This window comes from Diadema setosum, chromosome 15 (genome assembly GCF_964275005.1).
Source record: "Diadema setosum chromosome 15, eeDiaSeto1, whole genome shotgun sequence".
Lineage (NCBI taxonomy): Eukaryota > Metazoa > Echinodermata > Echinoidea > Diadematoida > Diadematidae > Diadema > Diadema setosum.
The window spans coordinates 28,921,039-29,065,217 of NC_092699.1; the positions used below are offsets into that span (position 1 = coordinate 28,921,039).

General features: G+C 39.5%; 6 protein-coding genes and 1 non-coding gene across 9 annotated transcripts; 5 read left to right on the plus strand and 2 right to left on the minus strand.

The window, feature by feature from the left end:
• Positions 1-695: 695 nt before the first annotated feature.
• On the plus strand, positions 696-29,280 carry LOC140238650 (hyaluronidase 1-like). The gene is made up of 4 exons (XM_072318550.1): positions 696-784; positions 2,127-2,448; positions 17,092-17,679; positions 28,906-29,280. The coding sequence occupies exons 1-4, from the start codon at positions 696-698 to the stop codon at positions 29,278-29,280; spliced, it is 1,374 nt and encodes a 457-aa protein (XP_072174651.1).
• Positions 29,281-36,373: 7,093 nt separating this feature from the next.
• Positions 36,374-42,241, plus strand: LOC140238898 (hyaluronidase-1-like). The gene is made up of 3 exons (XM_072318798.1): positions 36,374-36,877; positions 39,333-39,911; positions 40,872-42,241. Exons 1-3 carry the CDS (start codon positions 36,500-36,502, stop codon positions 41,241-41,243), a joined length of 1,329 nt encoding a protein of 442 aa, XP_072174899.1. The 5' UTR covers positions 36,374-36,499; the 3' UTR covers positions 41,244-42,241.
• Positions 42,242-46,670: 4,429 nt separating this feature from the next.
• Trnar-ucu (transfer RNA arginine (anticodon UCU)) lies at positions 46,671-46,744 on the minus strand. The gene has a single exon. It is a non-coding gene; the product is annotated as a tRNA-Arg (tRNA).
• Positions 46,745-46,982: 238 nt separating this feature from the next.
• On the plus strand, positions 46,983-61,034 carry LOC140239151 (uncharacterized). 3 transcript variants are annotated; one of them, XM_072319034.1, is made up of 7 exons: positions 46,983-47,091; positions 49,572-49,672; positions 52,199-52,261; positions 55,686-55,765; positions 57,147-57,277; positions 60,097-60,163; positions 60,876-61,034. In XM_072319034.1, the coding sequence occupies exons 2-7, from the start codon at positions 49,599-49,601 to the stop codon at positions 61,004-61,006; spliced, it is 546 nt and encodes a 181-aa protein (XP_072175135.1). In that variant the 5' UTR covers positions 46,983-47,091; positions 49,572-49,598; the 3' UTR covers positions 61,007-61,034. The 3 variants fall into 3 exon arrangements, with proteins under 3 accessions (XP_072175135.1, XP_072175137.1, XP_072175136.1); XM_072319035.1 differs by lacking the exon at positions 46,983-47,091 and adding an exon at positions 47,320-47,343; XM_072319036.1 differs by lacking the exon at positions 49,572-49,672 and having other exon boundaries at positions 47,022-47,091.
• A 6,137-nt stretch (positions 61,035-67,171) lies between these two features.
• LOC140238492 (myeloid leukemia factor 2-like) lies at positions 67,172-78,882 on the plus strand. Its single transcript, XM_072318398.1, has 8 exons — positions 67,172-67,384; positions 71,225-71,366; positions 71,971-72,048; positions 72,925-73,053; positions 73,781-73,853; positions 74,775-74,861; positions 77,990-78,107; positions 78,360-78,882. The coding sequence occupies exons 1-8, from the start codon at positions 67,332-67,334 to the stop codon at positions 78,574-78,576; spliced, it is 897 nt and encodes a 298-aa protein (XP_072174499.1). The 5' UTR covers positions 67,172-67,331; the 3' UTR covers positions 78,577-78,882.
• A 6,018-nt stretch (positions 78,883-84,900) lies between these two features.
• Positions 84,901-101,274, plus strand: LOC140238432 (uncharacterized). The gene is given in 14 exon segments (XM_072318338.1): positions 84,901-85,031; positions 87,671-87,702; positions 88,041-88,095; positions 89,893-89,934; positions 89,937-90,741; positions 91,247-91,345; positions 91,765-91,882; positions 93,061-93,209; positions 94,209-94,344; positions 95,116-95,315; positions 95,772-95,901; positions 97,432-97,574; positions 98,688-98,807; positions 99,582-101,274. Coding segments are annotated over 14 exon segments (2,139 nt in total). The 5' UTR covers positions 84,901-84,998; the 3' UTR covers positions 99,659-101,274.
• Positions 101,275-108,879: 7,605 nt separating this feature from the next.
• LOC140238441 (D-glucuronyl C5-epimerase B-like) lies at positions 108,880-112,398 on the minus strand. The gene is made up of 2 exons (XM_072318345.1): positions 112,164-112,398; positions 108,880-110,495 (listed from the first exon to the last, which is right to left on the minus strand). The coding sequence occupies exons 1-2, from the start codon at positions 112,291-112,293 to the stop codon at positions 109,456-109,458; spliced, it is 1,170 nt and encodes a 389-aa protein (XP_072174446.1). The 5' UTR covers positions 112,294-112,398; the 3' UTR covers positions 108,880-109,455.
• Between the last annotated feature and the right edge of the window lie 31,781 nt (positions 112,399-144,179).

Here is a 144,179-nt window from a genome sequence, read left to right on the forward strand (position 1 = left end):
GACATACAAGCACATGCACTCTAAGCAGACACTTTTGGTCCATCGTAAATTGTTTTCGGATAACATCAATGATCGTCAATAAGTTGTGTTATTCAGATGTCGTCGTATAGACTACGTGTATTCAGCATCTTTCAAATGTGTTTGAATGGTAATGAAACTATAGGTTACTGTCAAAGAGGCTCAAACATATTGGGATAATCTTGAAACAAACTCTTGACTGGTCATCCAATGTATAGATGAAGCACTGTAGTCATGCAAACTTTGCTGCATGCGACAGAATAAATATACTTTTTCTTTATTATTGTCATTGTTGCTAATATTATTGTAATTATAATTATTGTTATTATATTATTAGCGTTGATGTTGTTGCTGTTATTAGACCCTTTTATTATCATTATCAGAAGCAGCATTATCAGTAACCGGTTATCTTGAGGAGACCGAGACTCCACGGGAGCACATCACAAGACCGACACCCGCGAGTCGCCCTACAGCCCATGAGTCATACAGCCCACGTGTTATATACAGCTCACGAGTCACACAGCCCATGTGTTCGACAGTAAGCTATAAGACCGACGCATTAAGCCCCGTGTTGTATCTGTCGAACTCGTGGGCTGTTTTTACATAGTGTCGAAATCATGGCTTTATTTGCCTAATAAATAGTGTCGAACTCATTGGCTGTATGACTCGTGAGCTGTATGACTCATGGACCTGCTTTCAATGTGGAACTCCTGGGCTGTATGATCGACTCGTCAGTGTCGATCTCGTGGGATGACCCCGACTCCATGTTGGTTCTGGGTACTAGGGACTTCCGCGCAATGCACTCCCGAAAGCATTCATTAATAATGATTATAAAATGGGTTCAAGAATGTAGCCAATTGGAAGCGCTGAAATGAGTCACGTGTGCGTGCATTAATTTCTTAGTAAATGCACTAAGAAGAGTCTCTCTTCCACCTCCCTGGCCTGACGTACGTCACAATGTTTACACTAGCAGTGCGCACTCAATCAGTTGTTACAAGTGCGTCACGCGCTACTATACGCGCTGTCAATCCTGTAAACAATTTCTAGTTCGGGCCGCGGGCTGCCACAACAGCCGGCGGCCTTTCTTGTGCATAACACGTGGCGTACGTATACTCTTATACGTACGTACAGTACTTATGTGCGGGATTTCCGAGTGCGACGTGCGTAAATGTTTGGAACGAACATCTTCGGACATCTTGACTTTTTGAGCGAGTGCTACATGTAGCTGACTGGTATTGACCCACAAAGGTACATGAATAATGCTGTTAGTTTTCGACCCATTTTATAAAACAAATGATGCACAGGATTATTTCGTGGCGTTAGTGAAGGTGCGGCGCACTCTCGAGTATTGACAACGGTTGCAAACATGCACTCGGCTGCGCCTCGTGCATGTTGCACCATTGTCAATACTCTCGAGCGCGCCGCACCTTCACTAACACACTCTATCCTGTGCATCATTTGTATATCAGAGATTGGTCAAGACACGGATGGCTAGGCAGAAAACAAAGAAACCAAAAAAAAAAAAAAGAATCCCAACTTAATGCCCAATAAGTATCAATAGAGAGCATAAGAGTTGTTGGGAGTGGATAACAATGGAGTGGAATCTTGACACAGTGAATAAAAGGAAGGGTTTGGCATCAACGAAAGTAAGGCATATTATTCAAACTCACATCGCTCGAAGGGAGGGTTACATAATTTCTTTTAACGTTTTCCATAGGTCTAAGTCTTCTACTGACTTAAAAGAGGGTCCTTGCGTTCATGCATGGAAGTACAAAGAAAGCTTTGTACCTGCATGATTCATGCGACTACAACTCAGCACCTTTGCGTTTCTTTGATGATAGTCAGTTTTTCGAGACATGGAATGTTTGTGCTAAAGGATTGAGAAAGAATAAACTGCAGGGCGTGGTTCCAATATCTTCTCCTCGTGCTTGGGTTTCTTTCACTAGATATCTTCGGAGCTCACAACAGCGCGAGTGGATGAGTGTGAGAAAGTTTCTGATTACAAAGCTAACAAGTTCCAAGTTCCAAGTTTTTGGAATATATGCCACGATGTTTAAGACTGCAAACTTAATTCATTGTTTCATGCTTCACGTTCTGCTTACATTTAGTGTCGCAGCGAACGGAATTTTGCGGTCACCGGACAAGTTCACTCGGGGCACTTTTGGAAATTACCCCCGGCAAACTGCCCGTGGGGATAGAACTCACTTCACTGATGACAAATCAATTTTCAGGGCTTTTTGGAACGTCCCAAACTACTGCGAACAACGTTATGACGTTAAACTCCCGTTACAAAAATTCGGGATTGAGTACAACAGCAGCGGACGTCGATCATTTGGAGACAAAATAACCGTGCTTGGAGAAAGAATGATCGGATTATACCCGTTTATTGATGGCGATACCCTGGAGTTTATAAATGGTGGTTTACCACAGGTAAGTTATACAGGTGAGGCATTAATGTTTTTAAGGGGATAAAGCTTGTTTGTCGTAAAGAGATAATTTCTCCTGCAGTAAAGAAGAGAAATCTAAGGCTGTATATCTGTAAATTTAGGGGATCCAGTGGATTTCTCCAATTTTCGTTCGCTTATCATTGTTCATCGTTAACTTTAATGATTTATTAGTCGTATTTACATTGCTTCATATTATAGTGCGTTATCATTATCATTGTCTGTTCATCCCACGACGGAATGTGTAGGCTTACATTCATAATATAAAAGAGCGGAAGATAATGTTATACATTGTCGAAATGCAGATAGATTTTACGTACACACCAATGTATAATGTATAAGTGCTGATAATAGTACAGATTGTATAATGGCGATCGACACTTGTGTACAGCGACAGGGCTGTGCATGGTTAGTTCGGGGAGGTGTTACAGAGACCCCGTTTACAGTGAGCGAAAAGGCCGGGCTCGGCCGCGGCCGAGCCCGGCCTTCATCTCAGTGTAAACGCACAAAAGGCCATTTTATGGGGGGGGGGGGGGGGGGGGAGGCGTGCGCCTCCGTAGAGTGGTAGCCTCTCCCATCTAGGCTCTGAAGTTTCTTTTTTTAGGTAATGATCTTGTTTGTAGTTTGTCATCTATTTTGGATGATTGATATCTTATTGGTCAAGGATTATATACATTATCATTGAGTAGTGCAGTTAAAGGGGGTATTTTTGTTGCTGTTGTTGTTGAGATGTACTATGATAACACTTTTTTGTACACTGGATTATCATTTTTTATGGGGGGGGGGTGGTGGAATTGATACTCATTCGCTATAATGATATTTCTGTATTGTTTGTATTGTTTGTTTTCTTTTATGTTCAACTACTCCCTGATGTGCTTCCTTAAGTTGGTTGGAGAGGCCCAAGGGTCATAGTGATTTTGATTGCTTTTTTCCAACCCGGCTCCTTAGGGAAGCTCAACATGGAAAGCCTGACACTTTATTTTCTTTTGTTTTGCTTGTTTTATCTGTTTCTCTGTTGTCACTTGTATTGTTTTGCAATTGCCGAATAAATAATAATAATGATAATAATAATTGTAGACAATTTGTAAGGATTACTTTGGTCTAATTGTTGTGTATTATGACAGATAAATTTGTCATTGGTTTTATATGATTTGCTCTGTACTGCCAATACACTCCGTACATATAGTGCCTCTGTTGTCAATCTTGTTGCAGCACTCTCCATCACTCCATTGACTGTGTGTTCTTTGTATCCAGCTGAATTGTCTGCATGGCATTCCTGCTCCTGCTTTTGTGCATGCCTGACATGGTATTTCTAACAGTGCTGGGTACTACTACTATAGACTTGTGAAAGTGCTCATTTGCATTACACTTGTTTCATCCGTTCTAAGTGTTGACAGTGATGTTGACCTGTCTCTTGTATGTAAAGAATGGTGGCTAAACCCACAACCCGCTGCTAATAGCAGGTTGAAGTTTTGTAGTAAGCCAGTATGCTGTACTACAGCAACACAACAGCTTGTTTTCATCTCTGTTCTTTAACTTCTGGTGATATTGAACCTAATCCAGGCCCACAACAACCCAGTGCTCATCGTTCTGATCATGTCCACGACCCTCCGTTTCAGATACTGATGTTTCTTCAAATCGTATTTGCTATAATGTCAATACCCTATATCAGTTGAACAGCCAGCCTCACCAGCTGCTGCCTCAGCCTGTGTGGAATAGGATTTGCGAGCTTGGTATCGGCTGTCAGCGTCCAACTCACCGCGGACGTAGGCGAAGGATCCCAAGGTCGCAAAACCCGGTATCTACCACTGTGCCTCCAACGGCCTCCAAATTGGCCTGCGGAATGCACGGTCCTTGACCAATAACATTCATGCAGTTACTGATTTAGTTGTAGACAAGAAGTCATAACTGAATCATGGCTCTCTGGGGATAGTAGTAGAGATGCTTACACTTTTGCAGATCTTAGATCATCTTTGCCAAATTATGATCTTCTAGAGGTGGTGTTATTTTTGTACTTTATAGATCGACAGTACGGTGCACTGTTAATACAAACAAATTTTTTCTTCATTTGAGTTGCCTGATCTAACTCTTAAAGGGACTGTACAGTACTGGCTGAGGTGGGGATTCATGTTTGAACATTCTTAAGTGAGATAATGAGAAACCTCTTATGAAATATGAAAGAGCATGTAATTCTAAGAAGGATTCAACGTTTATTTGATGAAAATTGATTTTCAAATGGCTGAGATATCAAAAAAAAGTGATAACAATAAAAGGCGACATGCCACAACTTTATTAGGATCTCTTTGTTTCACCTTGTTGTTGGATATCTCAGCCATTTCAAAACCGATTTTCATCAAATAAACTTTTGATACCCCTTAAAATCCCATGCTCTTTGACATCTCATAGAGTAGTTTCTGAAAATCTCGCCAAACGTAAAAAGCTAAATCCTCACCTCGACCAGAACTGTACACACCCTTTAACCTTACTTCATCCTCTGCAGTTAGGTTATTTTGTATCTATCGCCCGCCTCCTTCTACAAGTAACAGTTTCTCTAGTCGGACCTTGGAAGAGTTCCTCACTCTTCTTGAAGGCGCAAGTGTTAGTGATTACTTACCTGTACTCTTGGGTGCATGTGCATGTAGATGATCCCAATGATAATTTTGCAAAGTCTTTCATGGATGGAGTTGATTCTCTGGGGTTCAAGCAGCATATCCAAGGTGCCACTCATCGCGCCGGGCATACTCTGGACCTACTCTTCACTAGAGACAGACTCAGACTCTGATATCATCCACCGTGTCAGCATGTTATCTTCGCTACCTTCAGATCATATTGCAATTGTTGCCTCAGCAAACCCCACAAGGCCGCAGAATCCCAAGAAACAAGTGAGCTACAGAAAATTTCGCAACATCGACATGGACTCTCTACGTAGTGACATTGAATTGTTTGTCAGTTCTTCTCTTGATCTGTCTTGTCCTTCTGAAGTTGCTAATCATTACAACACCTGTCTCCGTGCTCTGTTAGATAGGTACGCTCCTCTCCAGGTGAGAACTGTAACGATCAGACCTCAAGCACCATGGTTCAACGACGAGATTCGAGAGGCAAAGAGAAGACGACGCCGGGCAGAACGTCGAATGATCAAGTCAGGACTTTGTGTTGATCGGGAACAGTACCGTCATGAATGTGAATCATACTACGAATGCATCTTCAAGGCTAAGTCAACTTTCTCATCGCTGATGCTGATCGCTGATCACTGACGATCACTGCTGATCGCTGATGATCATCGCTGATGCTGACACCAAAAGACTCTTCAGTCTTGTAAAATCACTCTCCTCATCAAATCACTCACTGATTCTTCCTGACCACTCGTCGGACTCTGAACTTGCAAACAAGTTTGCAAAGTTTTTTTTTTTTTTTTGTTTTTTTTTTTTTTTTTTTGCTGAGAAGGTATCCAACGTTATATCTGCCTTCCCCGACTCTGTTTCAGTGCCATCAACCGCAGCCTTGGTTGGTCCATCTCAGTTTCAACTTTCAGAATTCTCTCCTGTATCTGATCTGGAAGTTAATGAACTTATCGCATCACTACCACCTTATAAGTACTGTAAACTGGACCCAATACCTAGCTTGTTGTTGAAGGAAACGCTGGATGATATTCTTCCTGTCATTACCAAGTTGTTCAACCTCTCTTTGTCCACTGGTCTTGTCCCAGAACCATTTAAGTCATCTCTACTCCTCCCTCTCCTTAAGAAGTCTTCACTTGACCCAAATGAACTCAAGAATTATAGACCCATCGCTAATCTCCCATTTTTGGGTAAGGTCTTGGAGAGGATTGTGTCATCACAACTCAAAGATTACCTTGAAAGATCCGGTATGTTTCCTATTTTTCAATCCGCATATCGAAATCATCATTCGACAGAAACTGCCTTGGTTAAACTTTTCAATGATCTTCTATTGGCCGTAGACAAGGGAAGTGAAGTAGTGTTAATACTCCTGGACTACACTGCTGCTTTTGATACTATTGACCACAGTGTGTTACTTTGCCGCCTTGAAAAAGACTTCCTGATATCCGGAACTATTCTTGACTGGATCCGTTCATATTGTAAGATGGAGAAATTGGGACTTCATACTTTAGTGAATCATTTATTTAATCATAAAACAGAACAAACCTTATGTAGAATAGAAGTGTTTCTTGATTGACCGGGTTAAGAATTTATCCCCATTTCCTGCCCAATTATTCTGTCTAAATATAAGATCAGCCCAATCCAAAACCCTGTGTACACTTCCCAGTTTTATAGTCTCATATCCTTTTATTAACAAGACCATCAAACCTCCAATTAAACTTCCATTCAGAACCAAACCATCTCTGTTATTACTTTGGTTAATCTCTGCTCAATAGTTAATCCTTCCCTTTGTCCCCAATCAAGTTTAAGTAAATTCAGACTAGCTGTGTTTACAATTCCCACAGCCAGTCCCTTACTCAGTAATGTTCAATGAAACTATAATCCCCACATCAGAGACCCTCTCCTATTAATCTCCTAACTCCTATCCATGCTCCTATATATCTTCTGCTCCTGGAGTTGAAGAGGCCATCTGACTCCGGCCCCGACTCCCTGTTCGGTCATGTGCCAAGAAGGAGTGAACAGCATTCTTTCTACTTAGTGCTCATTATTCATCATTCTTGAATTCTGGACCTTTGTAATGTTCAACTTACTGTTCCTGATTATCATATTTAATAAACAATTGTATATCTTGGAACTACCACCTTGTCTCCTGCATGGACTAATGTTCGACTGTGGCTTGACATCATATACACACCACGCTACCGACACATAAAACCAGAGCACTCTTACAATATCTTCACAGCCGTACTCAACGAGTCGTCATCAGTGACACGCTGTCTTCACCATTCCCCCTGACCTGTGGCTGTGGGGTTCCGCAAGGTTCCGTGGTCGGGCCACTCCTTTTTCTTCTTTATACCAGTCCATTGTCCAAAGTCATTGAATCCCACCAAGGCGTTCAGCATTTGGTGTATGCTGACGACACACAGATTTATGTTACACTCAAACCAAATGAGACGGCTGAAGCAGCTCAAAAATTTCAGAACTGTCTTGAGGATATCAAAATATGGTCCTCAAACAACAAGCTTTGCGTCAATGAACAAAAATCAGAGATGATCCATATATATTCCAAACATAGAAACACCAATTCATTCCCAGATTTAGTTTCTGATGATAATGTTTCTACCAAGTGTAATGAATGGGTACGCGATCTTGGTTTGATCATTGACAAAAATCTTACCCTTCAACACCACATTAAACACATTGTAAGGCAGCATCTTTTCACGGCATGTCTCTTAAAGTTCTTCTGCTGACGTACAAAATTTTGAATGGGCAAGCCCCCAAGTATCTCACAGATCTTATTTCTTTACGTTCCATTACTTCCTCAAGATCCCTCCGTTCATCCTCTACAATGCAATTGACTCCTGGACCTCGTACTTCCACAAAATACGGTGATCGTGCTTTTTCTGCAATTGCCCCTTCTCTCTGCATGGAATTCTCTACCTGCCTATATACATCAAGCTACTTCCGTTTATCAGTTTAAGACTCTGCTGAAGACTTATCTTTTTAGTAGATAGTCCTTTGGAATGGTCCAGTTCTGGGTCGGTCGATGGTGGTGCACACTGATTTTGATTTTCAGTACTTACCGCATTTATACAATGTATCTATTTTTTTTTTGTATTTTTGTGTTTGTATTTTGGTATTTTTGTAATATTTTGGTCTAAATATTAATTTTCCGGTAACGTGCGCTTAGAAACATCTGTATTAAGCGCCTTATGAATGTATTGTATTATTATTATTAGGAGGTGGCATTTTCTCAGTGTAAGCGCAAACTGGGCCAAATGCGGTACCAAATTTAGTCTGGCTTCCAGACCCTCTGTCCGTACTATTTCGCTCTTTAGGATATTAACGCCCTCAACTTCGAAAACTAGTATAGTTTAAGGTGGTTTTGTCCTGGAAAGGATTTTTCCTTCGGCAACTAGGCGGCAACTTCGTCGCCGCCGCGGAGTCCAGTTGGCAAAGGGTCTGGAAACCAGACTATACCAAATTGCGTTTGTTTATATACGGCACTGGTTTGTTTAGGTAAGCACTATTTGGACACCCGTCCCGCTTCATCATGAATATTCATTAGGCAGTAAGATACTGTACTAATGGCAGAACGCTGGCTACGTGCCTCAGAATGTAAAAACGTATCGCCGGGAAATATGAAAATCTCGAAAAATTACATCAACGGGGAAAAATGTTCAGTTTTGCCGGGAAATGTAAAAATCATGTATTTCTACGGTATTACGGATACATAGATGATGAATATTCATGATGAAGCGGGACGGGTCCCCAAATAGTGCTTACCGTTTGTTTACAAGCAGAGCGCCACTACGACAAAATATTGAAAGGTTTGAATTAAAAGCCCGGCCGAGCCCGGCAGTGTAAACGGACAAAATTGCGGGGCTCGGCCCCGCAATTGAGGCCGGGCTCGGCCGCGGCACGGCCGCGACTCGGCCCAGCCCCGCACTGTAAACGGGGTCAGAGATGGAGTGGCAACTCTTCGTAATTTATGCAAACACATGTTTGGGTTCAAGGCGTTACAATGGGATGTCTAGCAAGCATTCCACTACGCTTTTAAGTCATGCTCGGCACCGCTCTAGTTGCAAGACGAAGTTCGGAGACGAAGAACGCATTTCACCTTTCGCTTAATTACAAGCTTTATTTCACCGTAAAATTTTTAATGAAAAACTCGACTCGATTTAGAATAGTTTAGGAAAGAATTCAATATCATAAACATGTATTTCTAGTTTCTTCGTAATGCGCAAATCGAAATGAAATGAAAATTAGGCCCTCTTAAAAATCTAATATTTTTCTTTAATGCGCACATTTCCGCATGTTAGTTTTCAATCTTTTAATCTGGGATATTTTGATCTTTCAAATAAAGTACTCCGCTAAAGCGTGTTCCAGCGTGCTTTTAAACTATTTGCTGTTAAAATTGTCAGTTTTACACTGCATATTGATTCACTGCTCCAATTCAAGGTGCACAAATCCATTGTTGCCATCACATTGAAAGAGAGACCGAATTGCAATAGCGGCAAGTATTTCTAGATATGAGAGCGCTATTCTCGATTATTGATGCTCTCTTTTGTCAAAGCACATGGTTAACACCTGAAGTTGAACGCATAACTTCTTGGCGGTGCCGCGCATGACTTCAAAGCAGAGCAGTAGTTGTCTCTCCTTTTCTAGCACCTCCCTGGTTAGTTGTATACATTACAAGTAGCACGGATAGTAATGCTGGGATTGTATTATTGCATTAGCATTCGTACTATACATGCTACAGTAGTGTTCTTATAACTGCACCTTTACCACATGCAAAGAACATTGTTCATGATTATTCAGGGCCATCCCCAGCTTTTTTTGAGGGGTGTGTTTTGACGCTATACACAATGTAACCCTTCATTACAAAACCAACAAAAAATCGCCAGTCATGAGTTTTTTAGTGAAGGGCATGATTCTGAGAGATGAGACTCTAAGCTTTAAAGGCTCGTACATAGGTTTGGTTGGGACTCAACATCAGGTTTTTAACATTTTTGGGGGAGATAATGAAAAACCTCTTATGAAATATGAAAGAGCATATTGTTTCAAGAAGAATTCAACGTTTATTTGATGAAATTGATTATGTAATTCCAAGAACAATTCAACGTTTATTTGATGAAAATTGGTTATAAAGTGGCTGAGATACCCAAAACAGAGCAATACTAATAAAGTGTGGGACCTACATTTTATTACGATCGTTTTGTTTTACTTTGTTTTTGTATGTCTCAGCCATTCCAAAACCGATTTTCATCAAATCAACTTTGAATTCCTCTTAGGAAGGCATGCTCCGTACCATATCATCAGTGGTTTCTTCGCATCTCACAAAAAGTTAAAAGCCAAATCCTCAGCTCCACTAATACTATACCATCCCTTTAAGATAACTCAATTCAAATGGACTCTCCTAACCTATCCAAACATTGAACAGAAAACATATAATCTGGAAAAGTGTTTACTGAGAAAAGAGGCTCTAAAGTATAGGGTCTATTCAAGCGCTTAATCTTACCAAGCCGCGCTTCCTGTGCGATGAATGGAACCAAAAAACGGGCTGTAAATCTCCGGGCAGCAACAACAATGAAAGAATTATCAAATTATATGATGGAATTCCTCATGCTCTATTAGTACATTCTTTCCGTTACTATTGCCAACTTTCAAAGCAGTAGTTTTCTCCGTGCAAAAGTAATTAGAGTTGAAAGGTAAGAATGTAAAGATTATTTTGAGGAAATGAAAAATTGCCTCTATGGCATACCAGGGGGGTGTTTCATAAAGCTGTTCGTAAAGTTACCAACAACTTACGAGCGACTGGTGATCAGTTCTTGTGCTGAATTATTGAAATTCTAGTAAGTATAGCACATTACAACTGATCACCAGTCGCTCGTAAGTTGTTGGTAACTTTACGAACAGCTTTATGAAACACCCCCTGATCACTCCAATCTACCAAAAAAAAAAAAAAAAAGTTGTAGAAAAACTGCTAAAAACAGACTTTCCCATTCACTTCATGATCCCAAACTTAGATGTAGAATAATTAAGAATACATCAGAAAATATGAAAAAGGTCGAGATTGACTTAGCTGACAAGTTTCACCTCTTCTTTGTAAGGTAAAATCCAAAAGGCGCGACTTTTTGTTGGTTTGGTGATGCTCAGTCACAAACCACTAATGTAACCTGCAAGGGAGATGTGCGAGCGAGGAAGGGTCGGGGAGGGGTGTCTCTCCCACCCCCTCCGAGACTATGGAGATTTTTTGTTTTGCCTATTGTGAAATTGTGCGAGCTTGATAGAGTACTTTAACGTTTTACTTAGACTCAGAGTTGCCTTATTAAGTTATTGATGAACCTAAAAAAAACAACAACCAAAATTGATAATGTTTCAATTTCCGATACCATGATTAGTAAACTTGGTCTGAATAAGTGAAACAATCTTTTAGCATAATAAAACGTGGAAGAAACAGTTTCTGTCGTATATGGTACACCAGCAAAAAGTCTGAAACTCTGGACAAAATGCAAGCTTTGTATAACAGGTGCTCTAATTCTAGCTTTTTCTGGAGCTCATCTAGTCTGGGCTCCGTCCCCTTTTCCTTGGTGCGATAAATCAAGAGAGGGCGCAAATTTTCTGATTGCGATAATCGAGAGACTGCGCGCCCAACGAATCTCGGGTATCGCAGTTCTCGGCGTATCGCAATCCTCGGGTGTCATCCTACGGCTTGTCGCGTACACTGAATCACCCCTACGAGTAAAAAGAGTCCAGAAGCTAGACTAGAGCTCATCTTGCTCGAGCGTCTTGCAAAGTATGCTGAATGACTTTCTCTGCAGCATCCATAATTGTTGTTCAGTAACCACGTTTCACGTGGTATACCATACTAGTCCGTTTTCACGATTGGGGGGGGGGGGGGGGGGGCAAAACTTGGAGTTGGACCCCGTTTACAGTGCGGGGCTGGGCCGAGCCGCGGCCGAGCCCGGCCTCAATTGCGGGGCCGCAATTCTGTCCGTTTACAGTGCCGGGCTCGGCCCGGGCTTTTAATTCAAACCTTTCAATATTTTGTCGTAGTGGCGCTCTGTTTGTAAACAAACCAGTGCCGTATACGGCACTGAAACAAACCAGAGCCTTCGAGGCTTTGAAACAAACGCAATTTGGTATAGTCTGGATTCCAGACCCTTTGCCAACTGGACTCCGCGGCGACGAAGTCGCCGTTCGGCAAAGGCTTTTGCCGAAGGAAAAATTCTTTGCAGGACAAAACCACCTTAAACTATACTAGTTTTCGACGTTGAGGGCGTTAATATCCTGAATAGCGAAATAGTACGGGCAGAGGGTCTGGAAGCCAGACTAAATTTGGTAACGCATTTGGCCCAGTTTGCGTTTACAGCAAAGAGGTTCTAGACATTATGTAATAGAGCGCGCGCTCGCATATAGAAGCGGGGCCAATTGAACGACCCGCCGCCATTAGCAAAGAGGTCGACTACCAGAAGCCTGAACCCGGAAGTGCCTATAGTAATACACGTAAAGTACAGCTTCGAAGATGGGGTTGGGTTGGAAAAATCATTCTAATTTTAAGGAAAATCAATATTTGTCTATGCCTCCGGATTTTATAAGAGAAATACATTCTCAACACAGTATACGTGTTTTGATGAAAAAAGGACTTGCTCTAATGTGTCAAAATGTGCCTTAACATGAAGCCAAAATTGCCAAACAGGCATTCATGCATTCATACTACATAAAAAGATTGCAGAAAGGTACAGTGTATAATCTTTGGTATGGGAGTACTGATTTCACATAATATATGTCACTTAGAAACATCAGACACACAACACACACTCCCACACACATACAACACATGAGTTATGTGCTTGGTCTGGACTTAAGACATGCATTGTGTGTGTGTGTGTGTGTGTGTGTGTATGTGTGCATGTTGAAATTGAAAAACAAAAAAGTGTTTGTGTGTGTGTGTATGTGTGTGCTGGAATTTGAAGGAAAAATGTGGTTTAGTGTGTACGTGTGTGTGCGTATGTGTGTGGGAGTGTGTGTTGTATGTGTGTCTGATGTTTCTAAGTGACATAATTTTATATTATGTGAAATCAGTACTCCCATACCAAAGAGTAAACACTGTACCTTTCTGCAATCTTTTTATGTAGTATGAATGCATGAATGCCTGTTTGGCAATTTTGGCTTCATGTTAAGGCACATATTTGACACATTAGAGCAAGTCCTTTTTTTTTTTCATCAAAACACGTATACTGTGTTGAGAATGTATCTCTCTTATAAAATCCGGAGGCATATGGACAAAATAATATTGATTTTCCTTAAAATTAGAATGATTTTTCCAACCCAACCCAATCTTCGAAGCTGTACTTTACGTGTATTACTATAGGCACTTCCGGGTTCAGGCTGCTGGTAGTCGACCTCTTTCGTGCGCGCGCGCCAGTGTTCAATTGGCCCCGTTTTCATAATTTCATGTACGCACTGAATGGTGAGCGCTTACTCTATTACATATAGAACCTCTTTGGTTTACAGTGAGAAAATGCCGGGCTCGGCCGCGGCCGAGCCCTGCCTTTTCACTCACTGTAAACGGGGTCTTGGAATATCTGTACGAGAGAACGGAGCCACCGAGCGGGGAGGAGGGTGTTGGAGGGGGTATCCTCCCCTCCCCCGCCTCCCACATCAGGGAAATTTTGCATTTTCAGACCTGAAATTCAGCGCTATGGTGTACACTTTTGGTGAAATTTTTGGATTTTCCCCCTATCAAAAAAAAAAAGAAAGAAAAAGAAATATTCACGCAGATAACTGAATAAATCGCGGTATCTCTGCTTTTGTTTCGCGTATGCGACATCACTGTGTAGACCAAGAGCAAACAGCCCGCAAGTCATACAGCCCACAAGTCATACAGCCCACTATAGGTGCAATTAATTGCAAGCTCCCTTCTTGCAACAGCAACTTGCGATTGATTGCAAGTTGCAATAGATCTATCTATTGCAAAGTTTGCAATATATATCGCAATTGATTGCAACACGACTTTCTTGCAACACCCCCTAAGTTAAAGGGACATTCCGGACGATTTTCATAATTTCACATCAGATAGTACACTGATAAATCAACAGCTCCATGTATAGATTCGTGGAATTTGCTGTGGTCCTTGAGCAGAGAAACCAATAAATTGAAAATCTTAAACAAATTACACTGAACAGTGTTGATGACATCAGAGCCTCATATATTTCAGAAATGTAGCAGTGCAATTCCATTACAATACCACTTGCTCAACAAGTTCACCTGTGAAGAATCTATGCATGCCTTCTTCTTTTGTTCTGCTTCCGTGAGCCCCAACTCATGCATTCTTATGGTGAGGCTGCCATGTCATCATCCTTGCTCATTGCAATTTGTTATAAATTTTGAAAAGATTCTCATTTCTCATCCCAATCACTATAAATTCTCAAACTCTGTACTCAGTTCAGCTGATTTATAGTTGTTCGAATGTAAAAAAATCATCCGGAAGTCCCCTTTAAAAAAGCTCAGGAGTTCGACATCAAGTAAAGCAGGCCCCATGTTACTGACACTATATACGTGAAAGGGACATTCCGGACGATTTTCATAATTTCACATCATGTAGTATATAAATCAACAGCTCCATATAACTATAAATTCTGAAACTCTGTACTCAGTTTAACCATGGACCTACTACACATATGGACCATGAACGGAGGTCTTTCTTTGATCCAATGTTCACCACCGCCACCTGATTATGTGCATCTTAATGAGTACATTCAGACGTTTGGACAATGACGATTGTGTAATCGTGCATCATCACTGACAAAAGAACCCGGTTTCCCTCATTTCAGTCATATTTGGCTGAGGTGCCTTTTCAGACTCAACTGCCTTTAAATAAACACCAATGATGGTGAGCAGCAAACCTGAAACAAGGACAAATTTTGCGTCTTAAAATTGGTAATTACTGAAGCGGCCACTTGCGGCCATGCATGTAACATCCCTGAATGACAAGACAAGCATGTCGTCTACAGCAATGCCCATGTTTACTCTGAAACAATGTGCGACAAATGGGGAAAAATATATTACAAATCACAGTCAATCTGCTTCATTAGTTGCTTTTTCTTGTAAAGTACTTGTATTTCGTAAATGAAATTGCTTCAGCGATGATTTCGCAATATACACTACAACTGCACATGCATTTTTCTTGATTTAAGAGAGTCATTAGCTTCTGCGTATGTAGTTTTTAGATTTCTCAAAGCGCCGTCTTGTTTTTATCCAGGCTGGCTGTCGGTGGACAACACTAGATCAAAGCAGGAAAGCATGTTCAAAATGTGTTTGTGACGCTTTTGACAGAAACAGGTGCACGAATTAATTAACGAGCGATGAATGTCCATGTGTTGTAGGTCCATGGTTTAACTAATTTATAGTTGTTCAAATGTAAAAGTCATCCGGAGGTCCCCTTTAAAAAGGCTCATGAGACCGACACTACGCAAAAGAGGCTCACGAGACTGACCCTAGACAATGAAGAGGGCGTAATATGGTATAGGGTGTCCCGGTGGCGGCATAAGTTTACAGCAGTTCTCTATATGAATAAAAGTACCTTCGCCGTCCATTGTATTGTCATTGTTATTATTATTAGTATTATTATTCAAAGAATGTAGAGGAATTCATTCCCCAAAGCCGCACCGTCTATTCCTGCAGACCATAGTACACTCACTCAGCAAAAAAGAAAAAAAAAAAAAGAAAAAAAAACAAACAAAAGAAAAAGACAAAAAACTTTCTGAAATATGTGCATATTCATGTCAACCTACTAAAAAACGTCCGGTTGGAAAATGAAGTTTACAAGGGAAAAAAAAATGTTTATTAAAGAAAAGGACAATGTCGCAGTGCACACCTGCTCTACACATGATCTGGAGGGGACGTAGTCATCAGAAGCAGATTTAGTGCGAATTTACAGAAAATAACAAAGTCGTCTTTCAAGTTATTTTGTTCTGATTCAGGAAAGGAAGATGCAGCCATGAAAACAGCTATTTATTCCATAAAAAATGTATCGCTTTAAGAAGAATTAATTATATTACAAACAAAAATAGAGGATGTATATCGCTGCGATATTAAGTTTTCATCAATTGAATTGCATACATTTACAGGAGTCGGGTAGATAGGCCTACTTAACTAGCTCTTAGAGTGGTGAAGAAAAGGGAAAAATCTTACACTCTGTCCATGTATCGTTTAAGAAATGGGGAAAGCCTATTGATATTAGCATGATGTCATTATAAAAGACCTGAACTTGACGCCATACGTCGTTCTTGTCATTTTCCCCTTTTATGATATTATAAAGCAACACCCTATACGAATAGTTGACATGTTACATAGATGATGATGCTCATCCTGTCGGTCTTTTGGGTCTTCTTTGCCTATAGTGTCGGTTTTGTGAGCCTCTTGTGCGTAGTATCGTTCTCATTAGCCTCTTTTGCGTTCGATATAGTGTCGGTATCTTGGGCTTTGTTTGCGTGGTGTCGGTCGCTCAAGCCTTCTTTGCGTAGTGTCGTTCTAGTGAACTTTTGTGTGTGTGTGTGTAGTGTTGAACTCATAGGCTTTATTTGCCTAGTGTCGAACTCATGGGCTGCATGACTTATGGGCGTACCTCGATGGCTGTATGACTCATGGACCTACATGTATTTTCGATGTCGGTCTCGTGGGATGACCATGGAAGACCAGCCTACCAGTATAGCTGAATGTGGACTAAATACCCATACCCGTCTGGTCAGATGAAAATTTAAAAAAAGAACACAAACAAATACATCGCTCTTGAGTCTTAGCCATCTACATGTGCGGAGAAAAAAAAAGCACACGTTCGAGTTACACAACGCACATACACACACACACACACACACAAACACACACACGCACACACACGCACACGCACACACACGTTAAAAGCATTCCAAAGAAAGCGAATGATGTTTATAATCTTAATTGTCAATAATCAAACACCCATTTTTCCTCTTTTCCTCTCCTATCAGCTCGCAAATATCACGGCCCATCTCGAGAAAGCAACGGTCGATATTCTGAACTACATACCGGATCCTAATTTTGATGGAATTGGAATGATAGACTGGGAACAATGGGTGCCACACATGATTTTGCCTAAAAGTAAATACAAAATGTACCGCGAATTTTCAATCGCCCACGTCCGCAATCTCCATCCAGACTGGGATGATGCGACCATCACGAGCGTCGCAACTCTGGAGTGGATGCAGGGGGCCAGACTCTTCTTGGAGAGCACTGTCAAATTGGCAATGCAGCTCCGCCCAAAAGCCGTGTGGGGTTTCTATCACTACCCTTACTGTCCTGTCATAAGGATGGACAACCGGACCTTCTGCGATGAGCGGATGGTCGAATTCAACGATAAGTTGCTGTGGATGTTTAACGAGACTACAGCCATGTACCCAAGTATCTACATTAAACCTTCGAAGTTACGTGGCGTAGATACCGTTATCCCCACTCTGAGAGAGGCCTTCAGAATGAGAGAACTCTCGAGTGATCCAAAGGGTGTGGTCCTCGGCTACACAAGGTTTAACTACACCGATACCAGCTATTACTTCACTTTGGTAAGTTATATGTGTATAATTATACACTTTGTTCTGCTCCCCTTTTGATGTCTGGTTTCATCGTTGGTTTTCCAATATTGGGTGGCCTACCAGCGGGTAATAGCCTAAGGATAATTATATCGATGCAGGGCATGTGCGTATATGGTGACCAGGGAGGTGTTGGAAAAGGAGAGACAACTCTTCGTAATTCATGCAAACACATGCTTTGGTTCAAAGCGTTACAATGGGATGCCTAGCATTCCACTATACGCTTTGAAGTCATGCTCTGCACCGCTCTAGTTGCAAGGCGAAGTTCGGAGACGAACAACGCATTTCACCTTTCGTTGAATTACAAGCTTTATTTCCCCGTAAAATTTTTAATGAAATACTCGAATTGATGAAGACTGGAAGAGTAGGTTAGGAAAGAATTCAATATTATAAACATGTATTTCTACTTTCTTCGTAATGCGCAAATTGAAATGAAAATTAGGCCATCTTAAAAACCTAATATTTTTCTATAATTCGCACATTTCCGCATATTAGTTTTCTATCCTTTTATCTGGGATATTTTGATCTTTCAAATGTACTTCGCTAAAGCGTGCACCAGCGCGCTTTTAAACTATTTGCTGTTAAAATTGTCAGTTTTACACTGCTTTGATTCGCTGCTCCAATTCAAGGTACACAAATTCATTGTTGCCATCACATTCAAAGAGAGAGAGAGAAATGCAGTAGGGGCAAGTATTTCTAGATGTGAGAGCGCTAGTCCCGATTATTGATGCTCTCTTTTGTCAAAGCACCTGATTTCCAACTGTAGTTGAGCGCATTTATTAACTTCTCGGCGGTGCCGCGCATGACTTCAAAGGAGAGCAGGAGTTGTCTCTCCTTTTATAACACCTGATATGACTCATGAATGCAGCGAAAATCTCGAGTACGCATCGTACAATATAGTAAACGTCCTGGGACAATAGGTTTACTCCCAAACATTAATGTCTTTGGGTAAAATTGGTAACTGGAATGCTGATAGGGCAATATTGTCTTCGAGGAAAAAAAAGCAGAGCTAAACGTAGGAGATTACGCTGAAGGTATTATAAAGATAAGATTCTTCTTTTTCTTTGGATCTTGTTTTTCTTCTTTTTATTATTATCATTTTTATTATTACTACTACTACAACTCATTCATTATTATCATTATTATCATCGTTATTCTCATTATCATTACACTTATTGATTGCTATTATTATCATTATTTTCATCATCATCATCATCACAAGAAACTTGTGCCCTCAAAAAAACACGATCTCGTGTGCTGGGTTGTGTTTGTTTGTTTGTTTGTTTTTAGTGTAAATGTTTGTCTTCGGATTCGATCGGTCCGCGGTTGATTTGCTTGTCTTGTTTCCGTTATGAATTATTCATACACAGATGAATACAATATACATGAAGGTAAACGAAAAAAAAAAAGTGTTTAAACGAATATTCTATTGTATCCTCTATCAACGAGATGAATTCCCTTGTATATCACGGTGTGAGTATGGTGATAAAGTGTATCTGAGTTAGAAATGAAGGTGATCAGATGAAAGAAAAGGCCACCTGTGAATAGGCAGTGATCATCAGTTCGGCTATATTCTATCGTGCCACTGGCCTGCACTGTGTGTGTTTGTGTGTGTGTGTGTGGGGGGGGGGGGGGGCAATGAAAAACCCCAGGATATTAATAAAACATCTCGTGTAGATATAAATTGTAAAATCATATACATTATGTAAACAGCAAAGAACAATTTTATAGCACAAACACATTATGCGTTGTATTTGATTGAGCACTAAACGTATAGACATGATTTATGCAGTGAAGTGTCTTTCTAAGGCTGTTTAACATGATCTTTGCAACTTTTTATTGCGTGTTTATGGGTATGTGAAAAAAAGGTTTGGTAAAACTGTTACTCCTGTATTCGGGCCGTAGGAATATCATTCCGAACAATGAATCTCAGGAATAACGAACCCCCAGAATGAAGGGCCGTCGAATAAAAAGAGCTGTAACAGTATTACTAATAAGTTTGCATGAGGTATTTTAAATTGTAAAATTCCATAATTTTGGGGTTATATGCTGGTCGGCTGACTTGGATTCCATTCGAACAATACATTTAATTGTATTTTGATTTATGATAGTGGTCTGCTGAACAAGAAATAGAAGGGAGTATACTCTTCTTGGCTAATGATTTTATATTCATATTGGGCTTAGAACAGAAACATTCGATATCATGCGAAACGCTATGCAAACATAACGCAACAATTGCCGGTGTGACGCACGCCCACACACACACGCACACACACACACACACAACCACCACCACCACCACCACACACGTTCAAGATTTGAAATATGTGGCACAGCAGTAAACATCCACTGCAAAAAAAAAACAAACAAAAAACAAACAAACAAACAGTCGTATAAAAAACAGAGAGCTACATAGGTCATCATCGATTGTGCAAACACCTGTAATCAAAAGGGGAAGACCACGTGTACACAGGTGTATACATACAGCTGTGTGTAAGGCTGCGTTCACATAGAAGTATTCGGTATTCGGTATTCGGTATTCGCTATTCGGTATTCGCTATTCGGGCCCCGAATACACAATCACCCGCACCGTCAACTCACCATCCCATGCAGTGAGGATTTCTTCCTCCTACATCCTAGCAAGTCTTATTAACAATTTCTAAACTGCATCAGAATGTCAGTCTACATGCTTATTTTTGCTAAAGGGCAAATCCAGACCAAAAGCGTCATTATTTCATAAACGAGAGACGGTATACGCTGCAAGAAAATCGAACAAGTTCGATTCCCACTTTGCTATACTTTTCGCAGCTATTCGGTACTTTCGAGTAGTGCCCTCCTATGTGAACCGGTGTGAGGAAATCCTATCGTTCGATTCAAGCTATTCGCGTGCCCTCGAAAAACGGGCCCGAATACCCGAATAGTATACTTCTATATGAACGCAGCCTAATGCACGCATATGCTTGGAACAAGGAGGTGTTTCTTTCACCATGGACCTACTACACATGGACATCCATAGGTCGTTAATTTATTCATGCACCTGTTTCTGTCAAAATAAATGCGTCACAAAAGCATTTTAAGCGTGCTTTCCTACTTTGATCTTATCATCACCCCCGGCAACCAGCCTGGATAAAAACAAGACGACGCTTTGAGAAATCTAAAAACTACATGCTCAGAAGATAGTCATTCTCTTAAATCAAGAAAAATGCATGTGCAGTTGTAGTGTATATTGGGAAATTATCTCTCACGTAATTTCATTTGAGAAAGGCTCGTAATTTACAAGAGAAAGCAATTATTTTGACAGGTTGGTTGTAATTTGTAATCTAATTTTCTCCATTTTCGCACATTGTTCCTGAGTAAACATGGACAGTAACCGTAGATGACATGTATGTTCTATCATTAAAGCATGATACATGATTGTCCACAAGTGTCCACTCCAGTAATTTTCAGTTTTGTGACAGGAAAACTGTCATGTTTCCGGCTTTGCTGCTCCCTTTCATCAGTGTTTATTCAAAGGCAGTTGAGTCTGAAAAGGCACTTCGGCAAAATAAGGCCACAATGAGGGAAATGGTTCTTTTGTCAGTGACGATCCACGATTGCACAATCGTCATTATCCAAGCACCTGAATGTACTCATTAAGATGCACATAGTCAGGTGGCGGCGGTGATGATAGGATCAAAGAAAGACGTTCGTTACTAGTCCATGTGTAGTAGGTCCATGCTTTCACCAACAAGGTTTGAGAAATAGAGTAACAACAGTCTCATTCCCTTTGATGCCATGTCTCATGCCGCCACTCAGAAATATTTGAAGTATGTGCTAAACTGGAGCTGCCTCACAGATAGGAAGACAATTGATTCATGTGGCATTGTATCATGACTCGTCACTCTCAAAGGAAGATATGTCTTTATGATGGTAATTGCTTTTCGCCGTCCCTTCTTGGAAAACAATCGGCACATTAATAGTACAGGCAGTCAGGGCTTTGGAAAGGGCTCTCGAAAGGGCTATGGAAAGGGCTATCAAAAGGGCTATCGAAAGTTGATAAACGCAGCCGACGAAAACAAGCGGCACATTAATAGTACAGAGAGTGGACAGGGCTTTCGAAAGGGCTATGGAAAGGGCTTTCGAAAGGGCTATCGAAAGGGCTATCGAAAGGGCTATCGAAAGGGCTTTCGAAAGTCGTTTAAACTGGGGAAAGTTGATAAACGCAGCCTGTGTTTATCAACTCATTTTCTCGGCAGAAACAGCTAATCCAAACAGCTTTCAAGGAATTTTTACGAGTTGATAAACGCAAAGCTGTTTTGAAAGCCCCTTAGGAAAGCCTTTTACGAAAGGGTGCGTTTATCAACTCTCCTTTCTCGGCAGAAACAGGTTATCCAAACAGCTTTCAAGGAATTTTCACGAGTTGATAAACGCAAAGCTGTTTTGAAAGCCCTTTAGGAAAACCTTTTCGAAAGCCCCAAAGTTGTGACGATCCAAACAGGTTTCCTAAACAGGTTATCAGAAACCTGTTTGCAAAAGCCTTTCGAAGTTGATAAACGCAAAGCTGTTTTGAAAGCCCTTTAGGTCGCCCTACTGCGGTTACGCAACCATGCGGTTCCGGTTTCTGAAAAGACGCGCGCCACGTAAAGTGCACACGAGTACGTGTACACAGGTGTATACATACAGCTGTGTGTAATGCACGCATATTATGCTTGGAACAAGGAGGTGTTTCTTTCACCAACAAGGTTTAAGAAATAGAGTAACAACAGTCTCATTCCTTTTGATCCCATGTCTCATGCCGCCACTCAGAAATATTTGAAGTATGTGCTAAACTGGAGCTGCCTCACAGAATGATAGGAAGACGATTGATTCATGTGGCATTGTATCATGACTCGTTACTCTCAAAGGAAGATATGTCTTTATGATGGTAATTGCTTTTCGCCGTTTCTTCTCAGTAAACAAGCGGCACATTAATAGTACAGACAGTCAGGGCTTTGGAAAGGGCTCTCGAAAGGGCTATGGCAAGGGCTTTCGAAAGGGCTATCCCGAAAGAGCTATCGAAAGCCGTTTAAACAGGGGAAAGTTGATAAACGCAGCCGACGGAAACAAGTAGCACATTATAATAGTACAGGGAGTGGACAGGGCTTTGGACAGGGCTTTCGAAAGGGCTATGGAAAGGGCTTTCGAAAGGGCGATGGAAAGGGCTATCGAAAAGGCTATCGAAAGGGCTTTCGAAAGTCGTTTAAACAGGGGAAAGTTGATAAACGCAGCCAAATCAACTTCGAAAGGCTTTTACAAACAGGTTTCTGATAACCTGTTTAGGAAACCTGTTTGGATCGTCACAAATTTGGGGCTTTCGAAAAGGCTTTCCCAAAGGGCTTTCAAAACAGCTTTGCGTTATCAACTCGTGAAAATTCCTTGAAAGCTGTTTGGATAACCTGTTTCTGTCGAGAAAGGAGAGTTGATAAACGCACCCTTTCGTAAAAGGCTTTGCTAAAGGGCTTTCAAAACAGCTTTGCGATTATCAACTCGTAAAAATTCCTTGAAAGCTGTTTGGATAACCTGTTTCTACCGAGAAAAGGAGTTGATAAACGCAGCCTATCTCTAATAGCCATTTCGTCTCAACCCACATGATCTTAAGCCCGTGTCACACCTTTCCGGGCAAGCGAGGAGGGTTTTCCAGCACGGAGGAGAATTTTCCACGTGCAGACAAGAATGTTCGCGAGTTTCGCACTTGTGTCTTACCTGCTAGACTCGTGTTACTTACATTCTACTTGCGTGTATTCCGTGTGACCTGCGTGAGAGCCTTGAAACCGATCCGTTTTCTGTTACGAGCGACGTACGGGTACTGAGAAGTAAGTACATTGAAGTTGCCTGCGATGTGCTGCCGGTAAAGGTGTCCTACTGGTGTTAACTTATGTTTGTACCTCCACGACTCACTCGGAACAAGTTTAGAGCATACTCAAGGCATTGTCATACTGTATCTGGGGAGGTTTTGCGGCTTGACTTGCGGGGAAACAACTTTGCTACCGGGAGCTCTCCGCAGTTGGTCCGCACCTGATGTTACCTAGCTAGTATCTCGAATGTAGTTGCCCGGAGGTGCCCACGCAAGTCCCATTTAACCGTAGCCAAATTTTGAGCATGACCCAAACTTTTTTCCGGGTGAGTCGCGGGGATGCCAGGAGAGGTCCACGCGCAACGCCAGTAGGAGGTTCGTAGCGGCAGCACCTCGCAGGCAACTTCCACGCAGGTACCTCGCAGTCCCCGTATGCGGCCAAGATAATGACATTCTGTGGGATTTCTACCATTCCTTCAGAGGAATTCCTTCACTGAGTTGTCAACACCCACGCGACTGGTACACAGGTCTCACAGTATACCCGTAAGAAGAATTTAAGTAGAACGCGTCCAGCAAGTAAGACACATGCACTGACTCGCCCAAATCTTTATGCGTCCTCAGAAATTGTCCGGTATCCTCGAAAATCCCCACACACTATAAGCCCGGGTGTAGCATGTCCGGAAAGGTGTGACAGGGCCTACACATGGTTGCGGGTAAAAAGACTTGCGTGGCAACTCCGGGCGACTACGAGTGAGATACGTGCTAGGTACTGTCATGCGCGGGTCATAAGCGGGGACCTCCGGGTAGTAAAAATAAGTTATTGTTCTTCACTAGTCGCACGCAAGGCTTACCCGGAAAGGTGTGACACGGCCTTAATAAGCCACTTCGGAGATAGCTCATGTGCACATATTTATGGAACAAAATAATGACCTTTCATTTTTCTCAGTTGGTTAGCACTTCACTCTATTCAAAGCGACATAATGCAGCAGCTTGCCCAATATAGCAATTTATGGAACTCGTATTCTAACAAAGAATGAACCTGTGTAGATGAAGGGACCAGAATGGTTCGTCAATCAACACTTTATGGGAAGCATGTATTTCATTGTGCTGTTTTGAATACATTAACAAACTTTCTCTTTTAACAATGCCAAATACCAGGCTTGCTGTCAGGTGGATGTACTGGCAGGCACCATTATGAGGATTTCTGAATTATCATAGCATTACAGATGCTTATCTCAGTGAAATAAAAAAAGCAACCTGTCTCTCGGTATATAATGACATTTTTCTGCTCATGCTCAAACTGGAACCCCGAACTGGCTTATTTTGTTTCGTCTACAACCACTTCGTCCAAGACCCCGTTTACAGTGCGAGGCTCGGCCGCGGCTCGGCCGCGGCCGTGCCCAGCCCCGCTTCAGTGTAAACGCACAAAAGGCCAAATGCGAGGCCAAAATTGGCCTCGCATTTGGCCTCGCTCTGGAGGTAGTCTCACGCACGCACGCCGAGCCCGGCCTTTTCTTGGTGTAAACGCAAACTGGGCCAAATGCGCGGCCAATTGCGCGGCCAATTTTAGTCTGGCTTCCAAACCCTCTGCCTGTATCTTTCGCTATTCAGGATATTAACCCCCTCAACGTCGAAAACTAGTATAGTTTAAGGTGGTTTTGTCCTGCAAAGGATTCTTTCCTTCGGCAAAGGCCTTTGCCCGAACGGCGACTTCGTCGCCACGGAATTCATTTGGCAAAGGGTCTGAAAACCAGACAATACCAAATTGCATTTGTTTACAAGCAGAGCGCCACTACGACAAAATATTGAAAGGTTTGAATCAAAAGCGCGGCCGAGCCCAGCAGTGTAAACGGACAAAATTGCGAGGCTCGGCCGCGGCCGAGCCGCGGCCGAGCCCGGCCCCGCACTGTAAACGGGGTCTAATGAACATTTAGTCCAATTGCCACTTAGCCTCATTAGGCCTGCTTATTTGCACTAGTTGGTCTTCTTTCAAATGAGTCATGTGGGTTATGCTCATTTCATCTAATACCCTCTTTTTAAAATGTGGAAATAAATCCAAAGAGACAAAATTAGACCATCGATGGTCATTAGACGAAACGGTATATAGCTAGTGACTGTATATATTGATAGTAGACCAAATTATTGCAACTGACTGACAAATTGCCCTACATCGACGTAAATAAGCACTGAATTGATCAGTGTTTTAGTAGTAGCCATGATAAAAAATCATGGGCGTACATACTCGAGCAGGATTCGAACCTACGACCTCCTGATCACCGGACAGGCGTCATCTCCACTAGACCACCGAGCTTTCGCCCGAAAGCAAGTGTTGGTTCTAATCCTTATAGCATGCAGCGGGTACTGCTTTGTTATTCAAATTCATGATTTTCTTCCGTCGAGATGTTTTCATTGCAACTGACTGACAAATTGCCCTACATCGACGTAAATAAGCACTGAATTGATCAGTGTTTTAGTAGTAGCCATGATAAAAAATCATGGGCGTACATACTCGAGCAGGATTCGAACCTACGACCTCCTGATCACCGGACAGGCGTCATCTCCACTAGACCACCGAGCTTTCGCCCGAAAGCAAGTGTTGGTTCTAATCCTTATAGCATGCAGCGGGTACTGCTTTGTTATTCAAATTCATGATTTTCTTCCGTCGAGATGTTTTCATTGCAACTGACTGACAAATTGCCCTACATCGACGTAAATAAGCACTGAATTGATCAGTGTTTTAGTAGTAGCCATGATAAAAAATCATGGGCGTACATACTCGAGCAGGATTCGAACCTACGACCTCCTGATCACCGGACAGGCGTCATCTCCACTAGACCACCGAGCTTTCGCCCGAAAGCAAGTGTTGGTTCTAATCCTTATAGCATGCAGCGGGTACTGCTTTGTTATTCAAATTCATGATTTTCTTCCGTCGAGATGTTTTCATTGCAACTGACTGACAAATTGCCCTACATCGACGTAAATAAGCACTGAATTGATCAGTGTTTTAGTAGTAGCCATGATAAAAAATCATGGGCGTACATACTCGAGCAGGATTCGAACCTACGACCTCCTGATCACCGGACAGGCGTCATCTCCACTAGACCACCGAGCTTTCGCCCGAAAGCAAGTGTTGGTTCTAATCCTTATAGCATGCAGCGGGTACTGCTTTGTTATTCAAATTCATGATTTTCTTCCGTCGAGATGTTTTCATTGCAACTGACTGACAAATTGCCCTACATCGACGTAAATAAGCACTGAATTGATCAGTGTTTTAGTAGTAGCCATGATAAAAAATCATGGGCGTACATACTCGAGCAGGATTCGAACCTACGACCTCCTGATCACCGGACAGGCGTCATCTCCACTAGACCACCGAGCTTTCGCCCGAAAGCAAGTGTTGGTTCTAATCCTTATAGCATGCAGCGGGTACTGCTTTGTTATTCAAATTCATGATTTTCTTCCGTCGAGATGTTTTCATTGCAACTGACTGACAAATTGCCCTACATCGACGTAAATAAGCACTGAATTGATCAGTGTTTTAGTAGTAGCTTATTTACGTCGATGTAGGGCAATTTGTCAGTCAGTTGCAATGAAAACATCTCGACGGAAGAAAATCATGAATTTGAATAACAAAGCAGTACCCGCTGCATGCTATAAGGATTAGAACCAACACTTGCTTTCGGGCGAAAGCTCGGTGGTCTAGTGGAGATGACGCCTGTCCGGTGATCAGGAGGTCGTAGGTTCGAATCCTGCTCGAGTATGTACGCCCATGATTTTTTATCATGGCTACTACTAAAACACTGATCAATTCAGTGCTTATTTACGTCGATGTAGGGCAATTTGTCAGTCAGTTGCAATGAAAACATCTCGACGGAAGAAAATCATGAATTTGAATAACAAAGCAGTACCCGCTGCATGCTATAAGGATTAGAACCAACACTTGCTTTCGGGCGAAAGCTCGGTGGTCTAGTGGAGATGACGCCTGTCCGGTGATCAGGAGGTCGTAGGTTCGAATCCTGCTCGAGTATGTACGCCCATGATTTTTTATCATGGCTACTACTAAAACACTGATCAATTCAGTGCTTATTTACGTCGATGTAGGGCAATTTGTCAGTCAGTTGCAATGAAAACATCTCGACGGAAGAAAATCATGAATTTGAATAACAAAGCAGTACCCGCTGCATGCTATAAGGATTAGAACCAACACTTGCTTTCGGGCGAAAGCTCGGTGGTCTAGTGGAGATGACGCCTGTCCGGTGATCAGGAGGTCGTAGGTTCGAATCCTGCTCGAGTATGTACGCCCATGATTTTTTATCATGGCTACTACTAAAACACTGATCAATTCAGTGCTTATTTACGTCGATGTAGGGCAATTTGTCAGTCAGTTGCAATGAAAACATCTCGACGGAAGAAAATCATGAATTTGAATAACAAAGCAGTACCCGCTGCATGCTATAAGGATTAGAACCAACACTTGCTTTCGGGCGAAAGCTCGGTGGTCTAGTGGAGATGACGCCTGTCCGGTGATCAGGAGGTCGTAGGTTCGAATCCTGCTCGAGTATGTACGCCCATGATTTTTTATCATGGCTACTACTAAAACACTGATCAATTCAGTGCTTATTTACGTCGATGTAGGGCAATTTGTCAGTCAGTTGCAATGAAAACATCTCGACGGAAGAAAATCATGAATTTGAATAACAAAGCAGTACCCGCTGCATGCTATAAGGATTAGAACCAACACTTGCTTTCGGGCGAAAGCTCGGTGGTCTAGTGGAGATGACGCCTGTCCGGTGATCAGGAGGTCGTAGGTTCGAATCCTGCTCGAGTATGTACGCCCATGATTTTTTATCATGGCTACTACTAAAACACTGATCAATTCAGTGCTTATTTACGTCGATGTAGGGCAATTTGTCAGTCAGTTGCAATGAAAACATCTCGACGGAAGAAAATCATGAATTTGAATAACAAAGCAGTACCCGCTGCATGCTATATAAGGATTAGAACCAACACTTGCTTTCGGGCGAAAGCTCGGTGGTCTAGTGGAGATGACGCCTGTCCGGTGATCAGGAGGTCGTAGGTTCGAATCCTGCTCGAGTATGTACGCCCATGATTTTTTTTATCATGGCTACTACTAAAACACTGATCAATTCAGTGCTTATTTACGTCGATGTAGGGCAATTTGTCAGTCAGTTGCAATGAAAACATCTCGACGGAAGAAAATCATGAATTTGAATAGACCAAATTAGTTTAACCATGCTGGTGTTAGACGATCTTGGAAGTAGACCATCTGATATCAGACCAAGTTAGTGGCGATAAGCCATTCTGTGTACCTGCTCCCATACTCTGCTCTTGTATTCATTCATTTTTCCCCATTTTGTTTTTTACAGGAGGACCTAAATGCGACCATTTTGACTTCAGCCGAGTTTGGAACCCACGGTGTCGTGTTCTGGGGTAGTGTCCAGGATGACGGTAATCGCCAAACGTGCCTCGAGTTGCGTGATTACATCGAGACAGCTCTCGGCCCGACGCTGCTGATGGCGAGCGATGGGGCTGAGGCGTGCAGTAGCCGAGTTTGCTCCGGGCATGGCCGATGCGTCGGCAAAATTCTGTCGTGCACGGGAACTTCTCGTCTAAACAGAAAACAGCCAGAGTTAAATCCTGGACAGAAGAATTGGTCACATTCCAGAGGACATGAAGAAACTTTTTGTTTCTGTAGATGTTTTCATGGATGGCAAGGGGACGATTGTAGCCGTCCAGAATAATGTATAGTCCAATGGCTGTTAAAAGCGAACTTATTGTGCATTTTGGATGGGTAGTGAGGCACAGTCAATTAAGCTCTATATTCTATCAGAACTTCAACAATACAATAAAAAAAGAATAAAATAAAATAGAACAAAAACGAGAAAAAGCAAGAGATAATAAACAGCAAAGTTATCAACACAAACAAACCATGCATACTATAGACGTGATTCGTATTATAATCCCAAGGAATCATAGGTTATTAGCACACTAATACGTTCAACAAACTAACAAAGTTCAGCAAATTCGTAAGGTGAAGTAAACCTACATTTATCCTTATCTTTCATTTTGTCAAATTCAACACAAATATTAAAGGTGATTTTGACAGATGAAGCAATATGTTTCCAACCCTTGACCGTCTTTTTCACAGTTTTCGTTTTTGTGGGGTTTTTTTTCGTTTTTTTTTTGACATGAGGTCAACATCAAGATAGAGAGAAGGAATCCTCTAAAGCGTGGTTAATCTGTGTGTTTGTGTGTGTTTTATAATCTTTGCAATGATTTATTTACACAGGAGAAAAGTTTGTAACACGATGTTGTCATTTGCTGTAAAAGTGGAAATTTTCGCGGTGTTGAGATTTTCGCGTATTTCACGCAACGCGAAACTAGCGCGAAAATAAAAGCACTCGAATATTTTTGCTTGCAAGAATGTTCCAGTATGATGTCTTGATTCCGCAGAATTAAAAACACGCGAAACTCTTCTTACCCCTACGAGCGCGAAAACTTAGTCGCGCGAAAATATCCACTTTTACAGAGTAGTTCAAAGTATTGCAACAATAAAAATATGCTCTCACAGCTGCAATATATTAATACTATAGGAAGAAATCGACCCTGGCTTTTCAAGTTTGAAATGCTCCAATGAATATCATGAAATATTCAAAATATGGTTAATTATAATATATAACTGACTGTAAAAAATTCAACATTTTGACTGTCAATGACAAAACCAAGAATTGCATGAAGATGTGGGTAAATATATTACATATTCAGGTTGAATTCCATTCTATTCAAATTTGGAAAGTAATTATTTTGGAGGCCTAATTATTATTGTTTACCGAAATGTGGTTGATTCATGATGCCGACAGCAACGAAATATGAGCGATAATGTGTTTCAACAACACGGCACGTATATTACACCACGGTTAGGTGATTACACCGAAAACATATTATATTTTGCTATATAGTTGTATGGTGGAAGAAGACACTAAAAATTTGATTTCTATTCGTCATTGCACTTTTTTTTTAGAAGTAAGGGTGGTGAAGTTGGAAGACTGTAATGGAAAACGGTCCAGACGAAATCGGGTGAAAATAACTACATGTATGCATTTCATGTATTCCAAAATGATAACGGATATAAGGATAATGATACTTATACAGCGCATGTTAATGTGCACTCCCGTTTCAACGAACACGGTTATAACGAAATGTCGTTACAAGGAAGCAAACCTTCAGGTCCCAAAATTATCATTATTATAAGTCTATGGAGCAAAATTCGCTTTTTCTTGATAACGTATCTTGGGAATAGCGAACCTTTGGAATAACGCGCCTTCGTAATAACGAAGCTTTTATTGGAATAACGAACAACTGTAACCGAATGCAAAAACCACCACTTCCATACACGTGTTTTCAAACTAAGCATGAAAGTACACGACTTTATCCTCCTTCTTGAATGGAAAATCTTAACGAAATTAATGAGTTATAGCCTCCCATTTGACAGAGCTTTCCAGGGAATCATCTGGAATATTCTATAAACAACATACAATATACGCAAGGTTTGCGTGTTTTTATTATATCCTGTATAATTATTTGTTTATCTATAACGAATTTTTGATGTAACGAAAGAAAACGGCTGGGCCCGAGGACTTTACTATAACGGGAGTGCACTGCCAGTGTAGTCTGGAGACTTATTTAATGGTCACATAATTGCATCATAGTATATTTTTCTGTCATCTCTTGCATGTAAAGTGCAGCTTTGAGTGACTTGTTATACCGCCTGCGATATTCAAGTAAAAATTTTCATTTCTATGAACATTTCATTGAAATAAGGATATAGACCAGCGAAATAATAGTACTCTGAGAAGTTTAGAAATTGCCTGAAAAAAGGGAACTTCAGAGAAGAAAGAAGATAGTATGTCAATGTTTAGTAGTGTGGCATACGAGGAAAAAACCTCTAACTTTATACCTTTGAATTTGTATTGCTATGATTTTACAGTATTATATAAATCAATAATTGTGAGTTGTGGTATAACAATTGTGATTTGTGGTAATATAATAAAAGTTGACTCGGTGAGCAAAAGTAAATGTCCAATTCGAGTGATATATTGATTGCGAGAAGAATTTTTTTTTTTTCAATTTCAATTTCAATTTCAATTTTATTTTTATACTTCTCAATGAAGGAATGTACATCAAATATAATAAAAACATAGTGAATCATAATATCCGGCTTTTGGATGTACAGTAAATTAAAGTAAGAATATAAAACATATAGTGGTCAATCATCGTACGTTTGGTTCCATGTATAACGCTAAAGAAATATGACAGAACCTACTCAAAAGCGAGCTTGTTAAGCGTAGGTCCCAAATTCTGAACAGAGTATAAAGATGAGGAGCACGGATGCAACGTAGGACCACCAAAATAACGTAGAACAGGAATTGCTCTAATTTCGAGCACATTTGGTAGGATGATGGGAGCTTTAGATTTGCGGCGCGGACGTTTGAGACGACAAGTGCGTTGGACGTTCTCCTCTCTTCCTGCGACCTGTTGAAAAGTAGCTTTAGATTAGAGACGCAACCTGTACTAAATAAAATGGCGCCCCCATAAATGTCATGATCGGTGCATCAAGTAATTCTCTGCGTCGTGAATTGAGCGGACGTAAAAATAGCCAAGAACGCAAAGGGGAGGTGCTAGAGAAGGAGAGACAACTACTGCTCTCCTTTGAAGTCACGCACGGCACCGCCGAGAAGTTATGCGTTCAAGTACAGGTGTTACCCATGTGCTCTGACAAAAGAGAGCATCAATAATCGAGACTAGGGCTCTCACATCTAGAAATACTTGCCCCTACTGGAATTCGCTCTCTCTTTCAATGTGATAGCAACAATGAATTTGTGTACCTTGAATTTGAGCAGCGAATCAAAATGCAGTGTAAATCTGACAATTTTGACAGCAAATAGTTTAAAAGCACGCTGGAACACGCTTTAGCGGAGTGCTTTATTTGAAAGATCAAAATATACCAGATTAAATGATACAAAACTAACATGCGGAAATGTACGCATTATAGAAAAAATATTAGGTTTTTAAGAGGGGCTAATTTTCATTTCATTTCGATTTGCGCATTACGAAGAAACTAGAAATACATGTTTATTATATTGAACTCTTTCCTAAAATATTCTAAATCAATTCGAGTATTTCATTTAAAATTTTGGGTTGAAATAAAGCTTGTAATTCAACGAAAGGTGAAATGCGCTCTTCGTCTCCGAACTTCGTTTTGCAACTAGAGCGGTGCCGAGCATGACTTCAAAGCGTAGTGGAATGCTAGACATCCCATTGTAACGCCTTGAACCCAAACATGTGTTTGCATGAATTACGAAGAGTTGCCACTCCATCTCTGTAACACCTCCCTGCTCAGACGACGCAAGCTATAAATAGATCGATTTTGATAGGCGATTTTGCGCATGCTCAGAATCGAAATTTTCCCCTCCAAGCATTGCTTTTAACATTCCTTCCCGCCATTTTTCAGCGTAGTTTGAATATTTTGCAAACTTATAAAATTCGTTTATTGTACTAGTACGTTGCAATGCAATCAACGCATTCAACTTCTGTAAATGAGTTATGTTTCCATTTTTGGAAATGGAAAAATAAACGAAAGACTGAGTGAGTGACGAGAGATAAGAAAGATAGAATGGATAGAAAGGTACATTAAAAAAAGATTGGTAAAGACGATGATAGAAATATCATGTCCATGATTGAAGCATGCAAATGGAAATTAAGGATGAGTAGGAAAATCATAATGCACATTATTTGCGATACGAGATCGAGGAAATCAGTACACCAATAAAACGCCACAAAAATATTGATATAATTCAGCAAAACAATGATTAGATCTTAATTTCCTCATTAACCATGACAGGCATCTTTTGGTCCTTGGAAATCTATGAATTAGTATGTAAAGATTAAATCCCGTTCAAATATGATTTAGTCTGATAAAAAAAAAGAGTAAAATCTGACTGAAATTGGATGAAAAATAAGGAAGTAATGACATTTTGAAGTTTTGCTAATTTCTGCAAAACAGTTCTTCTACAGTAGATATGAATATGCAAATGAGTGAGCCAACCATGTCATACCCTCACAATTTTCCATTGATCATGTACAAAGGAATGACGAAAATTCAATGTTTCTGTCATTGAAGTCTGAAACATGATGTTATCCCTGGTTGAATATTCAGAGTAGTGATCAGTTAGACATATACGAGGATTTGAGCCTCGGGGGCATTATTGCATTTAAATAAAAACCTGGAAATTTCAAAATTTTATGTACAGGGAATGACATGCTCACTTTGCCATTTGCATATTCATACCACTGTTCAAGAACTGTTTCCCCCAAAAATAGCGAAACTTCAAAATGTCCTTCCTTATTTTTCATCCGATTTCGATCAATACCAATGAGCTCGTAATGTTTTACTTTTTCTTAATAGACTAATTTATATTTGTACTGGATTTTCCCCTTTAAGCTAACACATCGATGAATACGAATGAACAAGTAAAACATGAACATATAAAGATTATGATTATTTCTGGTCATTAATATCTTAATATTTATTCTTTATTGAATTCTGCAACAAATTTGAATATATACCTTATGATCATTTCAGTGGGTTTACTATATCATCTGCACATTTATAAACATTATTCTCTATTATAAACACGCGTCATTTAGTCGATTCTTATATAGTTTTTGGTGTCGACTCTGTTGATTGTACAGCGCCATGCGATTACCTACAATTACTCAGGCGAGTGGCCCACATCCCTATACAAGCTTGTCTTTTACCTTGGTACCTCTTTCCATCAACGCAAATAATTACATGTAGTTCCATGATATATGCATTTGTTGTTGTTTTTGTAGTAATACATTGTAGGTTTTGTTTTCTTTGAATCTGTATCGACAACATGTGTTATTGGAAATGAAATTTGAATTGAATTGAGTTACTTTTGGGAAGCCTCCCTCCCCGCCTCCCTTCCCGTCCCTCTCACATCCCCCCCCCCCCCCCATGTTCGAAAATACACGCAGTGCCATTACACAGCCCGCCCTCTAGCGGCCTAATTATTGCAACCTCTATGATTTTGGTGCAGACTCCCGAACTTTAAAAAGTCCACATGATACGCTTTTCAAGCACTTATAAGAAGTCCTTTGAGGGTGATTTAAATGTAATAAATTTTGATAAATTTTGGCGAGCGAGCGGAGCGAACGAACTGAAAATTTGTTGTATATCAGCTTACAAAACATGGAATTCTTGTCATTTTTTGCTTATTAAATCTTACAATTTTATTCTAATCAAGAAATAGTGACGGCCTTAAACGATTTATATACCAACAACAGACCGAGGACTTTAAAAAATACTCTAAATTAATACGAGCGAGTGAGCCGAAATTTGCATATATTTCTGTGTAGGAAACATTGCACTTATCTCATAGTTCGTTGTACTTGTAAATCATACAATGCTGGCACACTGTTATATGGTGGTTTGCCCTGTATATAAAATAACAGATCATGCGACAATTGAATCAAAAAGCTTGCTAAAATTTACAAATCAGTGTGAGCATTTTCTGAACATGTTCGTATATGTATCGTATCATTCTTCTGTCGTATTTGGAGCTTTGGAAAGAAGTTTTCACTTTTTTGTTGTTGTTCAAGAGGACCCTGCTCGCTAGCGGGGGGGGGGGGGGGGTTCGTTCTCAACCCCCTGAAACCCCCTATAGTTACGGGCCTGCTGACCTTGCTACTACTAATAGTGATCTGTTGACAGTACGTGCTTGTATAGCACATAACACATAGTGATAATGTCCCTATGCGCTCAAAAAATGGAAATATTATACAAAAACATACCCACTGTGTACGGAGTTTCATGTTTGCTTATACACATATGCGTTTTCAAAGCAGACTTGAATCTATTTATGCACCGTATCAGTGATTTGTCTTAAATTCTGGGATACATTTTTCCATAAGGTAGGGGCATTAAAAGCAAATGTTCGTTCTCCGTAAAATGTGGTTCTTCTGTTCGAAATGATATTTCCTTTATGAACGAAGGTCTCTCTCTGGTGTGTAGATTTGAATAGGTAACTCTCTTAAATAATATGAAGCAAACATAAAAACATTCAAATGCTAGTACAAATATATTTGTACTATATAGCACTTGAATCTTAAACTGAATCCGACATTTTGACTGGAATCCAGTATAAGCTTCTTAAAACTGGCGATATTTGTTCATGTTTCTCATGATTTAGGATATTGTGTGCAGCAGAGTCTTTGATTTATTGTAATCTCTGTATATCTGTTTGACGGCAGTCCATAAAGCAAGCCATTACAAAAATCAAGGTGGCACATGACGAAAGCGTGCATGAACTATCATTTATTGTTCTGCGGTGTGTTTGTCAATAAACTCTAGATTTTTTTTTTCAATTTTGTAAAGTACAAATGAAGCAGAGCGACATTTTTGCGACACAAAATTTTCCATGAGCAATTTTTCATCCAAAAGTACACCTAAATTTCTGCAAGCTTGTGCTGCATGGATTGTAGTACACGTACCATCGAAATCAAGAGACTATGGATTCTGCTGCACGAAAACGCGAAGAGATAGTGGAGATATTCTACGACGAGGAAGTGCATAAAAACAAAACCAAATACAAAGACGGCAATCATTGTCCCTTGCAGCTCTGGGCACGAAAGATTACTTCCGCTTCACACGCAAGCATGATGGAGCTACTACTACAGTCAAAGTAATGTACATTGTTCTTGCTGGTTATAATAATAGCAAACCTTGGAAGAGAACGACCCAGGTCGGATTGCACGGCAGACCGTAACTTCTACATGTACTGAACCACTGAGAGGGCCTGATGGTTTAATTCTCTGTGCGCCTAAAATACTGCACTAGGCTGTAACGCAAGTGTAGATAGTGTGGAATATTTTGTCGATATGTTGGAGACCGTCAACTTATCGCGATATTTTATGCTTCCCCTTCTGTTATTTAGTGTAGCAGCGCGCGAAACTCTACAGTCACCTGACAAGTCCCTTGTGGTCAATCCTGACAACTTTCCCCGGGGCACTGCGCGTGGAGCTAGCTCTCGAGCCGTTGCTGGTGAATCAATCTTCAGGGCGTTTTGGAACGTGCCCAATGTCTGCGGGGAGAAGTATGGCGTTGAACTCCCTTTGAGGAAGTATGGGATCGAATACAACAGCAACGGACAGCGACAAATCGGAGATGTAATAAACGTGTTTGGTCAAACTCGGATCGGGCTCTATCCGTTCATCGATCCCGATACCCTGAAGTTTATAAATGGCGGTCTACCACAGGTAAGTCAAAATTAGTGAGACATCAAGAAAATATTTTAAAGAAGGTTTATCTCCGAAAGATATGGCCTGAAAGGGGAATTCTAGGTTAAAATTAGTCTGAAAAGAAAGAGTTCATTTTTACAAGCCCAACATTGAGAATTTGATCATAATCGGATATCTAAAGAATTAGGGAAGTTGTATGAAATGTGAAGTTCCCTAAACTTCAGTTGTAAAACGGTTCTTCGACATGTATATATGCAAATAGGTGAATTAATGATGTCATCACCTCACAACTTATACTCGCAACAGAGCACTAATCACACGCACACACACACACACACACACACAATTGCTATATAACCGATGTATGTATATGTATATATATATATATATATATATATATATATAATATATTGTGTGTGTGATGATGCTGATACTCGTACCGTACGCCTCTGTCATAATCATATATAATTATATATATATATATATATTATATATATCGCTCTTGCGCTTTTCCGAAAAGGAGGAACAGTGGAATAATGATGTCAAAGCTACGCACCGATTTCTCCTTCCTTTTATCTCATATATATATATATATATATGCCTATATAATCACATAAGAGAGAGAGAGAGTCCCCATGTACAAATTAAACGGATGATCCAAAGTCCACATAAAAAGAAAAAGATTTGCAGACTTTGCGTTGTATCACTATATGGACCTATCAAGTAATACCTAAAGACTCCAGGAAGGTCCCAAATCACTTTATAATATATAAATTATTTCTTCGTATTTCTTAGGTCCAAACTAGCGGAATGAAATAATTAATTCACAGATGTGGGATCTGCAATATGAGTCAGTATACTAAATGCAGAAGTGATATCTCGGGGGGGGGGGGGGGTTAGCTTAGGTTTGAACCAGATGCCAGCACTAACACTCGGGCCACATCATGAGGTTATTTGTATAGAGATCCAGTTTCCATGGCTATGAATAGCTTACGACATCACATTTTGCATGGTACTCTGTGTAAGCGCTGTAGAAGCCATAGAAATGCAAATCGTTGAAGTATGTGTGTGAAATAACTGATAGGTCTCTGCTTTGAATGGCTCCAAGCTAGCCAAGGCCACTGCAGGGATAATGGAAACGATAGTGGACTATGATGGCGCTATAACATACGTGTTATAGTTCCATGAGTGGACAAACAGCAAAGTCTTCTCTATTATTCAACCCTTTGACATGGTTGAGGACGAGTCCCGAGTATAGGGCCTACTCGGGCAAGTGTGTATGGGAATTAAATGCGTGTTATAACAAAATCAGCCCGTCAGTAGCCCATTGAGGACGGGTGGGAGAAACACAAAATTATTATGATGGCACAAAAATCAAAAGATAACATATCGCATTGTAAAACGACATTGCAAGCTATGATAATAATCAATAGGTGATTGCGATCTGATCATGAGTGATTGGCACGTCTCTGCCTGGTGGGTTACCTTATAATAGTTCGGAGGAAAACAAAAGGAAAAATTAGTAAAGATTGGACTTCGTGCGGAAACTGTTTGTTTAAAGGGGTATTAACAAAATGAAACAATACCAACAATATCGTGAGAAGTAAACACTCAGTCAGCCGTGAAACTCACAGGTCAGACGGAAATACATTTCCTGCAACGGCCCATGCAGTCCCAGTGGAGGTCACGTGCTATTAGACGACAGATTGATGTCACTGTATACAGTCTTTTGTTTTAGCTCATGTAGGTTAGAACCATCCAGGTACATGGATAATGGCTATGACATCACAATAACACAGATTCATAATATTATGAATGTGTTACTCTTTAGATTTCAGTCGTTGGATAGTGCGACGCGCTCTACATTCGTCAAGCATTGTGGTTAATTACCCACTGAAATAACGACAACACTTTAGTTACGTTCAGACAGTGATCCTTAACTTTGAGGATAAGCTTAGAGGTAATGGGCGCCAAGTGTCGCGTAGTCTCTTTAGTCACCGAAATGACAATTTCGTCAGCGAATTCGTCAACGGAATGACATACATATGTACTTAACGACGAGATATTCCTCGAAGTTAAGGATCACCGTCTGAGCGTTTTTAACTCGGATGAACAGATTCTTGGGATTGTTCCATGTAGTACGTATCGGTCCTGCTCCATTAAGATACCAATGGGGCTGAAGTTGAGGATGACATACTGATTACTTATGATAGACAAATAGCCTAAGATTTTTTTTGTTTTTGTTTTTGTTTGTTGTGCTGCACAATAATGCCGGCCTGTGTAGACAGAGTGTTAACTGAATACTGTTTCCCCCCTCAAAAATATTCATTAATGGTATAAAACAATAATGATAATATGGGCAATGTCAATCATTCAGATTCGCAACTCATGCAGAGAACTATACAATCTTCTTTATACCACATCTTACCACAAAGTTCTTATTCTCCTCTTGTCCTTTCCTCTCTCGTATCAGCTCGCTAATATCACGGCCCATCTCGAGAAGGCAGCGGTCGATCTTCTCACCGCCATACCGGATCCCGACTTCCATGGTATCGGAGTGATAGACTGGGAAGCGTGGCTGCCACACAAGATTTTAGAACCTAACAGTATTTACCGCGAATTTTCAATCGCCCACGTCCGCAGTCTCCATCCAGACTGGGATGATGTGACCATCACCAGCGTCGCGACTCTGGAGTGGATGCAGGGAGCCAGACTCTTCTTGGAGAGCACTGTTAAATTGGCAATGCAGCTCCGCCCTAAAGCCATGTGGGGTTTCTATCACTACCCTTACTGCAATATCGATAAGATGAACAGTAGTACCTGCGATGAGTGGCTAGTCGAATTCAACAATAAAATGCTATGGATGTTTAACGAGACTACAGCCATGTACCCAAGTATCTACCTCAGACCGTCTAAGTCTTATGGCCCAGAGAGCGTTATCGCCAGACTTAAGGAGGCTTTCCGATTGAGAGGGCGCTCTAGTGATCCAAAGGGTGTGGTTCTGAGCTACACGAGGTTCAATTACAGCCATACCGGCTATTACTTCACTTTGGTGAGTTAAAATCATCATAAAACTTTTTCTCCTCCTCCCGTGCAAGTAGTTTGTTTGTTTGTTTGTTTGTTTTTTTAGATAACCTCGGAAAGATCTACTTACGTGACATATAAATGAATCCCCTCAGATTTAGCCTCCGGTACTGCTTGTCGTTGCCGTCATAAGATAAAACTGTTGATGAATGCACATGAAAGGAAACTAAGAAAAAGTAAATGCACACATTTTTAGGCCTTCAGTCGAAAAATGAATGCTTATACGTTGAGGGTATTAATGAAATGCTGAATATTCGGAGACAAAATAAATGAACGTAGAATACAAAATAGATCAGAGATGAAAGAAATCAAGAGGCACCAGATATATAGCCAGTGATCACATAAGGAATTCTATAGTACCATCACTGCTCTGCATGGGGGAGGGGCAGAAAAAGGGAGCAAAAACAAGTTTAAAAACAGAAATGTTGGTGAAAATGCATCTTGTGAAATGGTAGGGCCTACATAATGCAGTGTATAATTGAACACAATGCCTCATAAAGTGGAAAAGAAAAATCTAACAGAACAGCCCATCCAAGCAAATAGGTAATGGCTAAAGAAAAAAACAAACAAACAATGATTGAACAGCAAGATTATTCCAGCTCTGTGAGATATTTTGCAGTTGAAGAGCAATGTGTTTATCTCAGGCAGATTGCCAAACATATCATGTATTTATACCCGCGAATAATCTAAATGGGAGAGAAAACGCGAGCAACAGAACTATTCATCGACTCATAAACGTACAGACTGGTCGTTCTTAATAATTATGATCACAATAATTATTAAGGAAAAGACGGGGAACTATTTCCTGGCTGAAATCAGAATCAATTAATATCCTTCCTGAATCCACAAGCCATGATTTGTGTATGCCTGCTTGACGTGATTATTTGCCCTATTTATTTTCCTCCGTTTGTCTTCCATGTATATACAGGAGGACCTCAATGCGACCATATTGACTTCAGCCGAGTTTGGAACCAATGGTGTTGTGTTCTGGGGTGATGCCTTCGATGAACAAAGTCGCCAAACGTGCCTCGAGTTGCGCGCTTACATCGAAAAAGCTCTCGGCCCGACGCTGCTGATGGCGAGAGATGGGGCGGAGGCGTGCAGCAGCAGAGTGTGTTCCGGGCATGGCCGATGCGTCGGTAAAATTCTGTCGTGCACGAGTACTTCTCGTCTGAACAGAAAACAGCCAGAGTTGATGCCTGGACTGAACAGCGGTTCACAGTCTGGAGAATTTGCAGAATTTTGTTCCTGCAGATGTTTTCATGGATGGCATGGAGAAGACTGCAGCCGTCCAGAATGATGTATAGTCCAAAGACTGTTGCTCAGGATCTATGGTACATTTTGGGATGTGTATTGAGGCAAACTGGAAAGATCTGACTTTTGATTAAAACAAAACCGATAAAATACAAAACGAAAAATCACAACAAGGAAAAACAAAGGAAAAAAAAAAACCACCAGAACGATCAATAAAAAATCCAAACTATAAGACCTGACTTGTGACGAATCAGATCTTGTCAGAGGTCATGCGCATTCCAATTGTTGTGGGGAAAATAGCGCTTTGAAAATTCGTGACGTTCAGTGAAGTGGGCATCTCATTGGCTGATATAAAGAGACTATAGGTGGCGACGTAGTGGCGTCTCCGCGACGTCTCTTGGAGACCATATAGACTGATTTCTGTGGAGCTAGTCGCGAGAGAATCAAACACTTTCGATTTTTTTTTTTCTGAGACGTTTTTCCATCTCCAGCTGGTCTTAGAGACGTCTTCTCAATTGAAAATTTATATGCGGCGAAGTTGCCATTATTTTGTTGGGAGACGTCTCGGATGATGCCGGGGAGTCGCCTTCTTTTGGTCTTTCAAGTTGCGGCAGTCGCGGCGAAGTCACCTCCAGTGAGATAGGCCCTTGAACCAGCAATCTTTGGACTTTCATTTTGCCAATATCGAAAATGCAAGATATCAACTGGGGTTTTCAACAGAATACAATGATGAACTAGTATTTAGTTAAAATCACTTGGAACGGTAACCGAAAAGTATACCCTAAGCTATTAGATTCTCCAGTGTAGGAGAAATCCAACCGTTGGTTATTGCATGTATAAGCAATATACTCTAAATGCACATGCTTCATTCATTTGAATTTCAAATGGATGTAACAGTCCGTATAACTTTACTCTCGCGTTTGTGCATGCGTGCGTGATGTATTGTGTGTAGGAATGTCTCTAGTTGCTAGTATGAGATACATTTGTAATCAATAATATAATGTGTGCATATTAGCGTGTATATGGTATGTGTGTGTGTGTGTGTGTGTGTGTGTGTGTGTGCGTTTGTGAAGACTCGAGTATATCACTTTATCATTCTTCATGAAATTGACGAGCCAAGCACTATCAACGAAAGAGGGATCTGCGGACTTGATGTACATCCGATAAATGACTTGAATTTGGAGTCTTACAGCCCATATACCTGTAACCTTTGCTTTGCTTTCTTCTTACGGTCTTGTAAGATCAGTAATAATTCAGCTTCTTGTCCTCTGAAGCGTACTTAGTAGTCGTTCCTAAGTTGGCCTACAGATTGTATTTACACTCTAGCTATGTTCTATATACGTCTTCTATATCGAACAAGAATAAACTTATTGATGTTGGAACCCCGGAATTTCGGGGAATATCTCTAGACTGTTGTACCAACTCACGTTATATTCATGTTCAATTACCCCAAACCCCCCAATACATTTATCTTGTATGATATATATGTTCACAAAAGTAGTTCAAGAGATGAAAACTACGTCTCTCACGGAGTTCTCACTATGAACTACTGTTGTGAATATATATATATATATATATATATATATATATATATATATATACATTTATTCACAAAATCTCACCTGGAAATCAATCATGTACAACTTGCAGAAAAGGGTTAAAGTTTTGTAACATTTAATGCATGTATTGACTCCTTACCATCATATGCAAATCTTAATAGATGGGGGAAAATGTTAACAAACAAATGCGTATTTTATCCTAATACAGCCGGCACTCTCCACCATATTTTGTCAAATTGCATTTTTGGAAAGGTATATGAATGGAGACACAACAACAAACATATTGCAATACATTTACCGTACGATCAGAGTCTCTTCCCACTGGACATGTCATATAATAATGCTGATCTATTCCACCCCATACGTAAATAAACGACCAGACATAGTAGTCTTGCTAGAAAGAGTAAAGTGAATCCTAATTGTTGAATTGACAGTATACATTTCGAACCTAACACTGAGGCCGCTCATGAAAGAAAAGTAGAGAAATACAAAGTACTGTTAAGTGAACTAAAACGCAAGGGCTGTAATGGGCTTTTTACACTTGTATTTCTTAACCCCGGACTTTCTCTGACCCAGGACTATCGTTAGTCCCGTACCATTTTTTTCAGCTTTTTACACTCGCCAATTAGTCCCGTACTATCTCTTGTCCGGGGCTAAGGAGAAAACTGACCTTTTTACACTCGTATTTCTTAGCCCCGGACTTTCCAAACCACATGAATATTCATAATTACGCTGTGTACTGTACACGTACACGCACGCACCGGCAGCACTTGATTACCTCGTTTCTGATTGGTCAGTGAGGGTCGGACTTCGTCTCCGTCGCTTAGCCCAGGATTATTTTTTCGTTCTGTTTACACTCACTTGCTTGGCACCGCAATTGCGGTGCTAGCACCGCAATTGCGGTGCTAACCCCTGCTATTTTGCAGGGCCAGATAGTACCGTACTATCGGTGGGGCTAGCCCACTTTGGCAAAAACGAGTGTAAACAGAAAGTGGGCTAAGGATAGTCCCGTACCAACGGTGGGGCTAAGGCCCCCCCCCCCCCCCTTAGCCCCACCGTTGGTCCGGGGCTAAGCAAAAATTTACAAGTGTAAAAAGCCCTTTAAGCCTTCCTTTCTTGCCATCGAGATCGGAGCAAGGGGGCAGATAACACTAGAAAACAAACAACTTCTGAAAGGCCTACTCAAAACATATAAATCCTAACAATCCAAACAAAGAATGAAAGACACTTAGTAATAATGTAGTGAATTATGTAGAATTATTACGAATACGAATACTATTATATATTCACTGTGTAAATATTGTATGTGTGTCATTACCTGCTATGTGTCTAGAATAGGACCATGGACCCGCATGGTATATATGTCAACACGTCTTTTGTTTTACTTATTAATAAAGACAATATGATAATGATGATAATAATAATAATAATAATAATAATAATAATAATAATAATAATAATAATGATAATAATAATAATAATAATAATAATAATAATAATAATAATAATAATGATGATAATAATAATAATGATAATAATGATAATAATGCAATAGTGCGATTATGCAATAATGCAATATAGGATATGTCGAGAAAGAGACGAGACAGTGCAACACATTGTATGTGGCTGTAGTAAACTGGCGCAAAAAGAATACAAAAGACGACATGACAAACTGGCACAAGTCGTTCACTGGGAGCTTTGCAGAAAGCATAAAATACCATGTGAGAGCAAAATGGTATATGCACGAACCACAGAAAGTTTCTGAAAATGACCAAGTTAAAATCCTGTCGGATTTCGACGTTCAAACTGACAATATCATCCAGCATATAGGCGTCCGGATATCATCGTCGTAGAAAGGGCTCGGCAGATGTTCCGATCGTCGATGTTGCGGTACCGGGAGACAGCAGAGTAGCCGAGAAGGAGAAGGAAAAGATAGAAAAGTACCAGGACCTTGCCAGAGAACTTCGCCGCCTGTGGAATATGAAAACGAAGGTGATCCCTATTGTCGTTGGAGCACTCGGAACAACGCCAAAGCAGCTGCGACTGCACTTGGACGATGTGGGTGTGCCCGATCGAGTGCAAACGCTCCAAAAAGCAGCATTGATGGGGACGGCGCGAATCATGAGAAAAGTACTAGAAGTCTAAGGTTCCAGGATGGAACTTGACATGATATTGATCTCCAAGAGATATCTTGTGAAGATAGAGACAATAATAATAATGATAATAATAACAATGATAATAATAATAATAATAATAATAATAATAATAATAATAATAATAATAATAATAATAATAATAATGATAATAAATAAAACTTAAGTAAGTACTCACAAATTTTGCTACTGGGCAGTTGCTGGGTATGTGCTGAGGGGTGTAACTTTGGCATGACCAAGGCCTGACAGTGGTCATTCATCAATTTTATCGTAAATGCATCAGTAATCATAAAAACACTGCGATTACTCTGGAGAACATCTTAGTGATTTATTTGGCAAAATGTAACTATTTAAATAGAGTGATTAAAACGGTAGACTAGCACCCATGAATGAAAAAAAAAAAAGTTATTTCATTGACCACATGGTCTACTCTTGTATTTCAAAAGTAAAACACGTTGTTGAAGGACACTATTTTGGTGAATTACGTGAATTTCAGAAACCTTTACAACAACAGCTTTTCAAGTAAGTTCATTGTACTTCCCATGCATGGATTTCCCAAGTATCACGTATTATGCCTGAGACTCATGCCTCGGGGACCTTTCTCATGCTCATAGAAAAACACATCAACAGTAAAACAAACGAACAAACAAACAAGCACAAGCAAACAAACAAGAAATTATTTCCATACGCCAAAAAAATAATAATAATAAGTCACATTCTGAGGAAAAAATATTAATTTCTCTTTTCAGAATCAGCCATTCTTGCCTATAGCTACTCACCAACCTTGACATCGCTGTTTCCACGACCAAATGTCATTTGAAAGTCTTGGTTTTTGTTTTTACAATCATTGTTTGATTTTCATACAACTTCACTGTTTTTTGATCGCAATCCCCATTTTAAATCAATGTCCACCTGAATATAGGCATAGTATAATTATGTATATAATTATAAAAAGGTACTCAGGTAGTTATCTTTATAAGATGATGTTCACCTGTTTTATATATAGATATATAATATATATAATATATATTATATATACATATATACCAACGAAATGCAGGATAAACTTTTTTTTTTTAAGGAAACCAAAACCTAAAGAGAAATGTGGATTGAGTGAAAGCAGCAACATTTTAGTAGAAAATCGGACAATCGAAGTCAAAGTTATGAATTTTTAAAGTTTTGGTGTTGGAACCTCTGAATGAGGAGACGTGTGGACAACAATTACAAGGAAAATAATATTATAAAGAAAATTCAACATCACTTTTCTAGCATAATGACAGAGCACGTGACTAACCGCTTTCAGAAAGCAGGGGGAATAATTAACATACTGTCATAATCGTATATTGATGAAATGTGTAATTTTCATGAAAAATGAATTTTTGTGGAATTCCCTTTATATTTTTTATATTGTTATCCACAATGACTTCATAGCCTCAATTAATGTCCTCATGTCCTCATCAACGGATCTAACACCAAAACTTAAAAAATTCATAACTTTTGCATCGATTGTTCGATTTTCCTCAAACTTTCACTGATGTCTTCTCCTGATGTTGCTGCTTTCACTCAATCTACATTTCTCTTTGGTTTGGGGTTTCCTTTATGAAAAGCAGGAGGGAGGCACCTTTGCCGACTCGGCTAGGAATATATCTAGAGTAAAATCTAATTAACTATGATGTTAAGGCTATGGAATAAGTATTACGCATGGGCTCACAAGACGTTGCGGCAAAAAAAAAAAAAAAAAAAAAAAGGCAAAATGAGGCCCATCCCTGCCGGGACTCGAACCCGGAACCTTTGAATTAGAAGTCCAATGCGCTAATCCATTGCGCCACAGGGACTTAGACGAGAGAGGTGATAGGTAGAAAGATAATAAATCCTAGAATCTTAGAAATGTTTGTCCTTTTCAGGGGTCGGGGTACTGCACTTCGCTTTAGAAGAATATAAAATGTCTCAGTACTTACCAGTCGCACAGAACAAAAACTTGATGAGAAATTGTTCCAAATAGTATTGAAATATATAGAGATTAATCAGCCAAATCATTCATGCGCCTGCGCAGTGTGGAGCATAACGTCGTGCAGCAACGTTCTGACGTCATTCGGAATCGTGATAAATCCTGTTGCTTTCCGCCTTCAACTTTATTTTGCTAATTTGAGGGCCTTGTTTGACGACTTCTATATGTTTAAGCGTGAGTTTTGTGACCACATTGTCTCATATTTGTAATGGAAGAATGTTCTATACTTAACCTAAGGATAAACTACGAATGACGCATTGAGCGTAGATTCTCCGTGATTAAAATTTGCTTAGTCCCGAATACTTTTTTTTACGTGGTATTTTACTACAGAGGTTGCCATCATCATGATCATGCATGCACTGCACTGGCCACTGTCACTGATGCAGATCGCACGTTGCAACTAGCTACGCAAAGCCAGTGTCGTCAGTGAGACTAATTAACCGGTGTTACATAGACAAGTCTAACTGTTACACGACATAAAGCTTATGCCATTATTATGGAACGAAAGCGAAAGAGTCTGCACTAGAATCACACTTACAGCACTTGATTTAAAACGTGCAGTCTGTTGCCATGCTAAATTGCTAGATGTAATAATAATTGTTAGCAGTAGGGTAGCTACACGCAGCCGCTGTAACGTTAGAGACAGCGGCTGCACCTCTATTCCTTCACAGACGTTGTCATTTTTCAATGTGGTTGTGCGACTCCTTCATGATTTTCTTTATTAATCGTGGAAAACTAAAATACAAGGAATTATCGTAATCTATGACAATCATTCAATAATCGGTATGCGATTTTTTGTACGTCAAAAACTCACCGAAATCTGTGGCTGAAATCAGGTCTGTAAACGTCCTTATTGCTTCACTCCTCATCTGCGTGTTATTATCAGGGGCCGCGGAACGTTTTTCAGTGTGGGGGGGGCTGCGGGACTGGGGGACTGATTTTTTCGAGTTTTTTTTTTTTTTTTTTTTGACGAACCAAAAGTGTGGGGCTGCAGCCCCCCCAGCCCCCCCGCTTCCACGGCCCCTGATTATGAATGGCATTCACTCTCGTATACTACAACGTACAACGTAGGTAGTCAGAGAGGCACCCTCTAGCCCTCTATTGTGTACTTTAGGGTCCTAAACCTGTGGCCCTCTATGTTCCCCCAACGCACCCCCCCCATCCTAACTCATGCCCCACCACTTTCCAAGTGTGTGTGAGTGTGCGCATCCATTCCGTCACAATACGTGTATTGCAAGGCTGTAACTGTAACACTAGCAGTAGCAAGAGTATTGGGTAAGGTACAGTAGTGTACAGACTACAGTCACAGTGCAGTTTTAGAGGCATATTTATTGAACCACTCTAATGATGAAAAGCAAAATATTGTAATATAGTGCCATTGTATGGGGGTGGGGGACATCAACCAAAGAAGTCTTAATTGAAGTGAAGTGTATGTCGGCAACTAAACGGGTCGGCGCGGCTCCAGATTCTTTGGCTGTGTGTGTAGACAAATGGTTATAAATTCTACATTAATAGTACACAGTGTACCAAGAGATCAGTGATAAAGCTGTGCAAAATGTGTTGCGGGAATTTTTGAATAATATTCTCGAGCTGGGCCAGCCCTCCCACTCCCTTAAAGGTCTAGTTTACCTTTGGGAGTGCTGATTTCAAAAAATTTCAAGATATCACATTTGATGCACATGTGTGAGTCTGTTGTATCACAAAACATCCTACCATATAAAATTTTTGCAATAAAGCCTATAATATGAGGAGATATCAGTGTTTTTTCTCAGTAAACCGTAACTGTAGACGGTTCAATCCGGAAACATTTTTATCATAACTATTGTTCACATTTTGTGTATTTAACAACACTTGACAATACGGATTCACATTTTTACAGTGGTTGTTTCTAGCCCTAACTCACATTTTAGAACTATTTGGAAGCATTAATATTGGGTTTTTGTTTCATCTGCAAATGGTAAATTATGCCTTTAATGGTATCTCAATGACCATGCTACTCCCATATTAAAACTACACAATGTTGCATATCTGTCTACTGCTATGGCCCCCACCCCCATCACCCTCCCACTTTTCTGTCTCACACTCGTCTCATCAGGCATGATATTCTGTAGATTTAAATCTGATTTCAGATTTTTTTTCCCCTCAAGTCTACAGTATACACATTGTGCTTTTTCCATGTATCAAAATCACCTGAAAATGTGGATTTCCGATTTTTTTCAACAAACCTCAATATCATCCCTCTCTCATGTATGGTGATCGCTGCTGCACTTGAATCATATTGATATCATTGCTAAATTTTGTTTTAATGTACACTGACAGTTTTTTTTTTCCTCTTCCCGAACCTGTTTTATTTGCTCGTATATACTTCACACTTGAATATTTTTGCACCATTCATTTTGTTGTGTTCTTGTCATTTGCATCTTCTTTTTATAGACGAGCCTACAGGCTGGACAGTATATCTGTCATTGTAAATTCGCTATACATGTAGGTCTAGGGATTTTAGTAGTGTGTAACAGAAACTTAGAGAGTGTCTTTAGGAGATTCAAAATGGAATACTATGTATTGGGATTTTGGACTACACTTGAAAATGAAGTACATGTACTAGAACTACAATTGTAGTCTGCTCTGTTTTTTTTTTTTTAATGCTCCTGCAGTGAAAACTCAGATTTGAGGCTCCAACAATGTGGTGGTACACTATAGCACATAGTGTATACCACCTGACCAGATGGTTTCCCAAGAACAACAGGATAAAGATGTAAGTTTTGTTTCCAAGGTGTGATTATGTTCTTTTTTTTTGTTATCGGCCATGTTTAGTATTGCTACTTGTGTTGTATAGGAAAGAAGTTTACTATTAAGTAAAGATTAGTGAACAAGGAATTTGATTTGTAGAAGATGGAAGTATATTCAAACAAAGCAATGACATAACTGGGTGGCTTGAGGGAATGTCTAGTGAGATTTTGAGGTGGCTGGTCAATGTTAAAACTGATAAAACATACAGGTAAAACAATTCCAAAGGAAAGAGTTTATTACTTATAGGCATAATACAGAGTCGGACACTCACGGTACCCAATTTTCTACTGGTCCGATGGTCCGACCTGTCTGTTGGACCAGTAGGTACCCAGTTTTTCCATTTTTCACTGGTCCACTTCTAAAAAATTTACTGGTCCGACAGTGATTTTTACTGGTCCTAGACTGTTGGACCAGTGCCAATGTGCAGCATTGCATTGTAGTGGTTTTTTTTTTTTTTTTTTCATATGTAAGTCATTAAATTAGTACAATGTACTTGGTACTTTGTACACTGTAATTTGTGCCAATTCTTACATAGATAGAATATTTGTACATGTTAATTAAATATGTCTGTGAGCAAACATAAAACAATCCATGGTTTGAAATAGCTGACAATTCAAAGCACGGTATAGTAAGTACACATCATGCTTCTTCCAATTTATACTGGACGAGCAATGACAGATTGATAACAGTAATTTTTAAAATTTTATTTATTTATTTATTTTTTTTTGTCAAATATTGGTCAGGTACAATGTACATGTTTTTAGGAGTAGTAGTAGTAGTAAATGAAAGTTTACTTACACTTTTTTTTTTTTTTTAAGATCCTTCCATATGATATGTTACTGAGTTGAAGCTTTCAGTTAGCTTGAAAGTAATTTCCAGTAACAAGCTGACACTACAGATGACTCATGACATACATTTTGTATTGACCCAACAATTACTGATCAGTAGCAATACAGCTGTATATAATTGGTAGTTTTTTTTTCATATCCCACAGGAACTTTTTATGCCTCCGCCACGAAGTGGTGCCGGAGGCATTATGTTTTCGGGTTGTCCGTCCGTCCGTCCGTCCGTCCGTCCGTCCTTCCGTCCGTCCGTAATGAATTTTGTGGACAAGGTAACTATCGAAACCTGTTGAGGTATCCTAATGAAACTTGGCATGTATGTGTATTAGGGGGTGAAGTTGTGCCTATCAACTTTTGGGTGCACATGCTCAAGGTCAAAGGTCAAAAGGTCAAGGTCAAATACATAAAATTTCACTATTTCCACTATATCTATTGAATGCCTGAAGATATTTTCTTGAAACTTAGTGTATACATGTATTACCCAATTAAGATTCTCTGGTGAAAGTTTGGGTCATGAGGTCAAAGGTCAAAGGTCAAAAGGTCAGGGTCAAATACATAAAATTTCACTATTTCCACCATATCTATTGAATGCCTGAAGATATTTTCTTGAAACTTAGTGTATACATGTATTACCCAATTAAGGTTCTCTGGTGAAAGTTTGGGTCATGAGGTCAAAGGTCAAAGGTCAAAAGGTCAGGGTCAAATACATAAAATTCCACTATTTCCACCATATCTATTGAATGCCTGAAGAGATTTTCTTGAAACTTAGTGTATACATGTATTACCCAATTAAGATTCTCTGGTGACAGTTAGGGTCATGAGGTCAAAGGTCAAAGGTCAAAAGGTCAAGTAAAAATATTAAAACTTCTTTTTTTTTCTCCGTACCTTGGAAAATTTTTCAAGGTATCTTCATGGAACATAGTATATACATGTACTGACTGGAAGTGATTATCTAGAGAATGTAGGGTTCATGGGGTCAAAGGTCAAGGGTCAAAGGTCAAGTGCAAGACTTCAAAATGTTACTATTACCCTCATATTTATGCAATGCCAGCAGGGTTATTTTTTTTACACTTGGTGTATGCGTGTGTAACCTAATAGAAATTCTCTGGAAAGTTTTTTTTTTTCTCTTTTTGCCTCAAAGGTCAAAGATCAAGTGAAAGTGCTGAACTAACTTTTTCCTCCATATCTCGGAAGTGGCTCAAGTTACCTTGAAACTTAGTACATATTATGCATGTTCTACCTGAAAGTAATTATCTTATGAATTTTAGGGTCAAGGGCCAGATGAAAATGGTAACAATTTACTATTCAATTCAGAAATTGCACTTTTTCTCCACACCTGTACCTTGAAAATTACTCAATGCCTAAATGTATGAATGGGTCAAAGTCAAGTTAAAGTCCTTAAATCCCTAGATACATGCTCTCCTATTCATCCAATTAAACCTACGTCAAGGAAGGTGAACATTCAACACATTTGTGACAAACTTGTCATTCCAATATTTTGCCAATTTTGTGAAAATGTAATCACACAGTGTCCACATCTACTATCTAGACCTATTGGGAAAATCATGCATTATGGCGGAGGCATACCAGTCGCCAAAGCGACATTTCTAGTTTACAGTCTGAATCCCTGTTCTCTCTCCTCCCCACAGCCGGATCATGATCTTCCTGTTCGCATTTGCCCTGATATTCCCACAATTCTTTGTTCTTACAAGGTAAAGCCTTTTTTTCCCTTTATATATCGGATGCAACGAGTTAATGGGCTAATACCATGTTATATTTTTGATAAGTATTTCTGCTCATGTTTGTGCCTTAAAGGGATGAGGTAATATCTTAGCGCTAAAAAAGAGCATTTAACTGTATCTGTACATGCCTTACAGTGGACTGCCGTTTATAGCGAAGTCCTCGGGATCGGCAGTTTTCTTTCGTTATATTGAAACTTTGTTACAACCAAACAAATTATTCAATAAAAAACATAGAGTGGATAATGTTGTGGTGTAAATTTTTATTTTGTTATAAGGGCAAGTCCATGAAAAAAGTTACCTCAGGGTGAAAAAATAAATTTCACAGACTTTAACTGAATTTATGTTCAAAGTATTCAGAAAAGCCTATACTTAGATGAATATAAAGAAAATTTGGGGAAAATCTAGCAAAATTGATTTTTTCACCATGTCAAACTAAATTTAGCTTCATTTTGAATGTAGTGCTCAAAAGCACTGTTTTGAACACATTTTATTAATGAGAGAAAAATTAGAATGTTTAAGCCCATCTTGGCTGCATTTTATTTTTTTTCTACTGTCCATGGAATGCACTAAATGAAACAGAAAGAATTTTTCAAAAATATATCATATTAAGAAAATCACAGCGTATTGAAATTTGGTGATTTCTACCTTTTTGAAAGTGTAATGTCCGTGACGTTTTAGGTATAAAAGTTTTTGTACAGAGATTAAAATTGATCCAAGTAAGTTAAAATTTGGTTTGCAAAGCTAGAATTATGGTGTTACACACGATTACAAATTAAATTTTGAAACACATGAATACTTTTCCAGTAAAATGCGTCACGGACATTACAATGTTATAAATCCCATAGACGTCACGGACATTACTAAGTATCAAAAATTTAGAAATACTTTTTTAAAAATGCTGAAGTTTTGTAATTAAACAATGTTTTTCTGATTATTAATCAATCTGTTACACAAGACTATCAATTAAATTTTGAAACACATGAATACTTTTCCAGTAAAGTGCGTCACGGACATTACAATGTTATAAATCCCATAGAAGTCACGGACATTACGAAGTATGAAAAATTTAGAAATACCTGTAAATAATGATGAAGTTTTCTAATATTGCCTGTAATCTTTCTTTGTTAGTGTGAATGTGTGTGTGGGTGTGTGTGTGTGGGGTGGGGGGCATGTACACATGGATTGTATATGGGGGGGGGGGCAGGTATGTGTGTGTAGGGGGGGGGGGTAATACCTTGTTCATCAAATCTTTACCCTTGCCTTTAATCTGTTTCTACTTTCATTATCTCACCAACCTGCAATTGGGTCGTTCGTTTGAGTCAAGTTCTTAACCAAAAAGTCAGTGAAATATTTTGTAGCTCAAATCACTGCAGTTCATGGAGATGGATGTACTGAACTTACATTCATGAAAAGACAGGGTACATCTAATCTGTTCGTCTATAGCAATGAAGAAGAGTCTTTCATCGAGAAGACACAGATTATCGAGTGTCTGTCTTCTCTAACAATGGACAATCTATATATATGTTCCTTTAAACAAAACTTTGAAGCTGAATAACTAAACTTTTTTACAAAATAGCAGTAGCAGTAGCTCACAATCTACCCTGTAGAATTGCATCTAGGCATTTTTTGCTTTGGTTATGTGTTCTCTTAACTGTACTTAATTTTGTGGTATAATGAACCACTTAAATTAGTCTGTATCGTACCATGATTGTACATTCATGTTTATTATTGCCACTTATCAGAGAAAATCATGTATCAAAGAAATACTTTATGTTGTAAAGCTAGCTCATACAAAAAAGATGTCAGCAGAAAGAACTAAACAAAAAGTTAATCACTTATTATGTTCAAGGTTCATCAAAGGTGTAATATCTGTAACATCCGTAGGCTTGTTCCTATATATAAAAAAGTTGTACCATCAATATCATTCGAATATCAGAGATAAATATCAATATTACTGATTATGTATTCTTCATGTTATGATTTACTTATGAAGATTGTTTCATTTGTCAGTATTGAGCCATTGTTTGATATCATTTCATTTTTGTATTATTACATTGCATCATTCATATAACATGTTTATTTTTACCTTGGAAGGTGAAAAGAGAAGAGATAAATATTTCAGAGAAATTGTTTAAAGTTGACACGATTTATTTCATGGCATTGTATGTTTAAAAAATGAGAAAAAGTGAAAACAAAAGAAAAAGAAAGTATTAAGTAACTGACTGATATTTCATATATTTTCAAAGTGCATAAGATTGTAATGTCCGTGACGTTTTAAGACTTTTCTCTTTGAGTTTTCTTTTCAGTTTAACTTTTAGGGATTGCTTCAATGACAGTGTTTATGTATTCTTAGATGATTGTAGAAGACATACCATGTAGAATAGTCTAAATTGTAAAAGTACTTTCATTTTACCATATCTATATACTTTTATTAAATAATATTGAGTTGTTTATTGTTGCCATGGAAACTGAAAAACATTGTTTATTTCACAGAATGGACTAAAAAGTATCTTTATGTACCCTACAGTCCTTTTGCTTCAGAAAAAATAGAAAAAATAGTTTTTCACTAACCTTACTTTCAGTTTTTAATAAGTGGACAAAAGCGTAATGTCCGTGACGCTCAAAATGTAATGTCCGTGACGCCAGATTTCTTTCCATCATTGTCATTTGAAACACTTTTTAATTTAAATTTGTTTAAAATATGTTACAGCAATATCAAAACATTCATTGTAAAGGAAAAATGTCTTATTAAGATGATTAAACTCACAGAGTTTGTAAACTATTTGTTGGCATGTAAAGAGTTGTGTCCAAAAAATGTAATGTCCGTGACGCACAACATTTTCTGGCATAATTAAACAACGATTGTATATTTTTTTCTTATATTCACAGTGTTGTTTTATCTAGATGAGTGGTGTGTGATCACCAAGTATTAGCTTCAAATAAATGTTTTCTCTTTTAAAACTAACCTCATAAAGTGTCAAAAAATGTCTGAAATGTAATGTCCGTGACGCTGGACTTGCCCAAAACCGTGTTTGTTATAAAGAGAGTATACTGTACTGCGAAGCGGTTTCAGCAGAAACTTGTCCTGAGCTATTCTCATTAAAGCCATTGTCATTTCATTAGAGCACACACTTACAAACACAATGACTCACACACACACACACGCACACACACAAAAAAAAAATAGAGAAAGTTCTGTAGAGTCTGTAGACTGCTTATGACCCGTATATATGGCGTGGAGTGACCGATACAGTTTGTTATGGGCAAGAGGATAATGAATGGCTATTGTGGAGACTAGAAGATAATGAATGGCTATTGTGGAGACTGTAATTACTTCTTTGAATAAGAAACAGAAGAAGATAATTCTGTGTTCATCATGTGTGTCCACCCCAAGGGAACATTCGTCAAGATATTGTGGCCAGCATCTCTTTGACCTGCTCATCGTGTCCATAGTTTTCACATTCTGCATGACAGGTGAGTTTCATGAGTATAGTAATGTATACGCCAAATATTTTGCCATAAGGTTTTTATTTTCGTGAATTTTGTGAGTCAGGTGCTATTCGCGAAATTAATGACACATGAAAATATTGACTCTGATCTCGCTATGAATGTGACGCACATGTTAACATTTCTCCGTTCGGTACAGGACTCCACAATCTCAAATTAAACTACCGGTACTCGCGAAATCGCAAGGAAGTTCTGATTTGCGAAAATTTAGACTCGCTAAATATATGGCGTATACAGTAACTCATTTCTGTCAGCTTTAATGTTTTCATCTGAGTTGGTAAATGGTAAATACATGATTAAAGTTATTTAATAGTACATATGTATAGTAATTACCACACTGCCGGTACATTAAAGACATAGGTGTATCCATTGCACCCTCAGACTTTTTGACCAATATGTGGCAAACAATGACAACAGTAACAGCAAAGAAACACCAACAAAAGCAACACTCCAGTTGATATTTTTACCATGTGTAATTGCATCTGATGGTCTTTGTTTCATTGCATTCATAGTTATTTCAGTGGTACAATTGTAGTTGCGTGTTAGTTACCGTGGCCGTGAGTGAGTGTGCCGTAATACATGAACTCAGTACCTCTGTGGAGACAGTTAAGTTACTTACCAGTCGGCACCTCTGAAATTTACAGATTATACTAGATCCTTTGATGATATACCCCTTTCTCCAGAATGCTTCAGTTGTCACATTAGTTGTTGTAGACAATTGCACCAGCTTTCAGAGAAAAGGGGTCATTAATTAGTGAAATAATGCATCTGAAAGTTTCTAAACACAATGGGTCTGGAGGACAAGACTACAGCAAACCCTATCATTTGCAGTGGGTTACAGAACCACAGCAGATCCTGAATCTCCCAGACACAGTGTGTTTGGAAACTTTGAGATGCATTATTTCACTAATTAATGACCCATTGTCTCTGAAAGATGGTGCAATGGATTACTGAAATGTGTCTCTTTCACATATCCAAAATAATTTTTTGACCAAAGATACACTTTAACATATGCCATTCATGCAATAGTTACATGTAAATTGTCATTTTCTGTTTGGCTGTTTTCAATTACTCTCGTAGTTAAAAGAGGAATTGAAGTATTCAAAAGTCTGTGGTTCAGAGGTCATACACTGCTAACTGTGAACTGGCATATACATGTGTATACATGTATATGTGAAAAATGAATGCATGGTCTGTTTTTGTTGTGTTAAATATAATGCTGTCAATATAATTCAGTGTGTTTTCAAACAAAATTTGATGAAAACTCTGTGGTGTTTAACTTATGCAACCTAGTATGATAGTATATGGGCAATTCCACTAAATAATGAAATGCCAATTTTTCACCCAGGGTTTGTCGTGCTCTTCTCCGTGATGGACCCTGTGCCATTCGAGGTCAAGCTGGTCTTCCATATCTTTGGTGGTCTGTCGTTTGCCATCGGACTCATTCTGACCATCTTCACCTCAATGGCTATAGAATGTGTAAGTGTTTCTTACACACACACACTCACTCTTTTACTCTGCATTTGTTTGGATTGCTAGTTTTATTGCAAAAAAGGTCAAATACAGCGTACTGTATTGCAAGAAATATTTGTGACATGAAATTTTCATGAATTGGAGAAGCTTGCCTTTTTTGCAACATGAAATTTTTGCGAATTGCCACTGGCAACCAATGCATTTTAATATAGACAAGAATTTTACCTGCATTTCCATCTGGCAAATCTTGGCTCTTGCTAAATTCGCAGAATTAAAATGCATGAAGGTTTTACAGAACTCCCATTGTAACGAAGATAGTTATATCATAATTCTCATTGCAACAAAGTAAAAACCAAGTTCCCCCAAAATTATTGTCTATGCAACATTGTGCACTCTACTGTTCAATATAATGAAAGAAAACATCCTGAGGATTTTTGTTGAAACAGATGTCCCATGTATAACAGAGAGAAACAAACACAGCATGTACATTGCAAATCTTTGCCTTTCTGGAATAAGTCAAAATAAAACTTTACAAAATGTATGTTCACGTTGAAGACAAGTCCCGAGAATACTCAGGCAGGTGTCCATGGGAAATGCATGTTGTAGCAAAATCAGTCCTTCCTCACTGGTTGAAAAGAAAAATGCTTCAGGGCTGGTATTTCACTAGGCGACAATGTTGTTGGCGATGATACTATTTTGCTATGATGTCATGATACCATGTTTTTTATTATATTTCAGTTGTTCTCAAAAGTGAGATTCTTTGCACCTTTCAGCTTTGGGAGTGTACAGTGTAATATAACCATTGTGTGTGTGGGGGGGGGGGAGGTAAGGTAAAGCAATTGTTGAGTGCTGGCAGTTTTTGCTTCATAAGTGAGAGTGAAAGCATCAAAACATGTACAGAGAAAAGGTTGTGTGGTCTCTTGATTTAAAGGGGATGGCTAGTAACTGATCAGTGGGAATGCTGGGGGATGATTGTTCCAATCCTTGTGGGATTCATTTAAGAGTACATTATATATCTATTGTTGTGTGAAAATTATTTGCTTCAGAAAGGTCTCATATTCAAGTAATGTGCAGTTTAATGCCCCGTTACTGTACTGGCATGCTAACCTGGAAACATTAATCTGGACATTTCTTGAATATGAGACCATTCTGAACCAAATAATTTTCACACAGCAATAGATATACATAATGTACTCTTAAATGAATCCCACAAGGATTTTAACAATCATCCCCCAGCATTCCCACTGATTCCCTCTGATCAGTTACTAGCCATCCCCTTTAAGGAGATTTGTGTGTGTATATTTAACAATAATTAACATGGATTTTACTGATTACCATTTTTACATTGGTTGTTTCAATAATAATAATAATTGCATTTATATGGCGCTTCATACTGACGTTTCTAAGCGCACTTTGCTACTCATACAAATAGATTAGAAAACACAATAACATTAACAAAATCAGCGTTAACAGTAACAAAAGAAGAAGAAAGAAAAGAAAAGAAAAGAAAAATACATGTCCCTATCCCTAACTCATATTATAGTTAACTATTTTAAAGCACTGAAACTGGGTTTTTAGTTTCGTCTGCTTATGGTAAATAATGCCTTTAATTAGCCTATCAGGAAGGAGATCTCCTGTCTACATGCAACCTTGAGTCATAAGAGGAAATGCATACACATGTACCTAGATTCTGTAGCGTAGGATTTTTATCATTAGCATGTTGTTACAACGTGTGACTGGTAAACCTGCTGCAACATCTGCTGTGCAGGGTTTGTCTCGGTATTCAGACTGCTAGTGTGAAACCACTTTCTACAGATTATTTTCGTGTCGTACATGTATGTCACACTTTCTTGCCTGTAAAGTTGAAGCAACTGTTGAACGTAAATGTGATTTATCATTACATATTTATGATGAAAAAAAAAAATGATGATGTTGATGATAATCGTGAAAATGCTGTTGAACAAACTATCGTCTCATTGGTAGATTCTGTTTTGAGGCATTCATGTAGACCTTTGCCATCTATTAAAGAAGGCAAGTAGTTGGACTCTGGAGTGAGTTGCTGCTCTGACACGGTCTACTTTAGAGTACATATACTAAGAGTGCCAAAGTCTGGAATCGAGACTATAGCTGTTCATGCCCTGTCTGTACAAAGAAATGTACATTGCGCCCTCACTCTTCTTACTTAGTATGACCTGAAGTTTGAAGTATGCTTATGGATACATACTGTATACGCCGAATATTTTGCGAGGTTTTAATATTTGCAAATTTCGTGAGTCAGCTGCTATTCGCAAAATTAAAAACATGCGAAAATATTGACTCTAATGCCGATATGAGTGTGACATATGCGTTTACATTTATCTGTTCATTACAGGAATCCATGATTGCGAATTTAACCACTCGCGAAATTGTCGGAAAGTCCCAATTTGCGAAAATTTAGACTCGCGAAATATATGGCGTAAACAGTAATCCAGCAAGCCATATGACAGATGTACATGTGGGTAACGTAGTACAGTTAACTTTGCCCAAGTCGAATCTATTTGGACTGAAGAAATAGCTTTGACTTTAAAGCAGAAAATTTGACCTAGGAGGGATTAAAATCAACAGAAAATAAAGAGAAGAGGACTTGAAAAGACCTTCGACCTAGACAATTATTCGACTTATGCGAGGTTGTCTAAAGCAAGGTTGACTGTATGACATTTAGATTTTTTCAGTACCGGTTTGCAGTGCATTTCCTTGAGGAACTGGATAAGGATAAACCTCTCTTGTTGAGTATGATATTTGTTGCTGGATGATCAAGTTTCAATCATGTCTGTTTGAATTCACAGAAAAACAGTACCGTGGAACTGTACTACCTTTCTTTGGCTTCATGCATCATGTGTATGCTGGCAACAGGTGAGAAACATTCTCTTAACTCTATTACTGCCATGTGTGATTCTTGCGGAATTCCATTTTGAGCCATAAATGCACTTTTCCACCTGCTATTTGTCTCACACCTGTAAATGGAATGGACCATCTCAAGCACAATCACTTTGATGCATCAAGATGTTTAAGATAAACTGGGGACAGAAGTACTTGAAAATAGGTTATAATAGCTTGATGGAAACTTATGAGGTATGGATGGTGAAGGTGATGTGGAGTGTAAAAGGCACCTCCATAGGGGATTGGACTTATTTTCCTTATTTTTTGTGGCCTTAGCAAATTTCAAGACTGAAGTGAAACTAGTTGGCTTAGTCAGCAAAGAAGGGACTGTGGATGTTCAAGTCAGCAAAGGGAGTGCATCATAAAGTGTCATTTCCGGGAAGAAATTCACTTCTTAAATTTGATAAGCAGTTTTGATCAATGAGGAAATACTTTATCGAAGTTCTGAACAGTCTTAATGTGAAAAAGCTGCTACACACACACACACACACACACAAAAAAAAATGTATAGCAGTCAAAAAAAAAAATGCATAGCAAATTGTGATGTGATATCAGGGACATTATTCCCTGAATTTGCATGTTACTCATCATGTGTGAACATATGATATGAAATGAAGTTGTGAAATCCGTCAAATGTCCATTTGTCATTGCTGTCTGTTTCTCTGCATTTTGACTCCTCCCTCAGTGTTCATCGTCCTCATGCTGCCCTTCTGGCTCATCAACCACTTCTACCCCGGCTCTGTCCTGGACCGAAAGCAACGTACTGGAGTCTGCTACGAGCCCACAAACTGCTGCTCGTGCCTCTGGCATATCTAGGATCAGCTGCGGGACCACATGCTGGTGTGAAGAGAGGGTGGGGGGGGGGGGGGGGGATGGTCTTGTCAAGGAGTATAACAAAGGCCGCACATCAATTATTGATGGTGGTATCATACTGGAAACTGTTACTGGTCCCGCCAAGGCAATTTTACCCCATTGAGGACGGACTGATTTCGCCGTATATTCAGGATTGGGTTATTAAAGTGACAGTCAGTTTCTTCAAAGCCTATCTAGACCCAGGAGTTTAAAAAGTGCTGTCTTCACTGTTGTAATAACCACATGCGGCACCCAAGAGTTCTGACTAGTTTATAAAACAACAACAACAACAATTACAACAAGGACAAAACACAGAGAAACACAACAGCTTGAAGTGGCTATTAAAGTCATGCCCTTCATCTGTGTGTCAAATTTATGCCCAATATCAAATGAAATGAGGTTATTCACCAGAAAATGATCGTGTGTGTGTGTGTGTGTGTGTGTGCAGGTATGTGGTGAGATTCAGAGGAACCCTTTTATAATGAGATACTTGGGATCACTGAAATTTCCTTGTTATATGAGGGACACAAACAAAAGAATATATTGAGGAAGAAAGGTTTACAGTATTTAAACACCATGTGTATGTAGTCCTTTGTAGGGACCATTACTTGGTGAAAGAAGAGCCTAGGAAGAGGAGAGTCAATGAGGAATTGCACCTGTAAGATAACCTCATTATAACAGATATTCTATATTATCTAACCAGGGAGGTAGGAATCTTTATAAAAGAGGTTCTGTATCGAGGTTCCACTCAATTTGAGAGAGATCCTGCAAGTCAAATGAAATAAACATAAGGATTGAGAGAATGCAACAATATTAGTAGAACACATCAGTGAAAGTTTGAGGAAAATTGGACAATCGATGCAAAAGTTATGAATTTTTAAAATTTTTGTGTTGAAACCGCTGGATGAGGAGACTACTACAGCTTGTGAGTCATAATATGCGTACAACAGTATAAAGAAAATGTAAAGAAAATTCAACATATTTTCACTTTTTTCGCATAATAAAAGAGCACTTGACTTGCCTCTTTCTATTAAAGGAAGGGGGAATAATATTACCCATAACATTTGTCGGTAACGAGTCGGGGAATGTTTACTTTTTCAAATGATGAAATTTTGTGAAATTCTCTTTATATTTTCCTTATATTGTACGCATGTGACATCTAAGTTATTCACACACTGCAGTAGCCTTCTCATCCAGCGGTTACTGCACAAAAACTTCAAAAATTCATAACTTTTGAACGGATTGTCCGATTTTCCTCAAACTTTCAATGATGTGTTCTAGTAATATTGCTACATTCTCTCAATCCTTATGTTTATGAAGGTGAACTTGTCCTTTAAGAAGTGCCTTGTGTATACTGACAGAATGTAGAGGACTTTTGTCGGTGTCTGCGTGTACGAAATTGTGCAGATGGAGTAGTTTTATTTTCATGTAGTATATTGTATTTTAGCATGTAAACATTTGTTTATAGAACAATGCTGTATTCACCTTCATGTTTTCTGTGACAAGAGAAACTACTTTTGTGTGTGTGTGTTTGTGTGTTGTGTTAATATCTATTTTGGATGAAAGACTATGTTTGTATATTTATTGATTTGCTTTTGTGATTATGGAGTACATATCAACTTCTTAATAGTAGTAGATATATGTTTCATTCAATGTGCAGATTTTTAATCATATGGAATTAATCATAACCATAGAGCAACTCACTTGTATTCTTTGAATACACCTTGATTTCAAGCTACTAGCTGTGCTTTCAAATTCTATATTTGAATCATGATTGCTCAAAGAATTTTGTACTGTAAAATAAGCATGAAATAAAGAGTTCAGATATTGTGTATAAAGCATCAATTTAGATACATTTTAATCTTATCTTTGTCTTTCTTGGTCAGCACAACATCCCATGTGCAGTATTGTTGAACAGTCAGCATACAGTAGAAACTCAGTATAACAAAATCCTTGGGACCAAGACAATTTGTTCACTATATCAGATATGTTGCTTTCATATCAGTAGGCAGTAAACAGTACAAAACAAAGGAAATACATTTATTGGGACTGGAGAAATTAGTTTGTCATGTCAGGTATTTTGCTGTATCAGATTTCTTCATATCAAGTTTCCACTTGATATTATGATTCAATGTGTTACTTGCACAGTGGCCATGAGGAACAAGTTTGCCTTTTATTCAAGCAAGCAAAGTCCCAAGTGCTCCGTCCTCATTTTGATGTTGTAAATGTCATTTTATCTCAAGAGGGGTCTGGTGGTGAAGAGCCTCGGGCACATCCAGCAGAGTTTCCTTTGCTGCCTTACAGCTGCTGTGGTTTTCTCATTCATCTATCAGTGCTCTTGTTCTGAAGGTTCCACACACATTGATAACACATTTGGGGGATTATGGGTGTGAGACACAGATGTTGAGTTTAATGATAACCAATCATACATCCATCCAAATGTGCATGCATTGCCTTTACTTACTTGGTTTCGTATTTGCCAAGCAATGCTTCTTTCCATAACTCAATCCTGTTTCTGTTAATTATGTGCACTTAAATCACTTCATATCTGTTAAGACAGATTATTTGGAGCTAAAACAAAAAGAGTATATATTGAGAGAGGAGAAATATATTAGGATCATGAATAAACTTTTCATAATTTCTATGGATAAAAAAAAAAAAAAAAATCATGATGAATTATTTTGCTTTCTGTCCGACTTAGTCTAGTGGTAAGCTTTGTCTGAGCAACTGCAAACTTTCTGTTAACATATAAAAAAAACCTGACTAATCTGAGATGTTACAGCTGTATATGAAAGGTGTGCATCACATAATGAAGTTTTATCAAACAAAATTATTGTTTTGTACAGAAATTTATTCTATCCTTATTCCTCGTGTAACTTTTTTACCTTATGAAACTGTATTCCTCAAATGAACTCATTTTTACTGTTCAAGAGGTCCACCAGGCCATAAAATCCCCTACAATGCCCTGACCTGTGTGCACTTGGATATGGAAACACTCCTGGTGTCAAGTTTCGTTTCCTCCAAATATTTCCTATGGCCTTGTGAAGTGCAGAATAGAAAAATGTAATTTGATATAACATGTACATGTATTCAGACATGAAATAGGCACCAGCGCATGGTATGTTCATGTAGCTAGTCACAGTGTTGGAAATGACAGGACCTACGTGTGCCCTTGTAATTAGCTTCTACACGGACATTTCTGCTTTAATAGCCCTTTAGAAAAATATGTACACGTATACTTTAAGATTATGTAAATATCTTAATGATATATATTTTATAATGAAGGTTACATTCTATTATGAGTGTAAATTTTTTTGATTTCACCATTCCGTCCTTTTCTATTACGTGTTCTCTGTATAGGAAGCTTTTGTAAATTGCAGTGCTGTAAATGAGAAAAGATTGTTGATAGATCACTTGTGATCGCAAGTGCTTGTCCCTGAGTAACAAGTCACAATGTAATGTTTCTCTTTGTAGATTTCATATTTTGATATTTTTGAATACTGTGTTTTATTTTTCAAAATTCAAATTTGTGGTCCTCATGTTTTCTCTCTGAGAGATCAGCATATCAACTCATACATTTTGTGAGTTATGAAACATTCCTGATTTACCAGTAAAATCACAGAAGCTCATGGAGCTAGGGAACATGTTGAGGGTATCCATCAAGAGTCATCAGACAAGTATGTAAGAGCATGTCTTTCATTTGTTTCAGTAGAAAAAGAAAACATCATATTATAAACAAGACAAAATGCCAAGTGTATCAATGACTTGTCAGTCTCATTCTTTATACTCTCGTAAATAGCCATGAGCGAGACTTCACAATTACATTTGTATATTCAATCAAGAATTGCAAGGGAAAATGAGACACGTTTGTTAGATTATTGTGAGTTTTATGGTAAAGAAGGAATGATGGTAGTGGTGGTACATGTAATGATGGTGATGATGACGATGATGACGATGATGATGATGATGATGATGATGATGGTGATTGTGGTGGTGGTGATGATTGTAATGGCTTCAACGATTGATAATCATGTAGATGGCGACTATTCTTACGAGGGAGTAGTTCTCTATCCTTCTCCCTCCTTTCTCACCCCCTTCTATCTGTTTCATGTTACAACTTAACCCCTTCCAACCTGAATTCTGAAATGCCCATAGGCTTAATACGCATAACACCAGGTTCCCGTACGGAATGTGTTAAGATGTGCGGATGATGGTGGTACGTGCATTATGATGATGATGATGATGATGATGATGATGACACGTGTTAATTAATGTGATGGTGGTGATTATGATCGAGATCCAGTGACAATAGAAACAATGATGGTGATGACTGCAATACTATTTGTAATGGTATCTCTGATTTATACATTTGTGATTATTATTTTATGGGTGTGTGATTAAAGGGATTGTATAGTGTTGGTTGAGATGGGTTTCAGGATTTAACTCTTTGTGAGATGACTAGAAACCATTTATATATGAAATATGAATAAGCATTCAATTCTAAGATGAATTAAAAATTTATTTGATGAAAAAGGTGGTACCCATCTTTTATCAGGACCGCTTTGTTTTGTATGTGTTAGATATCTCGGCCATTTCAAAACCGATTTTTATCAAATAATCTTTTAATTCCTCTTAAAAATCTCTGTTGTTTGATATTTCATACACTGTAAGTGGTTTCTAATTCACAGAGTTAAAACCTGAATTCCCATCTCGACCAAAATTATATCACCCCTTTAAACTGATGATGTTGACAAAACATGTTGATGGTTATAATGGCAATGTAATCTGGTGAAGCTAGGTAATAATGATATTTGGTGATAGTGATAATGATTCTTGTAATGATATTGATTATGGCTATCATAGTGGGTGAAGTCTGTTAAAGGTCGATCAACTCTCCATCAGAGCAAATATGCAGTTTTTCATGCTTGGGAAAGATATATTGCAGAATTTCAAGAGTTTAATGATGATGCAGTGTGAATGATAAGAGTGTTAATAACATTTGATAAGGTGAAATGTGATAGAGTTATGGCAGAAGATAGAAGCAGTAGTGGAAAAAGTGGCACTAGATGCGATGATTGGTAATGCCCATTTCGATTACATATAGGCTAGCAATAGAATATCTTATCTGAAAAGTAAATGGAAGAATTACCAATAAGAAGAGAATCCAATGAACATTTATAGCACAATCTTCAATTGCAAAGAAATATATTACCGGTACATTGACTGTGAAAGCTATAGGCTCCATCCATGCCCTAAACAGTGCTTTATCCGATCTTTTGATTTTGTATTTTTCTCTCTGTCATTCTTTCGCTCTTCCTTTCTCTCTTCCAGGCCGTTATGATAAACAGAGTAAAATGAAAGAGACAGAATACTCCATTAAATCAATATCAATTATGTGCTGAGAAAACTTTGTAGGTTTACATTTCAAATGTTGAAAAAAAAAAATCACAATCGCAAGCAAAGTAGAAGAGCTGGTGACTTCATCACAGTATCACACCAGTCCTGAAGTCTCAAACTGAGCATTTATCTTATTTTTCTCATATTTCCTGTTGGCTTCATAAAAAGCATACTCTTCGTATCAACTTATTGCAGAGTTGTCATAACTTAGTTATGATGTCCTTAAAACTAGTGGTTATGGTTGCCATTTTATCATTGACAAAAAGTGTACAATTGTTCAAGTTTTTGATATTAATGGAATGATACCATGAGGCAAATAAAGCTACCAAAATATCTTTCTGCCACATAAAATGGATTTGCAGTTGCTATATGGTGTCTCTTTGAAAACATGAAACTTCAAAACTCAAAACTTCTTGATTTTCCTCAGATTGTGCTGTTTGTGAAACAATATTCAGTCAATATACGTAAACTGGTTAATGAACGGAGATATGTCTAATCATGATCGGCAAGGGTTCATCTCGCCACCACAGTGCGAAACTGCGCATGATCGAATCGATATTTATAAAGATCGATCACCGATCGATCGGAGTGCAGTGATGAAAATGGCTGATTATTTCGCTGATTCTACGTACAACAGCTCATTCAACGCACTGATGAGGAATCAGCGTCTCATTGGAATTGCACGCGTTGATTACGTATTTACACGTATGTTTACAATTTTCGCGAATTTTCGAGGTCCTGCATGAATGTCCTAGGTCGTCTGGTTTTCCGAATTTACGGTCACTGACGCACAGATATAAATATATCTGCCAATTAGGTGATTCAGTGATTTAACAGCTTCAGTGAGTCTCACTACATTCCAATTTGCAAGGGTACATAAAGCTATTGCACCATGTTTGGCTCACCATTTGGAGGTGGTTTCTTGAACGACGATCCATTTTTCAGGTAAGCGAGATAACACTGTACAGTGCAGTAGGTAGTTGGCCACGGACGGGACCACGGTCGAGGACGTGCAGGGCGGCCACACGCATACAGCTGTGAACAGCGGCACTGCACTAGCTAGCTACACTGGTGCACTGCTGCACCGGTGCATACATGGAGTTGGACATGATGGCATGCATCGGATGCGCTGGGTTAAATTTTAGCGTAAATTATTTCCAATCTGTATAAAAACAGTGTACATGTACAATTTACCTGTATTGAATATGATAAATGATCAGTGGATGAACATGAACTTGACCGGGCCGTGGCCGAAAGAGTCCTTACAGTCGTTACACTACAGTTGTTACACCTTTCCTTAATTTACCTAAGTTTTTAGACTCCATTTGAAAAAAAAAAAAAAAAAAAAAACTTTTTTTCTATAGGGTTCGGTTAAGAGTTGTTAGAATATTACCTAAATTTTATTGCCCATAACTGTAGCAGTTTTAGTCTACTTTAGAAATTAGAATTTGAATAGAAACAGAGCTACCAAGTCTCGCGCATTCTGCGTGAGACTCGTGCATTTACACTGACGTACATACTTCTAATTGTAGGGTCTGTCTCACGATCGAACGCAAGGCACCCACTTTTCTCACGCATCGGGTGAAGTCTGCAACTTGGACCAAAAGTAGGGAACATGATACTGTAGCTCAAAGGATTTTAAAGTTATAGTTGCAATTGAAGGTATACTTCCCTCTTGTCTTTCAAAATAAGTACAAAATAGTCACTTAAGTATGCACCAGATCGCATCATTAAGAGCTAATGATTAATAAAGCTCCCTACCATGGAAAGGGGACACCCCCCCCCCTCGTTCGCACGCGCATGCGCACGAGCGCCGAGACCCCGAGTCATGTAAATCTCACTCATAAAGATTTTTTGAACTTGGCATCTCTGTAGAAAATGCCCATTAAGCAAAGAAAAGGAGGACAAAAAAAGAGCTACAAAATTGGGCAATTGTCCACTTTATGGCCCTATTATATTATCGGTGCACGATTTTACCCGAACTAGCCGAATTGAGCAGTGCGTGCGAATTCGAGTAGATCTAACGGTAGACCTACCTAGTAGTACCTGTCATCAGGCACCGCGGCCGGGTACGCGGGTTTGACAGCATGTGTACATGTGTACTGTGTTCCGGTAGCAGTACTGTGCATGTGTGTGAGATTTCGTGTGAGGATGCAGTGTGTGTATGTGTCGACGTGAGTGTGCGTTATTAACGAAAGCACTTAATACAGTACGCCACATGGTTGCTCTAAAGCCCTTCCCTGCCCTGCGCGGCGTGATTTTGAAGAGACAAACAGGTTGCTGTGCATTGGCACACAACGGAACGCAACCAGTGGTAAACTTTCATCCTTCATTTCATTCATGATTTTAAATGAATGGACGCTGCATTTTACTCAAGCAGGGGATCAATAATTAACCTATTGCAGAGGACATTATGTCCACTGCCCTGGCAAAATTATTCTGTGAAAACTGAAATAATGAAAAAAAAACAATTCCAAAATCTTATCGTGATTCGTCAGTGTGTTGTGTTTCTACGTGTATCGTCTACACAGTTGCTAATTTACTTGCCCAATCGGCCCCGACAAGATACCCTGCGAAGCACGCACTTGTCGGACAGCATCAGGGCTGTGTATCATACACACAAGCCTCGCCCGCATGGGTGGTTTGCGCGATTTGTGATGGGGTCAAGATGGATGACGGAGGCATAAAAATATTCACGTAAACTGTTGTGGCTAGCCAGGATGTTCAGAAATGGAAGCTATTGTATCACAGACTTACTGCCAACTTTCTCACATTTTGCGCCATGATCATGGCAGTTTTCTGCGATGTAACATTACAAATGTAAAGCTCGATAATCCTGCAGCGGAGAGCAAAGGCACATGATATCACGATCGCACAGTGCTCGATGTGTCAGCTGTGCAGCTAGCAGTAGAAGCGCAGCGAGTGAGGTGGGCTTAGTGACCTTATCACCTGGCCAACCGCGTTCCATACAGCAAGAGAAGCTCGCCAGCTGCTCAGTGCGCGATGGTTCATGGGATATCACCTTGGCGTTCGGGGAATGAGATACCGATGACTTAGGGCTGTAAAAAAAGTGCACAATTGCCCAAAATTGGTATGCGAAATAAGAGCTCTGTCCTATGATTAATGAACAGAGATTGATGCATCTTGGACTTTCAACTTAGCTTACTGCCGGGTGAGAGGTGATATGATTGAAGCACTTAAATTATTTCATGTAGTGCCTGATTTAGGTTTGATAATAAAACGTATAAGAGGACGTAGTAAAAGTTACATATTTTTTGATCACATACCACTCCAAGAAGAAACTCGTTCTCCTTGTGTATCAGGAAACCCTGGTATAGTTTACCAAGTTGTAACTTAGATGCACCCACCAGTGTCTACAATTTTAAAGCTGGTTTAGATAAGTTTTGGGATGATGAACCCATCAAGTTTACAGAACTAAGTTTGACGCCACTCACCCTGGCCTTGACCCAGCTTACTTCAAGAAGGATCAAATCTGGATCTAAATATACAATGTAGAGGCTTACAGCCTGCGTTCAGAATAGGAAAGATCGCCCTGTATCTGGTCGTCGGGGATATGTTCCGCGGAGACTGCGTCTGGCTTCACGGAGGAGAGTGATAATGTCCAAAAAAAGACGACTCTTGACAGATGGATCTTTCTGTCTAAACATGAACAAGCTGTAGCGTGGGCCTAGTGGCAAGTGCATGCAGCCATATAGAATCCTAATGTATGCTCATTTAATTTTGGAAGTGATTGTGTGAGACTGAGAGAGAAGCGAGAAGCCCCAAGAGCTGATTGAACTTCTGCCAATCTTACCATTGAAGTCATTAATAGCCACTGGTTTTGTTAAGTACAGTAAACCTCGGATAAGTCGACGTCGAGTGAGTCGAAAATCACTTAACTCGAAGCAAAATAAAAAGTCCCGATTTTTCCCTATGTATTTTCTCTAAGAAATATTTGGATAAGCCGAAGTACGAGAGTCGAATTTCGGCTGTGTCGAAGTAAAACATTCAGTCCCTTTTGTACAAAATACACGTAGTTTACATCACTTGAGCCGAAGAAGATTTGTCTGGCATTCTCATTACATTTAGAGGAGAACAAAAAAATCGGCATGTCGCAGAACCCCGTCCCTGGCCTGCTGCAGGTAAGCATGCACACTCACCGTACCGCTCTGCACGCATGTCGAATACGTACACATGTATACATGTATACACACAGCACATCGATCCATATACTTTATCCATACACACAGCACATCCATACTTTATCCATGTCAAGCCAGAACTCCTTGGTCAACCAATCGCTGCTTTAATATTTTAGTGACAGGCCAAGTGGGCGGAGCTTGTTTGTGCGTGTTTTGTTCAGTGGAGGTGGGATGGGCCTGGGAGAGTGTTTAGTAGGTTGACAGAGATGGCTACTTATGTTGCACCATAGACATAGCACATGCACATTGCCACATTAGCGCAGACATTTTCAGAACTACGTTTAACTACTAGTATTGATACAAATTCCATGTTCAATTTAGAACAAAATAAGAATATTATCTTCAAGAACAGACAATTTGAATGCAAACTCACATACGCACACACGCACGCACGCACACACACACACACACACACACACACACATGCATGCAAATGTACTATAATACATGTACATAACTGTGAGTCGAAAAAAATTCGACTCTCGCGAGAGTCGAATTTCACTTAAGTCGACGCATTTTTGCCAGTCCCGAGAGCTTCGACTCATGCGAGGTTTACTGTATTGTCAATATTCTCTTTTTACAGTGACATGCACAACATTCACAGACAGCACATGCAAGCCATGGAGAGCATGTTTGCCCGTGATCCATTCATGTTCCCAGCTGTGGAGGGCCCTCGTGCAGGCGGAAGGTCCACAGCAGTGAGGCAAAGAGACCGAGGCCCACTGGTAAGTCGGGCCAGTGAGGCCCATTTGATTTTCTGAAAGAATTGACTGTGATCTATCTCCATATCACCCCTACTTTGTGAGAGTTGATAAGCTTGTGAAATGGTAGACATGTTTTTTTTTTTTTTTTTTTTTTTTTTCCTTATATATTTCAACCTGATGCCTTGTTTTGTCACCCACTTGCGGCATTGTCAAGCTAGAACTACAGTTGTGTACAGCTGTATGGACCATGGAGCTCAAAAGAGAGAGAGAGAAAAAAAAAAAAAAAACCAGCTTCATAGTAATATTTTAAATCCCCAAAAGGTTTGTAGATAATTCTGATTCAATAATATGTATAGAAAAAAAGTGATATAATTCCCTTAATTTTCTGTTTCATTTCATTTGAACACAGCCAATATTTACTTGGACCATCATTTTGTTAAACTACATGTAGTAGTGATAGCCATACAGTGCATTGTTACTGACTAAGTCACAAAGTTCATTTGATGTTTTTTCTTCTCTGTTCGCTTTGTACAATATGTGTACAATGTGTATATCCAGTCTTCACTTGTGGTTTACAGAAAGGCATTAATGACTTCTGTTATTGTTTGTTTACTTTATCATTTAGGCTTTATCTCCGTTTGGAATGATGGATTCCATGTTTGGAAATTTGAACTCCATGATGGGCAACATGCACAGAAACATGGTGAGGATCTCATTTTCACTTTTTTTTGAGCTACAAAGAGGTGCTCCTGAGCATATTTGCAACTGACAGTGATGGCTGAACCACATATTCATTCAAATTACACCGTAAAGTGTGACATTCACGCGATTATCCTCTGCAAAGAGAGACTGCAACATTTATTCTTGTAGGGGCATTTGCAGTGAGAATGCAAAAATGGCGGGCAGCAATATGTTCTCTCCCAGCTCTGTGTGTATATGAAGTTGAGATTCAGCTGTGTGGTATTCTTCCATTTAGAGTATTTACTGTACAAGTACAGCCATTGCAACTGAGTCGGTTGAATACACAACATAGTATTTGTACTTGAAAATGTACGAATGGCCAAAGTCTTAATTTGGGTTTCTTCTTTGGAGACCCCGTGCAAAGTAATGCATACATATGTATTGTAGATACTGTATAAGCTGTTATTTTCCCGAGGATTTAATTCTCACGAATTCCGCGAATTGAACAACATGCAAAAATGTTGCCCGGCGCTAGGGTACTAATAGCATGTTTTCAGTAGCCTCGGTGTCAATTCGCGAAAGTGACATGGTCATCTCACGAAAATGTCTGTCACCTCATTTGCGAAAATATCTGTAACCGAAAATAACAGCTTATACAGCAGTCATTCAGATGGCTCTGTTACTTTTTAGTTTGTACGCATTACATTCCCACAACTGAAAAATTAGAAATATTGGGATGTTACTTGTTTGTTTGCATTTTTGTTGTTGTTGTTGTTTTGTTTTCTCGAATTTCTCTCAAATAGACTCGGGCCTTATGTTCAGGAGAGACAAATTTCAATGATTGACTGATGATACAATAGTGACCAACTCCTCTTCTCTTTCTTTTTGTTTATTATAGGAAAGCCTGGCAAATAATCCAAATGCTCATTGCTACTCATCTTCAACGGTAATGAGCTACTCGAACACTGGAGATGGTGCACCTAAAGTCTACCAGGCATCTTCATCTACCCGGCAGGCACCAGGAGGGGTATGTTACCAGAATCATCCCCATTGCTCAGTCATAGAAATACATTATATATTGAAGCTAAGTTGGTCTAGACATTATAGGGTAACTGTTGTATTGAAGCAGCACCATATGCGAAATACCATATCTGAGCACACTTCGGTTGTGGTGACTTTTTTTATTTCTAGAAGACATCATCTGACAGCCCTTATTGACACTTAACTCTAAGATTTGCCTTGGCCTACAACATACAGCATTCCGCAATGAAACTTAGGAGCATGCAATTCATGATATTGATATGAAATAACAGTAGTATTCGTACCTTCAATATGTCATTCAGAAAACTCTAGAAGTGAGTTTGAGGTTGGTTAGTTAGTTGATGTGTTTTGACAGTGTACTTGTTGGTTATGCAGTCTGTCTTTTTTTTTTCTGTAGTTGTAATATTTTACCTGATTTTAGTGCAGAGCAACTGAGGAATATCTCGTGCAAGTGCTTTTAGAATTAGAGAAGTGGAGTCCGGACATGAGGTTTTTCTAGTCCCCATTAGGATATAAGAAGAGACCTTCTTAAAAGACATGCATTTCTGTGAGGCGTGTTGATTCAGAGCTGTGATTAAATGGGGGACATTTTTCGAAAGCATATAAAAGTAGACTGATGCCGTACCGAAAACTTTTATTTCTGTTGTAGTTTTTTTCTTCATAATGTGGAAATACACACTCATCAATGGCACATGATCGTATCTCGTCAACAGGTACGTGAGACAAGGAGGACGGTCCGAGATTCTGAGAGGGGTATTGAAAAGATGGCCATTGGGCACCATATTGGTGAGTAGCACTAGTCACAATTCCCTTCCTAATAGATTTTTAGTTTAGTTGTCTCCTGAAGGTTCATGTGGCACCGTACCTTAAGCTAAGCTTTACTGTTGACTAAATTCATGACCTCAGTGGAGTCAGCAGTGGATCTCGTCAGTGGATCTGACTCCATGCTATGACCCCCGGAGCATGCTTGTCGGGTTGTAGCATTCAGTTGAGATCCCTGGGGCATGGCAATGATATCAACAGTGCCCCGTAAAGCAGCCCATATCTGTGCCGTAGAACTTATACCAAGTTATGTTGTCGATAGTGCTACAGATACAATCCTCCCTCTCCTCTTGTATAGTTTGCCACTTGATAGCATGAAAATGTTCTCACGCAGGAGAACATCCCTTAATAATGAACTGCTTGTGGGAGAGCACTATGTGGTCTGCTATTACATAGTCATGGTCATGATCCTGTGTAGCACATACTTCACTGATATTTGACTGGTATTTGATTAACTCGTATACTGCAAAAGTGGATCTTTTCGCACGACTAATTTTTCGCGCTTGGCCAGGTAAGAAGAGTTTCGCATGTTTTTAATGTCGCGGAATCAAGACACCAAGTACCGGAACATGTGGCAAGCAAGAATATTCGCGTGCTTTTATTTTTGCGCTAGTGTCAGGTTGCGCGAAATGCGCGAAAATTTCAACACCGCGAAAATTTCCGCTTTTACAGTATATGATAGTGTATGGCAATAACTAAACTTCGATCACCGTGACATGCTGGAAAAGTGCAGTGACACACATCTGATAAAAGATATTTGTTCAATATGAGGATGGCAAAAATAGTTGTACATTGCAATGTTTATGGCTCTTTTGATGATTTACATTGGGATTCTCTTGTATTCAATCGCCATGTTACTTTTTTCTTCCTGACATTGTGGTATAGGTGATAGGGGACACGTGATTGAGAAATCTCGAAATAGCAGGACTGGTGATATGGAGGAAAAGCAGGATTTTCTGAACATCGATGAGGGTGAGTATCTGTGTGTGAGGCATCTTATTTCTGTATTTAGTCTTTTGAGGAAAAACTCAGCATGTTATCTTTTGGACATTTTCAATTGCTGTATCGGAAGCTTAATGCGAAGTAGACAGTCAGGAAGATTCTAGGACCGTTTCCTTTTCTTCCATCCATATTCCTACAGCAGTCGATAATTCATATATTTTTATCTTTTCAGCTTTGTATCACTAATATGGTAAACAGGGTCACCCCTTCTTGAGTAACAGGATTTCGTGTACGGTATGTATGTAGATGGAGATGTACTAGCTGGAGAGAGACAAGTCAGACGTGTTTTGCTCTGTGCAGGTCTGAGAAGCTATCTGTTTATTGCAGCCAGTATGGCCGATTATATAACAAGTGGAGAACAGTGCACTATTGTATTTACAGTCATGGGATGAAGAGGGTGGGTGGCAGAGGAAGTGAGATGAACAGGTGGCGATGTTTATATGTGAAGTAATGAGGCATGATGGTGGCTGGAGAAAGGAATGTCAGGCTGACCGTGAGAAAGACAGGATAGAGTGACCAAAGCAGTGATGGTGGAATGATAGCATGAGATGGTACAATTTCTTGTATACACATTTATGTACAGACACAATATCCCTCTCCTTGTTGAAAGAAAAGAAAAGTCAAGAGGTCTAGAGGGAGAGTGTGAGTGTGAAGGCAGGAAAGTCAAAGATCAATGCACATGAAATTGGGGAGGCTCTTTACACAACAATATTAAAGCAGAACATGATAAAGACAAAATGCAGAAAACAGAGTCAATGTTCACTGTTCACTTGACGATGTCCAACTATACTAGTAACTACAATTTTTTTTTCTTCCAAAGTTCGAGTCCATCTTGGTCAGTCCTTTGTTTTCGCCTATGTTCTCAAAGTCATATACACAGTTAACTTACAGTTTTCATATTCTAAATTGTCGTCGGGGGCAGTCCATATTCATTCACTTAAAGTTCCCTGTTTGTCATTGATGTTTTTTTTCGTCGTCACTGGTCACGGTCAATGTGAGAAATCTTCCGCGTTGTTCGTATAGTCGCTCACGTGTCACACTGCATGGTCGTTATTGAAGTTCACAGCTACATGATTCCGAAGTCGCTCTCGGCGGGTCACACTGTGTCGAATCATTTTCCTCTCCTTTGAATCAAAATAGTTCGTCGCGGCTGTCCCGGTGTCTCGTGTGGTCGTCGCTCAAATGCGGTCGCTCATTTGTGTACGCGGTTTCTCGTGGTCGTCACGGCGATGCCGTCGCCATGATGTCTTTCCAATGTGGTCGTCATTCCGGCGCACGGTATTCGTTTCTCTTTGTCGTCAATCCGATGTCGTAGTCCAATGTCATGATTTTTCTTTGTAGTCTGGCCATGCTGCATGTGTTTAAGATGCTCGGGCCGTGGATAAAAATCATAATCCACTCTCTTCTCTCAGTTCAGTCGCATTACGCTCGATCTGGCGTTGCGATACAGTCGATCTGGTATCTGGCCTTGCTGCACATTTTTTTCTCAATCGGTGCTCGGGCCGTGGATGGCTGGTCCACTCGGCGATGTTTGATCGCAAGTTCTGTCGGCCTTTTTTGTCCTGGTCGATGGTCTGGCCATGCTGCATGCTGCTGATGCTCGGGCCGTGGATGGCTGGTCCACTCGGCGATGTTAATCGCGGTTTCTCTCGTTCAGTATTGGTCAGTGTCAGGCCGTGCTGCATGCTTCCGATGATGCTCGGGCCGTGGACGACCTGTCCACTCGGCGAGGCTAAATCGCTCTGTTCACAAAGTCTCTAACATGTCGTGATCGTAATCGTTGTTCATATTCATGGTCACTGTTGTCCTCTGGAGCTGGTAGTCATGGTGCCAGGCTCAGATTTATCGTTGTCATTTTCTAGTGCAGGGTCGATCGTCGCGTCGGTACATCGGTTTCTTCCCGATCCGTTTGTAGATGGGCTTGTGTGCCGTCATTCTGTGTTCACAGTCTGTACTGCTTTGATGGTGCATGAACCATGGGCAATGTCTCGTCTCTGTAGCCTAGAGTTACTCGTTCTCCTCGTCGATCTCGATTTCCTCCCTTTCCTCCATGCTGGAGCAGGGAGGCCACCTCCCTGGCTGGAGGCAGCTGTACGTTGAGCACACAGCGGTCCTACATCCTCGTCGCCATTTTCGTGTATGTATGTAGATGGAGATGGACTAGCTGCAGAGAGACAAGTCAGACGTGTTTTGCTCTGTGCAGGTCTGAGAAGCTATCTGTTTATTGCAGCCAGTATGGCCGATTATATAACAAGTGGAGAACAGTGCACTATTGTATTTACAGTCATGGGATGAAGAGGGTGGGTGGCAGAGGAAGTGAGATGAACAGGTGGCGATGTTTATATGTGAAGTAATGAGGCATGGTGGTGGCTGGAGAAAGGAATGTCAGGCTGACCGTGAGAAAGACAGGATAGAGTGACCAAGGCAGTGATGGTGGAATGATAGCATGAGATGGTACAATTTCTTGTATACACATTTATGTACAGACACAATACAGGATACTGAATGAAATTCGGTCAGATTTGATACCAGTATGAAGTATCACAGAGTAATGCACCAACATAACCTAGATGTGAAGCATCCGAATGTGCAGGTTCAGAATTAAAAAAAAAAAATAGATATTCTGTGTTATTGAGGTAGTTTGAATCGCCTGAAATAAATTTGTCCAGATACTGTGCAACACCAATAGCAGTGAACAGAATAGGAATTCATTGGATTCAGAAACAGCACTGATATGCACAGTTTTAGATGCATGTGATGTGACTTACATCTGATTGTGTGTAAAATATTGCTGACTGTGTGTGTTATATCTTGAGAGTCATGTGGAAGAAGAAGTTACTATAAGCAAACACATAACTGCAACAAAATGTTTCTGGCTTTAATATAGCATATTATACCAAGATTTAAAGGTGACTTGAAGATCCTGAGTTCCATGATACCCCTCAGAGCCTCTCACATTTCTGCTGCATTATGTCTGTGTATCTCCTGCACTGACAGACAAACAAACACTGTTAATTCAACCTGTCACCGAATTGAAATAATATGTTTCATTATATGCATGTGAAAATGCTATTTTGTTACAATCCATCCTTCATCAGATGAGGCTCAAGTGTTCGACACTGAATGGAAACAAAGGACGGGGTCTCGCCACGGGGGACGGTCGGTGACCGGCGGACGGACCGCACCCCCCATGGTTGCCATCACAGACGGAAGAGAGTAAGTTATATTGTTCCCTTACAAAAGCTCCACAAATTGCTATAAATTCTGTAAAGTGTTTACCTACTCCAATACAATGTGCAAAGGATTGTAGTGGCTAACCTGTCATGATACAAGGTGCAAGACACCTATGTGTGCAAAATGCCCTGATATGGTGGATGGGAATCACAGTCATTGGTGCCTACGATATGACTGCTTTCCTTTTGATGTGTACCACTAACACTCTCTATCTCATAATCTTACTCGTTTCAGACACCAGCGTGACCGAGAGCAGCGTCCCACGAGGCATCACGACAGCTACGACCGCTATGACCGCTCTGACCGCTCCGACCGCTCTGACCGCTCAGTCCGCTTTGACCGCTCTGAGCGGACCTCAGATGACGCCCATCCGTACCAGAGGCGCCCCACCCCGGCCAGACCCAAGGGGCCGAGCAAAGGGGGGAGGTACAGAGATGGGGACCAGCTCTGAACTGTCAACGTGATGGTTTTCCATTTGTTTGCCGGACTCTTACTGATAATGTTTATCAAAACCACAGACAAAAATGGAAAAATTATATTCTTGTATACATGTACAGACTTCAAACATTGTGAAATATGAATTAACCCCCCCCCCCCCAAAAAAAAACAACAACAAACAAACAACAACAAACAAACAAACAAAAGAAAGAAAAACACTGAAAATCTGACATTATGTCACTTTGAAAAACATCAGTGTCACTTTGGAAAAATTAAATGTGTAGAGATGTCTAGGACCATAATACATTAACTGACAAGTCTTTTTTTTTTTTTTTTTTTTTTTTAATACTTATGAATTTAATTTATTATTTAATCTTATCAATTTCATTTATTCAGCAAAAGCAAAGATATAATTTGCTTAGCAGTGTAGGTTCTTTGTTGATTGTGTTATTTCTTTATGCATTTACGAGGTGCTTCAGAAATCAGTCATAAATTCATTCATAGCTATTGAATATGCAAAAAGCTGATATTGTTTATTGAGTGCATGAGAAAATCTTCTACACTATTGATACTTCAAACTTAAAACAGTGTATTAATGAGTAAATATTTCCTCCTCCTGAGAAAAGGGAGTATGTAAATATTGTAGAAGTTATGACCATACATTTATGTAATCTAGCGTCAGTATTAGTTTCAAACACATGCGTCCTACCCGGAGTATGAACAGATAAATCAAACATCCAAACTGAAAGCACTTTACTGAGTTTGAAATATTATATTTCTTTTGTAATGTGTTTGAAGTCTGAATGTTTGCTGTGATAATTTTGACATTTGGTGGAGGAGACCTAAAAATGTACAAACAGTGGCATTTTGGCACCAGTGTGATTGAGTGATCAGTGTTGGATGGGGAATTTTACTCAGAAGTTAAAAGTGAATGACAGCTTGCCTCTGTGACAGGAAATGATACTGTCTTGTACTTAGAAGTGAGAGTAATTTCTACTTTAAAGGATTGTAAATCTGATACAAAAGCGTCAAAGCTTTGGTTTTGCACAGTTCTGATTGCAGTGAAAAAAAGATCAGGCTTTGACGACCCACGATAGTATATCCTCTTGAATCAAGATGCATTAGTCTTCACTGCTTAAATGTCTATGCCGTAGTGCCCTGTTAGCACTGTATCATTTCTTGATGACAATCCCGTAACTTCACTTGAAATTAGCGCCATGCTTTCAGCTCTCCTTCTCAAATATTTTCATCATTTCTGCACATTTCATTGTGCAGAACGCCTGTTAGTTATTCCTATCTGATGAAAAGAGTATTCCTCATTTTTCCAGGAAAGAAAGAGCTATGTGTATATCCAATCTTGCTTTCCTAGTATTGTTAACATCTACTAATAGTAAAACATTATGGACGGTGGGTGAAAATTTGGATTTTTGAATGTTCATTTCCCAAATTCCATGCATTCCTATTTGATAGATTTAATGGTGGGCAGACGTGGAGAAAATTCACAATCCTGCATTGTCAGCAACATATATCCGAGAAAGCATGCATTGCCGTATATTATCAAATAGCCAGGCACTCTTGCTTATATCTTACAGAGAATTACAGCTGTACAGAGCAGGTTGAAAAGAAAAGTATTTGAGTGTGGAATTTTGTTTCCTCCAAGCAGAATGGTTGGGGAAATATCTTGTTCTTTGCTCAGCTGGTTTATTTGAATGAGTTTACATATCACCTTTCCACCGTCTAGACAATGAGTAACTTGTGCTGGTACATATGTATATAATGAGTGTACATGGCTTCTTTTTGTTGTTTTTATCACTGGATATGAATACATATAAAGACGTGTGAAGCACTAACAATTTGTTGTTGTTTTTTCGGTTATGTGAACTACATTTAATAGTAATACCACTCACATACATAGTCAACCCTTGTGTTGTCTGTAGATGCATTTGCTTTAGTTTTCTTTGATTATTTTCTTATTCTTGTAATGTGAACATCAAGACCTCGAGCAACAAAGCAAACTCAATCTCTTTCATTTAAAGAAAATGCCAGTATTTGGTGGGATTGGCACAGAAAGAATTTCAAGGTATCCTCAGACTGTACACATAGATGAAGAAGTACAAATGTGGATACAGTGGAACCACACATCAAGAGGTCAGACATAGCAAAATACCTGATATAGGGAGACGGAGACCATCTTGAAGGTCCCATTTCTTTTATATGCTTTTGTTTTTATCCTGATATAATGAAATACCCAATTTAACGAGCAAATTTCAGTGGTCCCAAGCAGCTCATTATAAGTAGGTTCCAATGTACTAAAACTCTGAAATAGTTTTGCAAATCTATTGCCATCTGCTGATTGTATGGTAATGTGTAGCTAAGCCTTGATTGTTCTTGTACTCTTCTCTCATCAAAACATGTTTTGCCAATTCTCAACTGTGCTATTTATTCATTGAATTCTTTGCATTACATTTAAGTGACATCCACACAAATCAAATGAATCAAAGGTCATGTGAAAGTTATCACAAAGTTAGCCCTGTGTCCCTTTACCTCACATAATACATGTATGTGCAAGCTCACAGCTGCTTCTTTATTTGTCTTTGTATTTTCTTCTTCTGCTTCTTTTGTTTAGCCATTTTGTCCATAGTATCTGAAGACTTATGGGGAAAGCGACGCCAGAAATGTATATTTGAATATGAAGAGAATATCAGGCCCAAAGTACTTTGTGTAGCCACATCAAATTAAAAAAAAAAAAAAAATTGAAGAAGAGGCACATTGTACATGTATATCAAAAGATGGAAAGAGACCAGTATTCATGACTTTTACACATTATCTTGGCAATGTTTCTCTTTTAGTTAATAGTTTCCATGAGTTGCTTTGATAAATGAAAAATAATGTTTCGCTTTGCAAAGTTGATCTCAATTTATGACTATTTTCATACTACTTCAGTTGATACTTAAAAGCTTGTTATGTTTCAGTAAAGTTAGAAGTCAGGCCAGAATTCACAAGTATATTAGTAGTGTACATTTCTAGTCAGTGGAATATGTAAAATTGGACCTCGCATAAATGAGCGAAACACATCAGTATGCCAGCACACATCTGATATCGACTGCATGATCACACGCGCATGTGCAAAGTTTGCCTATTAACTTCTTGGCTTGGCTTACAACATAGTTTGTGGACGAAATTTAAGTACACTGTAATGGATTCGATTTTTATTACCCATGTGAACTTCTGTCGTTGTGTCATGTATTTTTTTTTCTCTCTCTCTCTGGTGTTTGGAGTGTATTTAATGATTTATCACTCAGATATTCTGAGCTGTCACATCTTGTATTCCCCGAGTGGTATATTCCATGGAAAATGGTAGATTTACATAAATGTACATGTCTTGTACATAAAATATCATAAATGAAGATTATGTTCTATTAGCCATCATTTATGTGTTTACTTTTCGGATATTACATAATTTGTGTGAAATTGATAGAATGCAACAAATGGTAGGAAATGTATGTATATGTATATATATTATATTATATATATATATATATATATATACTGTAAAACATGAAATAGTCGCGGCATGAATTTTTCGCGAATTGGAGCCGACAGCCTTTTTCGTGGCATGAAATTTTCGCGAAGTGCCACTGGCGTTCAATGCATATAATGTAAACATGGACTTTTGCGTGCATTTTAATTTCGCGAATCTTGGCGCTCGCGAAATTAAAGTGCACGTGAAAATTCCTTGTTTTACAGTATATATATACATACATACATATATATAAATATGTGTGTATGTGTGTGTGCATGTAATGCTATTTCCAGCCATAAGGGGAAATGGGGAAAAGTGATAGTTTGGGAGAATTTTGATAAAAATCATAATAATATTCATAAGAATGCAAATACTATCTTTTTTGAGAAATTATGCATTAATATGGCTCAATGAAGCACTGAATTGACAAGAACGCCAAATGCAACTTATACCACTAAATTCTGTATTTTATGAGAAAATACAACTTCTTTTTGAGAAAAAAAGTAGATATACATGTACTGTACCTGCATTCCCGCAAATACCTTTTTTCTCACATCCTATATACACCTTTTTTTTTCTTCTTTTTTTTTTCAACAATGCTGACAATGTCCCCTAAATTGTATTGATGGGACAGTCCTCAATCTACACACACTACGCCATCTATGTCCTACTGTAGAGTAGTCCTTAGGCCCTAGATCACCGATAAGGCATTGAAAAACATTGTCAAAACCTTCAGGGGAATCAAAAATGTTTCTCTTTGGAGCAAATTCCCCTTGGATACCATGTACCTCATTTCCAGATGTATATTCACCCTATGGACCGTTCCAATATCAAATGCATCAAATGCAACATCAAATGCATGATAATCGATATTTCCTTGTAGATAATTGTCAGAAAATTAATCAAAAGCATGCGATGTGCTATTAAGAAATTCACACATATGCCATACAGTGTATACAGGTTTGTTAATGGGGGACAAAAAGCATCTTTAGAAAGGAACCAAAGAAATACTGACATGAGGGTGATTTTGACCATTTATGCACCATTAAGGCCTTCATTTTTGATTAATGTGAAATTTTTATTAGCTATACTGTAACTGATAAAGAATGTAGAATCTCACACCAAGGAAGAGTCTATGTATAGATTGGGAGGGAAAATCTCCTCATATTAATCTAAAAAAAATATTGTTGTTTTGTTCCCCGATAGCTAGCGCCTATTGTAGGGTCCTGGGCCTATGTGTAGGTCAGTCTATTTGGAACCGTTTCTTTTAGTCTACTGATCGAGTAAAGAGAGTAAATAGGATAGGGCCTAGGTATTTGTCAAGATGCCTTGTGTTCGTGTTTATGATTGCGATTTAAAAGCATTTATGACGTTTCAATACTGCATGCAGTACAATGAAAATCATTTTCCACAAAACTTACGAACTTGAAAGAATTCCTTCAACTTGTTACTGAAACACTCACATACAAAAAGACAATTATTCTCCTGCATTCTAAAGGATATAATAGCTAATTGCTTTTTCCTTATGTTTATAGAAAAAGAAAAATCATTGAAATTCTTCTTTACTTTTATTTATCATTCTCCAGTGCATGCAGATCGATGCCAAACGCAAGATGCTCCTCGAATTTTATGAAGCACACTGCCCTACTTTGGCAAAAGGAAGCAAGTGACATCACATACAAATGAAGAAAATATGTTTTGGGGTAGGCCCTTCAACATGGAAATTTGTGATGAGAAAAAATGTTGGTATTCGTGCAAGTCATATGGTGATGCATTTATGACAATTCAAAGAATTTCGATATTCCCATAGAAACTCATTATTATGTAACTTGCTTCCTTTTGCCAAAGTATCATAGATTTGTAGCAGACATAAAAACTTGGCAAAAGGAAGCAAGTGACAATCATAAGAATGTCACTTGCTTCCTTTTGCCGAAGTGTGCAGAAATAAGTAATTTGGCAAAAGGAAGAAAGTGACAATCATATCATGAGGTTGTAACTTGCTTACTTTTGCCAAAGTATTTCAGGTTTAGCAAACATGAAAAATCTGGCGAAAGGAAGCAAGTGACAATTCATATCATGAGAATGTTATACTTGCTTCCTTTTGCCAAAGTATTAAGATTTGTAACAAGCATAAAAAATTGCAAAAGGAAGCAAGTGACAATCATATCATGAGGTTGCACTTGCTTCCTTTTGCCATTTTTTTTCATGCAATTATGTGCACTTGCTTCCTTTTGCCACCCGAATATCTCAGAAAAGGGCCAAAATTGTAACTTCTGGATCTTTCAGTTAAATAGAGAGTGCCTCAAATAGGCCATATCAATAAAAAAGTCAATATCCATGAAAATGTCACTTGCTTCCTTTTGCCAAAGTAGGGCAGTACAGGGGGGCATTTCATGAAGGAACTTGTCGGATAAAATGTCCGACAAGTCAATTATATCCGACAAGTCAATTATATCCGACAAGTTCAGAGAAATCAGCCAATCAGACTAAAGAATTTCTCAAAACTTGTCGGATAAAAGAGACTTGTCAGATATTTTATCCGACGAGTTCCTTCATGAAATGGTCCCCAGTATACTGCATAGTGTAGGTGTGTACTGGGTATCAAGCAAAGAGGTACAATGTACAGTGTACATAGAACCTCTTGCGGAATGGTGGTATCAAGTGTATTGCATGCGCGTTCTGGACGGCACGCACGCACGTGGGCTATGTATGTGTACAGTTTTTCACGGTACATGTAGTTGCGTTGACGTGCGTACATGCCAGCCGGCCTCCTAGCCTGTCTCTAATACGTACGGCCTCTGCCTCGTGTTCGTCCTTTTAAATTGTGGCACGTGCGCAGTGAAGTGGTGTGACTAGTGCTCTTGTGAAAAAGACTGGAAATTGCTTCCAAATAACTAAGTAACACAATCAAAATGGGTTCCACAAAGGTCCAGAAGAAATCAAAGGTACGTATAGATAAACTTGACTCAAAATTTTACCTTGATCGTAATACACGCGCTGTGTTGATTGCAAAGATAAAGTGAACTCCCTGTCTGCGTGCATGTGGTGGTGTTGTGCGTATGTGGTGCAAGCCGTACGACAGTAAACTGTATAGGCGATCGCGTGGTGTGGTGGCGGTGCGAGATGATGGTGCGAGACTCGTGTGTTCACATGCAGTAGCGGTACCACGTGGCGTGGTCAATCTGACACGCAGGGCAGGACAATCACTCACCGGCAGGCAGCACACCCTTATTAACACCAAATCTTTAAGGATATTGGTCACCATGGACAAATAATCTTCCAGGCCATGAGTTGTAATTTTGGCTTATAATATGATGCAACTTTTTTCAGTGCCATAAAAGAGCAGTTCTCTGCCTACTCGGCAATTATTCGTTAAGATTTTTTTTTTACTACACATGTCTACAGTCACAGGCAGCAATGTGTGTGTCAATGAATCAATGATGAATAAAAGTTACAGGTCCTGCAGCCAGACATGTAAATAATTCAGGTCTTAAGCATTTTATTTGAGAGGTATCTCTGGCGGGTTGTGTCCGCAAAATACTTAAATTTATGATTCCAATTAACCAGTTTGAAGGCAAGTTTCGAGAATACTTGGGCAGGTGTCTGGGGGCCGTGGGAAATGTGTTTAATTATGCAACATCAGTCGGTCCTCAATGATGGGTTAATGATGGCATTCACTCAAGGACACATTTTTTAGATTTTAATTTAATGGAAGTCATGAAATTAGAGGAATAGATTTGTCATACAAATTTATTTAAGAAAAAACCAAGATCTGTGCTGATCATGATCATCTTGTACAAAGTGGTAGAGAAACAATTTTTTTTTTTTTTAAATGCAAAAGAAGTGATGTGTTGTTCTTTGATGCAATGCATGATGCAGAAACAAGATTGAAGGAATAATTCATTTCAGGATGGCAAACTTGTGTTTTAAAATGATAAGTGCCTTCAGCAAATTTTTGTGGAAAATTGGTTGCTCTGAATTAGACTGAGCCGAGTATTGTGAGAATGGAGTTTTTTATATTGTTATTTCAACTGCAATCACATCACCAGGACCAAACTAGAATCTTTCGAGAGGAGGTGCCCCCAGGTAGTAGGCCTACCTGTCCAGTGGATTGGCGTGAGGAGGCAAAAAGTGCACTTTCTGGACATGTTGAACCTGCTAACGTATCAAGGCAAACTTGACTGGATGAAAGTGGTTGATGGTGGTGGGATGGTTTTAGTCTTTCTCATCACCCATCTGTTGGCCCCGTTGTGAGATGGGAAATGGAAAAAGAGATATGGGTCTTGCGTGACCCGAGTATGAAGCAATTAAAAAAGTGTAAGGCAGGGGGTCTTGCGTGGCCCCAGGTCATACTGAAAGCACCAGATGGGAACCATATAGCCCATGATATGTACATATGGTGGGCTTATCCCACAAATGGGTCTTGCGTGGCCCACAAGTGCAAGTTCGGAGTGATGGCCGGTTTTGGAGGGTCTTGCGTGGCCCAGTGAGTTGGAAGTGTAGTGACCAGTGTATGGGGTCTTGCGTGGCCCATTGAATTGGAAGTGTAGTGACCAGTGAACAGGGTCTTGCGTGGCCCGAACAGTATGTTGTGTTATGGAAAGGGTCTGGCGTGGCCCTTAGTTTGATATCAAGTTGAATATTTGATACCTAAACTGGGTCTTGCGTGGCCCAGGGCTGCAGGCAAGGTATTTGGGTCTGGCGTGGCCCATGTGTGAGGACAGGCAGTGAGTGGCAGGGCCTTGCATGGCCCAAACACGATGCCTGAAGTGGAAGACACTCTTGACTCCAACCAACCCGTGGATGGATGTCTTACGCTCTGCTTATCACCAGGCCACGCCCACACACCAATTCCACCTCAGTCATTGGTCAACGGTAAGCTGTTTGTCCCGTGTTGTGGTGATTGGTTTTTGCTGCAGTAGTTAATTGTAGACTATTGCAATGGCCTAACAGCAGTTCTGTTGCCATGGTGCATGTGTGAATTGTATTGTCTTTGTTTCATTATTTGCATATCTGTAGACTTTTTTTTTTCATACACTGTAAAAGGTCTCCTTTTCTTCAACATGAAGTATTATGACTGATAACAACAGTGATGAATGTGAAGTCACATTTTTGGGATTTGAATGCTGAGCTTGATAAACTGTCCCACCCCCAGCTATGAGTCACAGAAACTGAGAAAATGTCATCAACTACTGAATTAACTCTTGCAAGTAAATTTTGTTAATGAACACATTACTTGTTGCATACATGTATATCGTAGTGGTAGGTCATGACATGCCTTGAAAATTTCAAAAAATGTACATGTAACTTTATATCGGAAAAGATCTATAAAAGTAGCTCTTCAAATGTTTGAGCGACGAATACTGTCAGTCATACTTGCGAAGAATTTGTGACGGAGGGAACCTTAACATGTGTTTTGAAGAAGAAAAAAAAAGAGTATTGAAACAATCACATTACATGTATCTGTAATGTTTTTGTTGTTCAGATTGCATGGTATACTGTAGAATCTTGTATTTCATGTTACTTCATTTGAATTTTACAATATTTTGCAACATCTTTACTTCATTTTTCTTCATTTTTACAGGCTGCAAAGGTAGCTGCAGAAGCCCCTAAAAAGTAAGTTTTTCTAAGAGTATGTTCATGTATTTAACCTACTGTAGATTTCAATGTCAGGGGATTAATTTCTAGAAGGAAAAAAAATATAATTCCAATCTTCAAAGAAAGAAAAAAAAAAGATATATATTCTTTATAAACTCTATGAGATGAATATTTGTTGTGCTCTACAAGGGAAGATTTGCTAAATAAAAAGGAATCAAGAAATGCTTGCAAAAGATAAAGCTGGTTCATATACCCATGAAAGAAACCCAACTTGTCTTCTTTATGAAGAAGTTTTTATTGGACTGTTTATATTCTGTGTTGATCTATCTCTTTTTGTATTTCCATTTTATTTTCAGGGCTGATAAGAAAGGCAAGAAGAAGGCGTACAACAATGTTCCCCCTCCTAAGCCAGTAAGTATTGTAGCACTTGTTAGTGCCAAAAGACAAGTAATGTTAAGAAATGCAATATTCTGAAGGTTAAAACACTATACACAAAATGAAATTAATCACATTCAAATGATGATATTAGGGTAGGGATTGCCACAAAGAGGCGGTAAATCTATGATTAGTTTGAGTCAGTCTACCACCTGTTGCTTAGGAAAATGATCCTAGGGTGCGTTCGAGTGCTCTAAAGCGAACCAAAGCGAACTGAACCAATGCGTACTGCAGGGCTCCACACTAACTTTTATTTTTGGTGGCCCAAAGGCAAACATCCGACCTTTTTTGGTGGCCCGATCAGGCCACCAAATTCTTCATTTCTGAAATTTTGATGGCCTGACGTGCGTTTTTAGTGGCCCTGGGCCACGGGGCCACCGTTACTGTCGAGCCCTGCGTACTGTACCGAACTGTGCCAGTTTTGGAGCGTTCGAGTGCTCTGTCGAGAAAGTGTACCTCACGAGTTATTTTTAGAAAAGGTCACGCTTGTTTGTAGCAAGAATGTCATCCACCTGGCGCTTGAACTACTTACAGCTGTTCCGAACAAAGAGAATGATGTCTTTGCATTGTGACGTATGCGCATGATACGCACATGCTTTACAACAGACTTTTGGTACGCTTTTGGAGCACATCGGGAAGTGGTCCACTTTTGGCTCGGTACAGTACAGTACAGTACACTTTAGGAGCGTTTGAGCACTCCTCTGGCGCGGGTACGGTACAGTACAGTTCGCTTTAGGAGAGCACTTGAACGCACCCCTAAATGACTCGTGCATTTTGTATGCGTTGTGGAAAACCTAGAAGCTTATAAGAGGGATGATTTAACCCTAAAAGGGCCGGGGGGGGGGGGGGGGGGGTGGGCGGAATCCGCCCCCCCCCCTCGACGTTTCGCGCTGTAATTCTGTAACGCGAGAAGGCCTCATCGCGAGGCTTCTTGACTTTCTTCGTTCAAGTCTCGCGCAACTTTTGAGACCAAATTTGCAACGTCCGCGCATACTTTTGCGAAGCCACGCCCATTTTTGTAACGGAATGTCGCTCCAAAACGGGCACAATTTTGTGATTTTGTGTACATTTCCTATGGAAAACAGTGCTCTGTCATGAAAGGCATAAAAACCTGATTATTTTTACAATTAATCACTTTCATTGATTAATTTTGTGCTAATTATGGTAGAAAAGTGGTCAGTGACAATTTCCAATGAAAAAACAAAGAAAAAACAAAGAAATACATAAGAAATTCTGAAAACAATAAAATACATAAGAATTGAAATGAGTTTTGGAAGTTTTTGTGATGTACAATTGTTGAATATGCTAAAACAGATTTACAGATCAAACAGACTCTCAATGCTTTTAAGTAAGCTAAAATATCACCTTGAGCTTAATTTGCATAATTAATTAATTAGAATTAGAAATTGATTGTTTCAAAAAATCTTATAACACAATCTTGTAGATTATGACGCGGGTCTCACGCATGGGGGGGGGGGGGGGGCGGAATCCGCCCCCCCCCCCCCGGTCTGAGCATAGCCAAAAAAGCCCGGCCCCTTTAGGGTTAAAGAGAAAGAGACTTTGTATGTATACACTGCCTTGGGGTTATTAATGTCTTGCATTCATTAATACCCTGCCTAGACAGTTTCATGTTGGACTGGTCCTCCAATGGTATAGTCCACTGAGTGATATGCTCTCAAAGTGTAAACTAACTACTGTCATTGGAGACAAGACGGTCAGAATAGTTTTAACAGTAATGACAATTTTTTCCCCCCCTTCGTATGCTCTTCGCAGGATCCAGTTGAGGAGGATAGTGACAGCTCGGAGGAAGAGGAGGAGAGGAGGAGGAGGTGCCAATGAAGAAGGGGGCCAAGCAACAAGCAGCCCCTCCAAAGAAGGTTGTGAAGCCCCAGGATGATGACAGCAGTGACGACGACGACAGTGACGAGGAAGACAGCAGCGAAGAGGAGGAGACAAAACCGGCGCCCAAGGCCAAGCCTGCTCCAAAGGCACAAAAAGCCAAGGCACCGGCCAAGGCTCCAGCGAAGGCAGCCAAAAAGGAAGAGAGCGATGAAGATGATAGCGACGATGACAGCGATGAAGATAGTGACGAGGAGGAGGAAACTCCGACACCAGTGAAACCTACACCCAAGACCAAGCCTGCTGCCAAGGCACAAGCGAAGGTCCCGGCAAAGCCCGCTGACGAGGAAGACGACTCAGACGACGATTCAGAGGATGACAGCGAGGAAGACAGCAGCGAAGAGGAGGAAGAGAAGCCGACGCCCAAAGCCAAAGTCCAGAGCAAGCAGCCTGCGAAGGCTGCCAAACCCGCTCCCAAGAAGGCAGCTGCTGCTGAAGCTGACGACAGTGATGAAGACGATAGCGAGGATGACAGCGATGAAGAGAGCGAGGAGGAAGCCAAGCCCACACCCAAAGCCGCTGCCAAGGCGGCCGCTCCAGCGAAGGGCAAGCCGAAGCAAAAGGAGGACGACGATGACGACAGTGATGAAGACGATAGCGACGAGGATGAGAGTGAAGAGGAGGAGATGGAGACGGAGCCTACCAAGGCAGCTGTGAAGAGGAAGAAACCGGAAGCAGATGAAGAGAGCGATGATGACGATGATGAGGATGATAGTGATGAAGGTAGGATTTATGTTTTTCATGTTTTTGTGTTTATTTTCCTTTTCATGCTTTTCCCAAAAGGGTGCCAGGCAATTTTACAACAATTATCATTAGTGATTATAATAATCCTTTGCAAATGCTGATGTTGTTGCCACCAGACTGTCCTGGGAATTCTTCAACACGTCCCTTTCCTATAGTTTCTGATCATTTTCAGAAAACTGTTCCTTGTGCATCCTTTATGAAATGTATATCTTGTGAAAAAACTGTAACAGCGGTAATTTATCTTGTGCAGGATGTTTATGGTTTTTCAATGTACATGTAGCTGCCACAGAAAAGAAAACAGAAAAAGTAATCACTTTGAAATGATGCTATGATACAAATCAGTTGTCAACTGGTATTCCTCAAGTTTACTTGTACTCCTGTAGTCGCTCTTTCATAACTACTCTCAGTTTGTGAGTGGATGGATGCTCAATTTTGTAATCCCTGTCTTTGCCCCACCCCCCCCCCCCCTGAAAAAAATAAATAGAAGAGGAACCACCTGTCAAGAAGGTGAAGACACCAGCTGGAGCCAAGAAGGCCAAGGAGAATGGGGCTGCCACGCCCAAGGCTGATGGGGACAGCTCTGGTGAGTGTTTCTGTGTTTGAGTCCTTGGTATTTTTTCCCCTTATTTGCACAGCATAGTGCACTCCCGTTACAACAAAGTAAAAATTTAAGCTCCAACATTATCAGCTCTAAGTTTTGTTATTGTTTATTTGTTCGGATATTTCGATATAACAGAAGAAAAAAGCCGGTCCCAAGCACTCCGTTATGATGGGAGTCCACTGTATGTTGAATGGTGTACCTCAAGACAGATGTTTTTCAGTACAGGCAAGAGCAAATTAATATTTCTAATGTGAGGTTTAAACAACTGATCACAATGTGTTTCCTTTTTTGTGTGTGTTTGTGCATGGAGTTAAAAACTGACAGGTACACCAATGTCCTTTAGTTGTATTTGAAGAAATACTAATCTAACCCCCTCCCCTCAATTCTGTTCCTACATGCAGATGTGATCAGTATCTTCATCGCAAAAGTAGATCCATCGACCACTCCAGAGCAGATCCAGGAATTCTTTGAGGAGAACGGTGTAACATGCTCCAATGCCCGCATGGTGAAGAGCAGGAAGTAAGTGATGCTTGTGCAATTTGTCAATGTTCCTAATGAAGTTATAACCTTTCATACCATTGTATTTATTATCTGGGGGGGGGGGGGGGGAGGGGGGTGGAGCGATAGGATATGAGTGCAGTATATTTACATGTCAAAAGAAAAACAAGAGGTACTGGGTGCTACAGTTGTAACAAAATTTAATTACAATGAAATAAAGATCCAGGTCCCAAAAACAAAATTATTATCAGTGATATGTCTTTATGTACTTCATTTGTTTGGCTACAACAAAATTTTTAGTTTAACGAAAGATAAATGCCTGTCACAGAGACGTTGTTGAAACAGGAGTTCTGTGCAGTTAATTATCTAATAAGAGGTTTAAAGAATATTAACTTGGCATGGCTTGCAAATTAGAACTCCTGCAGGGCCCAGCAAAATAGATACATGCAGATTTTCAAAGTATGCTCACTTGTTTAATGGTATCTAGGTATCCAGACTCAATGATGACTGTTGCATCGCTGAAATGACAGTGTGAATGTTGAAATCAACGACGAGGCATTTGTCTGAGAGCCTGAGAAAAAATAATGAGGAAAAAAATATTCAAGCTCACTTTCAAACCTGCCAAAAATTATGTGTTAAGGCAAGCATGTAGTATGTTTCTTAGCATTTTTATGCAGTCTTACATGTGCAAAGCACTGGTGGGGCATTACAGAGGGACAAAAAAGGTCAACTGTTTTTCCCTGCTTGGAAATAGCAAATGTTCAGTAGTTTTTTGAAATACGAATAATGAACAGATAATGATGTGAGTGAAGGTTCAAATCTCATACCATGAAGGACACCCTTACAGAATTTAAGTCAGTTTTAAGCTGTGAAGTAGTTTACACTGCATTTTGTGCAGTGACCGTGAACTCCCATTAAAACAAACACGGTTATAACGAAATTTGGGTGAAAATGAAGTAAACTTTGAGGCCGCAACATTATCTGCTCTATGTGTTTTTATTGTTAGTTTGCTTATAACGAAAGATAACTACCGGTCCCAAGGACTTTGTTATAATGGGAGCCCACTAGATAAGATTTTGTGACTCCACAGCGGATACAGCTTAAACATCAAAGTGCGAGATGTCGCATACAATGTTGCCACTGTATGCAGGGCATTGATTCCTGATATAAAACAAGTCCGACATTCGGTTTTCCTCTAGGTTTGCCTACGTGGACGTGCCCACGGAGGAAGAGTTCAACAAGGCCATGGAGCTGAACGAGAGCGAGCTCAACGGCAGCATCATCCGGATGGAGCGCGGCCGCAAGATGGACAGCAGCAAGGCACCACAGAAAGCTGCTCACACACCAAGTAAGATGAAGAGCTTGCCTTGAGAATAATCCCCCCTTGATTATTAGGCAATCTGTATCCACAAACTCCTTTTAAATCCACCCTCCAGCTAGGCACAAATACTATTCATGTTTATTTATTCATTTATTATTATTTTGACCTGCATAAACCTTATGTGAAGAGCGTGAAGAACATTAGTTCCTCGTATGCAATTACCATTCATGGATATTCATCACTTGAAAGCAACATGAATCGCAGGATGGTCAATATTTAATGTAACAGCTTTTCACAAAGATTCATCTAATATTGTAGAGCATGTAGTGTTATTCCAGAGTACGTGTATGTATAGATGAAATGTGTAGGACATAGGTTTTTGGACACTTCTAAAAAAGTTTATGGGAACAGAGTGTATTTGGTAAGTCTGCTGCTAAATCATGATTGGTCAAAAATAGTGTTGGTTGTCAGATTGTTGGAAAGACTGAAATTTCAAGAGAAAGCTCATGGTGTATGAACAGTTTGTGCCAAAAATTGCTGTGCAAGTTATTAGACAAATAATGCCCAGAAAATTACTCATATAGGCTGTAAGAAAGTAGATTATATTTCAAGGTAGTGAGGAAATTTAACATCTCATATCGTTGTTCTGCAAAACAAGTTATTCAGCAAATAATGCCTAGAAAATGATTCAAACAGGCTGTGGGAAACTAGCTTATATTTAAAGGGGATGGCTAGTAACTGATCAGTGCGAATCAGTGGTCTCATATTCAATGTGCAGTTTTATGTTTCCAGGTTAGCATGCCTGTACAGTGACGGGGCATTAAACTGCACATTACTTGAATGTGAGACCGTTCTGAAGCAAACAATTTTCACACAGCAATAGATACATAATGTACTCTTAAACGAATCCCGCAAGAATTGGAACAGTCATCCCCCAGCATTCCCACTGATTCCCTCTGATCAGTTACTAGCCATCCCCTTTAAAGGTAGTGAGGAAATTTAACATTTTGTATCCTTATCCTCCAGGGAGAAGCGAGGGTTCAGATGACCGAACTCTGTTTGCCAAGGGACTCAGTTACAGCACCACCAAGGAGACACTGCTGGAGACATTTGGGGCATCCGATGCCAGGATTCCTGTCAACGAAGAAGGGCGGCCTAAAGGGTGAGCTAGTTGAACACTCCTAAATCCTGTGTGACATCAGTTGGACATTTTACCCCATGTTCTTGCCAAAAACGGGCTCTTTAGGTCACTGTCGAAAAGACTTGATGATGGCAGACTTGTACTAGAAACTTTGCAGAAATGTGTAAATCCAAACCTTCTTAACATACAGCCACTTGCCTGATTTCGTAAAGGCAGATTGGATTGTATTCACAATAAAAAATTGTAATGTACAACCAGTGTGAAGTCTGCACACATCTTGCCCACATGTGTTATTTACATTTATGCCATCAGAAGTTGCATAAGTCATGGACCAAAGTGAACTGCCTTGTGAGTTTCTGCAGTAGTTTCCATACCAGGGCATTTATAATCAATAGAAAAATTATTAAATACTGATCAGAGATTACTTACCATACTCTTCTGTTTTGACTTACTCGTTATAACAAGGTCAGATATAGAGACATGCCTGATAAGCAAGGTAATTTTTCAGGTCCTATTCTTTTTAAATTCCTTGTTCCTGTTATATCGAAGTCCTCGAGACCGCCAATTTTCTTTCGGGATATCGAAATTTTATTTCAACTGAGCAAATAAACAAGACAGCGGATAATTTTGCAGCCTGAATTTTTACTTCGTTGTAGCCGTAATTTCATTATAGGGCTCCGTGTTTGTTACGGGAGTGCATTGAATAACAAAGAAATTTCAGTGATCCTAAGCAGCAGCTGTTTATAATGAGGTTCCCCGATGTGTATTCTTCCCCCCTCCCCCAATCCCCAGTTTTGCCTTCATCGAATTCGAGTCAGAGGAGGCTGCAGAAGAGGCGATCAAGGCCCACCAGGGCGTCGAGATCGACGGCTGGTCCCTCATCTTGGACTACTGCGGCAGCAAAAGGAAGAACTTTGCCTCGCCAGGAGGAGGCCGCGGGGGCCGCGGCAGATTCAACTCGCCCCGGGGTGGCTTCGGTGGTGGTGGCGGAGGTGTGTGTTATGGCAGAACCCTCTTGTGCAACTTTTAAATAATTATCGTGAAAAAATTGATTTGACTCTCTCACCTGGTCAATGCTATTCTATGACAAGCTAGTATCAAGAAAAAAAAAATAATGACCCCCACATTAACAATCCTATGCCTTCCTGACTGGGGGAAATTGATGGTATTTTGTTTTAGTGCATCTTAATTTGTCTGTAGTTCTTGATGTCTTATTTTCAAGTTTCAACACAGTGTCATTTGAGTGTGTGTGTGGTATGCGAATTACTCCACATGGTCATGCCAGATTAACTCAGATGGAAGCATTACTAAATCCAGTTTTGTAACACCCTTTTCTACAGTCTACTTTATTGAAAATAATGCCATTGTGTGAATTTCTTATCCTGACACATGTACTTTGCCCATAGAAGGTGTTCTAAATCATTTTGTTGCTGATCATTTTATTGCAGACAACTCGAACAGCAAGACACTGTTCGTGAAAGGTATTTCATCTGATGCGACAGAAGACTCCCTCTGCGAATCCCTGGGATGCACAGCAGTCAGAATCCCCCGGGATCGGGAGACAAATGAGATCAAGGGGTAAGAGAGCATTGAAGAGTGTTATTTGACTCATCTTCTGGACAATCTGCGTGAAATGTTTTCCAGCTTTAGCACAGGTTTGTCAGAGAGGTATATGAAAACTTTGTTAGGTAGGTGGGACATTCAACATGGTGTACCGGATCTTTGATGTACTTGCAATTGTTATTGTAGAATTTTTTTAATGATACAAAAAGAAGCATGTCTTTCAAGATGGGTCTAAATGTTGCTAAATCCCACGATTAGGTGAGCAAAGACTCTAAACATTTTTACTTGTGTTTCCATCTCAAAGGATCCCAGTAAGAACCTGGTGGCATGTCAGCAATATCCTCTAGGTTTTGTCCAAAGCTCTATGTATGTTTCCTCTCATTGATTGCTGGGCACATTCTGACCTTGCTTGAAACTGTGTAATTAGGGTAACTGTAGTATGAGCATAACAGGCAACATCCATGAGGCTGTGGATGCATCTGGAACTTGATTCTGGATGCTGCCGTTGTATTCGTGAGAACATTTCGGGGAAATTTCTTGTCTCTCTTTGTAGTGAGAAGCCGACATGGAGTGATTTGCTGCAGGAGCAATAATTGATCAGTATCCAGGTGTATTAAGAAACCCTTCAAATAAGGCATGCCTGTGGCCATTCCTACCGCTTGCATGTAAGACCGAAGGGAACAGTAAACTTGAGTCAGATCCACGCATACAGGAGACTCTCCATGTCCTGTGTCGACTAAGCTGGCCCAACACTGAAATGCCTTTCTAGATATTTGTCAGTTTGTACAAAGGGTGATGATCACCAATGGTTATTAATCTCTATTAAAGTGTTTATGAGCATACATGTCGTATGTGTGATGTATTTGAGAACATGATGAACACTGTACTCTATTGCCCATATTCACAAAGTTAGTTTGAAATCAGTGCATGGTTTCTGCGAATTTCTTCCGTGTAAATATGCGCAACAGATTTGCGCATATGTCAGCAAGATATCCAATAATAATCACACGTCGATACGCACATGTGAAAGGTACTAGGTTTTCATGGACTGAAATTTAAAGGGACTGTACAGTACTGGTTGAGGTCAGGATTCATGTTTTGAACATTCCAAGGTGAGATAATGCGAAACCTCTTATGAAATATGAAAGAGCATGTAATTTTAAGAAGGATTCAACGTTTATTTGATGAAAATTGGTTTTCAAACGGCTGAGATATCCAAAAAAGTGATAATTAAAAAAGGCAACAGGCCACACTTTTATTAGGATCTCTTTGTTTCACCTTGTTGTTGGATATCTCGGCCATTTCAAAACTGATTTTCATCAAATGAACTTTTGATACCCCTTAGAATTGCATTTTCTTTGACATCTCATAGAGTGGTTTCTGAATATGTGGCAAAACGTTAAAAGCTAAAATTAAATTCTTACCTCAACCAGAACTGTACACACCCCTTTAAGCCACATTTTTTATGTAAACCACCGTCGTGAGTATGGGCCTATGGTCAAAGCTCTCTGTGTTAACAGTTTTGGTACATTTTCCATCACACAGATTTGCCTATGCAGACTACGATGACCACAGCACTGCCCAGTCGGCCATCGATTCTCTCTCTGGCCAGGATGGACTGTACATGGAGTTTGCTCGCGAGAGGTCCAGCTTCGGAGGCGGCAGAGGCGGTGGTGGATTTGGACGAGGTATGGACCCGACTCTTTAATCCATTTAAAGGGATGGTGTACTGGTAGAGATGAGGATTGGGCTTTTAACTTTCTGCGAGATTGCAGGAAAACACTTCTGAAATAATACAGAGCATACCATTCTGAGAGGAATTCAAGTTTATTTGATGAAAATTGGTTTTGGAATTGTAAGGCATACATATTCAGACTTCATAAGAGGTTTCTCATTATCTCACAAAAAAAAGTCAGGAGCAGGAAGTAAGGTCTCAACCAAAAATTATATAATCCCTTTAAGACTAGTCCAGAGTAAACTCAGACAGGCGCATATGGGAGGATGTGTGCAGCAAATCGGCTCGTTCTGAACACGTAAACAGACTAATGATTATTGACTTTGAATACCCCCAGTCTATGGTAATTGGTCTGTTCTCACTGTATTAGGACTGGGATGTGCAGAACACTAAATGAATTGAAATTGGTCTTTGCCCTGTGGTGAAGTTTACTTTGATTCAGCGTGAAATAAAACACACATAACAGTGAACGTTGTTTTTTTTTTCAAACTTAGAAAAAGTGAAAGCTGAGAGAATGTTTAGCAATTTCAAAGTTGGTTGTAGAATTTAACTAGAAATAGTGGCTTTGGTTAAAATCTCATTCAAACTACATGAAACCTTGACATTTTGCTCCAGAACTTTTGTTGGCATTGAAACTTTTTGTCGAGAACTTTCTATTGGTATGAGCATAAAGAACATTATGAATTTCATTTTTGTTGATGAAATGGAAACTGTCTCCTATTCTAAACTAACACTTCAAATAGATAGATGCAGAAAATCTACAACACATTTTTTTTTTTTTCAGTTCATTTCCTGGTATATATTATTCAAAGAAAGAAAATGTGCTAGTTTTGCATAATTGAATTTATGTTCATTTCTTTAATTTGACATTTTGTGTGCACAGTTTGATCAGGTGATTGATTGTTCATCACAAATATGACACTGCTGAGAGGTGCTATGCTTTTATTCCAAAGACTGATGTGTGTTTTACTGACATCATCTACTTTGGCACCTTATTGTGTATTGGATTATCTCGCATCAAGCTCAACGATGTTTACCATTTCTCTCTCGACTTTCTTGCCTGCAGGTGGCGGATTCAGGGGAAGGGGTGGACGTGGCGGCCGTGGCCGAGGAGGATTTGGTGGTGGCCGTGGCGGCTTCGGTGGACGCGGCGGCGGACGAGGTGGTGGAAGGGGAGGCGGAAGAGGTCAGTACGATGCGCAGAGTGGTCAAGCATGAAGTGGTCAAGTGCCAACATTTGAAGTGACACTTGAGTTGCGCGTTGAGTGACAGTGAAACCACCTCAAAAGAAAAGAAGTGGCTCTGACTTTGTGCCTACTTGTGGTATTGAAAGCTATGGGATTTGATTTAATTAAGAAAGCTTTGCATTTCATTGTTTTTGTTTTTTTTTACTAGAAGATGCATTTGGCAAAATTTAGAAAAGATGCAGGTGATGAGAAAACAAATATTATTTTCATCTTGGCCAATAAAAGCTAGATGCTAAAATCAGTGAGAAAACAGAGACTGTACTGGTATAAAATGTCATCTTTATGATTTCAAATAAATATGACTTCTGCATATTTGTAATTTACTTTCGTACATTGTCCAGAAGAGTAAAGAAAAAGATAAATAACAATTGTCAAGTCAAAAGTAACAGATTTCAAAAGAAATTTGTAAAGCAAATCTTACCAAGTCCGTAAAAGCAAACTGATCCATTTCTGTGGGTGGCAGTACAAAAAAATGTCGAGAAGGATATTTCATTGCAGATATTACCAGTCAACCTGCTTCTCTTTAGAACAACGTATTTGCCATTCAGGGATTAAAAGTCTTGTCTGAAGAAATGCATTAGATGTAGGATCTTTGTTTTGTCTTTTCCCTCTTTCTTATTATATTTTATGTATTTATTTATTTTTTTTTTTGTCTTGTAAATGTCGTTCGTTGCCTTATTTTGAACCTCCAAACGTCTGACTTTTATTTCCAGGACGTCCTGGGCTGGGCTTCCAAAAGAAAGACGGCATCAAGGATTTCCAGGGAAAGAAGACGACATTCGATGACTAGGAATTGAATCTCTGAAACAAACTTTTGGACATATTGAACTAGCTGCACGGTCAGCTGAAATTTTTGGTCGCCACGCGAGACCCAAGCTGTGAAAAATGATATCCACAATACACATGCTCGACAGTGTGACCAGCTGCGAAGTGGTCATGCAAAGCCGAAGGTGGACCTGGTGGTCAAACGGTGGCCAAACGGAGGAACCATACAAGCTGTAGCACTGAAGTGGACATGACATGATGGAGTTGGTCGTACCAGTCGTTTCAATCTGCTGTTGTAGGCAGTACTTTTGAAATAACCAACAAATGTGAACTCAGTATTAACAGTTATTGTCTGACCCATTTGAGGTAACAATTTCAATTTATTCATTCTGCTTTGGCCAGATTTATCACATTTAAAATGATGCCCGTAATTTTTAAATAACCTATGACACGTGGAGGTGTTGTTAAATTACCAATATGTGGTCTTTGAAAATTTATGATATGATTTGAAAAAAATTAGCCCTTGCATTTGCACCCAAATGTTAAAAGGGTGGTCCCATCCAGGGAAAAATTCAAGTAAGTTTATGCCTATTGTGAGAACTTTGTACATTATCTGTGAGCTCGAGACTGATGTATGTATGAAGGGAGTTCTGGCTATTTGAAAGCGTGTAAGTCATCTGTATAGGGTCATTTCTATGTTCCTTGCGCCCTACTCCCTTTCTGTATACAACATCATTTATTTCAAAAAATTCATCCGGTAAATTTCTCAGTTGAACATGTTTCAAAATGGACTTTGATGCATTCAAACTCCGAACTGTCTCATCAGGCAAAGCCCTACAAATTTGTTAAAGGAAAATGTACAAACAGAAATTCAATCTATGTGATCATTTCTTAACCTCTCTAAAGTTGTTAACATGTGGTTGCGTGTGATTCTAATGGAAGAACTAGTACCTTAATTTGTGTTGCCAAACTTGCAGAAACCTTGACCGAAAGATCGGTCTGTATCTGGTCGTCGGGATATGTTCCGCGGAGACTGTCCTGGCTTCACGGATCCCCTCACGGAGGAGAGCGATAATGTAAAAAACAAACAAACAACAACAACAACAACATAAAAGACTCCTCCGTACAGACGGATCTTTCTATCTAGCAGAAACCCTACATGTGTAAAAATACTTTTAAATGTAATCAGCAATCGGTTATTTTGATCTGTAGACTAACCAGTATTCATGTATGCTCTTGTCTCTTTTTTTTTCTGGCAGTTTGTAGAACTGCATGAATGCGTCATATTCCAGGACAGTAGGAATGCATTCAAATTTTGTTTCATTTTAATCCCCAATACACCTCTCAAATTGGGTTAGACACTTCATGTGTCCACACCCCACTCTTAGAAACAGGAGTGTGAATAAGAGTTTTCTTTGTTGCGGCACCAGACTCTAATGAAAAAAGTCTGAATGTCTTGAGATAAGTTTTTAATGCATTGTTGCATTGCTGTTTTGACTATGAATTTTACAAAATGTACCTAGATTATGTGATTTTACAGAGAAGTGTGTACAGTTGATTAAGTGCATTTGGACAGCAGTGTCTTTGCTTATGAGGTATTTATGTGTCTTTGGATATTAAAATCTGGAAATTTTATGTAAATGATGCCTACTTGTGAATTCATTTGTTTCTGTAAGTTACCAGACTTTCTGATGGTTTTGTGAAAACACAAAAAATCTTGTCTGATTTTAGTGAAACTCCCTCTGTTCTGTTAGTTTCTCGGAGGTCTGTTTTCTCTGGGTCATTTGAACTTTCGACATATGGGTGTCACTTATACTGAACCTACACACCCCACTGATGCAATTTATATGTTCATGTGTACATCCATTCACACATGTATACATCAGACAGAAACACTATAGACTTCCAGTGTTCAGAAAAAAAAGTAAAACAATACAAATGTATCTCAAGAGGAAAATGAATGAAACTGAAGGAATTTGTGCATATGACATGCTGTCTTTTTTTCTGTTTAATTTTGAAGCCAGGAGGAAATTGAAAATATTAAAGGGATGGTATAGTATTGGCTGGGGTGGGAATTCAGCTTTTTTTGCGAGATATTTAGAAATGACTTTGTGAAATGTGAAGAAGGCTGCAATTCTAAGAGGGATTCAGTTTATTGAATGAAAATCAGTTTTGAAATGGCTGAGATATCAAAAAACAAAGTGATGCAAAGTGATCGCAGTAGAAGGTGGGTCCCACCTTTTATTGGGATAGCTTTGTTTTGAATGTTTCAACCATTTCAAAACCAACTTTCTTCAAATAAACTGAATCTTTTTAGAAATACATGTTACTCTTTCATATTTCGTAAGAGGTTTCTCATTATCTAAAAAAATACCATACAAAAACAAAAACAATGTTGGAAACGTCTACACCAGCTCGACTGAAACTGTACCATCTCATACAATTATCAGAGAATAAAATGATGTAGGTTATTATTCATCCAGTCGAAGTGTAATCTCAAAAACTGGAATGGAAACGTGAAAATGTGTGCATGACTTCACACATTTTAGGACCTTTCTTTCACTGGAAGGAATGCCAGAAGAAACTTGGCTGTTAAATCGGAAAAACGTCGCACAGCATAAGCTTCCATTCCAGTTTTGTTATTTATAAGAACTTTGGAAATCATCACAGAAATACATGTATGTGTATGTTTTTGTTCTGTGCTTGTATGTGTGCTTGTCACATTCAAGTGATTTAGAATCTACAGTGATTCATTTAAATGCTCAACTATCATTTCTAGGTGTGTTTGAATTTCCATTTTGCCAAATTGATATATGAACCCTATTTCTTAATCTTACAGAGACTTACCTCAGAAAAACATCACATACACATATTAGTATCAGATCTTCACAAAAAGTAGTTTTGGTTGAGATGGGGTTCCAGCAGGGGACTATGAAACGGGCTCCGTACGTGTGTGTGTCCGTGTGTGTGTGTATGTGTGTGCGTCCGTGTGTGATCAAAATGTTCAATGTGCTACTTCTCTGTCATTTATGAGCCAATTTTGATTCTGTTTGCTTTGTATGATAGCACTACATGGGAGCTTTGAAACTTCTACACATTCGGGCATTCCGAAAACCGATTTTCATCAACTAAATTATGAATTAATTTTTTTAAGTTTATGCTCTTGAATATTCAATATTTAAAGTGGTCTCGAATCATCTTGGAAAATCAAAGTATTAACACAAGGAGCCCATTGCTGCATACAAGATAGAAATACAAGTCAATGTGTCTTCCATGAACACAAATGCACATACACACACATGTGTACACACGCACACTAATTTAAAAAAAAAAGTATAAGCAAATCATTAAATCACACAAAACTGCTTTTCTGTACAAAATATGTACCCACATTATTTAATTCAACATTTCTTGTGCAATACATGAGCAAGGTTAATCTTACTTCTCAAATTATATTTCCAAATGTTAGTACATTGTACTTTGTACAACATCACCATGTACCCAGTACTTATGCATGTAAGAGTGGACTGTTGACATACAGTACATTTTCCCAAGACTCGTGCAAATAGACATGCACTGTCTTGTCAATGAAGAAGAAAAGAAAAGAAAAGAACAGCACATGTAATCACAATAGTCTACTTCAGAGTCCAAATATACAAATATGCCTCACCTTTACAGAAGAAATATAACATTTGCAATATCACAGTAATCTCAGCCTCTGTATACCACAGTCAAATAAATAAAGCTTAAAAAAAAAAGTGAGTTCATCTACGCAGTGAACATGATGTCGAAAATTTAGCAAAGAAAACATGAATAGTACCGCAAGTGGAGATACAATGAATTCCTGCTTGTGCCCATAGCGCGGTTCATCAGTGAATACGTACTTAAAAGAAACGTAGCATGAGAAAAGCCTGAGCAAAAGTTTGGATAGCCACTGGCTGCAATTCATGCCTTTCCGTCGATTCATTTGTAGGAGTACAAGATCTGTTTGCATTGCATTGCTTGAGGTACTCTATTCACTCTTTATGTGTCTTGGTGGAAACCCCCTGTGTGCCACATTATTCTGAGACACCAATGTACAGTGCACTCCTGTTAAAACGAACACGGTTATAACGAAATTCCGGTTACAACGAAATAAACTTTAGGGCCGCAACATTATCAACTCTATGTATTTTTATTGTTTATTCATTCGGTTATAACGAAATTTTGTTATAACGAAAGAAAACTGCAGGTCCCGAGGACTTCGTTATAACGGGAGTCCACTGGAGTCATGTTTTGAGAAAACATTCTGTTTTAAAATCTCTTTAACTTATATCATTTTCTGTTAAACTGGACATGTAGTGAGCAAAGTTGTAGAGAAAATGCCAAGCTTTGTTTTGATGTAAATCATAAGACAATTTTATGATTGTTTTTTTTGTTTCAATGACCAGTAGCTACATTACTGTAAAGGCATGACTTTTGCACACAAAATAGTGACAAAAACTTAGAATTTACACTCAAATCTATTAAGAACACCGTTTGATAGTCAGTCACCACATAAAATGCAAGCTATACGTGAGACGAACGGAAGCTTTCATTGTACAGCGGCATTTGGCGATATATCTTTTGGTTTGGGCGGGTTTGTGGGTTTGAGCAGAATATGCGAAGTTGGCATGCCGTCGACTGAGTCGGACGTGCGAACGTGGCACATAAAGAGTTAATAATGTCGTTGTGTTCTCACTATATCAGTTTTTCAATATAAAAGAAATATAATGACTTGGGACCAGAAAAATCACCTTTATGAGATAGGGTTCTGTTATGTCCAAACTCTTTATAACAAGTTTCTATTTTACTGTTAGATTATCATGGTATAGTTTCCTGATAAAGGCTCCTTCGCAGTTTGAGAACTTGCATCACTACAGCTTCCATATCCAGTTTACATTAATTTAAAACGTGTTACAAAAATAGCACAAAATGTTGCATATCACTTGCAAATACATTCAGATGGTCTTCTCTTGCAATATTGATGACCAAAATAAGAATGTCACAATAATATAAACATATATCTCTGGGTTTTTCTTTCCCCTTGAACTTGCTGTGCAAAGGATGATCCATCAGTCTTAACATCACAACATTTGACACCTTGCTGTATTGACTAGAATCAGACTCGGTAACATAAGCAATGACATTTATATCCAAATGCCTGGCAAATGTGGCACCAGTAAATAAATATATACCAAGCACTTCACATTTCAAAGGTCCTCGAACCTTCACTCAGAACCAAATGTAATTAAAGAATAGAACAAGCAGGTTCTGAATTTCTGCCGTACCTGTACAACAAGAAATAAAAATATGGCAATCAAACATACACTCTATGTGCAACTGATTCGCATCAGCTTCATTAACCATACATCAGTATCAATTTCAATTTGAATTCCAATGAAAAAAAAAAAGTGATAATGATAAGACCCTACTTTGGTTTAAACTGTTTTGCTTCTTCATATAAAATCATCTTTTTCAGAGTTTCAACAACATGTGGAAAGATACTCTCAAAGTTAATATACTTCATCATGGCTCTTCAGTTCTTCATCAATTAGAAATACTCACTTGCTTGTCACTAAAAAGCAAGAAAAAACAATTTTCTACATCATAGTACTTTTGACTTCTCGTCAAAGTTTTCTGTACGTCATTGTGACCTCATCACATGGTTTCTGCAGCACTGTATAGCCGACACGGACCAAGAGTAGAAATAAGCAGAAAGAGAGAATACACTGGAAATAAATTTCTAGAATCAGAGATGCTGCATGTTGACAATATTCAATGTGTGTTGCGCATGATCACAAATGAATACACACTCTATGGGTGATTACAAAATGCACAGCTCCAAGTCATTGTACAATTAAGCTTTTCTTTTCATATGGCACATTGAGTGCATTTTTGTACATACTTCATGCCTTCTGCCATTTTAACCCATTGAGGACGGACTGATTTTGCTACAACATGCATATCCAACGGACACCTGCTCGAGTATTCTCGGGACTCGTCCTCAGCGGGTTAAAGGGAAATTACACAACACACCTGAATTGATCAAAGATAAAAGAAAAGAAAAAGGGAAGTCATACAAAGACAAAAGACATCCTGGACAAGCTCAAACCGGAAGAAATAGAGTTACAGAGTATTATAGATTTGGCAAAGCAGCAATAACTGTTACAATGATAGTCCCATACATGCAAATCAGATGAGGTATTGACACCACTGCCTAAGCATTGTCCCTCTGGTTTTTAAAATAAAATTGTGATTTTTTTTTTCTTTCTTTTTTTTTTGTGTGTGTAATATTCTTAGAACCAAAACTCCCTCCCTTTTTTAAAACCATCACTGCTATAAAATTAATTACAACTGTAAATAGTTTCATGCAAGTGGCTTAATCTCTTCTCAAATTTACATCATGGACGGAAATGAGGTCGAGCTTTGCACCAAATTTGATTTGGAGACTTGTCACACTAAGGCATTACAGCCTCATCTACATCTACTCTGCATGTGGTTGATTGTGACCGATGGTGAGGTCTTTTTCTGTCTAGCTTGTAAGGTGTGGTCTTTACTGTTATTTCAAAACACATCATGGAGTCTCACTTTTTGTTTCTTTGCCCAAAGGGGCCTGGGGTGGGCTTGAATCCCTAACCCACAGGTCCAGACAAACCTGTGCTTAGCAACAACTCGAGGGGAACCAAAAAATACGCCGCTACACTCGGGATGGTGTCCAAATGAATAACTCACATGCGTAGTAAACATCATTCCAGTACACATTTACATGTAGCAAATCCATGATTTCTTTCTAGATGTGTTTGTAGTAGTCAAATAGCAAGGGTGGAGGTGGAGGGGTAAACGTGTTTGGTGGTTAGGGATAGTGATGAGCGACAGTTGGGGTACTACAAAAGATGTATCTTTCGGGCATGGACACTGAGAATGTCAAAGTGGCTTTCGGATACAACATAGTGCATACAGAAACAGGACTTCCCGTCAATTTCTCAAGTGGTTAAATCCATGATCGTTGGGTACACTAAGAAAGGGAGACGTGCATTGTGTGAGTCGCATTTGTGTCAAGGTCAGAGGAAATAATTTCCTGTGTTGTTAAATTTGCAAACAGCACCCAACTTGTGAAATCTGCAAAAACAAAAACCTCACAAAATATATGGTATATCCAGTAATCTCCTATGGCAAGTGCCTGCTATTATCACCATGACAATTGGTATCATTGTGGAAAAGAGCAATGATTTAGCTAAAAGCAACTACAAATAGACACATTATGTCTTGAATTTGTTTGTTTCCTTTTTTAGTTTTCTTTTTTTTTTTCATTTCATGCTAATGACCTCACTGACTGAAACATGAAAGGTCTTTTGTATCTCTTTTAGAGAGAGAGAGAGAGAGACAGAGAGAGGGAGAACAATGATTAGTCTCATTCAAAACTCCATTGAATACACATTTATAACTAGAAAGAAACCTTGGCATCATATCACATTGCCGTCAAACAAATGGATTCAAAATACAAATGTTGCAGTACTGTAATAAAATAGAGTACTCGAAGAACTTTGTTCTGTTGGACAGTACATCATACATTCTGCGATATTCTTCTAAGAATGTGATCTAGATTCTTCAGGATCTGATCAGCTATAAAAACTGCCAAGTTAGACTGTATTTTACTATAAACTTGGTGACCACATTCATTTGTGTCATGTGATGGGTCAAAATCTTTTGGCAGAGGTTCCAGGTAAATTTGTTCATGGCCATTTTTAGGTAAATATCTTATGGTAAATACCAGTACTACACACATCTAGACAGTCACATCATGTAGACTTATGTTACAAAGCAATTTGAACTCTCTCCCTTCATTTAATGGGAGAAATCAAAGACACACAAAAATGGGTTATGAAAATGTAAATAATAGTATTCAGCCATAGTATACTTCGCAAGTCATTGGACTGGCGTAAAGTAAAAAAGTTTTCATTTCAGTACATTCACAGAATAATTCATCATGGCACGTTGACACGGAAAACATATTACATTGTAATATTCCACTCTCGTCTCCCAAGAGTCCAATGTATCGGTTGTCATGGTAACATTCTGAGGAGTAACTCACACATGCACTGTGTTGAGCACTTTGGCAGATTGCACGAAATGGCAACAAAAAAAAAGTGAAAAAGAGAAAAAAAGAGTAAAGATACAAAACCACATAATTTATAACACCAAAAAGAAGAAAAAACATCACTTTTAGAGGATGAGTTCCCACTATCACTATGATTTATCAGTGCTATTATCGATTTTAAGTACTTTGTGTACATCTATTTGCTATCTAGTGCTTTCTCCTTTCACTCTTTAATCATGTCCTATTGTGTCAACGGGCGTAAACTTCATTCAAGGATGCAAGAATGCAAAAATTGTACAAAGGCATATCAGAGAGCTGTTGAGAACCCACTGTTGAATGTGGGATTCCTTTTCAGCAATTACGTGTTCGCTTTCAGATTGAAAGTGGAAAAACATAGGAATTTACTAAACTAAATGAGCTTCACTGGCTGAAATTTCTGCCACATGTCAGGTGGACACATATAAATTTTTTTGGGGAAACAGTTCATATAAGACAGCTTTTATCATTCAGGTGTTTAATTTTCACAAGAATTCACTGTACTTCAATATTCCAGAAAAATGGCATCTTCTTAAAAACAAAACAAAAAAAAATGTTCCAAAGAATATTCCAAGGAAATGCTATGAAACATAACTGCTTCTTTCTCTTTGTTCATTTTGACCATTTTGAATAGTAACAAAGGTACCTGTTCACACCAACATTCAGACATGAAAATCAGGTTTCCAAGTAACACTCATCTCAACTGGCAAAAAAACAAATGAAATATAATAAAATTCATACATCAGTGGGGCTTTTACTTCCTTAATTCTTGTCAAGGACATAATGAAGTGGTAGATTTGTTAGGGCTCCCTCTGCAGATTCAAAGAAACATGGTAGGTCCTTATTTAATGCCGTGCTGTTAAGTCGTTGCCTCCCAGGAGCCCCTTTGATACTGTGAAAGGCCAGTGGGCATTTCAGAATCTAGTTGGGAATGTGCTAAACGTAGGGGCTGGATGTACCAGGCATTGGGTATGGTTTCAGGCTCCTACAAGTGTACTTAAAAGATCTAATCAATTTTTCCTCCTCTTTTGTTTTTTTGTTTTTTTTTTTGGGAGGGGGGAGGGGGGTGGCAGGGAGCATTATAAGATAGATAAGAAACAACCCATGCCTCAAATGCTGTACCCTTCCCACTGTTGTCCAATGTGACACTTTCATACAGCAAATTCAAGAAAACAACACAATACACAATAAAACAGAAAAATTTGACTCTCCACCTGCAGTGCACATCACTACAGTACTTTGTGTACAGTTTTTAGTCAAGAGTGAAACTAAAGAAACTACCACCTGAAATTTTGGAGAAAAAAAAGCAAATTGCATGCTTAAAACAACTTTTCTGCATCGAAAAATATAGTTTTACCTAAAACTAAAATAATACTGCTCAATTTGAAATTTAGAGATACCTCATTCTCACAGAGAAATCAATAAAATTGTATTAGTATTGCATATCCAGTACGCAGATTTTGTTCCAGAGTACTCTCCATGTGAGAACTACACCTTTATCTGACAGTTTCCAGAATGTTCTTTTTTGTTCCCAGTAGAAACGGCAATATGTTGCCTTGTGAATTTCTGAGAGGCATAGCTCTTGTTATCAAGGTGTAAGATTTGGAGATATATAACGACTATCAGATCTACATAGCTTTGCGGATGCGGTTGACCAACACCCTTTGCTAGTTGTGCTTGGCTCTCTTGCCCTTGGTGTAGCCAATCCAGCGTGCTACGGTCTCCTTGAATATGGGCGAAGAGTCTATTGATGCGAGCAGCTGCAGCTGACTGATGTGGGTGGCGTGGTAGTCCCACCGCGCCAGATTGGGAGCTTTCCCCAGGGCAACGTGCCGGAGGTCGTACGTGGTCCCCGAGCCGACATCGAAGAGGGGCAGCATGGCCTTGAGCGACGCCATCCCCTCATCGAACAGCTTCTGTGCGTCGCGACTCTCGTTCGGCTCGGCGACGGTCAGCAGGTCGTAGAGACCGATCAGGCTGTAGATGAAACCGTTCAGGACGAAGGAGCTCGGGGACGTGGGATACTCCTCGTACCACGTAAACTTGTCCATGAACTTGGCGGTAATGCCGCCCTCTGATGACGGATACTGGAAAGGACCCGTAGCACGTAAGGCTGCTTGAAGGTACTTTTTCCTCCGCGTCTTAATGAATGCCCGTGCCAGCGTTGACATGGCCTGTCCCTGGGCCATCGCCGAGTACCATTCGGGCGGGAGGGTCATTCCATCCAGGACCCTCTCCACTTTGATCGACCAGCCGCCTCTCGCATCCTGGTGGTTGACCAACCAGTCGGCCGCGTCAAAGAAGTGCCGCATGTGCCGCGACCTCGCCAGCACGATGTTTGTGATGCGGCCATAGCCGCGCAGTTCTATTCTCACCAGTCTCTGCAGTAAATACCTGATGGGCTTGTTCCTATGGTGAATACCCAAAGTAAAAGCCATGGTCTTTCTGTAATCCACCTGAAGATTTCTCGTGATGGTACGCCACCGCGCGACGGGACCCAGTCCATGCACAACGAATCCGTCGCCCACACGAAAACCATCCTCCCCACTAACATAGTGCATGCTGATAAATTTTCCGGCTTCCTCACGCTCGGCGACTATCGTGACGGAGGAATTGGCAAGAAGTTTTAGGTCAAAACTGAGCACAAAGTCTGATTTGGAATCCAACACACGGGACCAGGCAGCAATGGAAGACAAACTGTATTCGCCTGGAAGGAGATATCAAACAAAATGCCGACAGTTAGTGACACCTCTCAAGAGTCATACACATGTTATGCTACTCATTGTCAAAAAAGTGGGATTCTTGCTAACACAAATTAATGGGATACACATCCTGAGATATGCACTATGATCCACATCTTGAGATTTTTACCTGTGTGAATGTTAAAATACCACTAAACAGTGCGTCAGCATCACGATCCAAATCCCAAGAAATCTTGTGATTATCTCGGAATTATTGCAATAATTTGAGAAATAGAACAATTATTTGTGAACTCTGGAGCAAAAATTCAAACATTTTTTTATACTGTCATTCAAAACGGGCCTGATTGAACACTGCTCGAACACAAAGGCAAGCATAACCATTTCAGTACATTTCAGGCATGCAGAGTTTGGTCAACAAATTACCACGATCGACAATTAGCAGGATATTTCTGTTTGTCTAAACAAGCATAAAAAATCTTGGTATTTGGATAGTGATCATTATCCCGCTTTTTAGTCTCTCCATTAATTCAAAGAATCAAGCATAATCACATACATAAGCAAGACAGTAATATTTCATTACAATTTGACATGTACATAATACTGTTTAGGCGCGGTCAGACTGGCAAAAGATCACGAAGTTTAAGATCGCAATCTTTAAGATCTCCAAGTTTTGCCAGTGTGACCGCAAACTTCCCGCGAAACTTCTCGCGAAACTTCTCAATCTGTTTGCGGGCGTTGTCTCCGAAGCACGAGGCCATTGTCATGTTCAGATGTGCATTGTTACATCACAATCACTAGCCATCAGATGGCGCACTCTTTCTTGCGCGCGTACGAATGGCCCAAACTTCGCGATCTTAAACTTCTCGATCTTTTGCCAGTCTGACCGCGCCTATTGACATTTCACAAAAGAGCAATAGCTACTCATCAAAACTGTATGCAGAAATTATGAAAAAAAATCATGGTCTCAAATGACCCTTGCTGAACACAGATCTTGATTACATTTCTTGTTGTATGAAACTGAAAGGAAAACTTGATGGAATTTCTACCATTGTATATGTCTGATTGTACTCGACAGTCAACTTCACCTTTCCTGTTCCAGGGACTTTGGACAGTGCGTACAATTCTATGGGGTTTTCTGTGCCAATCAGCACTTAAAACACAAAGGCCCGAATTCACGAAGGTGGTACAAATGAAACCATGGTTTAAACCATGGACAAAAAACATGGAGCGCCAAGTGTCGCACGGAATATTTCGTTACGAAATTGATCATTTCGTTGACAAAATAACTGTTTCGTTAACGAAATTATCATTTCGTGGACGAAATGTTCATCTAGTTACAAAATGTTGTCATTTCTTAACAAAATAATCATTTCATCGATGAAATGACTGATTTCGTGACGAAATATTCCATGCGACACTTGGCGCTCCATGGTTTTTGTCCATGTTTTAGACCATGGTTTCATTTGTACCACCTTCGTGAATTCGGGCCATAAAGGGTTAAGTATGGTGCCAAATTGGATGAAAAATTTATTAAAATTGGTGTACCCTTAAAGATATACTGGAGACGGTAGTATTGAATATACCCTTCTCTGTGTGCATTGGAAAAGCAGTCAGACAGAACTAGAGAAATAAGGAAATAGAAAGGAAAAGAGAGAGATAGCGAGAGAACAAACCCGCTGTTCTGAACTCCAGCACCGGCAACCCCTGCTCCTCGTCGTCGATGATGATGCGGAGCTGGCTGTGCGGGTCCGGCGACGACCAGGCTGAGAGGTCCCCGCTGCTAGCGTCCTTGTACACCGTCATCGTGGGCGGGCTCTCCGTCAGGTTCTTGCAGTAGTGGGTGAGGCCAAACTGGGCTATCTGGATCGGGTAGTAGTAGCTCTGCTGGTCCCACTGGTTGGACAGGGGCACACCTGTAGAGGGCGACAAACACAAATCAACACTGTCAATGATAAAGTCTGTTTTCACTTTGAATCAACTTAGTGGAGGGGTTTTGGGCAACTTGCACTCAATTTGCTGCCAAAATAGATATGATGTGAAAGAAGTTAAAAAAACAATGAATGAATGAATGAAGTTCGAAAAAACTGCCTGCATAGAGTAGGACCCCTACAATGCAGGATAGCTTTGTAACCGAGTTTTATTTTCAGATCACTTTGCTAAAAACTGCATATAGACCCCTAAGAAACAACAAGAATCAAGCAAATTAGACTACACGTAAACAGGTTTTTAGTAACTTTGTCATTGACAAGGTAGTACAGCATGGGGCATATTTGAAAGCTCAACCTTCTTGTCTATCACTTTCTCATGACAAATTTCAGCTCGTTTGTGGCTTCATCAACAACCTGAGGAATGCTCAGTTTTGGCATTTGGCATTCTGCTCCCACGCCCAAGGGAAAGATATTGAAATGATGATGGTGCGATAAAGGCATATAATCCCATACATCTTTGCTTGACTAAACTGGCATCTATATCATCAAAGAGATGGATTAGTAAATAGGATGAAGCTAAATATATTTATAACTCATTTTAAAAAATGGTTGTAAGAAAAAGGGTGGTAAAAAGGAGAAAAGGTTAGCCTACAAGATATGCCTGCCATGAAGAGAGAGAGAGAAAATAAAATTATGTGCTGGAAAATAAGGCAGCACAAAAGGCGTCTCACAAATGCCAAAGGGGTATATCCACTTTAAAATAACAAGCACGCCCAGTAAACTCCCTTTGATCGTCGCCGCTGTTCTAGATAGCTATCAGCATACACATGGCGAGCAACATCAATGTGAGGTTTTGGAAGGAACGGGTCGGTCGGTCCACCACTGTTTAAAAAAAAAAAAAAAATGGTAGGGGGATATTGAGTTCAACCAGCTGGACAATATTGAGTTCACTTGACTCAAGTGTTAAAAAACAATAGAGATTGAAACCTGCTTGATAAGGGAGGGGTGGTGAGGAAGAGAATGTGGTATCAAAGAGGGTGAAACATCCCCCCCAAAAAAAAAAAAAAAAAAAAAAAAAAAAAAAGAGGAGAAGTTCAATGGTCATAAAGAGGCATGGAAAAGTGGGAATGCCCTAGATTCTTTCTGGCTAGAACATTTGGACTTGTTCTGTCAAAAGCCAGCACCAATATTGTAACAAAATCTGGAATGGAAAAAAGAGGCAAGAACAGGCAGTCCACCTAGATGATTTTAGACATTCTATATGGCTTTAACTGACTCTCTCCCAACCAACAATTCAAAATGTTATTGAAATCACGGTACAGACAGCTTGCAGATAGTAGAGACAAGACTATGAGACCTTGTACCTGTAAAAGTATGCAATATCAGTGATCTTAAAGGTCCTGTTTACCTTTGGGAGCAGTGATTTAAAAAATGATCCTTTTTAAAGTACATCATGTGTAGGTCAGTTGTATCACAAAACATCCTACCATCTAACATTTTTGCAATAAAGCCTAAAATATAGGGAGATATCACCATTTTTCTTATTAAACCATAACTGTAGAGGTTAAGAGGTTTAGTCTGGAAACATTTTTATCATAACTATTGTTCACATTTTGTGTATTTAACAATACTTAACATAAATTATACTGGTTTAAATTTTCACATTGGTTGTTTCTATCCCTAACACACATTTTAGAACAATTCTGAAGCACTAAAGCTGGGTTTTTGTTTCATCTGCAAATAGTAAATTATGCCTTTAAAGGAGACCTCCGGATGATTTTCAGATTTTTACATTTGATCAACTATAAATTAGTTATACTGAGGACAGAGTTTCGGAATTTGTGATAATTGGGATGAAGAATAAGAATATTTTCAAAATTTAGAACAAATTGTAATGAACAAGGATGATGACATGGCAGAGTCACCATAAGAATGCGTGAGTTGGGGCTCAAGGAAGCAGAACAAAAGAAGAAAGCATGCATAGATTATACACAGGTGAACTCGCAAGCAAGCGGTATTGTAATGAAATTACACTGCTACATTTCTGAAATATGTGAACCTCCTATGTCATCATCCTTGTTCAGAGTAATTTGTTTAAGATTTTTCAAAGTATTGTTTCTCTGCTCAAGAACCACAATAAATTCCACAAATCTATACATGGAGTTGTCGATTTATGTACTACATGATGTGAAATTATGAAAATCGTCTGGAATGTCCCTTTAAGCTCTCCATACCCATCTCAAAGAATAAACCATCAAGTCAAGAACAGATGAAGTAAACCACTCAACAGTTGTATGGATGAAAGTATTTTGACCCACTGCAGATGAGTCTTGAGTAAAATACTCGGGCAGGTGTCTATGGGAAATGTGTGTTGTAGCAAAATCAGCCCATCCTCAATGGGTTATAAATACGAATCACACATTTCTGTTATGCATGTGAATGTATTTGATAACTGACTGTGTATATGGGAACGACCTGGTGTAGTTAGATGGTATTGAAATTGTATCTTGAGAACCACATTGTTCATGATTCTTGAAAGCAAATCAGTTTTACTGAAAGTGAAACCAGATTCAGTCACATTCAGTCCACAGCATAATGAGACTGAAAAAACAATGGAATTCTGTGGCTTTGACCGTATCTTGTGAGACAAGCAGAAAAATAAAGGAACAATATATCAACTGCTTATTCTGTTCTGATGAAATGTAGAAGGAAGGGGGAGGACAAACTTGATTCCAATTTTTTTCTCCTTCTGGTAGTACTGAAAGGGGAAGTAGCTATCAATATATTTAATTTTGATACGTGAGGGGAAAAATGGAGAAGCACGTACTCAAATTGGCAATGTGTGGCGGTAGGGAGCGATGGCCTCCTTTTATCATTGGTCTTGGAGCCGGGGAATAGTTCATACGGCTGGGTTGTGTCAAGTTCAATCCATCAAATGCATGCTAATCAAATCAACCCCCCCCCCCCCCCCCAACCCAGCAAACATACAGGTGAAACATTGACACATACCAACAAACACACACAAATACACATACATACATGCACACACTTGCATACACAAAAACAACAAGCCCTCTTTAAAAGGCAAAACATGATATCATTTGAGCATTCCACTCTGTTCCATCCATTCTATTTTCAGGAAAACTTGAGCAAATCGCAGAAATAAGACATTTCGTCGCAAAATGTCGCCGCTCAATTCAAACCCCAAAATGAAAACCGCACGAGACAGAGACGGAAGAGACAATAAATTTCAGTCGCCACGACTGATTGTCAGCAAATAACGCAAACACAAACATTACACAGGTATAGAAAGCAAAACACTTCGGTCAACAATGAGGTCTGTACCACAGTCTAGGACTGGGACGGTGTGGTTTGCTTGGTAAGAAGGATATGCCGACAAATGATGAGAAACATCCCCGCAAACACACAAAAGAAAGAGACAAACAAGTGAGTTTGAGAGATAAAATCACAAAAAAGAGAGATAAAATCACAAAGAAGAAAGAAAAAAAGAAAGAAGTGAGAGAAAGAATAAGAGAAAGAAGATAAACAGAGCTCACAAAAGTCAAAATGTGGCCAATCTTTGCTACATTTGGATAATGCACTTTGCATACCACAGACCCCATTATGCTGCATGGGTTGGTTCCTCACAGACATAATTTTCCTGTAAAAGCTCCCCGGAAGAAATGATATTGGCAGAAAGAAAGCAAAAGAAAAGAAAAGAAGAAGACATGACCTGCTCATGAATGAAAGGTCAGCTCAGAGCCTCGTAAATATCCTTTCCATTTTGTATGTCCTCCACATGTCTAACAAGGTTTTATGTTGTCTCTGTCACGGAAAATAGTTATGCCTCTACCATTCTACACGAAGTAACACCACAAAAGAAAGGTAGTCATCCATTTTAAGAGGAAATAAAAAGAGGGGGGATGCTCGTCTAAAAACCCATGACAGGAAATGAAAATGCTGTAAATTTTATCATCCCTGACCTGCTAAATGTCATAGATGTAAATTAAAAAAGACAGTTTGGATTACATGTCAAAACATGTTTGCTGAGAATTGTGGCTAAAATTGCTTTGTTCAACTGACAAATATGCCTACAAACAAAGTGTACATTTCTTCTTCTTTTTTTTTTTGTCTGTGTGGATGAATAAAATCAAAACAAAATTGTGAAAATTTGTTGAAAACCACACACAGTTAAACTATCTGTCAACACAGTTGTTTGTTGAATCCTTTAGCTGATTCTAGCTTGTCTTGTCTTTGGATACAAGTACAAGAAATAAAGTGAATGGTATCAAACATGTTTCTGAACATGTACACGTATGAAATAATTTTAGCATTTCACGGGGTACACTAGAATTTTAGCAATGATTTCCCCCCAAAAAAACATGGCACGTGCATCATAGAGATTATTGACAAAGGTATTAAAAAAACCGAAGCTGGCAGCACAAGTAACACAACACAGTCCACAACTTGCTAAAGTTGTTTCCAAGTGGACGAGGCAAGTGGTGGTGGTGGTGGTGGGGGGGGGGGGGGGGAGAATAGAAATTGCTTTGCTTTGAAGGCAATGGAAGGACTAACTTTTGAAAAGAAAATCCTTCCTATTCATAGTACAGTGACATCAGAGGGGCAATTTCAGATGCTATTTACGGCTGTAACTACATCAGAGTGGTAATTCAGGTCACTCAACTGAACAAGAGATATGAAAGACATCTCAGAACTACAACAACAACAAGAGAGGGGCGGATGTCGGTATTTTGCTGGACAAGTACTATAGATGCGTGGGAGCTACAATACAGATATATTCTTTGAAAGAGTCTAAACACGTAAAAAATAACTGGTTGTATAGGATTTTGTAAGAATAGTGCTGGCAAAATAGGCACATTGCCTTGAGTTAAACGGTCTTTATCAGCCGTGATATTATCCCTCCTCAGAATAAAGGAAAAAATAGTGCCACAAGATTTAGATATAACACATAAAAGTATCACAAGATTTAGATATAACACATGAAGGTATCAATGAAACTCTGCAACAGTGCTTGTAACCGATACTCACTGAGCGGTCTGTGCAAATACTCAGTCTTGAATATAATACACAAGTAGGCTCCTATATGTACACAAACTTTGCCACACTTTCATGTTTAATAGCATCAATGATGGATGGACTTGGAATCTTCTTCAATATTAGCTGAAAGGTTAGGTTTAATCCTCCCTTAGTCCATGCTTCACACTCTGGAGCCGACTGGATTACTCTGGAGCCGACATCACAAATTAAAGTACATGCAAAAAATGCCAGAGGGCAATTATACATGTACTATACATACACTCATTTCACATCTAAGCCTGACAGTGCATTCTGGGGGAGAGATTAACTCCTTGGCTATCAGTAGCACGATGTCCATGTATTAAGCCTATATGGATTTTGATATGGTAGTACTGACAGGATTTCCTTAAAACTCTGCTATTGAAGGAGAAGAAGGGGGAGGAGGGCTTCCAAATATAATACTCACTCATTGTACAATTGCTGTCAAAGGCAGATTTTCATGTCAAGACATGGATTAACTGTCATTTCAAAGGTCTCGCCGAATGCTCTGTATCTTTTGCTTTTTTTTTTTTTTTTTTTGCTATATACACAGTTTGCAACACAAGTCGATATTTACACTGCAAACAGTGGGCTGTTGATAATGACCGTATAGATGCTGACACGGATCGACTCATTGTTTGGCTTTTCAACGGGAGCGGACTAAGAAGAACACAGGAACCGGTGAATGTCGAAAGGATAACATCTTATGTGGCTAATCCTTCCAAAACACATTTCCGTCGGTGTTTACAGGAGGCTCGCTACTGTCAATCACAAGATGTTGACTGCATCAGATGGCCGGATAAAATCCTAAGGCATTTTGTTTATCCACTCCCTACCACGCAAGTATGGATGCTCGTCTTTCTGATGACATAGCATAGCAGTGCTTGAAATAGTGTAAGAGAGTTTTCGGTTCATTTCTCTCTTTAAAAAAAAAAAAAACAAAAAAAAAAAACTAATTAATTACTTAGGGTGTCTTTATTTTTTGTAGCTCTAAAATGCATTGTACTTGAACGTGCTGCATTGTACATTCCTATCTTTTCTGTAAGATATATCTTTCTATCGTATTTGGTCCAGTGTAGATAAACTCATTGATTTGAGGATGATCTGGAGAAAAGAGGGCTCTTTCATAATGCTGTTCTTTATTTTTCATGCAATTGCGACAATAAGCACACTTAATCAGTATTTACGATCATAATTTTTGCCCCTGTATTTCAACTACATGTAATGCATTTGGAGATCACAAATAGGCAAAATGCACACCAGTAAAGTTTACAGTGATAAAAGCATAACACTGTCTGTTTTAATGGAAGCAAAACCTCTTTCGGATAAAGTGGTCTTTTCTCAATGCCCTGGAAAAAAAAAAGTTGAGTGGATACTACAAGGTTTCACTGAGACAAACATAGCAATTTCTCCACAAGAATTGTATAAGAGCTACATGTATATATGGCTGATAAAAAAAAACAACAACAAAAACTCTGCTACTATGTCATTGTTACAGCGATGACAAGACTATACCCCGCCTCTTTTCAGTCATATCTGTCCAATCACATGTCAAGTTGGTTTGGCTGGAATCCCCCAGGTCAATTTGATAGAAAGAAGAGAACGAGAGAGTTCTAAAGAGAGTAAGAGAATAACAGACAGAAACAGAGAGAGAGGGAGAGAGAGAGAGAGAGAGAGAAAGAAAAAGAAAGGGAGACAGACGGGGGGGGGGGGGGCTGGAAGAAAAGAAGAGAGAATGAAATTCAATGGCAATGTCCCTCCTAGCCTTTCCATTAGTAAAGCAAACACTCTCTCAAAAGGATCATTTAGCGCACAATCATTTATTGGTGCTGGGTTTCCCTCGCCCCTCCATAGTTTCACACCAGTTCGCCAACACCACAAAAGAGGGGCTGATTTGCCCCTTTCACGCAGTACACCCTCCCTCCCCGAATTTGCTCTGGGGGGAAAGGAGAAATGAGGGAAAGTTGAAAACTTTGGAAGTGACATGCACGACCAGCATAGGCACCCATCTCTGTTCCCATTTTATCGGAGTGTGAGAACGTACTTCAGACGACTTAAAAAACAGAAGAAAACACTACACAGCACCATTAAGGTCTATCAGCAAAAACTGGATCTTTCTTGCGATCTACCAACCGTGCATGGTAGTCCTCACCCGCAAGTGGTCATACCAATCGTGACATGTCCCTCGTTACAGGGATACAAGGCTCTTGCTTCCCCAATTATTTGTTCGGAAGAGGAGTGGAGTGTTTTGATTTCATTATCCCCCCCACCCCATCTCTCTCTCTCTCTCTCTCTCTCTTCCTCTTTACCCATCTCTTGAAGGATAAAAGCCAACTAAATTTGGTCCAGCCCTGCTATGATGAAGATGAAGTTCAAATGATACTGACAGACTGCCTTTTACGGCAAACGTCGCTCAACCCCGAGACAAAATCCTCCGAAAAGAGCATCCTTCGATCATCTCATGGCGAGAGGCCACGGCCTTCCATCACAGGACTGAGGCCTACAGGTTGGCTTGAGGGAGTGGGGGGAGGGGGAAGGATTTGGCTGATTTGAACCTTTGAATAAAACTCTACATCAAGATTATATTCTCCTTTTGTGATTGATAAAGTCCCGTTACAAAGACTCAGTAGTTGGAGACTGCATGCTATGAGTGATTTTACGTCTAGACGTCAGGTAAGGTTTTGCAAAGCTTCGCCAGGGGGCCCTATACACAGAAGAACAATGACCATGCAATAAAGTGCAACACCCTTTTCTGTTTACTGACTTTCAGGATAAGACTAAAATCAAGGGAACTGATTGATTAGGATTTCCTCAAAATCTGACATCAAATAGGAAAGTCATAGAATTTTAAGATATAAAATTTTATATTTCACACAAATTTGCAAATCTGCAATATCAGATGACATATCATCGCTCCCCAGTCTCTGACATGTATGTAAATCTTAGATTAATTCCCCTCCATCAATACCACCTACAATCATCATATCAATATCATTGGCTCAAAAAAGTCAACCATCGTAATTGTCTTCAAGTTTATCCTACTTAGCATTGAGCATCACACATACACATCATGTATCTACTACAAGACTATAAATGTATCCTCCTCCTCCTCCTCGTCATCATCATCATCATCATCATCATCATCATCATCATCATCATTTCAGTGTTCGTCATCATTGCAGTAATCATCATCACTACATCAGCATCACTTACATCATCACAATCATCGTCATTGCCTACATCATTACTTCATCATTCACATTATCACCATCAGCATCATCACCATCAGCATCATCACCATCATCATTGTCATAGTCATCATCATCATCATCATCATCATCATCATCATCATCATCATCATCATTTCTTCACACACAGCAGCCAGAGAAATTACAGCATTTTGAACATCATCGGCACTATCAACTAAACATCTCTCACTCAGACCCTCCCCATGCCACGTGACAAGGTGGTGCAAACTTTCAAATCATCAAATTTCATGAAACATCGTCCACAAGGTGGCATGTCTCAAGGGTGGAAATGAGTAAGATAGGAGGATGGACCAACAAGAGGGGGGTGGGAGAGAAAAGAAATATCTGTAAGGATTTCATTGCTGAAATAATTCAGCGGGTGTTACCAAGGTGGCTTGTATCACGTTTGGCCCTTGAGATGATCCCAGGGCGCTCATCAACTGCTCGCAGTCTTGAACCAACAGAGAGAAGAACTTGAGAACTCATTTCCTCAAACACCACATTCAGACCTCCTGGCAACAGAATGGCCGCCAAGATAGGAAAGATTAAGCAGCATGTATGGTTTACACTGATAGAACCAATGGGATGCTCCATCCCTTAAAGATGTCAATGGAACACTAAACGTTGCGGCCCTGCAAAGGTTAATTCAGTTTGTGGTAAACAGTCCGGTCTTGACCCGATATGACATTTGTAATGTAAATCGGGGTGACAAACCACTTTGTCTAATCAGACAGCATCTGAAGGGCATTTCACACTCGAAATAAACATGTTCTAGTTTGCCCTGTCCATATGTTAGCACAAAGAGCGCACCTTCTTACAACCTTCAATGTTGAATTCAATTCATGTCCCACTCTGGCTGACAGTGACACACAGCTGTTCATGACAATACTCCCCTCTTCTTGGAAAAAAAAAATGAGGCTGACTAGCCTTTCTTCCAGATCCTTCAACTCATCCTCTGCAGTAATACAACTCTGTCCTCACATTAATTTTCAGAGCTACAGGTGTATGACATTTAATGCTATGCCTACAATATCCCCCACTCCTACTTCACATGATACAACTTTGCCCCCACAAGATGTAGGCCCTCAGGGTTCGACCTTAACTTTTTTTCTAGGAAGCCAGCCGGGCTCCTCAGGGACCTTTTTAGGGAGCCAAATTGAGTTTTAGGGAGCCATGTTCTAGTCACAATCAGCAGTAGAGGTCTATTACATGTATTAACCTGGTGGAGAAGATTTCATTTAGATATAACATGCATTTCTCCACAGACACAAGCCGGAGATACCTGGTTCTTGGTCTCTAACGGGTTTTAGCACAGTCACAGTGTGTGTGTGTGTGTGCGTGTGTGTGTGTGTGTGTGTGCCTGTGCCTGCCGTGCACCTGCGTGTGTGTGTGTGTAGGTGTTTTGTGTGGTCCCTCTCCCATTCCCTTGTGTAATTTCTTACCCAGGTCTGTTCATAATTATTGTCTTTCTTTATCGGTTCTTCTTTTTTCAGCTGCAAGGTGTGGGTTAGAAACAATTATTGAACGCCACATGTTGATTGATCAGCAGAGCTGCCAACCTTTGGAAGCACAAATCTGTACTCAGCACCTCCAAAATCCGTATTTTGCACCAGAATCTGTATTTTTTCCATCTCCCTCTTTTTGCCATTTTGAATTAAACTTGTCGACTTATAAGGCCTACAAGCTCTTTAACATAACATTACCACACAATCATGCTGAAGTATCGAGCTGGTCACCAGCACGATAAAGAATCCAAACTATGCAATGTTCAGCGTTGATTGATTGCTTTCTCTCAATGCATGTGTACAAGACTACAAGTACAAAAGTGCATGTATGTACCTCCAGAAACTTGCTGGGCTGGTTATGGAAGCTTCCACTATCTAGCAGGGAAGGGGGATGCTTTCATCTTCTAAAGAAAGCTTCTGTGTGAGTGAATGCAAAACTCTGTTCACGGTGTTTCCAACTGTCGTTTACTATAAAACATAATCATGCGTTGTTTTCAGGCTTTTTAATTTTACTGGATTTTAAACATCAGTATTTTCCGAAAGTACTGGTATTCCAATTTCTTTTACCCTGACTGGAATCGGAAAGTCTGCTATAACGATGATCGCAAAATGCCGCCCTGTGTGTGGTTGTGCCAATGTGCAAACACGTGGTTGTACTTTCATAAGGAATGCGCCATGTGCTCCTGCCTAAGAGGTTACTGCAAGTTCGATGGATCGAATGCGCCATAGCTGAGCTGATGGCTTGTTTACGGTATTTAACATGCAGTTTACATTCGATACGAAGAAGTCATTACGTCTTTCACGTGGAAAAACATACAAAAGAAACAAAAAACACTTACGAACGAATGTTGATAGCCAAAACTTTGAAGTAATAAGCAGTTATGATGAGCATGAACTGAAATTAAAAAATTGTCATGATTTTGCTGTCTAACCATGTGCTGACTGCATCTCATTGGACCTACTCATAGTGAATTTGTTTGGGCATACGAGACCTTTTAAGTATTTCTGTGATTGCCTTTTTAATTGACTGATTAATTGAGCCTTTTTTATTGTTCAGGGAACATAAGATATTCGATTAAGTACACTATATTCGACTGATGTTTCCTGCTATGCGCCAAAAGAAAGGCTATAAAATCTTAGAATCAAGGTATCTTTGCAATGATTCCTTTAATTCAACTAATGAGCTTGTTTTTCGATCGATATTTCCAGGATATTTACACGCTGTTTATTCCAGTGCGCGCATTCTTTCGTCTGGCACGCACCTGGGTGTGGCACCTGCTTTTTGTGGAAATTTCCACAAGGGGAGAGGGGTGGGTGTCAAGTTTCTTCGAGCCGAAGAGACTGCGCGCATGTATTCAGTATTTCACAATCTCTTCGCTCTAATTTATTGTAATTCATGCTTTCTCCTTATTCTGTGCTGATATTGAACATTTAGATTTAACTTTACGAAGGTTGGTAGATCGTGGATCTTTTTGTTGTGAGGTGTATGTAATTTCTTTTTTTTTTATCATTCTTTGGAGGGGAAAGAAGAGTAAGGGGGGGAAGACGAATAAGAGGGAAAGTGAAATAAAACGAACGGCACGTACGCTCAGCATTTGCAGTAAGCCGTCTTTTTATACCAGCATAGTTTTCATCATCACCATCAGACATCACTCGGATCATTTTAGCCTTTCCTATCAACATTAAGAAACACGCAGTCCCTCGAGATAAAAACCGAGGAAAATAAATAACAAATACAAAGTATCAACACCTCCCAACAACACAAATATTTAGAAAAGACAACACACGTCGCTTCGATTCGAAAAAGTATTGCAGCAAAGCGGAGAAATCGCCGTTACGAAAATAACAGTGCGAGACACGTCAAAGAATTACGTTTAAATATTTCAAAGTATAAAGGGACCGGATAAAGTGATATAAAATGGAAGAAATCGTACCAAACGAGGTGTGAGAAACGACAGAAATAGAACGATCAGGTTAGTAGTGGGATTAGGCCCTAGCAAATGTTTGCAGCACTGAAAGCTACGCGAAAATTAATACACATCGGAAACTCGGTATTGCGACGAGATCCTTGGGATCGTCAATAAACGATACAAAACAAAGGAAATTAATTCATTTTGACCGGAAAATAGTTCGTTATAAGTATTCTGTGATATGAGATCTCCTTTAATAGGCCTAGAAATACATCGAGTTTTCACGATACTCGGGAAAGAAAGTTCGAACGCTTTTCACCTGCACATTTACTGCAGTGCTCATCAATACACGAACAGAAACTCACCTCTTCCTTGCAGAAAAATGATGCAATAACGTTACAAAAAACACACACAACACTCTAAAAATCATTTCGTACTTGGGAGGCAAGGGAAAAGTGGAAGAAATAGAGAAAAAGAAGCAGACATTGCACAACAGAGTGCTTCTACCCCGACTCAAAACGAAATAGGGTACTGAACATTGATAGTGGCAGCTGGCTACAGTGTGTAGCTAAGCTACTATACTCACGCTCCCCAGCCGGCCACACATGGGGATACCACGGCGATCGATGTAAACATCCAGGGTCCGTAGGCGACAGGGATTCAGGCGCGCGAAGTTCCGTTCGGTGTACACAGTACGCAAGCAGCGAATTGCATGTGCGCACACTATTTTCTATAATAGAAGATACGAACACACACACGTCGGGTACACACAGACACACACACATGCGGGCAACGTGGGCCGGCTGGAGAATGAAACATGTTCAGTGTGTAGTCTATATTGCAATTGCAGGGATAATAACTTCGAGCGTCAGGGCTCGCTGCGCGCACCGTGGCCGCTCGCGCTCGTCAATAGTGTGAGTGTGTACATAAACTATGATTCTGTCTTGAAACGTGAGACTCTACGGCAAAAAAACTTAAGGAGCCAGCCGGGCTTTTTTCATACATTTCTGGGGAGCCCGTAGCGATTCTGGGGAGCCAATGGTCCCCGGGCTCCCGCTAAGGTCGAGCCCTGGCCCTATACATTAATTAATGCTATGCCCACTCTTGCTTCACACAATACAACTTTGTCCCCATAAGATGTGCTAGACTTTTTCTCCATGAACAGAAACAATGATATGGACTTATAAAACTGAAGTCTGGATCCCAGACTATAACATGACCTGACGCAAAGTTGATGATTAGATCAGGTTTTACTCCTTGAATGAGCATGACCTCCACGTTTCATTTCTAGAAATGTTGCTAGACTGCCCTGTGGGACACCAGGAAAGTGAGCTAAAAGACAAATTTCTGCACATGTTTTCAAAATTCAATGAAGCCATGCCACAACCTTTTTTATCTTGGAAAGTCCCCCCCCCCTTTCCCCCTCAAAACAATAAGTAATGAATGGGGGAGGGGTAGCATGAAGAGAGAGAGAGAGAAAAAAAAGAAAGACAGGGAAGAACAAACTGGAGACGTTGAGCATTTATATTTGGTATTCGAGCAAAATATTAGGACAATATTTAACAGCATATGACAGCCCACTTTCAGAAATTTTTGAGCTTTACCAATTTAAGCTGCATGATGATGTTTGAATACCCGTTGATGTTTGAATACACTTATGGACACCATGCACAACAGGGTTTTCAGAATTATGTTGAGACTATCAAGCAATCTATGAATAAATATCACTATGCTCACAAACCTTGGTTGATTCTAAAATGCCTGTCTATGGGAAACATTGATTATCATAAATCAGATCACTTGCAGACTTTCACTACTTTGAAGCATTCAGCATTCAATTTCAATGCATTTTTTTTTTCTCTGAGGGGGGATTTTAATAGATAGCTTTATATTATCGTACATATGATAACAGAGATTTTTGTAGTATGTAGGACTGTGCAGCACAAATTTGTCACTCCAAAAACATTGTTAAATGCAGCCTTTAGGAAAAGTTATCTCTACGTGCTGCAGGATTAGAACACAGCATGGCTCTACATGATGAATATGCCATATGGAGCAAGCATGTGTCACGGGACAAGACTTCAATTCCGAATCTCTGTTTTGTTCTGTTTCCAGTCCTGTTTTGTCTGCCTCTGGAACACTGGTGTCACAGACACGCCTTCTCATATTTCCAGGAAGTACCCTCCATTTGGGTGAGGCGAAGAAACCCTGTCTAATGATGATCACTGTCGTCATATTACGATGGATCACTTCTGGATTCGAATCCGTCCGTGTCTCAAGAAGTCGAGATGTCGAGAGAACGAAAAGGGAGAAACTGAGAGCTGAATCACAAAATACAGGATGCGAGCTCGTACAGCAGTAGTGACACATGATGCTCATAAACTCAGGGGGGGGGGGATAAAAAAAGAATGAACATATTATAAGCAAACAAGCAAACAAAAGAGGGAAACCCAACTATCAAATAGCAAAGAGAGTCAGTAGTACGAGGCTCTGGGTGATATAGCCACCTCTGACGTTAAGAGCAGAAGTTTCCCATCTCTTGTAACCATGGAAACCGTATCTACCCTCACTCAGACGCCCAGGCTTCATCTCCTGTCTTACCACCAATCTAATACCGCCGCCCACCGACCTTGCTCCAACTAAAGATGTTTGCCATCTCCACCTTGAAGAAAAATGTTAATCCATGTACCAGCACCTTTGTCCCCGAATTGGGTTGGTCATCGGTGGCGGCAAGTGTTTCAAAGGCAGTCGCCCTTCTTGCCCTTGGGAATAGATGCCAAGTGTCATTGTCAACTCCAGATGGCAGAAAGCTTCGGTCGACTAATTTATTAAGAACTTTATTAAACGCCAGGGATGAGGCCGAAAAAGAAAGATCAAAGAATGCGCGTGTTACTCCGGTTGCTTTTGCCAATAGATACGAAAAGCACCACACTGGACTGTTCAATGTACACACATTGTAGATACTTAAACTGTACCTGTTTATGTATCACATGTTACATAGGCCTACATAGTTTTTTATCTTTTATCACTCATGATGCATTTTCCATGGAAACCGTTTGCAATCAGTCAAGCAAAAGAGGCCTGAATTTAGCTGCTGGCACTAAAATGTGTTTTCTTGCTTTGTTGCCTCCTTGCATGCTTCTTTGCCTGTAGTGTTTGCTGTTTGCTGCTTTTGTTTGCCCTGTTTTTCAAATTTTTGAGGGGTGTGACAATATTGAGAAGCAAATCTAATGTCTACTGCTGCAACATTCATGCTACTAAACCAACAGTGCAATTCACTCTCTGTACAAGTTTGCCAATAAAAAAACGCCCACATAAAGTTTGACCTTCTACCACAAATCATTTTGCCATAAATTCTACCCCCACCTTCAGCTTGAAAGATCAAGTACAAGCTCAAAAGTGGATCGATTTGTTTTGGAGCATTGCAATACAAAGCTTGGGTCATTGGTTTGGTGACATTTTAAGCCCTTGATCTGGAAGTGGATGGGAATGTGCATGTTGCAACTGTACATGTATTTAATTCTTCAAAGATCCCATGTTTTTGTGTGTGTGTTTTTTAATGAGGACAGTTGAGGAAAAGAATCAGTTCGAGTTTGTTGATATTTTGGGCCTGAAATAGGATTAAGGGGGTCACACTTCACCCCCCCCCCCAAAAAAAAAAAAAAAAAAAAAAATGTGTTGAGACTTGAGACATTTTGATATTAATTTGAATATCATGTGGATGGATCACATTATTTGATATTCATCACAAAGACAAAAACAACATCATCACCAGTTGATGAAATAAGATCAATTTGTATTTTGCTAACAGGGTTTGCATCAAAATGCATGGAAATTATGTATTTACCAGCCTTTTCTTCATATCTCAATACCTTGCTTACAGCATGAAATGACTTCTTCTTTTCTTTTTTCTTCTTTTTTAGGAAAGATCCTTAGAAGGGTAACAGATTTCCTGCCTATGGAGGTAGAGTATGGAAAATATGTATATATTTCAATGTACCATGCATGTATTCATACACAGTATGTAGTCATGTATGCAGATATGTCAGGACATATCATTTGTAAGTATCTACCTTGTATATCTGCCAGTTTGTTCATCAATGTGTCTGTCTATATCTCAAATTGTAAACCACGTTTAATGAATCATAACAGCTACATTCTTGATCAAAAACTGTCAACCATCTGTCTATAACGATGCTTCTAATGATGCTCACTAAAATTTTTGTTACAGAAAAAAAAGGAACCCACAATTCAAAGATATTTTCTACCAGGAGGTATAAGAGAGGAGGGGCGGATGCCAGATGAGTTTTGGTGCCCTCTTGACCACCAACTGGTGTGTTGTCATGGCAACCCTGCATGGCTCCACCGGAGGATGTCCTCCTGTGCTCCAGCCTTTAATTGGCTCTGGACCTCATCAGCGAAAGAGGGCCGGAGGGAGGATCCTATTATCTAGGCTAAGAAGGTGGGTATGAGGGGGACACATGTCACGTCACGACAGGGATCGACCCGACACAACATCCTGTCGAAGCATATGCAGCTGAACCACCAGGATACCAGGCCCAGCTTGGCCATGTCATCTCCACATGGGGTTGTAACCATAGCAACCACATTTATCCCTTATCTGAGATGAGCACGTTCAAAGATGGACAGCATATTGTTTTTGTCAATGAGTCAGCACTATCAAAGCCACTAACGTTAATTTCTATCCAATGAATATTTCAGGATGATGGTATATATCACAAATGAGATATTAACCTGAAACCGGTTAAACATAGGCCTACAGTAAAAAGTGCAATATGCATGTCTGAAGTAATATGTCTATATCACAACAGCAATGCCAGTTTTCCCACAACCAGTGCAACTGAGCAAGAATGTTTCTTCTCCTTGACATGAGATTCATATGTTAGAAAGTTCTTTAGTCTTTAGCCTTCCCACTCCCTGTCTTGTAGCAGACAGCTCTCTAAATCACCAGAAAACAGCTGTAGTATGAATGAAGAGTGAAATGATACCAAGAGTAAACGTGGCCTCTCCCATCCACCGCTGACCCCCTCAAAAAAAAAAACAACAACAAGAAGTTCTGTTGCTTTCAAAATCAGCAGATAGAATATGATAGATACAGGAGTATTTATTGATGATGATAGTCTCGATGGTGAAAATGGTGAAAATAATGATGACGATGATGATGATGATGATGATGAAGAAGAAGAAGAAGAAGAAGAAGCACTAGAAGAGAAGAAGAAGATGAACTATAAGAAATTAAAGAAGATGATGATAATGATACTAAGTGAAAATACTGATTGAGCTACAAATAATGACCATGATGATGGTATTTGCCTGTGATGGTTGTTAAAATGTACTGCTGATGATGAAAATAATGATGGTTTATTTGTTTTGTTTTCCTTCCAGTGACCAACATTTAGTGTTCAATGGGCCTCTGTGTAGCTGTATATGGAACCTGATATGATATTGATCATTATCATTATATATATGTTTAAAAAAAGGGTACGTGAAGACAGTGGCAAATCTATGAAGATGATGATGAAGATGATGGTGATGGTGATGATTATGATGATGGTGGTGGTAGTGGCAGCGGCGGCTGGTACTGGAAAACCTTACAGACAAGCTCACATGCAGAAAGGCACCACTTAATAACACAAGGTGAATTCGGCAGCCCTGACTTCCCATTTCTGCATTTAGCCGGCCTCTTTTTTTAGTATGTTTACAAGGTGCTGGCTATAACGAGGTAAAATATTGGCAGTCCAGGCGACCTCGTTAGAATGGGATTTCCCCGTACACAGAAAACAAGTGTAACAAAACTAGCTCACACACATGAACGAAAAACAAAAATAAAGTGACATGATGCATTTGACACAGTTGGAGTAAAGCACATAAAATCAATATGGAGGAGCAGATATGATGGAAAAAAAAGGTGGCCGTATAACAAATCAAACAGTAAGGCAGGAAGGCAGGACTAAAGATGTAATGTGATGACATCTAGAATACATTAGAGGGAGATGGTTGTAGGAATCGGATGACATAAAGTGGGAGTACGAGGCAGGTGTAATGAAAGATGTGAGGCACCTCACTCCCGTGTGCATCTGTGTGACCCACATATGCGACAGAGAGCCTGGGGCATGATGGAGAATGGGTAACATATTTAGAAATGTGTATGTGCAGTATATGTGTATCTTGCATTGGAAAGGTTGGATCTGATATGACTAAACAAGGAACATCAGACGGAAGAATAGTGCAGTCAAAACAGAAGACTATCACAAAAATTACACACACAGAGTTACTAATCCACCAAAGTAACACAAACTGAGGTGCGGGGGGGGGGGGGGGATGGCTGAGCATGACATTTGTGAGAGTAAAAAAAAAAAATCAAAAGAACGAATTTAGAACAACACGATACTTCCTGCTTGAGTAATTCATAGCAGACCCCTATCCCTCAACCCCCCCCCCCCCCTGTAGAAAATAACATTGTGTGTGTGACATTGAAACAAAAAACTCATGAAAAATACAAGAAGCCCACATGCACCGGAATATTGCTGATACTTCAGTACATGTATTGTAATTTTTCCCTTTGTCCATTCCATCTGGGCTCATCTCACCCTCATGGGACAGTTCCTCCAGCCCTGCCTGCCGGCCTCAAATTTCCAATCCCCAGACCAAGTCTGATACCAACCAACCAGTATGAGTTGCTACCATCCACATGACACATGTTCACTCACTCATACACCATTACCACAACATCTTTCCCACGGGAGAACGAGTCCGCATCATCTTGGAATGAAATTGTCTGGGCAGTCGTCTCAAACATTCGATGTCAAGTTGGTGGGTATCTGGATCACGCAAGAGAGAAAGCCGAAGGAAAGGAAGGATGGGGGGATGGGGGTGGGGGCTGGTTGGCCAGGCAATGACTTTCGGAAGATTCTTCCGCTCCCTCCATGCTCGCATCTGCTTTTATACCTTGCGGTGCGATACCAGCGCAAGCGGACGTGGAACATATGGTTTGAGGGTCATGTTGAGGTTTGGGGAAGAAAAAAAAAAGTAACCTGAGGCAATGCAACAAATGTTCATTTCCGACATGTAGGTCTACACTTGTAAAAGCAGAGTTATGAAAATAAAAATATATCTTAAAGGGTGCAGAGCAAAGACATTAGTGTCATCATATGGGTAAAACAATAATGACAGAAAACAAAACACAAATATGATTTAGGCACTCACGTAGGCCTGCATGCAGCTAATGGATAATTAGATTAATTTCAGCACTTGAGGCTTCAGCAGATATAAAACAAATTGAATTCTGTTCTTCAGATACATTATTTCGGCTCTGCATGTGTATGTGTTGTTTTTTCCTCTGCGTCAAACCTGTTTTTCAAGATGGGCCGAGTGATAAAATGTCGAGTAACATCTTTCCTGAGAGTCTCTCATGTTACCTCCATTCCTGCATGTGAAATCTGATTATTCATTTCCTGAATTGTCTACATTTCTCCCGTTGTTCAGGGACGCACAATTTCAAATTCTTCTGTCCTTGTCTGACCCATATACCATCCATTCTTTCCCCTTGATATTCATACAGATTGCTTGGTGACAAATGGATGTTTTGGTACACAAGTGTATTTGGCTATTAAGTCCTTTACTGCTATTAACTCGCTTGACTCCAAGATGTTGTAAATTCCCATATAACACAAGGAAGATATACCTGGAGCCAGTGTTCAATGAGTTAATGGCAACCATTCCGAAGGATATGTTTATTAGAGACAGTGTCTCTCAGCATGGTGAAATAGCCTAACATTTCCATCCCTAAAGCATCTGTAAAAAACAATGACTATGGCTGCTGCATGCCATTCCTAGTATACATGGAGATCATCAATCTACTCTTCTTTAATTGAATTGCCACTTTTACCAGCTTGACACTTGCAGTCAACACATGGAGCTGGAGAAACCATATATTTGTCATTTGAGGCAGGATTTTTTTTTTTTTTTCAAGATTTCTACTTTCATTGTTAGTGTTCCACAAGAGTGTCAAGAAGTAGCCCATTGCTGATCACCTAAAAGAATTTGTTTTAGTTCCAGAATTTCCATATGCCTTGGGACTACTGAATTTGTAAGTGATTTTTATATTGACACTTTTTTAAAGTTTCCTTTGTTGAACTTGTGTGTATTTTTAAAAACAAATTCAGTGATTTATGTCATATCCCATACATGTAGACCCTAAAGAGCTATCAATATTGCAAGGACAATGATTTCTGCAGTAGTGCCAGGATTTGATGAGTTAAATTGCGCCCAAAGCTGTCTGGAAGAGGAGCTAGAGCTATCGTCAGAAGTTAATGATGACATACACAAATATGATTTATCACCTTCTACCATATCATAGCCTGCATATATCATATTCCATTTTCCTCCACTCCTGATGGGGACAAATATGGATGCAAAGAATCCATACCTGGCTAGCTACCAAACTCACACGCTTTCATCAAGGGCCTGTTATTTCCCTGGCCTTATTCTGCTGGGTCAAGGTGTCTACATTTAGATGTATCCACAGAGAACAATTATTGAATATTCCTAATTCCATTTCTTGAAAGAGAGAAAAAACAACCAAAAAGAACAGAGATATTATGGGAAACTTGTGATGATGGGGGCTGGGAGGTTTTAGAAGGAAGGGGACAGGGTGGAAGAACCCCCCCCCCATCTTATCTGACCCCCCAAGGCTTACACTTTTCGCATTTGTCGTATGTCAACACCACATTATCAATCACGTAGGACTAGCTGGCCTGGGCAGTCGACTTGCCCATGTACAAAGCCAGCTAGCTAGCTAACCTCGGGCAGATCGGTTTTCTATTCCGTCAGAACTGAGACGAATCAATCATGAAATGAAACCTCTGATATGAAATTAGGACAGACACAAGGAGGTAGAGTTAAAAGATGGAGGGGGGGGGGAGGTGAAAATAAGTCAGCCATATTTCATAGGCAGTCCTTCAGATTCAGACGCAAGATCCCCACCCCCCATCCCCCCCCCCCCCCCCCTTTTGAAGGGGGAGGAAAGAAGGAAAACATTTCAGAAAACCTCAAAAAACAAAATCTTTACAAGAGAGCGATGAGCACATCAGTCCAGATCATCCCAATATGATCCTGGTGAGAAAGCTTGAACCCAGTTCCATCTCAGAAGAGAGGGGTGGGGTGGGGGCAGCAGAGGGGCCTGCTTTCACTTTAGACTTGAAACGCACCTTTAACTCCCCAAACCAGATATTGGGCAAGGACTCGGCAATTTCCGATTTCTGTTGACATTGTAAAATTACACGGCTAGGATGTCCAGAGAAAGAGAGAGAGACAGACAGGTAGGGGAAGAGAGAGAGAAAAGGATTACACTCTTTGATTTTTCTCGGTTTTCTTCTCTTCTTGGTCAATTCTGGAGGAAAGCCCAAATACACTACACAGTCTGGTCTCCCAATGATGGAAGGGTTTTAGCTGGTGGGGGAAGAGAAGGGGAAAGGACGGGGGACCCAAAATTCACCTTTTGGCGAAAATAAAAGCACAGCACTTGACGTTTGTACGATCCTAAAATACTTCGATATAAATGCACCTGCTTCAACTTTAGAACTTGGGGTCCAGCCACGACGAAAATTCAGACCTGAAATGCTTTGAGGTATCCTGTGCATGTTTGAATTCTGTCCATGCTGACTTAAAGTAGAATTTGTTTATGTATGAAGTCTAAAAACAGAATGATGATGATAATGAAAGATTGTGGAGGTGGCACCCAAAACAACAACAATAAAACAGTCATCAAAACCAAGAAGGGTTTGACAGCATGGCACAAGGGGAAAGAAAGGTACTCTGCAATTATTTGAGAAACAACTATCATACTACAATGTAACACTTTCTACAGATGCTGTCTTAAATAAACTAAAACGGAAAAGAAACATATTCAACTAATATCAAATTCAAATTATTCTCATACAATGCAGACCTGAAATGTATCTTACATGGCTAACGTAACATTTACTTCACCAAGATAAAATTCTTTCTTTAACTTCTTCAGACACCTGGACAATGTATAATGCAAAAGAAAAAGAAAAAAAGCATGATGTAAGCAGGAAATCTCAATTTCATTTTTGGCAATTTTACTAAAGTGTGAGCACAGTGAAATTTGATGCAAGCTATTTGCCTGCAATTTAGATAGAATTTGTTGTAAATTGGGTGGGCTTCATACGGACTTTGATTTTAAAGAGGAAATTTCAAGATAACAGCACTTTTTTTTTTTCAGCAAAGACTTATAAAATGAACCTCCCACCATTGTGAGGTGAGAAGGCAAACATGACTTACTAGCACACTTTGTGAATATGATATCGCTCTCCTTTACCACTCTCTATCAAGTGATGAGCTTGATTGGAAAGACAAACATGTTTGTTTTCGTTTGCTGATGGACAATCACTTTCTCCCCATATTCTATCAAACCTATCCCGCTTCTCTTCAAATTGTCCCTAACACAACCACAGACCTCCCATGAGCCAGCAGAAAGACCAGGCACGGGACAGGAGGGGACGGATGGATGGACGGAGCGCGAGGGAGGCTGAAGCTGGCCCACGATAACGAACCGAGTCGCGGGTCATTCGAATTGCGATTTCACTTTTTTTTTTCTCTTTATTAGGAGCAGTCTTCCCTCTCAGGGGCTCTTGCTTCTTTGTTGTCCAGCCCCTTGCTAGTCCACCCAGTCCCTCAAAGCGTGGAAAATTAGGTCATCACTACAAACTGCTCATACCAAGCAGTAACCCTACACTCCTTGAGAACTACATATATTTTGTCACATCTAATTTCTCCCATGGTATATTTCCTTTCTTCTTTTTATTCCTCCACCTCTTTTGGACACTTAGCCTATTCATAGTGAGGAAAAGGTAAAAACTCTGTGGTGTGACCTGCACTTTATATCGCATCGCTTTCTCTCCTCCGTCCAGCTCAGAAATATAAACACAAACTTCTTGCTCGGATTCTAAGGATGCAATGATGGGAAGATGGAAAAATATCAGCCAAGAATCAAGACGAGTTCTTCCACAAACTATTATACTGAACAAAATAGAATAACAGGCAAAAAACACAAATGGAAAGAAAACAAACTGTAAAAACCCAGAGTGATGTCAATCCTGAATGTTGGCATCAGAGTTTGGTAAAACGACTTGATGTAGGCCTGAATCATGTCTTTTATCACAATTGCTTTTTCTTTATTTCTTCTGTTTTCATTCTGAAATGCATTTACTGTGCATCCAGTATAGCTCACAAGATATTCTTTTTTCTCATTCTTGAGCATATACCATAATCACAATTTGCTTCAGGAGACAAAATGAACTTTTAGAGTAGTACTAGCTCACTGGTGAAATGGCTCATCATTGGCCTGAACATTCTGAAGGTAGATTAAAATTATGAAACATTAAAAAATAGAAAATCTGTATACCTAGATACTACGTTTGTTAATCCGAACAATTATGGCATTATTCTGAAGGTTTGTTCGGAAATGTAATAACATCTGTTATTCCAAAAGTTCATTAATCTGAAACTAGAATAAGGTTCATTAATCCAAAAATATACAGAAGGTACACTCTAACAAACCTTCAGAATTACAAACTTTAATTCACCTTTTTTTTTTTAAATTAATGAACTTTTGGAATAATGAAACTTCAGAGTACTGTAACCAGCTTATACTGTACAAGTTGATTCTTTATACTTTTATACGCATATTCAATTCAAATAAACTGCTGTCACTCCTTTCTGTCTGATAAATATATGCCTGTGGGGGTGAAACTTCACTTAAATTTTCATCTCCAAAACTTTATGAGAAATCTTACCAAAGCAAATTCATGTAACAGAATTTGGCAAGTGACCCTGGAAACCATTTTGACACACCCAAAAAGACACCATAACTGCTGACTCACTCCATTACCAACACTTGAGAGCTCATAACTCTCCCACTCAAATTTGTTAAATTACCTCAATAAACTATCCCTGACCTGTGAATTTTTGTATTCTTTTTCATGAACCAGTTGCACATTGTAAAATTTTTTTTTTATTTTTTAAAGAACCAGTAGTTCTCTTTTCATTAAAGTGCATTTCCACATTTTTTTTTTATAAGTTGATTTATATAAGTACAGATAATGTAGACAAACAAAAGAAACAGGTTTTACCAAAATTAGACCAAAGAGAAGATGTCATGGAATTGTAAAGTTTAACAAGTTTTCAAAGAAGAGCGAACCACACATTCAAATTAGGTAATGTGGTGATGTCATAGCCTCACTAGTCTCCCATTGGTCAAATTATACACAAAATCTCCCATCACATTCCCTATCACCTATCTGCCAGTACTTCTATTTCTCTCAGCCTCTCATTCATTCCACCTATTTCTCCTCTTCCTCTTTCTTCAGCTTTTCCAGTTATTCCCCTTTACCCCCTTTACCCCCTATACCCCCACATCCATATAACTTTAAACATGTGTTACTGATAAACTACAAATACCAGAGGAAAGATTATGACATCTCTATTACCACTGAGTACCTATGTGCACTCCTTCCTTCAAACATGAGTCGAAAAATTGAACAAGCCACTTGGTCCAGAGTTTTGACTGCCTCATATCTGGGAAAGGCGGTTTCAAAACGGGAGAGAACATATTTGCCTTGGGTGCATGACACCAATCATTCTGGGCCATTCGATCCGCGGCGATTGAATGAAGCTCACTCAAATAACGTGCCCTGCAGTATAATTCTGTTCTCTTTGCCGGAGTCTGTTCCGCTGCTTTAATGTTGGCATATATGACTTTGGGATTTCCCGTCACCCCCCCCCCCCCCATCTCACCCATGGTTCCCTCTCAGAGGACTCATTTCTACATTTCCCCCCTTTTCTCTCTTTATTTTTTGTTTTCCCCTTTTTTTTCTACAAGTGTTTGTATGTAAACAGAGCATTTATATCTCTTGTGTCAATCACAGATGGAACAGCCTTGGTTAAATTCAGGCATGTGTATTTACAGTGCACTTTTTTTTTCACACCTGACAAAATTAGTTCTGCCATTTACGGGGGATAAGTTTGTGATAGCCTAGATTCCCTTTCTGGTCCGGGACTCACAAACATGAGCGTTAAACCCCTCGTAGTATTTTCAGTGGCATGATCTAGAGTATTTGATATCAGGTCCATTACAGCTTTATTTCGTTTCCTCGAGTATTGAAAAAGTATAATGGTGGCTTCATTTCACTTTTACATATTTATTCTTTTCCTTTTTTTTTTTGAGAAAGAGATTTCACACCATTTTCTCCTTCCTCATTCCGGTCAATTTGTCTAAGAGGCAACAACAAGCTTCTCTCAGTTTCATCCTCTGGCATATCGTAAAACATGATATATTTGTGGCATGAAATTTTTGGGAATTGGAGCCGACAACCTTTTTCGCGGCATGAAATTCTCGCGAATTGCCACTGGTATTCAATGCATAAGTGTCGACAAGAACTTTTGTTTGCATTTTGATTTCGCAAATCTTGGCACTCGCGAAATTCGCGAAAGTAAAAAGCACGCGAACATTCGTTTTACAGTATAGGTTGTCTAGTTGTCTGAGTCTGGAGGGCGCTTCACTGCATTTTGGTACCGACAATGGTGCCATGGCGATTGTCGAATCCATGCACAGTTATTGACAGACGGGCAAACTCCCACTGCAGTCGGCCTTTGATTCCAGTCCATGATTTCATGTCTTACCTTCAAGAAAATTAAGATCATGCCTAGAGTAGTCTGATAGCTGTTTTGATTTCTCTCTGTTAATTCTACCCCATATCACACCAGTCAAATTAGAACAGTGTCTATAAAGAATTGATTTTCCATATATTAAACTAGTTTATTTCCTTCAACTGAGTAAAATATTAACTTCTAACTTGCAGATTGTGGCAAAAATCATATCTTTGAAAAAAAAAAATCACATGCATAGCAGGGAAATGATGGCTCTGAATCACAAAACACAGTACAACTATTAAAAGATTTGTGATGGAATGTACAGTGTACACTATTCTCTTCACAAACGCACAAACAAAAAAGGATATGGCCTGCAAAAAAGGGAGGTGGGCAGGCCATATGTATAAAATCACCACACAAGAGAAAATTGAGACGAAAATGCCCAGAGGACAAGCTGTAATACTCTGCCTGCTCAATTCACATCCCTTGACATGCATACGCACACACTCTTGCATGATTGATTTGATTAATACGCAGCCTGACAAAATATCTTAAGACATGAAACTGAGATGCACAAACTGTCTCATCGAGGAACCATGGGGAGCGGGTCGCTCTGATCGATCAATCAACATAAAATCTTTTACAATATTATTACATTAAGAATGCTAAAGGATACAAGACCACCCCAGTCTTGAGCAAAACAAAAAAAGAATGAAATGAAAACTGAATCTACCTTACAGAGAAAACATTCTGAACCTACATCAAAAAATCTATAAATTTTAACAGTCAAAACCTATATTGTTTCAATTTAAGATATCGACAACATCAAATTTAATGAACTCTCTGGGCATAGATCAATACTGAACATCAAAGTTCTTATATTTTTAAAAGTATTTTGCACAACTAACAAAAATAAAATTAACTGTTCATTCAGTCTCCTTAAGGAAAATCGTAAAAGCCCATGATAAATTCGTATTCATGATATAAATGTAGATAGCCATCAACGAGTACATTGTATTTTCCTTTGATTTCCTTTAGATCAAAACTTTTAAAGCAAATACATATTCCTAACTTGCCTTACCTTCCTGAGCATTGAAAATTGGATGATTCACAATGAATCGTACTGTAAAACACGATATTTTTGCGGCATGACATTTTCGCGAGTTGCCATTAACATTCAATGCATGCATAGGCCCTATAGTACAGACAAGATCATTAGCGTGCATTTCAATTTCTCGAAACTTGGCTATAGTACAGACAAGATCATTAGCGTGCATTTCAATTTCTCGAAACTTGGCTATCGCAAAATTCACGAAATTAAGATGCAACAAGCAAACATTCATTTTATGGTATCTGGTCTTGATTGTTGGTCAATCATCCAAATTATGAATTTCGGTAGCTAGCTACAAAAAATATCTTTGGTTGCTTTGCATACAAATTAATAACGTTTCAAGGCTATTCACATGGAATATTTAGCAGTCTAGTCATTCGACGCTGTAAAAGTTTGTTTCATAGTTGTTTATGACACAGTCATCTTTATTCTCATCCTCAGCAAAAAAGAAAAACACACAAAACACTGAAATGGACAATTCTTAAAGTGGAAATTGAGGGGAAAATTGAAAGCATAATTCATTTTACTGCAGGCTTCATGAATGATTCATGGCTAATTGTCAGTACATCATTAATTCATCATTTTATAGCACAACTTTCCCTTCAAAAACAAAACTTGGGTCCAAAGTTGTATCTGCTAGTCCTGAAACTACTCCCTTGGGCAACTAAACATAATTACTGGCTAATTCCACTTTAATAGTTAAACACCATGCATAAATTTCTGGTTTAATGAGAGGAAAAAGACAAAATCCAATCAGAAAATTTTCAGCTGTCTGATGCTAATTTGTCATGCCCTAGGACATTTGGCAGACAGTATCGCTGAGTGACTGATTGAATAATACTGCCCACAGACTTGAAGCAAGGCAAGTCAATCCATGATATTACAGAGCTCATATTTTCAATGAAAAAGAAAGGGGGAAAACACAAACAACAACAACCTACTGGAAGGTTGCATAGCAAGTGAAATGTAAAATTCCATCCTCCTTGTTGAAAGACACCTTTGCCTGGCATTGCGAAATGACAAAATCTGGCTGTTTAAACCCTTAAAGATAATAAAAACTTTTGGTACCTCAAAAATTTCCTTGTCTTAGTTTGTGTTTCAGGTTAAAGTACCTTTCATATAACTAACACTGTGAGACTTACTCGCCCCAAAGTGCTCTCATGTCTTAGTAATCATGCAATTAACTGCGACCAGCAGCCCCATACGCATAGTGACCAGCCAGTCCCATACGCATAGCGTAATCGGGCTTCGCATTGTAGCATTCAGGATCATGACAGAATTAGTATCGCAGGATAAATGTCAACTTAAAATCCCAAAAATTCTTCATTTTGAAGACTTACCAATTAAAGTGAAGTATTGAAAACAGGCTTCGGGCAACGTTTGGTTCTGCCTATAGTCCCTTTCTGTTCGAATTGATGACTGAATGTGACTCGGCCGAGAGGACCTTGGGAGAGCTGCATACACTGAATACTACAGCCAGTGCATGCGAACACATCACATGCGCACAGATTTCAAATCCATCAACGGATAAGATGTTTGTGTGCGCATGCGCTGGCTGTAGTAGTCAGTGTATGTAGCTCTCCCAAGGTCCTCTCGACCGAGTCACATTCAGTCATCAATTCGAAAAGAAAGGGACTATTGGCAGAACCAAACGTTGTTCGAAGCCTGTTTTCAATACTTCAACTTAATTGGTAAGTCTTCAATTCGAAGAAATTTCGGGATTTTAAGTTGACATTCACCCGCGATACTAATTCTGTCATGATCCTGAATGCTACAATGCGAAGCCCCATTACGCTATGCGTATGGGGCTGCTGGTCGCAGTTAGCTATGCGTACAATGGGCTGCACACTGCTGGTCGCAGTCAGTGGTTTCGTACAATATTTATCGACGCTGTACGGCGACGGCTCTGGTACGAAACCATTATTGCATGATTACTAAGACATGAGAGCACTTTGGGGCGAGTAATTCTCACAGACAACGTACTTTAACGTGAAACACAAACCAAGACAAGGAAATTCAGGGAAACCTTTGAGGTACCAAAACTTTTTATTATCTTTAATATAGCGCTTTGTTCTCTGATCGGTGCGTTTTGTACGTGTGCCCAGAGTGCTTTCTTTGCCGATTGACATGTATCTCACGAAAACTGATAGTCAATGAATAGAGATTACCTAATCCCCCTTGTGTTACCATGGCCATACTGCTGGAATGCAAAGAGATTACCTAATCCCACTAATCCATATTGCATCACCATGGACATCCTGTTGGGCTGAGGTACATAGCTACAAAACACTCAAGCAGGCTTCTTGCTATATTTACAACTTGGTAAAATCTGATTAGTGGATTACAGAATGCTTCTGAAAAACGTTGCGTAGGGGTACCACATAAAACTAAGCTTTACTTTTCATGTTAGTCAACATGTCTTCATTACCTCCGCCAAGGGAGGAGGTTATGTTTTTATTACCGTTTGTTTGTTTATCCATGTGCAAAATAACTCAAAAAAGTCATGAACGGATTTGGATGAAACTTGCAGGAGAGGTTGAGAATGACACAAGGAACAGATGATTAAATTTTGGTAGTGATCCGGAAATTTTTATGTTTTTTATGAACGATTTTCGCTATTTTGGTAGGGAGGGTCAATTAACTTGGGAGTTGAAGCTGCGCATTTTTGAGGTCTTCATACGTGCACTGAAGTGTGTCATTACTTTCTGCTAGGGCGAGGCACACCATTGCAGCTGGAAGTTGATGACATAACAAAAGGCTTCTATATAGGGAGATTGGGCGATTTTCAGCGTGCATAAGCATGAGTGGAAATCACTGATCTCTATGGAAGAACAAGATCATTGGTGGAAATAACTAGCCTACTGCTTGGCGGAGATCCGCGCTCTCAGAGTGCTTCTCTAGTTTTGTATTAATTTGTACTAAATCAGTAAAGAGGTCATTTGCAGTGCACTTAACAGCAGACCTCCCACCTAACATCCCCTTCCTTTTTGAGGCTTCTCATCTGAATATTATAAAGGCACTATATAGTTTTAAGCTCAGTTACAGTTTTCCCTATTTCTCTTCACACAGGTCAAACAACAACTCCAACAACTTTGGTAGCTTTCATTCTATGACTCAGTTGCAAAATAAAACGATAACAAAATATTGCCAAACACGGAAAAAAGATGCATCATTCACAACATAGAGCATATCAATATTAGGCCTAGGACAAGAAAATAACATGAAGGTCAAAATCTGCCTGTCATTAGGCCCGTTCACAAACAACGAAAATCGAAATTTCAGTCGCGATCCAAATTTCGATTTTTTTTCGACCGTTCATACACAGGGAAAAATAGCACTTCGCAGCAAGGAAAGAACGATCAGTGGCCAAACTGCGCATGCGCGAATCTTGCATGACCGAAGACTGCATGACCCTGCAGTCCCAATAGAGTTTCGCACGCGCTACGAACGATGGGACTAAAAATACCGATTTCCGAATCTCGATCGCGCTCACACACACGACGCTTGGCAAAATAATTGCGATTATTCTGAAAAATCGCACTAATAGTGCGAGTTGGATCGCGATAAGGATCGCGGTAATTAGTGAGATTTTTCTGTCCACACTGGAAAAAATTTCGAAATTTTGATCGCGATAAGAAAATCGATTTTTAAATCGCACTTTTTCCCTTGTGTGTGAACGGGCCTATTGTACTGACATATCTTTTCTTACTTCACTTTTCAATAAATAAATGATGCTAACTAAAAACTGTCATGAAAAGAGCATGCTTAATCATGCTTTATGAATTTCTCATTTTCCAAATGAAATGAAAACTGAAATGGAATTAATCATTCAGACAGAATTCTAGACAGTTTCTCTGAATGCACTGCGTTAACCCCTTGTGTGCAAATGAGTCGAGCAGGTAATATCATCTGGCATGCAGAGAGTTAAAAAGAAGATTGCTCATCTCAGATGGAAGAGATTAGTTGTCTTTATCTAAATAAAAAGAGACAAGAAAGAACCAAACTTGATGACAAAGAAGTAATGTGTCTTTCAACCAGAAGAAAAGAGAAACAAAATAGACCATCCCCTCCCCTCAAAAAAAGGAAAGAAAAGAAAAACGGCCAGGAAACTGTATTACTGATACTTCAGATGTAAGCAACCATGAAACCACAGCATTGAGTTACAGGAGTTTGAGAAGTAAACAGCCGTGAAGTGAAGCTATTTCATTGAGTTTCGGGGGAAACAAACAAGTTGATTTACTCTCTCTGTGTCATCATCGGGCAATCTCAAACAAATTTGCCATGAATCGTTGCAACCGATTCCTTCCCATAAATCCAGAGGGAAAGGACCGATGTTGGAGAACCAGAAGAACGACGAAAAAAAAAATATGTCCCCCATCAGCCATCACCACCTATAAGTACCAAGGGCTCCAAAAGACCAAGTGGTTCCACGTTTTGGGGGCCAATGTGATAAAAACCATATTTTTGGCCCTGGCATCTCATAAAAGCCATGATTACTCAGCCACTCTCGCATTTAATTGGCGACTTTCATCTTGCCACTTGGACTAGACTGTTATGGTCTCCAGCCGCTGCGAAAAATGATACACCCCATTTGCTCTTGCAAGGAGAATCAATGTCAACAACATTACTCTGAACAATGACACAGAAGCAAAATGAAAAGATGCACAGGTTTTCTGCTAGACAGCCCCCTCCGAGCCTTTTCAGATTGGCAAAGAACTTGTCTTGACTGTATTTCTTAGAAGCACAGTTCAAGTTAGATTTCTTTTTTCCATAGGTGTGAATGCAAATTTTCATCACATTTTTCCAAAAATGTGAGTCTCATATCTGAGCCTAGCTCAGTATCAAAACTAAGACTGCAGTGACGGAGCTTTCTTTTACCAATATTAACTTCATCACTGGTGCACATACAGACCTGTGTGTGTGTTTGTATGCACTATTTGTAAGCATATCGAGAGTCGGACGTTTGATTAAAAAGCCATTTGATTTGTTATACACAGCAAGCATTGGGAATGCAGTTTGTAGTACTCAAGTGATCAGGAAGGAGACCTATTTCAGGGTCTTGAACACTCACTCAGAACACATTTAGAGACATGTTTTAAAAACATGATTTAGAGCCAAAACATAGTTCTCAGAAGGGCTAAAAATTCATCTTCCACCGCTTTTGGGATTTGCTCAAAACGGGTCTACAAAGAAACCTACCTGGCTGATGCGATTTG

Excerpts from the sequence above, each read along its gene's own strand:
- LOC140238650 (XM_072318550.1), top strand. The coding sequence starts at position 696 with ATGACTCATGGACCTGCTTTCAATGTGGAACTCCTGGGCTGTATGATC. Across the intron at positions 785-2,126 it reads TGGGATGACCCCGACTCCAT|TGTCGCAGCGAACGGAATTT; the intron begins GTTGGTTCTGGG and ends GCTTACATTTAG. Across the intron at positions 2,449-17,091 it reads TAAATGGTGGTTTACCACAG|CTCGCAAATATCACGGCCCA; the intron begins GTAAGTTATACA and ends CTCTCCTATCAG.
- LOC140238898 (XM_072318798.1), top strand. The coding sequence starts at position 36,500 with ATGTTGGAGACCGTCAACTTATCGCGATATTTTATGCTTCCCCTTCTG. Across the intron at positions 36,878-39,332 it reads TAAATGGCGGTCTACCACAG|CTCGCTAATATCACGGCCCA; the intron begins GTAAGTCAAAAT and ends CTCTCGTATCAG. Across the intron at positions 39,912-40,871 it reads CCGGCTATTACTTCACTTTG|GAGGACCTCAATGCGACCAT; the intron begins GTGAGTTAAAAT and ends ATGTATATACAG.
- LOC140239151 (XM_072319034.1), top strand. The coding sequence starts at position 49,599 with ATGTGGTGGTACACTATAGCACATAGTGTATACCACCTGACCAGATGG. Across the intron at positions 57,278-60,096 it reads CCTCAATGGCTATAGAATGT|AAAAACAGTACCGTGGAACT; the intron begins GTAAGTGTTTCT and ends TTGAATTCACAG. Across the intron at positions 60,164-60,875 it reads CATGTGTATGCTGGCAACAG|TGTTCATCGTCCTCATGCTG; the intron begins GTGAGAAACATT and ends CTCCTCCCTCAG.
- LOC140238492 (XM_072318398.1), top strand. The coding sequence starts at position 67,332 with ATGTTTGGCTCACCATTTGGAGGTGGTTTCTTGAACGACGATCCATTT. Across the intron at positions 71,367-71,970 it reads AAAGAGACCGAGGCCCACTG|GCTTTATCTCCGTTTGGAAT; the intron begins GTAAGTCGGGCC and ends TTTATCATTTAG. Across the intron at positions 78,108-78,359 it reads GCCATCACAGACGGAAGAGA|ACACCAGCGTGACCGAGAGC; the intron begins GTAAGTTATATT and ends TACTCGTTTCAG.
- LOC140238441 (XM_072318345.1), bottom strand. The coding sequence starts at position 112,293 with ATGACGGTGTACAAGGACGCTAGCAGCGGGGACCTCTCAGCCTGGTCG. Across the intron at positions 110,496-112,163 it reads GCTGGAGTTCAGAACAGCGG|GCGAATACAGTTTGTCTTCC; the intron begins GTTTGTTCTCTC and ends ATCTCCTTCCAG.